Below are 117995 nucleotides of genomic sequence, written 5' to 3'. Positions count from 1 at the left end.
GAGGACACCCTTTGGGCCAGTCCAGGAAGGAATGATTCGGGTGGCCCCTGACTGGGGCGGGACGTGGTAAGGTTCGCCTGGGAGGCGGCGCCTGCGCTGCCTGCGGTTTGACTGCCATCCGGGCTGCTGCAGGCACTGGGAAAGGCACTCCAGCCTCAGTCCTCGCCACAGACACGGGCGATTGTCTTCCTGCGTGTGAGCCAAAGCATACTACAGGCCTCCAGGAGGTGTTTGTCGCGACAACACCTGGAAAGGGCCCGTGCGGAGTCCCTTAGTGAGCGGACTGAAAACTGCCACCCTGGAAGGATATTGGCAGGCCCTAGGGGCTGTCACACTACGACACTGGGGGGGGTTGTGGGTGTCCTCCGAGTTCTCATCACCCGGCGCCTGCACCCAGACCTGAGGGGTGTCGGGAAGACCCCAGAATACCGAGTCAGGGCAGGGTTAAGACGTCCGGCGCTGGAAACGTGTAGGGCGGGGCCCAAATCCGGGTCCCGCTAGCAGGGCGGTGTGGGGTGCGCATGCGCAATGTCCGCTTCGGCTCTAGGACCGCGCGGGAGACAGCCGGGCCGCGGTGCAGTGTCAGACCCGAGAGTTGCGGCCTGAGTCACCGGCCCCGCCCGCCGGAGCCGGACGCTGCGGGAGGCCCGGGAGCGGCAGCGGAACGGACTCCCAGACCTCCGGACGCGTGAGGTGGTAAGCGCCCAGCCCGTACCCCCTCCGCACCCCGCAATTCCGGCTTTGGCGGCCCCCAGACCTGGCGAACCGTGAAGTCTCGGCCTCAGGAGCCCCCCAGATCCATGGTCGAATGAACCCTCAGACCTGTTCGACCCCCTTTCATGACGTCCCGGGGACGTCCCGTACTTCTCCACCCTCTGTCTCATGATCCAAAATACAGGCCCATAGGTTTCAGAGATACCCTGTGAATTCTTCCTTGGGGTGTCTTGAACCGCGATTGTAGATCTGTGCCCCAAGTTCCAGCGAGGGACCCCATTATCCGGGAACCCAGGGCTCACAGCCACGATCTTAGACCCGAGCCCACAAAGACAGAGGTGACACTGGAATCCTGCCGCTGGGAATACCTGAATTCTCAAGCCCACATTTAGGATTTCCTAAACCCCGCCCTGGGGCCCTTTAGGCGGTGGATGTTTGCTCCGCGCCCATGACCCGCCAAGGACGTTTACATTCAGTCTGGGCTCTGGATCTCACATTCTAGCGCCCAGACGCGTCGGGCACGCCTTACGCCAACTTGGGGTCCCCACCAAGAGAACCCCCGCCAGACCTACACCCTCCCGTTAACGCGTGCACCCAGTCCAGGCTCCCTCAAGCCCACGGGTGCCTTTTAGACCCGAGGAGGTTGCAAACCTTGCGAGGACAACCCGCCCTCGCAAACTCAGACCCCCATCCGGAGGCCTCAGATCCTTCCTCCCATGTCCAGCTGCCGGAAATGCGTGTTTGAGGGGAGGGTGTGGGCTCAGGGGCGAAGCACCCACTGGTCCCCTTTTTTCCCCCCAGCAGTGAGTCGCAGCCATGTTCCTGGTTAACTCGTTCTTGAAGGGCGGCGGCGGCGGCGGCGGGGGAGGCGGGGGCCTGGGTGGGGGCCTGGGGAATGTGCTTGGAGGACTGATCAGCGGGGCCGGGGGCGGCGGCGGCGGTGGTGGAGGCGGTGGCGGAGGCGGCGGTGGCGGTGGAACTGCCATGCGCATCCTAGGCGGAGTCATCAGCGCCATCAGGTAAGGCGGCTACTATCGGAGGGGCGGGGCCTGGAAATATGAATGGGAGGTGCCTCAGGGGGGCGTGGTCCTGGAGGGGCGTGGTCTAACAATAATAGAATTAACCTGGAGGCTAACCTGGGTACCTGAATTAGGCCGGGGTGGCCTAGTTTGAGAGTCCTGTTATAAGGGGGTGGACCCCAATGAGGCGGATATCAGTCCTTGGGAGGGGGGCTTGATATGGGAGTAGTCTGATTGTGTGGGACCAGGACAATGTGGTCCTGAGACCGATGTGGAATTTTGGAGGGTGGGGCTTATGGGTCTGGGCCCGGCCTGCATTGGCTAACCTGGAGATGAACGTTAAAGGGGCGGAGCCAATGCGTCTGAGTGACATTTTACGGTCGGGGCTTGACTTATGAGTGTGGTCAGAGGCTTTAGGTGGGTTAATGAGGAGGTGAGCCCAGGAGAAAGCAAGACCTAATGGGATAGAGGAAATGGCCCAGAATGGGCTGGGCTTGCTGGGAACTGGCTGGATTAATGGAGAAAAATGCCCTGGTAGGGGTAGGGCAGGTTGGCCTAATTAGTCATGGCCACTGAGCAGTGATCCCTTGAAGGGACGGGGACCAATGGCTGGGGTAGGATGTTGGGAAGACAGGTGTTTAGGAAGGGGGCCATGGAGTAGAGTCTTGGGCAGATGGCACCTAAGGAGGATAAGACCTTGGGAAGCTGGGGCAGAGCCTCTATGAAGTGAGCCCTCCAAGGGGCGGGGGTTTTTGATTCTGTGTGGGACTTTTAGGTTGAGGGTGGCCGAGATGACTGGAATCTGCCACTGGGTAGGTGTGCCTGGCAGGAGGGGAGCCTCCCAGGGGACGGATCTCTGGGTTTCCTGAAGGGTGGGGTTGGCCTGAGGAAAGGAGAAGAGGGGCACGACCAGGGCCGTGTGGATTGGGACAGATGAGGACAAGAACAGATAAAGGGCACAGCAACCAAGTAAGGAAGATAGCGGCTGACGTCTGGAGCGTTGGGGCTGATGGTTCTGTAGTGCTGCCCGTTGGAGGCTCCGCCCCCGACACTAACCCCTCCCCCTTATCTCTTCGCAGCGAGGCGGCTGCGCAATACAACCCGGAGCCCCCGGTAAGCCCACTCTGCAACCAGACCCCCTTCTCCTGCCAAGGCCTTTTCGAGGTCCCATTCCTGTTCCTGTAGAGAAGTCCCACCTTCCTCCCCTTCTTGTGAAATTCCTCTGCCAGTTCCTCCCGTGCCATGTACGCAGCTTCGCCATGGGTCTTAGCCATGCCCCACATACGCGCACCCATTCACTACCACCTCTCATTCTTTTTCTTATCAAGCTGCCCAGCCCACTCTGACTTTCCCACCCAGGGTGCCTTGGTGTGGGGAGCCGTCCTGGCCGGGTTCCCCTCCCCCTGCTCTGAGCTCTCCTACCTCTGCAGCCCCCACGCACACATTACTCCAACATTGAGGCCAACGAGAGTGAGGAGGTCCGGCAGTTCCGGAGACTCTTTGCCCAGCTGGCTGGAGATGTAAGTAACCTGGGGTTCCCTGACCCCGTCCTAACCCTTCCATCCCTTCCCTTGTGGCTGCCCTTGCACACACACCCTTGACCGTGACAATCCCAGTGTTCCCATTCTCCATGACATTCTCAGACCCTTCAGTCACGCCTGACCTGCCCCTAACTTCCGCCTGCAGGACATGGAGGTCAGCGCCACAGAACTCATGAACATTCTCAATAAGGTTGTGACACGACGTAAGTGACCGGGCTCAAGGAATAGGGTAGGTTTAGAGGCAGAGGGGCCTGAGTGGCTTTGACCTCTGGCCTCTGACTTTCAACCTGTTGCCCACAGACCCTGATCTGAAGACTGATGGTTTTGGCATTGACACGTGTCGCAGCATGGTGGCCGTGATGGATGTATCCTTGGGAGCAGTGTGGGAGAGGCCCTGGGTGCACAGGGAGTTTTTTGAGAGTATGTTTGGAAAGCCAGTGTGTAGCCTTCATATCCACAGATGTGGAAATGCATTCATCAGAGCACACTCACCTACAGACATGTGGTAGTAAATCATAACAATGCCAGCTGTTACAGCTGGCACTTTAATTATATAAAGTGACCGAACCTTCACAACCACCCTGTTGGACAGGCACAATTATTATACTCCATTTTACAGATGAGGAAACTGAGGCTCAGTTTCCTGAAAGAAGCAGTCATTTGTCTCAAGTTATAGATAAAGGTCAGGCGTGGTGGCTCATGCCTGTAATCCCAACACTTTGGGAGGCCGAGGTGGGCAGATCACCTGAGGTCAGGAGTTCGAGACCAGCCTGGCCAACATGGTGAAACCCCAACTCTATTAAAAAATACAAAAATTAGCCAGGCGTGGTGGTGTGCAGCTATAGTCTCAGCTACTTGGGAGGCTGAGGCAGGAGAATAGCTTAAACCCGGGAGGTGGAGGTTGCAGCGAGCAGAGGTTTCATCACTCCAGTCTGTGGACTCAGGTCTTTTGGGCTTGGGAACCTAAATTTATAACAGCCACATGCACATGTACACACACAAACACCTAAGAGCACACCCACATGCGTGAAAGTGTATGAGGCAGTGTGCTCAGGAACACACATATATCTGTATATGGGCCAGCCATCAGCTGACCTTTGATGCATGCATATTTTTATTTATTTTTGTTTTAAAAAATAGTTTATAAGGAGACAAACTTTCACTATATTGACCTGGCAAGTCTCAAACTCCTGACCTCAAGCAATCCTCCCGCCTTGGCCTCCCAAAGTGTTGGGATTACAGGCTTGAGACACTGCGCCTGCCCTTATGCACATTTAACACATAGGGCAGTACAGACACACACATATATACATGTCATGTAATCACAGACATATTGCATAGAGCGAAGCAATCCCAACTTTACCTCTTAACCAGGTTATTGAACCTCTCTGTGCCTCAGTTTCTCTGTCTGTAAAATGGGTGAGTGATAATGGTGATACTGAATTGGAGCTACATACAAAAGGTTTAGCATTGTGCATAACGCATAGTATGTGGTCTGTACACATTAGCTCTTAACTATGATATTGGGTAGAGTTTTCAGCTTTGAATATGTTTCTTTCTCTAGAAATAGTCCTGGTAGAACTGGTGTCCCGAAGATTTAGTGAGAAAGTGATGTTCCTGAGCTCAACAATCCACCTGCCTTGGCTTCCCAAAGTGCTGGGATTATAGGCATGAGCCACCATGCCTGGCCACACACTTGTTTTTCACATGTCCTAACATTTATGAAATTGAGTTACTGTCCATAATTTTTTTTTTTTTTTTTTTTTTTTGAGACGGAGTCTGGCTCTGTCGCCCAGGCTGGAGTGCAGTGGCCGGATCTCAGCTCACTGCAAGCTCTGCCTCCCGGGTTTACGCCATTCTCCTGCCTCAGGCTCCCGAGTAGCTGGGACTACAGGCGCCCGCCACCTCGCCTGGCTAGTTTTTTGTATTTTTTCAGTAGAGACGGGGTTTCACCGTGTTAGCCAGGATGGTCTCGATCTCCTGACCTCGTGATCCGCCCGTCTCGGCCTCCCAAAGTGCTGGGATTACAGGCTTGAGCCACTGCGCCCGGCCCATAATTTTCTTTTCTTTCTTTTTTTTTTTTTTTGAGACAGAGTCTTGCTCTGTTTCCCAGGCTGAAGTGCAGTGGTACCATCTCAGCTCACTGCAAGCTCCGCCTCCTACGTTTGAGCAATTCTCCTCCCTCGGCCTCCCAAATAGCTGGGATTACAGGTGTGTGCCACTACACCTGGCCAATTTTTGTATTTTTAGTAGAGACAGGATTTCATCATGTTGGCCAGGCTGGTCTTGAACTCCTGACCTCAAGTGAACCACCTGCTTCGGCCTCCCAAAGTGCTGGGATTACAGGCAGGAGCCACCACGCCTGGCCTATCAAGAATTTTCTGAATGAGCAATTAACAACTCTTCAGGCAAGGAATGTGTACTTTAGAGTAGTTGAATATAATTCCTCATGGTTATGTTCCTTCTGTCACCCAGGTTGGAGTGCAGTGGCGTGATCTCAGCTCACTGCAAGCTCTGCCTCCTGAGCTCATGCCATTCTCCTGCCTCAGCCTCCCGAGTAGCTGGGACTACAGGCGCCCGCCACCTCACCCGGCTAATTTTTTGTATTTTTAGTAGAGACGGGGTTTCACTGTGTTAGCCAGGATGGTCTCAATCTCCTGACCTTGTGATCCACCCACCTTGGCTTCCCAAAGTGCTGGGATTACAGGCATGAGCCACCACATATGAGCCCGGCCTAGTTATGTTTAAAGAGAATCCTTATTTAGAAATATAAGTGACGATATGTATGGATAAAATGAAAAATAAAACTGCACACCAGGTGATACGACTAGGACCAAGCGGGAGCTGGAGTTTCAGCTCTGGCTCCCCTGCTTGCTGTATCACCATCGTGTCCACAGTGCATGTGATGCGTGCATCTGGGTGTAGCTGTCACTCTTCTTAACACCCTCCCACCAGAGCGATACCACAGGCAAGCTGGGCTTTGAGGAATTCAAGTACTTGTGGAACAACATCAAAAGGTGGCAGGTGTGTAGCAATCTCTGAAATCCTTGGCACCCAGACCCCCAAGCCACGGAGATACCATGCTCCACAATGCTCACTTGGACCCGATCTCTCTGTCCCCACAGGCCATATACAAACAGTTTGACACTGACCGATCAGGGACAATTTGCAGTAGCGAACTCCCAGGGGCCTTTGAGGCGGCAGGTATGGCTGGCAGGGACATGGTGGGGCTGGGAGTGGGATGGGTGAGAAAACCTTTACTCAGCTGGTTTGGGCCTGACTCCTGGGCATGGGAGTGGGTTGGGCCATGTGGCCCCCACACCTGAAGGACTAAATCCATCTCAGGGTTCCACCTGAATGAGCATCTCTATAACATGATCATCCGACGCTACTCAGATGAAAGTGGGAACATGGATTTTGACAACTTCATCAGCTGCTTGGTCAGGCTGGACGCCATGTTCCGTGAGTGACGCCCCAGCTGTCTTCCTGGGTGGGGATTCCTATGACCTCTATGGGTCAAAGTCTCCTCTAATCCTGACTTCGAGGTGGGCGATGCAAGGGGCACAGGGGTGACTGAATCAGCCCCAGTTTCTGCCCTCATGGAGCGCACAGTCTAGTGGAGGAGAGACGAGTCCCCAAGACGGTGACAGTTCAGACTGGTGATGGCTGAGAGGGGAAGCTCAGGGCAGAGTGATGAGTTGTGATGGGGGCAGCACAGGCTGAGGGTCTAGGGCTCTGGTGAGGGAAAGAGTGAGCAGAGTGTGCTCAGATTGTGCTTGGGGAAGCCTAGAGGGCAAATCCAATCCAGGAGGCACCTGATGCAGCCCAAGGGGTCAGGGAGGGCTCACTGGAGAGGGAACATTGGGACCTGAGGGATGATTAGTAAGAAGGTAGGGAATACTGTTGCAGGCGGAGGGAACAGCCTGTGCAAAGGCCAAAAGGGGAAAGAAGATGGGGCTTCTGGTACTTTTAGTTTGCTTTCTTTTCTTTCTTTTCTCTTTTCTTTTCTCTTGTGTTTTCTTTTCTTTCTGCCTGCCTGCCTTCCTGCCTTCCTCTTCTTTTCTCTTCCTTTCTCTCCTCTCCTCTCCTTTCCTTTCCTTTCTCTCTTCTTTCTTTTTTTTTTCCTTTTTGACAAAGTCTTGCTCTTGTTGCCCAGGCTGGAGTGCAGTGGCACCATCACAGCTCACTGCAGCCTCAACTCCTAGGCTCCAGCAGGCCTCCTGCCTCAGCTTACCGAATACCTGGGAGTACAGGCACACACCGCCATGCCTGGCTAATTTTTTGTAGAGACAGGGTCTTGCTATGTTGCCCAGGCTTGTCTTGAACTCCTGAGCTCCAGCAGTCCTCCCACCTCAGCCTCCCAAAGCCTTGGTATTATAGGCATGAGCCATTGCATGTGGCCTTCTGAGTGTTAGTGTACTGAATGCTGAAGACATGGCTGAGAAGTAGGAATTACTGTCCTTATTTTACGGAGGAAGAACTTAGGGTTCAAGGAGGCAAAATTTCTTGCTCATAGTCACCCAGCTAGGAAGTTGCAAAGCCGGAATTTGAACTTGGATCTGTCTGAGATCTGAGCTAAGTAAGAGAAGTTAGGAGCAGTGGGCATGATTAGGTCATGCAGGATTGTGGGTGCAAAATTTGGAGGTGCTCGGACTCTACCAGGGACATTGGGGAGCCATGGCAGGTTCTAGGCAGAGGGAAGGACAGGGTCAGATTTGGCTTTAGAAAGATCCCTTGGCCTTACCGGGCACGGTGGCTCATGCCTATAATCCCAGCACTTTGGGAGGCCGAGGTGGGCGGATCATGAGGTCAGGAGTTCAAGACCATCCTGGCTAACACAGTGAAACCCCGTCTCTACTAAAAATACAAAAAAATTAGCCGGGTGTGGTGGTGGGCAACTGTAGTCCTAGCTACTGGGGAGGCTGAGGCAGGAGAATGGCGTGAACTTGGGAGGTGGAGTTTGCAGTGAGCTGAGATTGCACCACTGCACTCCAGCCTGGGCGACAGAGCGAGACTCCGTCTCAAAAAAAAAAAAAAAGATCCCTCGGCCTCCAGGCCGGGCGCAGTGGCTCATGCCTATAATCCCAGCACTTTGGGAGGCCGAGGCAGGAGTATCACCTGAGGTCAGGAGTTCAAGACCAGCCTGGCCAACATGGTGAAACCCCATATCTACTAAGAACACCAAAATTAGCCGGGCGTGGGGGCATGCCTGTAATCCCAGCTACTCAGGAAGCTTAGGGAGGGAGAATTGCTTGGAACCCAGGAAGCAGAGGTTGCAGTGAGCAGAGATCATGCCATTGCACTCCAGCCTCCAGCCTGGGTGACAAGAGCGAGACTCCATCTCAAAAAAGAAAAAAAAGAAAAAGATCCCATGGCCAGGACAATGCATGAAGAGTGACAGAGGAAAAGAAGCAGGTATGTGAGATAGCAGGGAGGTGGAGAAAGTGGACAGAAAGGGGAGATGAGGCCAAAAGTCACATAAGAGGGGCCAGGAAATAGCCACTGGATCTACCAGCAAGAAGGCTGATAGTCAGGAGGATCGTTTGAGACCAGCCCAGGCAACATAGTAGGACCTCATCTCTACAAAAAAAAAAAAAAAAAAAATAGACACTAGATCTACCAGCAAGAAGGCTGATAGTCGGGAGGATTGTTTGAGACCAGCCCAGGCAACATAGTAGGACCCCATCTCTACAAAAAAAATAAAATAAAATAAAAATAGCCGGGCGTGGTGGCACATGCCTGTGGTCTCAGTTGCTTGGGAGGCTGAGGTGGGAGGATCACCTGAGCCCGGGAGGGTGAGGCTGCAGTGAGCTATGATCTTGCCACTGGACTCCAGCCTGGGCCACAGAGACATTGTTTCAAAAAAAAAAAAAAAGGCCGGACATCGTGGCTCACTCCTGTAATCCCAGCACTTTGGGAGGCCAAGGCGGGCAGATCACCTGATGTCAGGAGTTTGAGGCCAGCCTGGCCAAGATAGTGAAACCCCGTCTCTACTAAAAATACAAAAAAATTAGCTGGGTGTGGTGGTGCACGCCTGTAGTCCCAGCTACTCAGGAGGCTGAGGCAGGAGAATCACTTGAACCTGGGAGGTAGAGGTTGCAGTGAGCCAAGATTGTGCCACTGCACTCCAGCCTGGGCAACACAGTGGGACTCTGTCTCAAAAAAAAAAACAACAAAAGGCAGCCAGGGAGTGCAGGACGCTGTGGGTGTGGACACCTGAGGGTGGTGGTAACTGAGCGATGATAGTGTAGTCATTGTGTCTAGATTCCCTGTGGGTGGGGAACATGGAGTCAAGTTTCAGGACAGATGTGGGGACCTACCTGTAGACTCTAGGGGCAGGAAGTAGAGAGTGCAGAGCCTCCCTCTAGTAGCCTGTTAGGCTTGGAACTGGAGAGGATGGAGCATAGATGTCAGTAGGAGGCTGGGGCTGGGCAGAGGTGATATCAGTACACAGAGGCCATTATTGAGGAGGGTAACAGCTTGGATTCCAATCCTCATTTCTTCACTTTCTTGCTGTGTGACCTGGGGCATGGCCCCTCCCTTCTCTGCCTCATTTATTTTTTCTTTTCCTTTTCTTAATTTTTAGTTTGTTTTTTTTTTTTTTTTTTTTTTTGAGACGGAGTCTCGCTCTGTGGCCCAGGCTGGAGTGCAGTGACCAGCTCTCAGCTCACTGCAAGCTCCGACTCCCGGGTTCACGCCATTCTCCTCCCTCAGCCTCCCGAGTAGCTGGGACTACAGGCGCCCGCCACCACGCCCGGCTAATATTTTGTATTTTTTAGTAGAGACGGGGTTTCACCGTGTTAGCCAGGATGGTCTTATCTCCTGACCTCGTGATCCGCCCATCTCGGCCTCCCAAAGTGCTGGGATTACAGGCTTGAGCCACCGCGCCTAGCCAATTTTTAGTTTTTTAAAAAAACAGATGAGGTGTCTGTTGCCCAGATTGGTCTCGAACTCCTGGGCTCAAGTGATCCTCCCATCTCAGCCTTCCAAAGTGTTGGGATTACAGGTGTGAACCACCATGCCCAGCCTGTGCTTCATTTTAAAATGACACTTATCTCACAGAGTTGGATTAAATGAGCTAATACCTGGAAAGCACTTTACACTGAGCTGGCTGAAGGGGTAGCCTGCCCCTCCACACCTGTGGGCGTTTCTCGTTAGGTGGAACGAGAGACTTGAGAAAAGAAATAAGACACAGAGACAAAGTATAGAGAAGGAAAAAGTGGGCCCAGGGGACTGGCGCTCAGCATCCAGAGGACCTGCGCCGGGGCGTCTCTGAGTTCCCTCGTATTTATTGATCATTATCTTTACCATCTGAGAAAAGGGGAAGTGGCAGGATAATAGGATCATATAGGGAGGTCAGCAGTGAGACATATGAATAAAGATTTCTGTGACGTGTAAGTTTAAGGAAAAGTGCTGTGCCTTGATATGCATATGCAAACATCTCCATAAACCTTTTTAGTGCATAAGAGCAGCATTGCCGCTAGCACTTCCCACCTTCAGCCCTAAGGAGGTTTTCTCCATTCTCAGTAAATAGAACATACAATCGGGTTTTACACCGAGATGTTCCATTGCCCAGGGACGGGCAGGAGACAGATGCTTTTCTCTATCTCAACTGCCAAGAGACCTTCTTTCCTTTTACACTAGTCCTCCTCAGCACAGTCCCTTCACGGGTGTCCGGCTGGGGGACGATCAGGTCTTTCCCTTCCCACAAGGCCATATTTCAGACTATCACTTGGGGAGAAACCTTGGACAATACCTGGCTTTCCTAGGCAGAGGTCCCTGCGACCTTCCGCAGTGTACGTGTCCCTGGGTACTTGAGATTAAGAGAATAGTGATGACTTTTAACCAGCAAGCTGCCTTTAGGCACTCGTTTAACAAAGCACACCCTGCACAGCCCAAAATCCGTTAAACCTTGAGTCACCACAGCACATGTCTCTTGCAAGGACAGGGTTGGGGGTAGGGTCACAGATTAACAGCATCTCAAATACAGAACAAAATGGAGTCTCTTATGTCTACTTCTTTCTATATACACACAGTAACAGGCTGATCTCCCTTTTCCCCACAGCTGGGCACACAGTAAATACTCAGTGAAGTACCAGCTGCTATTATTGTCATCCCATATATTTGTGTAATGTTATTATGCTAAAAACCAGTCTCCTTCCTTCCCTACCCCTAAACCTCCCCATCTCCTCCAGGTGCCTTCAAATCTCTTGACAAAGATGGCACTGGACAAATCCAGGTGAACATCCAGGAGGTAAGAACCCCCATCTTGGGGTACAGGTGCCTGGGGGGACCCTACCCCTTGGCCCTTCATACCAGCTCTGAGCTGCAGTCCCCTCCCTCCTATTTTGCCAGCAGTCCCTGGGTGAGGGCAGAGGGGCTGGTGCTCTGGGGTTCCCTGTCCTCACTCTTCACCCTCCTCTCCCCAGTGGCTGCAGCTGACTATGTATTCCTGAACTGGAGCCCCAGACCCACCCCCTCACCGCCTCGCTATAGGAGTCACCTGGAGCCTCGTTCTCTCCCAGGGCCCATCCTGTCTGCAGTCACATCTTTGTGGGGCCTGCTGACCCACAGCTTTTGTTCTCCCAGCACTTGTTACCCAGCTTCTCAACATCCAGGGCCCAATATGCCTGCCTGGAGTTTCCCTTGGCTCTAGAACACTCTAACAAGCTCTGTCCAAGGGTCTCCCCACTCCCACCAGGCCCTGCACACACCCGCTCCGTAACCTCTCCCCTGTATCTGTGCCAAGCCTAGCATTTGTGATGCTTCCATGCCCAGAGGGCCCTCTCTCAGTTCTGGGAGGATGACTCCAGTCCCTGCACGCCCTGGCACACCCTTCATAGTTGTCACCCAGGCGGCCAAGCTCTAGACCGTGCCAGACCCAGGCGCCCTAGTGCCTTTGTCTATATTCTGCTCCCAGACTGCCAGGCCCAGGAGGAAATAAACGCACCCCAGTTGCTGATCTCTATGCGATCTGCCTCCTGATCTGATCTGAGAGAGGAGGGAGGAGCTTGGGCTCTGGGTCCTGGGGAACTGGGGAGGTCGCAGATTCATCCCCAGGGTTGGATCTGTGGATCTCCTTGTCTTTGTCTCATCTGCATTTTTTTTCTCATCCTGAGCTGTGGAGGCTGAGACAGGACCCAGAAGGCCCCGTGATCTCTGCTTCTGCTTCCAGAGTCCAGGCTGGAGGGAGGCCTTAATACCACTCCTGGCCCTGTCTCCCAAGGCCATGTTTGCCCCTCTTGCAGCTTCTCCATCCACACTTGGCCTCTGCCTCTGTTGTGTCATGGACCATGGTCAGTGTCTTCCTTCCCACTTGAGGACACCACCCCATGTCCCTGGGTCCCGAGGGGCAGCCTATGGGTGCTGTTTGGGGTACTCAGCAGAGGGCCCAGAGGTAGCGACATCCTAGGAGTAGCCGTGGTCCAGCGTGAGGCACTGAGGGCTGGGAGTAGTGGGCAGTCCACGAGGCAGAGATTGCTGGCTGGCGGGAGTATGGGCTTGGTGGGAAGGGGTGGACACACACATACACACACACACAGAGGCCAGCGTTTATTGACACTTGTTCAAGTCCCTCAGGCCCCCCAGGCTTCCTGGTCTTAATTCCTGGGGAAGGAGGCCCAGCCAAGGCAGTACACGCTGTAGGCAGAGCCTAGAAAGGAGAAGCGCGGGAGACAGAATGAGACCTAATCCCCTCCCTGGACATCCCGGGCTTTTAAGGCCTTCTTCAGACTCCTGAGTTCCCAGCCTGGACCCCAGCTCTAGTTTGGGCTCCAGCTCCCTTCCCAGATTGGACTCCTATTGTAAAGGCCCCTGGCGTTGATCTAGATCAGGCTGGGAGCTTCCTCCCCAACTCCTCCCTGGGCCTCAGCCCCACTACTAGCCCAGCCCCCATCCTGGGACACGAGCCCAGGCCCTATTACTCCCCTCCCTCCAGCTCAGTACTCCACCCCCTTCCTAAACGCCAACCCCCAACCCAGATCCTGGTCAGTCCTGGCCAGAAACCAGCCGCCTCCTACCCTGGGGTTCAGCCTCGCCTCCCCAGCAGCTCCGGCCAGGTTGTGCCCTGCGCTCACCTCCCAGACACAGCGCCATTGTCACTCGGTATAGGATGTTGTCAACGAAGCCGCCCTTCAGGTACAACGGGATGTCATTGTCCTCCTGGATGTGGGGGTGTCTGATGAGAAGGGTGCCGGCAGCTCCTTTGAGGGCGCCCCGCCTGAGCCCTGCTCCGCGCGTCGGAAGCCCCTACCCCCAGCCCCGCCCCGCCCACCTGGAAGAGCTTCTGTTTCTCAGGCACTCGGTTCCGGAAGCGGTTCCGGGCGGTGGAGCTGAAGGAGCGGATCAGTACCCGGGAGACCTGCGGGGTGGGAGGTGGGCGGGTATTGGAGGCACCTGGAGGGGTGTCCTGAAGGGGGACCCTGCTCTCTGAGGCCTGGACGTGGGGACAGCCCCATCCCTAGCGACCGTCCCAAAGGTGAGGAGGGTAATAACTTGGATTCTATTACCCGCGAACTGCCAGCCTGGGTGGGGAGGGGACTCGCCCTAGAGTCTGACCTGGAGGTGACCGGGCTGGCTAGAGGGTCCTGGAAGGGAGAGGACCCAGAAGGACTTTGTTCTGGGGGGTCTAAGTCCTGAGATTTTTGTCGGGGGAGGGTTTCCTGGATTAAGGGAGGAAACCAGGTCCCGGGAACGTGGGGACCGGAATGGAGGTCCCGGGAGCGTCCAGGCTGCCTGAGAAGCCCTGGGTGAGGCCAGGATGTTTCCGGTGTTGAGGGTTCCCGAGATGTTAAGTTCAAACCCGGGGCTTTGGGCCGGAGTGGGGGTCCCCAGTTGTCTCCGAAGAGTGGATTTTGGGGGAGGGGACCCAGGTTGTTTAGCGGGGAGTCCCAGGCCCTGAAGGGGGCTCACGTTCCAAGGCCCCAGATGCGGGGGTACTTGGAGAGTCGCGTATTAGGGCGGGGTTTTCTGGGTGGGGGGCCCCGGCCCAACCCGTGGGGGCCTCACCCGCAGGGCCTGCATTCTGCCTCGTCCTCTTCCGCCGGAGTCACCTCCCCTCTCCGCCCAAGGACACGCATGGCCCTCTCCTGTCCAGGAACCCCAGACCCCGCCCGCTGCGCGCAGCGTGACAGCTGGGGACGCGGCGGGGCTGGGGCTGGGGTGGGGGGAGTCCTGCTCCTCGATTTGTCCACCGAGGAGAAAGCGGTCCAGACCCTCACCCCGGGCCGCAACGCACATCCCTTTCGGTCTCGGAATTTCTGTTGGGACAGGAGCGGAAAGCGGTACCGGGGAATCCGTTTTTGCAGATTTTTGGAGATTTCCGGGGGGGGGGGCGGCAAGTGCAACTCCTCCCCGGATCTCTCCCTGCCCGCTGGTATGTGAGAGTGAGGAAGGAAAGGCATAAGGCCGAGTTCCAACTCCCTGTTCTGTCTATACAGCCAGAGATTGCACCTCCGAGCCTGTTTCCGTATCTGTCATGTGAGGGCTAAGGCAGGATCTTTCTCAGAGATTTGTTGAGACGTTAAATGACCTTGTTTTTAGGAAACATAAGCTGAAATCTTTGGGGGTGAAACGGTATTCTATGTTACCCTAAGAAACACATCGTATCTATTTATAGCTCTCTAATTCTGGCAGGCAGCGGGGTGCGGCACAGTTGTCCTAATGGTTTTAGCAACCAGGAAAGATCCTGGCCTAGTCTAAAAGGTTTTCTTTTTTCTTCTTTTTTTTTTTTTTCCAGACAGGGTTTTGCTCTGTTGCACAGGCTGGAGTGCAGTGGTGTGATCATAGCTCACTGCAGCCTCGACCTCCTGGGTTCAGCAATCCTCCTGCCTCAGCCTCCTGAGTGGTTGGGACTTACAGGTGCACACCACCATGCCCAACTAATTTTTGTGTTTTTTGTAGAGGCTGGGTTTCACCATGTTGTCCAGGCTGGTCTCGAACTCCTGAGCATGAGAAATCCGCTAGCCTCGACCTCTCAAAGTGCTGAGATTACATGCGTGAGCCACCGCACCCAGCCAATAGACAATGTTTGTTTGTTTTTGAGGCAGCATCTTGCAGTGTTGCCCAGGGTGGTCTCCAGTTCCTCCAAGTAATGTTCCCACCTCTATCTCCCAAAGTGGTGGAATTAGAAGTGTGAGCCACTACACCCAGCTTCTAAAAGGTTTTTAACAATCTGTCTTATTTATTTATTTATTTTAGACAGAGTCTTGCTCTGTTGCACACTTTGGAGTGCAGTGGTGAGACCTTGGCTCACTGAAACCTTCTGCCTCCCAGGTTTAGGCAATTTTTGTACCTCAGCCTCCAAAGTAGCTGGGATTACAGGCACCTGCTACCACACCCGGCTAATTTATGTATTTTTTAGTAGAGACAGGTTTACACCATGTTGGCCAGGCTGGTCTCAAACTCCCAACCGCAGGTGATCCGCCTGCCTTGGCCTTCGAAAGTGCTGGGATTACAGGCCCAAACCACCACTTCCAGCCACAGTCTCTTTTAAAGAGGGGTTTTATAACTATTAAATTCCTTTAACACTTTCAAACTATGCTTGTAAATTTAATGTTAGGTTTTTCCATTTAAGAGCCACAAGTAGGGCCGGGCGTGGTGGCTCACGCCTGTAATCCTAGCACTTTGGGAGGCCAAGGCAGGTGGATCACTTGAGGCTGGGAGTTCAAGACCAGCCTGGTCAACATGAGAAAACCCTGTCTCTACTAAAAATACTAAAATTAGCCAGGTGTAGTCATGGGCGCCTGTAATCCCAGCTACTTGAGAGGCTGAGGCACAAAAATCGTTTGAAAACAAGAGGCAGAGGCTGCAGTGATCCAAGATTGCACCACTACATTCTAGCTTGGGTGACAGAGTGAGAGTCTGTCTCAGAAAAAATTAAAAAGCTCCAAGTAGGCCAACTTACCAGATGAACAGATGACTCTTCAATTCTTAAATAACTTATGAATCAAAAATTCATAAACTGTACATAAACAGATTTTAAGTAAGACTTAGTCACCAACTGAATTCCACATTTTACAATGGAATTATAAGATTGACCTGTCATTTGAATAGGCCAGTTTGCCTTAAATATTACAGATTCTTAAAATACCAAGTATCCACAGATTCTCTAACACAAAGTTAATACCACGGGGGCCGGGCGCAGTGGCTCACGCCTGTAATCCCAACACTTTATTTTTATTCATTTATTCATTTTTTCGAGACAAGGTCTCGCCCTGCCGTCCAGGCTGGAGTGCAGTGGTGCAATCTTAGCTCACTGTAACCTCCACCTCCCGGGCTCAAGTGACCCTTCCACCTCAGCCTTCCAAGTAGCTGGGATCACAGGCTTGGGCCACCACACCTGGCTAACTTTTGTGTTTTTTTATAGAGATGGGATTTCGCCATGTTGCCCAGGCTGATCTCGAACTCTTGAGCTCAAGTGATCTGCCTACCTCAGCCTCCGAAAGTGCTGGGATTACAGGAGAGCGTCACCTTGCCTGGCCATGATGCTTATTATTTTAAGGCACTGTTTTGGGTGTTTTTGTTGTTATTGTTGTTGAGATGGAGTTTCGCTCTTGTTGCCCAGGCTGGAGTGCAGTGGTACAATCTCAGCTCACTGCAACCTCTGCCTCCCGGATTCAAGTGATTCTCCTGCCTCAGGCCTCTTGAGTAACTGGGATTACAGGCGCCTGCCACCACGCCTGGCTATTTTTTTTTGTATTTTTAGTAGAGACAGGGTTTCATCATGTTGGCCAGATTGGTCTCGAACTCCTGACCTCAGGTGATCTACCCGCCTCAGCCTCCCATAGTGCAGGGATTACAGGCGTGAGCCACCGTGCCCGGCCTGTTTTTTGTTTTTTTGTTTGTTTTTGAAAGTTTCACTCTGTTTCCCAGGCTGGAGTGCAGTGGTGCGGCCTTGGCTCACTGCAACCTCCACCTCCCAGGTTCAAGCAATTCTCCTGCCTCGGCCTCCCGAGCAGCTGGGATTACAGGCATGTGCCATCATGCCTGGCTAATTTTTGTATTATTAATAGAGATGGGGTTTCACTATGTTGGTCAGGCTGGTCTCAAACTCCTGGCCTCCAGTGATCCACCCACCTCGGCCTTCCAAAGTGCTGGGAATTACAGGGGTGAGGACACCGCACATGGCCGTTTTTTAATACAACAAAAGCTACTTGACAGAGGGTCATGCATTTCTACTTCACCAAAGTCCCCACCAACCCCTACTGTCTTCTATCTATTTCACTTATTCCTATTTCTTGCCTGGTCTGTAGGCATTTGAGTTTGCCACTTGTGGATAGGGTCTGGCATGGCAACTGCCTGGAACTTTAGCACTGCTCCCTACCATCCCTCCAATCCCAGTTCCTGGGAAGGAATCCCAGGTCTCATTCCACCCACTTCTCCTCCTCCCCAGCACCTTCCCCGGGTCCTGCCCACCATCATCTTCTCGCTTCTGGCTCACTGCACCTGCCTCTTCTCTAGTCTCCGTGTATACAGCTGTAATCATTATCTAGTTAATTGCTCCAACTCAAGAGAGTAATAAAATGTCTCTTATCTCAACACAAAGTCTTTGGTTACAGCCTGGACAAAGTTCCTGGATTAAACTCCAAGGTGCCAGGAAGTCTGGAATAATATCTCCATGTCAAAAGCAGTGAAGCAGCTGGCACAGCGGCTCACGCCTGTAATCCCAGCCTGAGCAACAGAGCGAGTCCCTGTCTCTAAACAAAACAAAAAAAACTGCTGCTGCCATAGCACGGGTCTCATTTAGGAATGGTTTTGTCAATTTGCGGGACAAATGAGCTCAAACTCAGTATAAAGGGCCAGCTGGGGGATGTCATCTCTGCTCCTCTGTATCGGTTTACATGAAGACTTAGCTTCTAGAACAAAAAAGCACCGACATACATGGTTTAAAGAACACAGAACCGCCGGGCGTGGTGACTCACGCCTGTAATCCCAGCACTTTGGGAAGCTGAGGCAGACGGATCACTTGAGGTCAGGAGTTCAAAACCAGCCTGGCCAACATGGTGAAATCCCATCTCTACTAAAAATACAAAAATATTAGCCCGGTGTGGTGGTGGCTGCCTATAATCCTAACTACTCAGGAGGCTGAGGCAGGAGAATCGCTTGAACCTGGGAGGCGGTGATTGCAGTGAGCTGAGATCGAGCCAAATAAATAAATAAATAAATACACAGAATTTACATACCAACAGATCTCAATACAGAGATCTTATTTTGATCTTGATCTAAACAAATATTTTTAAATGTATGCCTTTTTTTTTTTTTTTTTTTTTCAAGACAAGGTTTCACTCCAGCCTGGGTAACAGAGTGAAACTGTGTCTCAAGAGAGAAAAAAAAAAAGAGACCTTATATTTTAGAAACACATAAATACATATTAATTTTTTTGTTGTTGGAATGCTATAACATATAATGTTTATTATTTTTTTGAGACGGAGTCTTGCTCTGTCATCAAGGCTGGAGTGCAGTGGCACGATCTCGGCTCACTGCAACCTCTGCCTCCCGGGTTCAAGAGATTCTCCTGCCTCAGCCTCCCAGGTAGCTGAGATTACAGGCGCCTGCAACCACGCCCGGCTAATTTTTATATTTTTAGTAGAGATGGGGTTTTGCCACGGTGACCAGGCTGGTCTCGAATTCCTGAATTCAGGTGATCCGCCAGCCTCAGCCTCCCAAAGTGCTGGGATTACAGGCGTGAGCCACAGTGCCCGGCTACACAGTTCAAAACAATACGTATTTATTATCTCAGTTTCTGTGCGTGGAGAATGGGTGGAGGGTTTACATAGCGGGTGGGAAGCCCACAGGAGTTGCGGGTTGTGGTTGGGAACCTGGCCTGCCCTTGGGCGGCCTTCTGGGTCCAGAACTTGGCTTCGGTGCCGCTCTGCTGCCATCTTGTGGCGGACACAGAAACAACTGCCGTTTCCACCTGGACCTTCCCATACTCAACCATTCTTGATGTTTTAGAACTTGCTTTTCAAAATTTTTAGCTTTTATTCTCCCAGTTGCTGAATAGATGATAAAGTCACATGGTTTAAAATTCATGAGGATAAACGGTATTCCTCTCCCTGGGGACTCTAGGTTTCTTTCCAGGGGAACTATTCTATGTTGTTTCTTTTTCTTTCTTTTTTTTTTTTGTGAGACAAGAGTCCCACTCTGTTGCCCAGGCTGGAGTGCAGTGGCGCGATCTCGACTCACTGCAACCTCTGCCTCCCGGGTTCAAGCGATTCTCCTGCCTCAGCCTCCTGAGCAGCTGGGATTACAGGCGTGCACCACAATGCCCGGCTAATGTTGTTTTTTTTGGTTTTTTTTTTGTTTTATTTTTGTATTTTTAGTAGAGAAGTAAGTTTTACCATGTTGGTCAGGCTGGTCTTGAACCCCTGACCTCAGGTTTTCTGCCTGCCTTGGCCTCCTAAAGTGCTGGGACTACAGGCGTGGGCCGTCGCGCACGGCCACTTATTTGTTTCTTGTATATCCGTCTGGGAAAAGTTCATGTATATACAAAAGCAAACAACACACACATATACGACCAACAACAACAAGAACACCCCCCAAAACATGCCCAGCCTTTCCCAGTAATAAAAGGATAATTTGTTCCTGGCCAGGTATGGTGGCTCACACTGTAATCCCAGCACTTTGGGAGGCTGAGGCAGGAGGACCACTGAAGGCCAGGAATTAGAGACCAGCCTAGGGAATATAGTGAGATCCCTTTTCAAAAAAAATAAAAATAAAAAAATTAGCTGAGCGTGGTGGCCCATGCCTGTGGTCCCAGCTACTGGGAAAGGCTGAGGTGGGAGAATCACTTAAGCCTGAGAGGCGGAGGTTGCAGTGAGCCAGGATTGCACCACTGCACTCCACCCTGCATAGTAGAGTGAGACCCTGTCTCAAAAATAAAAAATAAAAAAAAAAGGTTATGATCCCACCAGCATCTAAGCTACATGAATGCATGGAGTTTTTCAGTATTGTTCCCTGGTGATCTCCAGTGTCTGGAACAGTGCCTGGCACACAGTAGGTGCTCAGGAAATATATTTCAGTTCGTAATCATGGGAAATGTCAAACACACAAAAACACAGCAAGTAGAATAATGAACTCCCCGTACCTATTACCAAGCCTCAGCAAACTTGCCTCATCTGTACCCCACCCACCTTTTCCCCTCAATGGATTTTTAAATCAAAGCCAAGGCATTGTCATATCCTTTCACCCATGAATACTTCACATTGTATCTCTAAGAGACAACTCCATATCACACCTAAGCAGTTAACAAGAATTCCTTAATACAACTAAATATCCAGTCAGGATTCAATACCCAATTTTTTCCATTGGGTCATATATATTTTTTGTTTGTTCAAAACATAAATATATTATTTGTTCAAATCAGAATCAATAAATACTGTTCCAGGCATAGTGGCACATGACTATAGTCCCAGCCACTCAGGAGGCTGAGGCAGGAGGAATTTCTTTTTTTTTTTTTGAGACAGGGTTTTGCTCTGTTCCCCAGGCTGGAGTTCAGTGGTGCAATCATAGCTCACTGCAGCCTTGATGTCCAGGCTCGAGCGATCTTCCCAGCTCAGCCTCCCTAGTAACTTGGACTGCAGGTGCTCATCACCATGCCTAGCTAATTTTGTTATTTTTACTTTTGTAGATATGGGGATCTCACTATGTTGCCCAGGCTGGTCTTAAACTCCCAGGCTCAAGTGATCCTCCTGTCTCGGTCTCCTAAAGTGCTGAGATTACAGGTGTGAGCCACTGTGCCTGGTCAAATATGACTTCTTCTTCTACTTTTTTTTTTTTTAGACAGTCTCACTCCATTACCCAGGCTGGAGTACAGTGTTTTAATCTTGGCTCACTGCAACCTCTGCCTCCTGGGCCAAACAATTCTTGTGCTTCAGCATCCAGAGTAGCTGGAATTTTACAGGTGTGTGTCACCATTCTTGGCTAATTTTTGTATTTTTAGTAGAGACGGGGTTTCGCCATGTCGGCTGGCTGGTCTCGAACTCTTGACCTCAGGTGATCTTCCTGGCTCAGCCTCCCAAAGTGCTGGGATTACTGGTGTGAGCCACCACATGTGGCCCAAATGCGACTTCTTGAAGCTCTCCCTTACCTCAAAGAACAGAGCCTGGCTCTTCCATTCTGGGAGTAAGCACAGGTCTATCGTTGCCTTCAGTTGCCTTCAGGACCACTGGGGTCCTGTTCCAGTCACTTTAGGGGATTGAGTCTTTGGCCACCTTTTTTTTTTTTTTTTTTTTTGAGACGGAGTCTCGCTCTGCCGCCCAGGCTGGAGTGCAGTGACGCGATCTCGTCTCACTGCAAGCTCCGCCCCCCCAGTTCACGCCATTGTCCTGCCTCAGCCTTGGAGTAGCTGGGACTACAGGTGCCCGCCACCACGCCTGGCTAATTTTTTTGTATTTTTAGTAGAGACGGGGTTTCACCGTGTTAGCCAGGATGGTCTTGATCTCCTGACCTCGTGATCCGCCCACCTCGGCCTCCCAAAGTGCTGGGATTACAGGCGTGAGCCACTGCGCCCGGCGTCTTTGGCCACCTCTAAGAGTCCTTGAACAGTCTCAGCCCGCTGCTTAGGTTGAATGATCAAAGCAGAAAGTCTTGGCTTCACTGAACCAAAAATGTCCCTTCCAGAATTGGAAGCTGTTCTGGTGTTTTCTGCACAAAAGTGTAAACATAGATTCAAGTTCCAGTCCTTTCTGCTTCCAACAGAATTCCACACAAGGCCCTGACTCTGACCTGGATGGAGTGCATGGAAGACAGGAAGATAAACCCAGCCTGCTGCAAACACAGGTTACCACCAGCATGAAAAAGTTACGCCCCATGAAGTGGCCATTCTCTTCTCAAGACGTGGTGAGTCTAGGTCCTTCTTGCAGAAGGAGAGCTGAACATACACATCTTTTTTTTTTTTTTTTTTTTTTTTTTTTTTTTGAGACGGTCTAGGTCTATTGCCCAGGCTGAAATGCAGTGGTGCAATCTCAGCCTTCTGGTTTCAAGCAGTCCTCCCGCCTCAGCCTCCTGAGTTGCTGGGACTACAGGTGCATACCAGCACGTCTGGCTAATTTTTGTATTTTTTGTAGAGATGAGGTTTTACTGTGTTGCCCATGCTGGTCTTGAACTCCCGGGCTCAAGTTATTTGCCTACCTCAGCCTCCTAAAGTGCTGGGATTACAGATGTAAGCCATCATGCCTGGCCAAATTCCTTATCTCTTTCTCTCTCTTTTTTTTTTTTTTGAGACAGGGTCTCACTCTGTTGCCCAGGTTGGAGTGCAAGAGACAGGATCATAGCTTATAGCAGCTTCAAACTCCTGGGCTCAAGTGATCCTCCCTCCTCAGCCTCCTGAGTACTACTGGGACTACAGGTGTGCCACTACACCTGGCCAATTTGGAGATAGTGTCTTGCTATGTTGCCCAGATTGGTCTCAACTTCTGGCCTCAAGTGATCCTTCCACTGGCCCCTCCCAAAATGCTGGGATTATAAGAATGAGACACCACACCTGGCCTCCTTATTATTCTTTTTCCTTTTTTTTTTTTTTTTTTTTTTTTAAGATAGAGTCTTGCTCTGTCACCCAGGCTGGAGTGCAGTGCTGTTATCTCGGCTCACTGCAACTTCCGCTTCCCAGGTTCAAGCGATTCTCTTGCCTCAGCCTCCCGAGAAGGTGGGATTACAGGCGCACGCCACCACCCCTGGCTAATTCTGAATTTTTAGTAGAGACAGGGTTTTACCATGTTGGCCAGGCTGGTCTTGAACTCCTGACCTTGGGTAATCTGCCCACCTTGGCCTCCCAAAGTGCTGGGATTACAGGTGTGAGTCACCGCACCCGGTCCCTTCTCTCTTAAAGTAGAAAAAAAAAAGCCAGTCACCAGAGACATAAATGGCAATACATACATCAGGCATGGTGCTAGGAACTTTATACACATGTAATCCTTTCAAAAAATAGCTCTTTTGGCCGGGCGCGGTGGCTCAAGCCTGTAATCCCAGCACTTTGGGAGGCCGAGACGGGCGGATCACAAGGTCAGGAGATCAAGACCATCCTGGCTAACCCGGTGAAACCCCATCTCTACTAAAAAATACAAAAATCTAGCCGGGCGAGGTGGCGGGCGCCTGTAGTCCCAGCTACTCGGGAGTCTCGAGGCAGGAGAATGGCGTGAACCCGGGAGGCGGAGCTTGCAGTGAGCTGAGATCCGGCCACTGCACTCCAGCCTGGGGGAGAGAGCGAAACTCCGCCTCAAAAAAAAAAAAAAAAAAAAAATAGCTCTTTTAAGTAAGAAAAATATGACCCCTCCCCATATTAAATGAACAAATGATATGAACATACAAGTAATTTATTCAATTAACAAATATTTATTGAGCACCTACTATGTTTCAGGCACTGTGCTAAAATCAATTCCGATGGTCAACAAATATGCGAACAAATGGTAACTTTATCATTATTGAAGGAATGCAAATGTAAACAAAAGTGACTTTTCCATTTTTCACCTGTTCAATGGTCTATGTTCAAAATAAATGATTCTCCAGGATGGGATGAGCATGGCTTTGGGATCTCTTCTACAGTAGGTAGATACACAGGTGCATAATCTTCCTGAAGGCACTTGAGCAATGTCTATAGAATGGCTTAAAATGTATACACATCTTAAACATGGCCAACCAGGAGCAGGAAGCACTCCTAACAACCTGATTGTGGTTTCCAAATACCATTTGGGAAAGTACCAAAATTCCAAAAGGAAAGAAGAGGGCTCCTTGGAAAATGGCGACTTAAAGGTGACAGACAGGAAATGAATAAGATGAGCTTGGAACATCTCGTGGTGGCAGACAACAGGCAAATGATCAAAGATGACTGGGTCATAGCAAAAGGACACAGGAGCCAGCTGGAAGAGGCTCTTCCACACCCAACATGGAGGCATTTGAGCATCACTGAGGGTGCAACTTAAATGAACTGAAACGCATTAAACATCACACACACACACACACACCCCTGCATCTAAATTCATCAGCTACCATGGCAGAATGCTGGGGAAACCAATTCATTATTATTATTATTTCTGAGACAGAGTTTCTCTCTTGTCACCTGGGCTGGAGTGCAGTGGCGCAATCTCGGCTCACTGCAACCTCCGCCTCTTGGGTTCAGGCAATTCTCCTGCTTCAACCTCCCGAGTAGCTAGGATTTCAGGCATGCGCCACCCTGCCCAGCTAATTTTTGCATTTTTAGTGACCTCAAGTGATCTGCCTGCCTCAGCCTCTCAAAGTGCTGAGATTACAGGCATGAACCACCCTCCCTGGCCTCAATTCATTATTATGAAAACCAAAAAAGAGAAAGAAGCATTTATCCTGCGTTTCTTTTCTTTTCCCTTTTTTTTTTTTTTTTTTTTTTTTTTGGAGGAGTCTTGCTCTGTCACCCAGGCTGGAGTGCAGTGGTGCGATCTTGGCTCACTGCAACCTCTGCCTCCCAGGTTCAAGCAATTCTCCTGACTCAGCCTCCTGAGTAGCTGGGACTACAGGCGCACACCACCAAGCCTGGCTAAGTTTTTGTATTTTAATTGAGATAGCCGTGTTGCCTAGGCTGGTCTGGAACTCCTGAGCTCAGGCAATCCGCCCACCTTGGCCTCCCAAAGTGCTAGGATTACAGGCGTGAGCCAAAACGCCCGGCCTGCTGTGTTTCTTTACTGTATCATTGGGTACTAAATAGTAGCTGAAGGAAAGTGTTTCTTTTTTTCTTTCTTTTTTTTTTTTTTTTTTTTGAGACGGAGTTTCACTCTTGTTGCCCAGGCTAGAGTGCAATGGCACGATCTCAGCTCACTGCAACCTCTGCCTCCCAGGTTCAAGTGATTCTCCTGCCTCAGCCTCCCAAGTAGCTGGGATTACAGGCGTGCGCCACCATACCCAGCTAATTTTGTATTTTTAGTAGAGATGGGGTTTCACCATGTTGGTCAGGTTGGTCTCAAACTCCTGACCTCAAGTGATCCACCTGCCTCGGCCTCCCAAAGTGCTGGAATCACAGGTGTGAGCCACTGCACCAGGCCAGAAATTTTTTCTTCATAAGAATATTCTAGCTAATAAGGAAAGAATGAATAATAAGATATCACCATTTTGCAACCTCTAATGAACAGATTTATCAATTAAACATCAATGGTTGCCAACTTCACAAAAACAGCAACACCTAAATATTATGGCTCCTAATATTAACCACTTATAAATAATCTTAACAAAAAAAGAACCTCAATCTGACCAGTCCTCTAAATCTCAACTACCAATTTACAGGAAATACTAGGAATAGAAGAGCATGTTAAACTACCCCATGCAGATGCAGTCAGCAAAAACCAGACTTGGAGAAGCTCTACGAGGCAAATTACCTAGTTTCTTCAAAAAACAAGTTGCAAAAAAACCCAGTAAGGGAGAATAGATTGAGTATAATAGATTGAGAAATAAGAGACATATCAACTGCAATTTGAGAACATCATTTGGATCCTGGTAATTTTTTCTAAAACTGACATTTATGAAACAAAAATTTGAACACTATCATACATATAATGGCATTAAGGTGGTAACATCATTTTTTTTTTCTTTTGAGATGCAGTTTCGCTCTTGTTGCCCAGGCTGGAGTGCAATGGTGCAATCTCAGCTCACTGCAACCTCCGCCTCCTGTGTTCAAGGGATTCTCCTGTCTTGGCCTCCCGGGTAGCTCGGATTACAGGCGCCCACCACCACGGCTGGCTAATTTTTGTATTTTAGTAGAGTTGGGGTTTCACATTGGTCGGGCTGGTCTCGAGCTCCTGACCTTAGGTGATGTGCCCACCTCGGCTTCCCAAAGTGCTGGGATTACAGGCATGAGCTACTGCGCCAGGCCTATTTTTTTTTTTTTAAGGAGTGAAAATATTTTCTAATGTTGTCATGTGTTTTAGAGAAATGTATGAAATGTTTATGGATGAAATCATATATCTGGTATTAACTTCAAAAATAACACAAAGATGAGAGAAGTGGATATACAGACAAAGCAAGCCTGGCCATGAGCTGATAATTCTTGAAGCTGGTGATGAGGCTGCTGGGGTTCATTATAAGATTCTGTGTATTTTTGTACATGTTCAAATTTTTTTATGACAGAAAGTTTTAAAAAGTTACTTTTTTTTTTTTTTTCTTTGAGACGGAATCTCGCTCTGTCGCTAGCTAATTTTTTGTATTTTTGGAAGAGATGAGGTTTCACCATGTTGGCCAGGACAGTCTTTATCTCTTGACCTTGTGATCCCCGCCCCCCCACCCCCCCCCCCGCCCCCCCACCCCCCCCCGCCCCGCCTCAGCCTCCCAAAGTGCTGGGATTACAGGTTGACCCACTGCGCCTGGCCAAAAATTTACATTTTTATCTAGCATTTCCACTTCTAGGAGTTTACCTTAAAGATGTATTACACATGTACAAAATATGTGCAAGGGAAATATTATGGGATTGTTTGAAAGAACAAAAAATAATGGAAAGTCTGGGCACAGTGGCTCATGCCTGTAATCCCAGCACTTTTGAGAGGCCAAGGTGGGTGGATCACTTGAGGTCAGGAGTTTGAGACCAGCCTGGCCAACACAGTGAAACCCCGTCACTACTAAAAATACAAAAATGAGCCAGGCGTGGTAGCAGGTGCCTGTAATTCCAGCTACTCAGGAGGCTGAGGCAGCAGAATTTCTTGAACCCAGGAGGCAGAGGTTGCAGTGAGCCAAGGTCATGCCACTGCACTCCAGCATGGGCAACAGAGCGAAACTCTGTCTCAAAAAAAAAAAAAAAATGGCCGTATGAGGTGGCTCACGCCTGTAATCCTAGCACTTTGGGAGGCCAAGGCTGGCAGATTACCTGAGGTCAGGAGTTGGAGATCAGCCTGGCCAACATGGTGAAACCCCGTCTCTACTAAAAACACAAAAATTAGCTGGGCGTGGTGGCTCGCACCTGCAGTCTCAGCTACTTGGGAGGCTGAGGCAGGACAATCGCTTGAACCTGGGAGGTGGAGGTTGCAGTAAGCTGAGATCACGCCACTGCACTCCAACCTGGGTCACAGAGTGAGACTCCGTCTCAAAAAAAAAAATTCATAATGTTAAATAAATTATGAAACACACAGATGATGGAATCCTAAGGAGTTGTTAAAAAAAATGAGGCAGCTATATATGTACCAATATGGTCTAATCTTCAAGACGTATGCATAAGCAAAAATAGCAATGTGTTGAAATTTGCTATCACTTGTATAAAATATTTGTATAAAGAGTACGTTATGCTTTTGCAAATATTAATAATAATTATTATTCAGATGGAGTCTCCACTCCGTCACCCAGGCTGGAGTGCAGTGGCAGGATATCGGTTCACTGCAGCCTCTGCCTTTTGGGTTCAAGTGATTCTCATGCCTCAGCCTACCAAGTAGCTAGAACTACAGACATGAGCCACCACACCTGGCTAATTTTTGTATTTTTTAGTTAAGACAAGGCTTCACCATGTTGGCCAGGCTGGTCTCGAACTCCTGACCTCAAGTGATCTGTTTTCCTCAGCCTCCCAAAGTGCTGGGATTACATGTTTATGCAAATTAAAAATCAGAAACTATATACAAGAACTCTGTGTTAGTGATTGTTCCATAAAAGGTAATGGGGTGGGAAAGGCATAGCGCTATTGTGTGAAGATTCACTTATGTCTGCATACCATATTGTAACTTTAGGCCAGGAAGTGGCTCATGCCTTAAACCCAGCCCTTTGGGAGGCCGAGGTGGGCAGATCACTTGAGGTCAAGGAGTTTGAGACCAGTGTGGGTGACATGGTGAAACCCTGGCTCTACTAAAAATACAAAAATTAGCTGGGCGTGATGGTGGGCGCCTGTGATCCCAGCTACTTGGCAGGCTGAGGCAGAAGAATTGGTTGAATCCAGGAGGCAGAGGTTGCAGTGAGCTGAGATCGAACCACTGTACTCTAGCATGGGTGAGACTCGGTCTCAAAAAACAAACAAAGCCAAAAAACCCAACAACAACGAATTGTAACTTTAACAATTTTATCCTATGACTGTGCTTTAACTATTTAGAGTGACAATTTTTTTTTTTTTTTTTTTTTTTGAGACAGGGTATCACTCTGTCACCGAGATTGGAGTACAGTGGCATGATCTTGGTTCACTGCAACCTCCGCTTCCCAGGCGCAAGCAATTCTCCTGCCTCAGCCTCCCGAGTAGCTGGGATTACAGGCGTGCGCCACCACGCCTAATTTTTATATTTTTAGTAGAAGGGGTTTCACCATGTTGGCCAAGCTGGTTCGAACTCCTGACCTCAAATGATCCACCCGCCTCGGCCTCCCAAAGTGCTGGGATTACAGGCATGGGCCACTGCGCCCGACCTGTATTTTTTTAGATGGAGTCTGGCTCCGTCACTCAGGCTGGAGTGCAGTGGCACGATCTCGGCTCACTGCAGCCTCCGCCTCCCAGGTTCCAGTGATTCTCCTGTCTGAGTCTCCCGGGTAGCTGGGATTACAGACACGCACCACCATGCCTAGCTAATTTTTATATTCTTAGTAGAGACGGGGTTTCACCATGTTGGCCAGGCTGGTCTCAAACTTCTAACCTCAGGTGATCTGCCTGCCTCAGCCTCCCAAAGTGCTAGGATTATAGGAATCCCAGGAATCAATTTGGTATTTGTATAAAAATCCATTCTCTCTAGATTTTAAAATAAAGTCATGCATAGTTAGCTATTTTAAAAACATCTTTACCCCCTTTCTTATTCATGTTTTTTCCCTAGATCACTCTTGTAAGTAGTCTTATTGTATTGTTAAACAAACAACCTTCAGATGAAATCTGTTTTGTTTTCCATTCTGTTTTCATTTTTAATGATTAATCTTACTGCTGACTTTGGCTTATATTGTAATTTTTTCCTAACTTTGAGAGTTGACTACTCATTCATTCAACATGTTTAGTATGTGACTGGCAGTGATAAGGTGTTGGAGATCTACACATGGAGAACAAAGCCACTAGCTTCAATTCTTAGGTTCTGATGGGAGTACAGCTTTGGCTACGCTAAACTAGTTTTTTGTTTTGTTTTGTTTTGTTTTTTGAGACAGGGTCTCTCTGTGACCCAGGCTGGAGTGCAGTAGCATGATCTCAGCTCACTGCAACCTCCGCCTCCCAGGCTCAAGCAGTTCTCCTGTCTCAGCCTCTTGAGTAGCTGGGCTTACAGGCATGCACCACTGCACCTGGCTAATTTGTGTATTTTTAGTAGAGACGGGGTTTCACCATGTTGGCCAGGCTGGTCTCAAACTCCTGACCTCAAGTGATCCGCCTGCCTTGGCCTCCCAAAGTGCTGGGATTACAGGTGTGAGCCACCTTACCAGGCCACTCTTCTGTTAATTTCTAATCTTCTGAATTTCTAACCTTCTGATTGAAGGCCTCATAATAATTATGCTTTCCCACTATTTTTCAGAATAAATGATCATAACAACTGGTCATGAAGACTTTTGGGTATGTGATACATTCATAAGGCTCTCCCCTCATATAAACTCCTTATCAGTGATACTGATAATAAAATTAATGACAACAGCTAATATTTACTGAGCACGTGTGTGTGCCAGGTATTACTTCTAAGGCTTTACATAAAATAATTTAGTCCTCATAAAAATTCTATTAGTTAGGCATAATAATCACCACTTAAAAATAAGTAAACTGGGCCAGGCGCGGTGGCTCACGCCTGTAATCCCAGCACTTTGGGAGGCCGAGGTGGGCAGATCATGAGGTCAGGAGATCAAGACCATCCTGGCCAACATGGTGAAACTCCGTCTCTACTAAAAATACAAAAATTAGCTGGGCGTGGCAGCGCATGCCTGTAATCCCAGCTACTCAGGAGGCTGAGGCAGGAGAATCACTTGAACCCAGGAGGCAGAGGTTGCGGTGAGCTGAGATTGCAACACTGCACTCCAACCTGGTGACAGAGCTAGACTTTGTCTCAAAAAAAAAAAAAGTAAACTGAGGGACAAAGAGATTGCATAACTTGCCCAATTATGCTATGTAGTCCATACTCGGGGAAGTGAGCACTGCTAAGTAAGGTATATGCCATGATGAAAGGCACAGTCACATAATCTTTTTTTTTTTTTTTTTTTTTGAGACAGAGTTTTGCCCTTGTCACCCAGGCTGGAATGCAATAGTGTGATCTCTGCTTGTTGCAACCTCCGCCTCCTGGGTTCAAACGATTTTCCTGCCTCAGTCTCCTGAGTATCTGGGATTACAGGCACCTGCCACCATGCCTGGCTAATTTTTGTATTTTTAGTAGAGACAGGGTTTCACCACATTGGCCAGGCTGGTCTCAAACTCCTGACCTCAAATGATCTGCCGGCCTCGACCTCCCAAAGCGCTGGGATTACAGGTGTGAGCCACCACGCCTGGCCACAGAATCTTTTAATAGGGTCATTTTGTGTTAGAAATTCTCAGAAACTTAACATATTTTGAATGACAAGAAGCAGCTTTTCTATATTCTTTTTTTTTTTTTTTTTTTTAGCATAGATTATCTGATGCTTAGGAAACAGTGAGTGAGGCAAAAAGAATTCCCACATTTATTGAATTTTCTTTGGGTGTGAGTTTTCTGATGTTCTATCATGGAAGTGACAGGTGTTTTCTGACATTAATTACACTACATTAAAAATTACCTAGTACTGAGCCAGATGTGAACTCCACATAAAGGCTTCTCTGTATCACTCACACTCGAGGCTTTCTAACCAGTATGAATTCTGTAGTGTTCGATGAGTTGTGAACCAAGAATAAATGCCTGCCCACACTCTCTACATTCGTAAGGTTTGATACCAGGATGAATTCTCTGATGTTCGGTAAGTTGTGAACTACGAATAAAGGCCATTCCACACTCCCTGCATTCATAGGGTTTCTCGCAAGTGTGGATTCGCTGATGATGAGTCAGTTGTGAAACACGAATAAAGGCCTTCCCACATTCCTTACATTCGTAGGGTTTGTCGCCTGTATGAATTCTTTGATGTTGAACGAGGTATGAGCTACGACTGAATGCCTTCCCGCAGTCCTTACATTCATAGGGTCTGTCGCCAGTATGGACTCTCTGATGTCGTGTGAGCTGTGCGTGCTGTCTAAAGGCCTTCCCACATTCCTTACACTCATAGGGTTTCTCCCCAGAATGAATTCTTTGATGTCGAGTAACTTCTGAGCTGTGAATAAAGCCCTTTCCGCATTCCTTACATTCGTAGGGTTTCTCACCAGTGTGGATGCGCTGGTGGACGGTCAGCTGGGAATGCTGTCTAAAGGCTTTCCCGCATTCTTTACACTCATAGGGTCTGGCGCCCGTGTGGATTCTCCGATGCACAGTGAGTTGGGAGCCACGAATGAAAGCCTTGCCACAGTCTCTACATACGTAGGGTTTCTCGCCTGTGTGAGTTCTTTGATGCAGAATCAGCTGGGAATGCTGCCTAAAGCTCTTCCCACATTCTTTACATTCATAAGGTTTGACACCAGTATGAAGTCTCTGATGCAGAATAAGTTCTGACGTACGACCGAAGGCCTTCCCACAGTCCTTACAGTCATAAGGTTTCTCACCTGTGTGAATTCTCTGATGCTGAACAAGGTGTGAGGCACGGCTGAAGGCCTTCCCACATTCCTTACACCCGAAGGGTTTTTCACCAGTGTGAGTTTTCTGATGTTGAATAAGGTGTGAGCCACGGCTAAATGCTTTCCCGCATTCCCGACATTCCATGAGTTTCTCACCAGTCTCCCTGCTCCCAGTGTGAGACCTGTGATGCTGGAACGCGGGCATATGTCCATAGGCGACGTTCACTTGCTTAAAATAGCACTCTTCATTGACTTGTCTCTCAAACTGGCCTTCGCATTCCCAGTCAGCTCTAAAATCGGAGCCCTCCAGGTCACAGCACCTAAGGCTTTCCATTATCTCCCAGTTGAATGCCCCGATTTCAAAAATATCTTTTTGTAGAAATTTCTCACACCTGGACTCCAAGTCTGAAAAATAAGAAAAAGATAAATACAAGCTGTGCTCCTTTTCTATGAGAAATAAAAAATTCTATAGAGGCCGGGCGCAGTGGCTCACATCTGTAATCCCAGCACTTTGGGAGGCTAAGGCAGGTGGATCACAAGGTCGGGAGTTCACCTGGCCAAGAAGGTGAAACCCCATCTCTATTAAAAATACAAAAATTAGCCAGACATGGTGGTGGGCGCCTGTAATCCCAGCTACTGGGGAGGCTAAGGCAGGAGAATTGCTTGAACCCGGGAGGCAGAGGTTGCAGTGAGCCAAGATCACGCCACTGCACTCCAACCTGGGTGACAGAGCAAGACTCCGTCTTAGAAAAAAAATAATAATAATAATAACCATAGAAAGTGAATGGCTTAGGCCGGGCGCGGTGGCTCAACCCTGTAATCCCAGCACTTTGGGAGGCCGAGACGGGCGGATCACGAGGTCAGGAGATCGAGACCATCTTGGCTAACACGGTGAAACCCTGTCTCTACTAAAAAATACAAAAAACTAGCCGGGCGAGGTGGCAGGCGCCTGTAGTCCCAGCTACTCGGGAGGCTGAGGCAGGAGAATGGTGTAAACCCGGGAGGCGGAGCTTGCAGTGAGCTGAGATCCGGCCACTGCACTCCAGCCTGGGCGACAGAGCGAGACTCCGTCTCAAAAAAAAAAAAAAAAAAGAAAAAAAAAAAAGAAAAAAAGTGAATGGCTTATATACATCTCAAATATTATACAATTTCAAAAAAGTACATGAAAGCACACTATGTGAAGAGCTCATACGGTGCCAGAAGGGAGCAAGAAGACAGATTAGGCCAGGGGTTCTCAATTTGTTTTCTGTTTTGAGACAGAGTCTTGCTCTGTCTCCCAGGCTGGAGTGCATTGGTACAATCTTGGCTTACTGCAACCTCCGCCTCTTGGGTTCAAGTGATTCTCCTGCCTCAGCCTCCTGAGTAGCTGGGATTACAGGCATGCGCCACCACTCCCGGCTAATTTTTGTATTTTTAGTAGAGATGGGCTTTCACCATATTGGCCAGGCTGGTCTCGAACTCCTGACCTTGTGATCCGCCCGCCTTGGCCTCCCAAAGTGCGAACAGCACCTATCTTACCAGGTGATCAAAATGAACAGCACCAGTAATATGGCATGTTGATATCTGATATGTGATACACAGAGAAGAATACAACATCACTTCTGCAATATTCTTGCTAAAATGCAGAATCTCACCGTGAGAAAACATTAGACAAACACGAAGTGAGAGACAATCTACAAAAAACTACTCATTAAGAGGATCAGCTGGCTGGGTGTGGTGGCTCATGCCTGTAATCCCAGCACTTTAGGAGGCTGAGGTGGGCAGGTCACTCGAGCTCAGGAGTTTGAGACCAGCCTGGCCAACATAGTGAAACCCCATATCTACTGAATATACAAAAATTAGCTGGGTGTGGTAGTGTGCACCTGTTATCCTAGCTACTCAGGAGGCTGAGACAGGAGAATTACTTGAACCCAGGAGGCAGAGGTTGCAGTAAGCTGAGATCGCACCACTGCACTCCAGCGTGGGTGACAGAGTGAGATACCGTCTCAGAAAAAAAAAACAAAAAATTTTTATTTATTTATTTATTTTGAAATGGAGTCTTGCTCTGTCACCCAGGCTGGAGCGCAGTGGCATGATCATAGCTCACTACAGCCTTGATCTCCCAGGCTCTAGTGATTCTCCTGCCTCAGCCTCTTGATTAGCTGGGACTACAGGTGCATGCCGCCTTGCCTGGCTAATTTTTGTATTTTTTGTAGAGAAGGGGTCTTGCTAGGTTGTTCAGGCTGATAAATGTCATTTGTAAAGAAAACAAAACAAAACAGTATTTTCGTGTGGCCAAAAACTGAGGGAAACTTTAAGGGTCTTCTTCAGATAGAGAGAAAATGATCCCAGATGAAAAGTAAAAATGACAATAGGCTGGGCGTGGGGCTCACACCTGTAATCCCAGCACTTTGGGAGGCTGAGGCGGGTAGATCACGAGGTCAGGAGATCGAGACCATCCTGGCTAACACAGTGAAACCCCATCTTTACTAAAAAAATACAAAAAAAATTTGCCGGGTGTGGTTGTGGGCGCCTGTAGTCCCAGCTACTCGGGAGGCTGAGGCAGGAGAATGGCGTGAATTGGGAGGTGGAGCTTGCAGTGAACTGATATCATGCCACTGCATTCCAGCCTGGGTGACAAAGCGAGACTTCATGTCAAAAATAAACAAATAAATAAATAAAAATAAATTAAAAAGGCCAGATGCGGTGGCTCAAGCCTGTAATCCCAGCACTTTGGGAGGCCGAGATAGGCAGATCACGAGGTCAGGAGATTGAGACCATCCTGGCTAACACGGTGAAACCCCGTCTCTACTAAAAAATACAAAAAACTAGCCGGGCGAGGTGGCGGGCGCCTGTAGCCCCAGCTACTCAGGAGGCTGAGGCAGGAGAATGGCGTGAACCCGGGAGGCGGAGCTTGCGAGCCGAGATCACGCCACTGCACTCCAGCCTGGGCGACAGAGCGAGACTCCATCTCAAAAATAAATAAATAAATAAATAAACAAATAAATAAATAAATAAATTAAAAAGACAACAATAGCGGAGAGGTTAGGAAAGGGTCACTGGTGATTCAGGATTCACAGATTCCAATACTGTCCACCAAGTGCCAATCGAGAATACTTACTAACATTTATGTAGTCATCACAATTGCCTTTCTGGGCACTTTCACACTATATTTCATATAACAGCAACTCTGTTTTCTTTTTTTTTTTGAGACAGAGTCTCCCTCTGTTGTACAGGCTGGAGTGTAATGGTGTGATCTCAGCTCACTGCAACCTCCGCCTCCCAGGTTCAAAGCGATTCTCATGCCTTAGCCTCCAGAGTAGCTGGGATTACAGATGTGTGCCACCATGCACAGCTTATTTTTGTATTTTTACAAAATACAAAAGGGGTTTTACCATGTTGGCCAAACTGGTCTCGAACTCCCGACCTCCAGTGATCTGCCCACCTTGGCCTCCCAAAGTGCTGGGATTACAGGGGTGAGGCACCACGTCCAGCCTAACAGCAATATTTTTATACCATTTGCCAAGGAGGAAACTGAAGCACAGAGAATTTAAGTAATTTATGCAAACTCACAGAGCTACTAAGTGGCAGAGCCAGGATTTGAACTCAGGTAGTCTGACTCCAGTGTCTGTGCCCTCAACCACTACACAACCGTACCGCTCAAAAGTTAAGAGAATAAATGAATGGCTGAATTACTGTTGCAGAGGCTGGAGTGCAGTGGCACAATCTCGGCTCACTGCAACCTCTGTCTCCTGGGTTCAAGCAATTCTCCTGCCTTAGCCTCCTGAGTAGCTGGGGTTACAGGCACCGGCCACCATGCCCAGCTAATTTCTGTATTTTTAGGAGAGATGGGGTTTCACCATGTTGGCCAGGCTGGCCTTGAACTCCTGGCTTCAAGTGATCTGTCCACCTCGGCCTCCCAAAGTGCTGAGATTACAGGTGTGGGCCACCGTGTCCAGCCAAGAAAATGTTTTTTTGGTTTGTTTTTTGAGATAGAGTTTCACTTTTGTCACTCGGGTTGGAATGCAATGGCGTAATCTCAGCTCACTGCAACCTCTGCCTCCCGGGTTCAAGAGATTCTCCTGCGTCAGCCTCCCAAGTAGCTGGAATTACAGGCACCCGCCACCATGCCCAGCTAATTTTTGTACTTTTAGTAGAGACGGGATTTTACCATGTTGGCCAGGGTGGTCTTGAACTCCTGACCTCAGGTGATACACCCACCTCAGCCTCCCAAAGTGCTGGGATTACACGCATGAGCCACCATGCCTGGTCAAGAAAATAAGTTTTCTAAGGGATGAAGATACTTGTAGAAAAAAGGATCTGGCTGGGTACTGTGGCTCACACCTGTAATCTCACTTTGGCCTCCCAAAGTGGGAGGATCGCTTAAGCCCAGGAGATGGAGGCTGCAGTGAGCTGTGATCATGCCACTGCACTCCAGCATGGATGACAGAGTGAGATTCTGCCTCTAAAAAAAAGGATACGAAGTACAGGTAAAAAGGTGACCACTGGGGAAGAAATAGGTACATCTCTTTTTAAAAAGGAAGGAAAATGTGAGAGAACAGAGAAGAGAAACGAATTAATGGGAGTAGGCCAAGGTTCTCTTGGGAGCTGAGGCTAATAAGGTCTTTACTCGCCACATCTTCACGTTTCAGGCCTTTCTTCCACAGTAGGGCTTTGAGGGAACTTCCCACAGTAACTCAAGTTGCTCCTGTCAGTCGACGCACCCAGGGACCTCCCCCTGTCGAAACCAGCCCTTGCTCACCTGGGCACCATGGTCCTGTCACATCATTTGCAATCATCCAGGGCTCTTTCCCTTGCTCCAATAAGGAGACGACATCAGGCTTAGAAATGGAGAGTCCTGTTTACAGGAAAAGAAACGGGGTGTGATGAGACGGCTCCAAAATCCAAACCCAGTTCCCTGGTCACCATGGAAAAGACGCAATCACAAGGCAGGCGGAAGGTTGTCTGAAGGATGGGAAGACCCAGGTGCCCAGTGGAATGACTTGTTTCCAATTCCACGAAGCACAAAACAATTTTTCAGTCACCAGAAATTCAGTCAGAAACTTGTAAGTTACCCTAGAAATTCACAATGAAGAAACCAGAAATTCCAGAAGGGTAGTCCTGAATTATGTGGAGTAGATGTGTGGTGATCACTCTCCATGAACTCCTCCTTCCCCTCCAATCTTCCTTGATGCTCCTGGCCTTGTTCTGTGCCCGGCTCTGGGATCCCAACAGCTCACTGTAAGAACTGCATTACCCATGCCCTCTGGGTTCTCATTAGCTTTGGCAGACAAAAAGCATCAGCTGGAGATCAGCGGACAGGAGGAGAGAGAGCACTGGACATTTCTTACCCCTCTCTCTCCCTCCTTTAACCCAGGAGCTCCGGAAGTAGCTACAGCAATTGCTGGCTGGTCCCCTCTCTATGGCTGTAGTTTGTAGCGTCTCCCGTGACAGTTTCCTCTCCTCACCCATTTAGGCAGAGATGGAAACAGCACCCCATGGTTGTAGTCCCCAGTGCCTTGCTTTCCGTCTGGCCTGGGCGATACCATCTCCTTACCTAGTGAGGCCAAGTGACCAAAGTTCTCCAGAGTCACCTCCCTGTACAAGTCTCTCTGAGCAGGTTCCAGGCACTTCCATTCTTCCAGAGAGAACTCTATGGCCACGTCCCTGAATGTCACCAGTCCCTGAAACAATAAACCCACACATTTGGGTATATTAAGAAACTTTTTTCACTTTTTATTATGAAAATTTTCAGAATGCACAAAAGTACAAAAGTATACAGTAATGACCCCCTATATGCATCAGTCTGCTTCAACAGCTAACAAGGTGCACCCTGTTTTATCTCTTCCCTTCTATCTTTTACTCCCCATGTACTGTGAGGCAAATCTCACATGCCAAACATCATAATACTTCACCCACAGATACTTTAGTATCCAACAGATTATTGACTTCTCTTAGAAAAACATATAATAGCCGGGCGCGGTGGCTCATGCCTGTAATCCCAGCACTTTGGGAGGCTGAGGCGGGCGGATCACGAGGTCAGGAGATCGAGACCATCCTGGCTAACACGGTGAGACCTCATCTCTACAAAAAATACAAAAAACTAGCCGGGCATGGTGGCGGGCACCTGTAGTCCCAGCTACTCGGGAGGCTGAGGCAGGAGAATGGCATGAACTCGGGAGGTGGAGTTTACAATGAGCTGAGATGGTGCCACTGCACTCCAGCTTGGGCAACAGAGCAAGACTCCATCTCAAAAAAAAAAAGGAAAAACACATAATACTCAGAATATCATTATCATACTTAATTAATGTATCAATAATTTCCCAATCAACAGATTAAGTTCTAATTGCCCCAATGTTCTCAATTTTTTTTTTTTTTTTTTTGAGACGGAGTTTCACTCTTGTTGCCCAGGCTAGAGTACAATGGCGCGATCTCAGCTCACCACAACCTCTGCGTCCTGGGTTCAAGCGATTCTCCTGCCTCAGCCTCCCAAGTAGCTGGGATTACAGGCATGCACCACCACATCTGGCTAATTTTGTATTTTTAGTAGAGACAGGGTTTCTCCATGTTGGTCAGGCTGGTCTCGAACTCCTGACCTCAGGTGATCCACCCGCCTCGGCGTCCCAAAGTGCTGGGATTACAGGCGTGAGGCACCGCACCCGGCCTCTTTTTTTTTTTTTGAGACCGAGTCTCACTCTGTTGCTCAGGCTGGAGTGCAGTGGTACGTGGAGTGCAGTGTAGTGGAATGGAGTACAGTGGCTCACTGCAACCTCTGCCTCCCAGGTTCAAGTAATTCTCCTGCCTTAGCCTCCCAAGTAGCTGGGGTTATAGGCACCCGCTACCGTGCCCAGCAAATGTTTTTTGTATTTTTAGTAGAGACGAGGTTCTTCCATGTTGGCCAGGCTGGTCTCAAACTCCTGGCCTCAAGTGATCTGCCCTCAAGTGATCCTGGCCTCCCAAAGTGTTGGGATTATAAGCATGAGCCAGTGCACCTGGCCTTGATTCTTTTTTTTTTTTTTGAGACATGGTCTTGCTCAGTCACCCAGGCTGGAGTACAGTGGTGTGTTCATGGTTCACTGCAGCCTTGACCTCAGCTCAAGCAATCCTCCCATCTCAGCCTCCCAAATAGCTGGGACCACAGTGTGCGTACACAACCATGCCCAGCTAATCTTTATATTATTTGTAGAGAGGAGGGTCTCACTATGTTGCCCAGGCTGGTCTTCAGTTCCTGGGCTCAAGTAATCCTTTCACCTGGGCCTCCCAAAGTGCTGGGATTACAGGCGTGAGCCACTGTGCCCAGCAGTGATTTTTCTAAATTAACAAATTCAGTGCTTACCAAAAGTGATTTTTTTTTTTTTGAGACAGAGTTTCACTCTTGTCGCCCAGGCTGGAGTGCAAAGGCACGATCTCGGGTCACCGCAACCTCCACCTCCCAGGTTCAAGTGATTCTCCTGCCTCAGCCTCCCAAGTAGCTGGGATTACAGGCACCCACCACTACATTCAGCTAATTTTTGTGTATTTTTAGTAGAGACAGGGTTTCTCCGAGGTGGGCGGATCACCTGAGGTTGGGAGTTTGAGACCAGCCTCACCAACATGGAGAAACCCCGTCTCTACTAAAAATACAAAATTAGCTGGGTGTGGTGGTGTATGCCTGTAATCCCAGCTACTCAGGAGGCTGAGGCAGGAGAATCGCTTGAACCTGGGAGGCAGAGGCCGAGATCACGACATTGCACTCCAGCCTGGGCAACAAGAGTGAAACTCCATCTCAAAAAAAAAAAAAAAAAAAGAAACATTTGAATTAGTAGAGTTCCCACCTCCTGGATTTGATGGATTGCATCTTCGTGGTGTAGTTTCACAGGTGCTTAATTTCCATATTCCCTGTGAAACAGCAGTTAGATCTGGGGGTCTGACTTCCATTTTCGAGGGAAGGGCATTAATATGTCAGGGATGGTGGTGTGTACTTCCTGTAGCATCCCACTAGGAGGCACATAATGACTGGACGTGCGTTTATTTATTATTTGAGACAGGGTCTCACTCTGTCACCCAGGCTGGAGTGTGGTGGCGCAATCGTGGCTCACGGGAGCCTTGACCTCCCAACTCAAGCTATCCCCCTGCCTCAGCCTCCCAAGTAGCTGGCACTAAGGTGTGCACCACCATACCCAGCTAATTTTTTATTTTTTGTAGAGATGGGGTCTCACTATGTTGTCCAGGCTGGTCTTGAATTCCTGGACTCAAGTGATCCACCCACCTCGACCTACCAAAGTGCTGGGATTATAGGTGTGGGCCACTGTGCCTGGCCCAATTTTTTTAAGACACAGAGTCTTGCTCTGTCACCCAGGCTGGAGTGCAGTGGTGCAATCATGGCTCACTGTTGCCTCAAATTCCTGAGCTCAAGCAATCCTCCCACCTCAGCCTCCCAAGTGACTGGGACTACAGGCACATGTCACCATACTAAGCTATTTTTGTTAAAAACTATTTTTTGTAGAGGTGGGGTCTTGCTATATTGCCCAGGCTGGTCTCAAACTTATGGGCTCAAGCAATCCTCCCACCTTGGCCTTCCAAAGTGCTGGGATTAAAAGTCGAGTCACAGTGCCTGTCTTTTACCATTTTTTTTTGTTGTTGTTGTTTTTGTTATGCTTTGTTTTGTTTTTTTGTTTGGTTTTTGAGATGGAGTCTCTCCCTGTTGCCCAGGCCAGAGCGCAGTGGCGTGATTTCGGCTCACTACAACCTCCGCCTCCCAGGTTCAAGTGATTCTCCTGCCTCAGCCTCCCAAGTAGCTGGGATTACAGGTGTATACCACCACGCCTGGCTAATTTTTTTATTTCTTATTTTTCGAGACAGAGTCTCACTCTGTCGCCCAGGCTGGAGTGCAGTGGCACAATCTTGGCTCACTGCAACCTCCACCTCCCGGGTTAAAGTGATTCTCCTGCCTCAGCCTCCAGAGTAACTGGGATTACAGGCGCATGCCACCACTCCTGGCTAATTTTTGTATCTTTAGTAGAGATGGGGTTTCACCATGTTGGCCAGGCTGGTTTTGAACACCTGACCTCAGGTGATCTACCTGCCTCGGCCTCCCAAGGTGTTGGGATTGCAGGCATGAGCCACCATGCCTGGTCCCTAATTTTTGTAGTTTTAATAGAGATGGGGTTTCACCATGTTGGCCAGGCTGGTTATGAACTCCTGACCTCAAGTGATCTAACCTTCTCGTTCTCCTACAGTGTTGGGACTACAGGTATGAGCCGCTGTGCTCGGCCTCCTGTCCCTTTTTTTTTTTTTTTTTTTTTTTCTTGAGACAGAGTCTCGCTCTGTTGCCCGGGCTGGAGTGTAGTGGTGCAATCTTGGCTTACTGCAACCCCCGCCTCCCAGGTTCAAGCAATTCTCCTGCCTCAGTCTCCCCAATAGCTGGGACTACAGGCGCATGCCACCATGCACAGCTAATTTTTTGTATTTTTAGTAGAGATGGAGCTTTGTCATGTTGGCCAGGGTGGTCTCAACCTCCTGACCTCATGATCTGCCCACCTTGGTCTCCCAAAGTGCTGGGATTACAGGCGTGAGCCACCATGCCCAGCCCACCTGTCCCATTTTAAATGAGGTTAAAATTGATTAGTAGGGTCAGGTTTTGACAAGCTGACTCATCCAGTAAATATATTAATGAGGAGATGAAGAAGAATTTTATTTTATTTTTTTTTTGAGATGGAGTCTTACCCTGTTTGCCCAGGCTGGAGTGCAGTGGCGCGATCTCAGTTCACTGCAAGCTCCGCCTCCCGGGTTCACGCCATTCTCCTGCCTCAGACTCCCGAGTAGCTGGGACTACAGGTGCCCGCCACTGCACCCGGCTAATTTTTTTGTATTTTTAGTAGAGACGGGGTTTCACCGTGTTAGCCAGGCTGGTCTCGGTCTCCTGTCCTCGTGATCTGCCCGCCTCAGCCTCCCAAAGTGCTGGGATTACAGGCGTGAGCCACTGCGCCCGGCCAGAATTTTTTTTTTTAGACAGAGTCTCACTCTGTTGCCCAAGTTGGAGTGCAGTGGTGTGATCATGGCTCATTGCAGCCTCTACTTCCTGGGCTCAAGCAATCCTCCTACCTCAGCCTCCAGAGTAGCTGGAGCTACAGGTGTGCACGCCTGGCTAATTTTGATTTTTTTTTTTTTTTTTTTTTTTTGAGACAGAGTCTCACTCTGTAGCCCAGGTTGGAGTGCAGTGGCGCGATCTCGGCTCACTGCAACCTCCGCTTCCTAGGTTCAAGCGATTCTCCTGCTTCAGCCTCTTGAGTAGTTGGGATTACAGGTGTGTGCCACCATGCTCGGCTAATTTTTGTATTTTTAGTAGAGACGGGGTTTCACCATGTTGGTTAGACTGGTCCTGACCTCGTGATGCGCCCACCTTGGCCTCCCAAAGTGCTGGGATGACAGGCGTGAGCCACTGCACCCAGCTTAATTTTGATTTTTAATATATTTTTTTGTAGAGACAGAATCTCACTATGTTACCCAGGCTGGTCTCAAACTCCTGGTCTCAAGTGATCCTCCTGCCTCAGCCTCCCAAAGCACTGGGATTACAGGCCTGAGCCACTGCACCCGGCCAAGGACATTTACGAGGAGATGAAGAAGGGCACTGGAGGAAGGAGGTAATGAAGCATGACAGAATCTAGAGCTGCAGGCCTGTGCCATGAAGGAAGCATAATAAGCACAGTTATATGACTAAAGGTTTATATGCTCTTGAGCACTCCTGTGGCTACAGATAAAACTGTCTGCAGACAGCAGGACACTTCTATCTTCCATGGCCTGGGAATGAGCAGAAAAGAGCTAAGTGGGGTCCCATAAATAAGCGAAATAGGCTGGGCGTGGTGGCTCACGCCTGTAATCCCAGCACTTTGGGAGGCCAAGGCGGGTGGATCACCTGAGGTCAGAAGTTCAAGACCAGCCTGGTCAACATGGTGAAACTCAGTCTCTACTAAATATACAAAAACTAGCCCGGCGTGGTGGCGGGCACCTGTAATTCCAGCTACTCAGGAGGCTGAGGCAGGAGAATCGCTTGAACCCGGGAGGCAGAGGTTGCAGTGAGCTGAGATCGCGCCATTGCACTCCAGCCTGGGCAGGCAACAAGAGCAAAACTTCGTTCCATCCAATAAATAAATAAATAAGTAAGTAAGTAAGAAACAAAGTAAAGAAGCAAAATAGCAAAACACACAAAACACACAGCAAATGTGGGCCTGGCAAATAATAATGTCTTTCAACAACGAGTCCACGCTGGGCGTGGTGGCTCATGCCTGTAATCCCAGCACTTTGGGAGGCTGAGGCGGGTTAATCACTTGAGGCCAGGAGTTCAAGACCAAACTGCCAACTGGGCATGGTGGTAATTCCAGCACTTTGGGAGGCTGAGGCAGGTGAATCACCTGAGGTCAGGAGTTCAAGAACATCCTGGCCAACATGGTGAAATCCCGTCTCTACTAAAAATACAAAAAATTAGCTGGGCGTGGTGGCGGGTGCCTGTAATCCCAGCTACTTGGGGGGCTGAGGCAGGAGAATCGCTGGAACCCAGGAGGCAGACTTTGCAGGGTGCTGAGATTGTGACACTGCACTCCAGCCTGGGCAACAAGGGTGAAACTCCGTTTCAAAAAAAAAAAAAAATGTCCAGCCCAGCCAACAGGGCAAAACAACCCTGTCTCTACTAAAAATACAAAAAATTAGCCAGGCGTGGTGGTGCACACCTGTAATCCCAGCTACTCAGGAGGCTGAGGCAAGATAATAGCTTGAACGCGGGAGGCAGAGGTTGCAGTGAGCTGAGATCGTGCCCCTGCACTCCAGCCTGGGTGACAGAGTAAGACTCTGTCTCAAAAAAACAAACAACAACAACAATAAAACTCAAAAAAGAGGCCGGGCGCGGTGGCTCAAGCCTGTAATCCCAGCACTTTGGGAGGCCGAGACGGGCGGATCACGAGGTCAGGAGATCGAGACCATCCTGGCTAACACAGTGAAACCCCGTCTCTACTAAAAACACACACACACACAAAAAAACTAGCCGGGCGAGGTGGCGGGCGCCTGTAGTCCCCGCTACTCAGGAGGCTGAGGCAGGAGAATGGCGTAAACCCGGGAGGCGGAGCTTGCAGTGAGCTGAGATCCGGCCACTGCACTCCAGCCCGGGCGACAGAGCAAGACTCCGTCTCAAAAAAAAAAAAAAAAAAAAAAACCTCAAAAAAGAAATCAGCTGGGCATGATGGTGCACGCCTGTAGTCCCAGCTACTAGGGAGGTTGAGGCAGGAGAATCACTTGAACCTGGTAGGTGGAGATTGCAGTGAGTTGAGATTGCGCCACTGCACTCCAGCCTGGGTGACAGAGCAAGACCCCATCTCAAAAACAATATAAATAAATAAATAAAAATGAAAGAAGGAAGAGAGAAGGAAGTTAGAAACGAGGGCAGGCAGGCAGGCAGAAAGACACAGACTGTTATTGGTTACATACTATTGTAGGTTATGTCTTGTAAGATACGTTGATTCCATTATTTTTGTGCACTTAGCTTAAATAAGATGTGTATGTTAAAGTGGTTTATATCTAAAAGGCAATAACAAATGCTAGTGAGGATGTGAACAGAAGGGAACCCTTGGACACTTTGTTGGGAATGTAAAATTAGTGAATGTAAATCACTATGGAGAACAGTTTGGAGGTTCCTCAAAAAACTAAAAATGGAGCTACCCTGTGGTCCAGCAATACCACTGCTGGGTATATACAAGAAAGGAAATTAGTAATCCAGGCGCGGTGGCTCATGCCTGTAATCCCAGCACTTTGGGAGGCCAAGGTGGGTGGATCACCTGAGGTCAAGAGTTCCAGACCAGCCTGGCCAACATGGTGAAACCCCATTTCAACTAAAAATACAAAAAGTTAGCTAGGCATGGTGGTGTACGCCTGTAATCCCAGCTACTTGGGAGGCTGAGGCAGGAGAATCGCTTGAACCCAGGAGGTGGAGGTTGCAGTGAGCCAAGATCGTGCCACTGCCGGCTTGGGCAACAAGAACGAAATTCCGTCTCAAAAAAAAAAAAAAGAAAAGAAAAGAAAAGAAAGAAAATCAGTATATGGAAGAGATATCTGCACTCCATGTTTGCGGCAGCACTGTCCACAATAGCCAAGATTTGGAATCAACCCAAGTGTCTGTCAACAGATGAATGGATAAAGAAAATGTGGTACATATACACAATAGAGTACTATTCAGTCACAAAAAGAATGAGATCTGGTCATCTGCAACATGAATGGAACTGGAGGTCATTATGCTACATGAAACAAGCCAGGCACAGAGAGACAAACTGCATGTTCTCACTTATTTGTGGATCTAAAAATCAAAACAATTCAACTCATGGTCATAGAGAGTGGAAGGATGATTACTGAAGGCTGGGAAGGGCACAGGGAGGCTGAGGGGGAGGTGGGGATGGTTAATGGGTCCAAAAAATAGAAAGAATAAGACCTACTATTTGGTAGCACAACAGGCTGACTATAGTCAATAAGAACTTAATTGTACTTTTTTTTTTTTTTGAGATGGAGTTTTGCTGTCACCCAGGCTGGAGTGCAGTCGCATGATCTTAGCTCACTGCAACCTCTGCTGTGGGGTTCAAGTCATTCTCCTGCCTCAGTCTCCAGAGTAGCTGGGGTTACAGGCACCCACCACCACACCCAGCTAATTTTTGTATTTTTCAGTAGAGATAGGGTTTCCTCATGTTGGCCAGGCTGGTCTTGAACTCCTGATCTCAAATGATCTGCCTGCCTTGGCCTCCCAAAGTGCTGGGATTACAGGTGTGAGCCACCATGCCTGGCCTAACTGTATATTTTTAAATAAAGAGTGTCATTGGAATGTTTGTAACTCGAAGGATAAATGCTTGAGGGGTTGGATATCCCATTCTTCATGATATGCTTATTTCTTTTTTTTTTTTTTTTTTTTTTTTTTGAGACGGAGTCTTGCTGTGTCACCCAGGCTGGAGTGCAGTGGCTGGATCTCAGCTCACTGCAAGCTCCACCTCCCGGGTTTACGCCATTCTCCTGCCTCAGCCTCCCGAGTAGCTGGGACTACAGGCGCCCGCCACCATGCCCGGCTAGTTTTTTTGTATTTTTTAGTAGAGACGGGGTTTCACCATGTTAGCCAGGATGGTCTCGATCTCCTGACCTCGTGATCCGCCCGTCTCGGCCTCCCAAAGTGCTGGGATTACAGGCTTGAGCCACCACGCCCGGCCGATATGCTTATTTCACACTGCATGCCTGTATCACAACATTTCATGTACTCCATAAATACACACACCTACTATGTACTGACAAAAATTTAAAATTAAAAAAAAATTAAAAACACAAGATGTGTACAATCTTCAGGATATATTATATGCTTGCTAATATTCATATTCCTTCACTGTCCACTTCTGCTTGTTCCTGAAATCAGAAAGCTGATGGAGGGTATACCTCCATATATGCTGTAGGTTACATAAATGTGACCTACAACCAACACATATGTTCAACGTTAAAATGGACCATTTTACGGTTATTCATTTCTCATACATATCCTTGCAAGACTGAAGAGTGTTCCGTCACTAAAGTTCCCAATCACGGCCCCTTCCTAAAGGTCTCACAAAACAGATGTTACCACATACAGAGACCAAGACCAATCCCTACAACTGCTACCATGTCTACGTGGAGAGAGAAGGCTGTGGGCTTCTACTGCAAACACCCTGATGTTGGGTAAAACATAACACCCTTTTAAATGAATTTCTTTCCTTCTTTCTCTCTCTCTTTTTTTTGAGACAGTGTCTAACTCTGTTGCCCAGGCTGCAGTGCAGTGGCGTGATCTCGGTTCACTGCAACCTCTGCCTCCCAGGCTCAAGCGATTCTCCTGCCTGAGCCTCCCGAGTAGCTGGGACTACAGGTGGCACACCATTGCACCCAGCTAAATTTCGTATATATATATTTTATGTAGAGACAGGCTTTTGCCATGTTGTGCAGGCTGGTCTTGTACTCCTGAGCTCAGGTAATTCACCTGCCTTGGCCTCCCAAAGTGCTGGGATTACAGGCGTGAGCCACCATGCCTAACTTTGTGTTTTTAAATTTAAATTAAAATTTTTGTTTGTAGAGATGAGGTCTCACTACATTGTCCCAGCTGGTCTTGAACTCCTGGTCTCAAGCGATCCTCCTACCTTGGCCTCCCAAAGTGTTGGAATTACAGGGTGAGCCACTGTGCCCGGCCAGAACTTTTCTTAATGCTGGTTATATCTATCAACATTTTCCCACCTTAGAAATTAAAAGAAAGAAATTTAATTTTTTTTTTTTTTTTTGAGACAGTCTCATTCTATCAGTCAGTCTGGAGTGCAGTGATACAATCTTGGCTCACTGTAACCTCTGTCTCCCAGGTTCAAGTGATTCTCGTGCCTCAGTCTCCTGAGCAGCTGGAATTACAGACATGTGCCACCATGCCCGGCTAATTTTTGTATTTTTAGTACAGACAGTTTCATCGTGTTTGTCAGGCTGGTCTCGAACTCCTGACCTCAGGTGATCCATCTGCCTCAACCTCCCAAAGTGCTGGGATTACAGGTATCAGACACTGCATCCAGCTGAGAAATTTTAAAAATATTTTAACAACAAACCTGTTACCTGTTAATATCAATAACATATATTTTATGAAACATAACTCTATTGTCAAAATCAAAAAATTTAGTGGCATTGTTTTACATTTTTGTAAATATCTTTAATGATTGGCCAACTAAAAGAAAGTTAGAATTTTTTTTTTTTTTTTTTTTTTGAGACGGGGTCTCGCTCTGTCGCCCAGGCTGGAGTGCAGTGGTGCAATCTCAGCTCACTGCAACCTCCAGCTCCCAGGTTCAAGCAATTCTCTTGCCTCAGCCTACCGAGTAGCTGGGACTACAGATACCTGCCACTGCACCCAGCTAGTTTCTGTATTTTTAGTAGAAACGGAGTTTCACCATGTTGACCAGGATGGTCTTGATCTCTTGACCTCGCGACCCACCCGCCTCGGCCTCCCAAAGTGCTGTGATTACAGGCGTGAGCAACCACACCCGGCCTATATATATATTTTGTGAGACAGAGTCTCACTGTGTCGCCCAAGCTGGAGTGCAGTGGCGTGATCTCTGCTTATGACAACCTTGGCCTCCTAGGTTCAAGTGATTCTCCTACCTCAGCCTCTCAAGTAGCTGGGATTATAGGCACCCACCACCACTGTGCCCAGCTTTCTCTCTCTCTCTATATATATATATTTTTTTTTGACAGTATTAAATGTCTTGTGATTTTTTCAAGAGGGGGTAACATTTAAAAATAGAATAAAGAATCCAGGTGCCGTGGCTCATGCCTGTAATCCCAGTACTAGGAGGCTGAGGTGGAAGGACTGCGTGAGCCCCAGAGTTTGAGACCAGTCTGGGCAACACAGTAAGACCTGGTCTCTACAAAAACTTAAAAAGTTAGCTGGGAGTGGTGGCATGTGGCTGTGGTCCTAGCTACTTGGGAGGCTGAGGTGGGAGGATGGCTTGAGCCCAGGAGGCTGAGACTGCAGTGAGCCTTGATTGCACCACTGTGCTCCAGTCTGGGTGACAGAGCGAGACCCTGTCTCAAAAAACGAAACAAAGCAAAAACACAGAAGAAAGCACTTTGGGAGGCCGAGACGGGCGGATCACAAGGTCAGGAGATCGAGACCATCCTGGTTAACATGGTGAAACCCCGTCTCTACTAAAAAATACAAAAAACTAGCCGGGCGAGGTGGCGGGCGCCTGTAGTCCCAGCTACTCGGGAGGCTGAGGCAGGAGAATGGTGTGAACCCGGGAGGCGGAGCTTGCAGTGAGCTGAGATCCGGCCACTGCACTCCAGCCTGGGTGACAGAGCGAGACTCCGTCTCAAAAAAAAAAAAAAAAAAAAAAAGAAACCACCCAAGACAATGGAAAAGATGAAACTATTTTATTTCATCTTTGGCCCCCTTCAACCACAGTTATGATAAGGGAGACGCTCATATTTCTCTCAAGAGAAGGTATTTCTACTGTACTGGTGCTCTGCTAAGAGCATTTATTTATTTATTAATTTAGACAGAGTCTCGTTCTGTCTCCCAGGGTGGAGTGCAGTGGGGCAATCTTGGCTCCCTACAACCTCCATCTCCCGGGTTCAAACGATTCTCCTGCCTCAGCCTCCTGAGTAGCTGGGACTACAGGTATGCAGTACCACGCCTGGCTAATTTTTATATTTTTAGTAGAGACGGGGTTTCACCATGTTGTCCAGGCTGGTCTCGAACTCCTGGCCTCAAGCGATCCACCCGCCTCAGCCTCCCAAAGTGCTGAGATGACAGGCATGTGCCACCACGCCCAGCCTATGCTCTGCTAAGAGGACTACAGACACGTGGACAATGCTGGAGAGGAGAGGGCCACCAAGGGACTTGGGTACCATCACTCATCTCCCGGAATGGACGAACTGTGAAAAGGATACAGGGAAGTTCCAAGATAAAAAACACAGTGTCCATATAATCTGTGGTGAAGACAGATTATTCTAAGGATAGAAGGAATTTCAACATACCTGGGCCATGGCTTTTAGAACTATTTGACCTGCTCTGATTTCTCTGGATTCTTCTCTTGGACAAGTGCAGAGTCCTGAAAAAGCAAAATGGGGGGAGATGGGGTAACCTCTGATAAACCGAGCTTGCCTCAGCACTCCCAAATAGATGAGCTTAAAAGAACTGTACTTCCAATGTCTCGGATCTGCTTCTCCTGCCTCTCCATGTCCTACCACACAAGAACTAACATTAAGAACTACAGAGTTGGCCAGGCATGGTGGCTCAGGCCTGTAATCCTAGCACCTTGGGAGGCTGAGGCACGAGAATTGCTCAAACCTAAAAGGTGGAGGTTGCAGTGAGCCGAGACTGTGCCACTGCACTCCAGCCTGGGCGAAAGAGCGAGACTTGGTCTCAAAACAAACAAACAAAATACAAAACAAAACAAAACTGCAGAGTTAACAAAACCCAGTCTCTTCCTAAACAGTAAGGAACCTAAAAGCAGAAAGATGGTTTCAAAGTAGATGTACTGCAGCACTGACACAGAACCCAGGCACTACCAAGGGAGGGATTATGGCGGACATAGTTCTCCATCTTGTTGATGCTAAACTTGGCCCTAGATGGGGCCTAGAAGGCTCCCACCTGCTCCAAATTACAGCAAGGATATTACAACTCACACTCACTTGATGCATAAGGATGAGGACAGTACCATCAGGCTAGGAACACAGACCATCTATGCAGGCCAAATCTTGAGTAAAAGACATCCCTAAACAAAGTCTTCTAGCTTCTCTAGGCTCAACAGGCAAAACCTCCTGGGTATCTCACTGGCTCTACTTCCTCCTTCCAAGTCCAAAATGAGACTACACCATGCATACTATAGGCTCTGCCAATGCCTCCAGCCCCAGTTTGACTCACCAGACAGAAGCAAGAAAGCCCTAGTAATACAGGCCTCTTGCTTGCATATCCACACATCCAGAGTACTGCCCTCCCTGGGAACTCAATTTCTAGAAGCCTCTTGGCCCAGCACTCTTTATTTCTCATCTGAGCCCTCCCTACTGCATTCTTTTTTTTTTTTTTTTTAAGACTGGACAGCCGGGCACAGTGGCTCACACCTGTAATTCCAGCACTTTGGGAGGCCAAGGCGGGTGGATCACCTGAGGTCGGGAGTTCGAGACCTGCCTAACCAACATGGAGAAACCCCATCTCAACTAAAAGTACAAAAAATTGGCAGGGCGTGGTGGTGCATGCCTGTAATCTCAGCTACTCAGGAGGCTGAGGCAGGAGAATTGCTCGAACCTGAGAGGCAGAAGTTGTGGTGAGCTGAGATCACACCATTGCAGTCCAGCCCGGGCTACAAAAGTAAAACTCTGTCTCACAAAAAACGAAACAAAACAAAAGACAAGTACAGTAGTGAGAAGAAGGGGAAGAGAACAAGGAGTTCAATTCATAACTGACTGTGAACAATCAATGGAGATAACTCACTACCTTCCGACCATCTACTGCTTTTCTGCAGAACATCACATCCCCATTGACTGAGGCTGGCAGTTGCTGAGTCTGAAGTCCTGTGAATGGTCTACGTCTGAAAGGAATGAGAAGTCAGAGTTTTAAGGAGGGTTTTTTTTTTCCCCCTTTTGAGACAGGGTTTCACTCTGTTGCCCAGGCTGCAGTGCAGAGGTGCAATCTCAGCTCACTGCAACGTCTGCCTCCCAGGTTCAAGTGATTCTCCCGCCTCGACCTCCTGAGTAGCTGGGAGTGCAGGTGCACGCCACCACGCCCAGCTGAATTTTTGTATTTTTAGTAGAGACACGGTTTCACCACGTTGGCCAGGCTGGTCTTGAACTCCTTGCCTCAAGTGATCCGCCCACCCTGGCCTCCCAAAGTGTTGGGATTAGCAGGGTATAAGCCACTGTGCCTGGCCTAACAAGGGTATTAAATCTGATCTAATTAGAGGTGCAAGAAGCTTCCTATAGGGGGTGGGTCAAAAGAAATACTTTTTTTTTTTTTTTTTTTTTTTTAAATGGGGTTTCACTCTGTCACCCAGGCTGGAGTGCAGCGGCACAGTCTCGGATCACTGCAAGCTCTGCCTCCCAGACTCAAGTGATCCTTCCACCTCAGCCTCCCAAGTAGCTAGGATCACAGGCATGCACCACCACACCTGGCTAATTTTTGCATTTTTGGTACAGATATGGTTTTGCCATGTTGGCCAGGCTGGTCTTAAACTCCTGAGCTCAAGTGATCTGCCTACCTCGGCCTCCAAAAGTGCTGGGATTACAGATGTGAGCTACCGAGCCCAGCTAAGGAAGACTAACTTAATCGATGGGGATGGTATCAAGAAAACTTTTCTGTAAAATCTAGAATAGGAATTGGGTTCTGAAATCTCAGGGAGGTTTAATAGGCAGAAAAGGGACAGAGAATATTGCGAGCACAGTGAAATGCAATGGCAAAAACACTGGACTGAAAGCGAATGGTGTGTTTGGGAGACTGAGAATGATTTGGAATGAGTTGTGTAGTTTGCGGAAAGGTCTAGATAAGTGCTGTCCAACAGGATGTTCTGTGAGGATGGAAATCTTCAAATCCGTGCTGTAAATATTGTAGTCATAGGTGGCTACTGAGCATATGAAATGTGGCTAGTATGGCTGAGAAACTAAAGTTTTTATTTGATTTTAATTAATCTAAATTTAAATTTAATTAGCTCTAGAATCTAGAGGCAGATAATGCTGGAGATGACATCAGGGGTTAGAAAATGAAGGTGTACGGGCTGGGCGCAGTCGCTCACGCCTGTCATCCCAGCACTCTGGGAGGCCGAGGTGGGCCAATCACCTGAGGTCAGGAGTTCGAGACCAGGCTGGCCAACATGGTGAAACCCCCTCTCTACTAAAAATATAAAAATTAGCCAGGCATAGTGGTGCGTGCCTGTATCCAGCTACTTGGGAGGCTGAGGCAGGAGAATTGCTTGAATGAACCTGGGAGGCGGAGATTGTAGTGAGCCAAGATCATGCCACTCCACCCCAGCCTGGGCCACAGAGCGAGACTCTGTTTCAAAAAAAAAAAAAAAAAAAAAAGAAAGAAAAGAAAATGAAGGTGTATGAATGAAAAAACTGTGAGGGCAAGGACCAGTGGGTCTCATCATCACTCTAACCAGTACTTGCCACAGTGTCTTGAGAACACAGGTGACCAATAAATACAGGCTGAATATATAAAAGTTAGGTTCTTTGGGAAGCTGAGGTGTGTGGATCGCTTAAAAGCCCAGGAATCTGAAACCACCCTGGGTAACATAGTGAACCCTCATTGCTATCTTTCAAAAAAGGTAGGTTTTCAGCCGGGCACGGTGGCCCACGCCTGTAATCCCAGCACTTTGGGAGGCCGAGGCTGGTGGATCACCTGAAATCAGGAGTTTGAGACCAGCCTGGCCAACATGGCGAAACCCCCTCTCTACCAAAAATACAAAAATTAGCTACTCAGGAGGCTGAGGCAGGGAGAATCGCTTGAACTCGGGAGGCAGAGGTTGCAGTGAGCCGAGATCGTGCCATTGCACTCCAACCTGGGGAACAGAGTGAGACTCTGTCTCTAAAAAAAAAAAAAAAAGAAAGAAAAAGTAGGTTTTCACTTATTAATGAAATGGAAGGCAACCTAAGAATTTAAAGATGGACGTGACAGGACCAATATGGCCAGGTTATTTTGGAGAGGTGTAACCTTGGAGTCAGAAAGATTGAGAGGTGCTTGTACTTTTTCAGGCAAACAAAGAGGGCCTGATCCAGGACACTGACAGCGGAAAGGAGGAGGAGATAAATTCAAAATGCAGATTAGATGAAATCAACAAGCTCTGGCATCTGATAGATATGGAGGCAGAGACAAGGAAGTCAGAATTCTTTCATATTTACTGGGCTCCTGTCTCAACTGGCACTATTCTAGGCACGAGGAAAGAAAATAATTCAAGTCCCAGTTGATCTCATATTCTGTTCTTTTTTTTTTTTTTTTTTTTTTTTGAGACAGAATCTCGCTGTGTCACCCAGGCTGCAGTGCACTGATGAACTCTTGGCTCACTGCAACCCCCACCTCCCAGGTTCAAGCAATTCTTTTGCCTCAGCCTCCCAAGTAGCTGGAATTACAAGCGTGCACCATCATGCTCTGCTAATTTTTGTAACTTTTGTAGAGACAGGGTCTTGCCATGTTGGCCAGGCTGGTCTTCAACTCCTGACCTCAAGTGATCTGCCCACTTCAGCCTCCCAAACTGCTGGGATTACAGGTGTGAGCCACTGTGTCTGGCTGGATCTCACATCCTATGGGAAGAGACAACCAACAAACACTGATATACGGAGATAGATGGGACTGAGGGCTGGGCACAGTAGCTCACTCCTGTGATCTCGGCACTTTGAGGGGCCAAGGCAGGAGGATAACTTGAGGCCAGGAGCTCAAGATCAGCCTGGGCAGCAAAGTGAGGCCCCCGATCTCCACAAAAAATTTGAAGGAAAAAAAAAGAAAGAAAAAAGATGAGATGTGAGTGTTCAGGGTGGTATGGCCATAGACAAGATATTGACATTCCTGTTTATACATCAGGCGGGGCTGGGCACAGTGGCTCATGCCTGTAATCCCAGCACTTTGGGAGGGTGAGGCACACGGATCACTTGAGGTCAGAAGTTCTAGGCCAGCCTGGCCAACGTGGTGAAATCTCATCTCTACTAAAAATACAAAAAATTAGCTGGCTGTTGTGGCGCCCGCCTGTAATCCCAGCTACTCAGGAGGCTGAGGTGAGAGAATCACTTGAACCCAGAAGGAAGAGGTTGTAGTGAGCTGATACTGCGCCACTGCACTCCAGCCTGGGCAACAGAGTGAGACTCTTGTCACAAACAACAACAAAAACAACAACAACAAAACAACAAATCTCTCTCTCTCTCTCTCTCTCTCTCTCTATATATATATATATCAAGTGGTAAATGTCCTACAGATAAAAACAAAGAAGATTAAGGGGAGAGGGAGTTTTGGAGGAAGAGAGGGTAGTCTGAGAAGGTGACTGGTAAGCACAGCCTGAATGGATGAGTGAGCAATGCAGGTATCTGGGGAAGTGCATTCCTCGCACCAGGAGCAGCAATTGCAAGGGTCTGAAGGCAGGAGCAGGCTTTCCTTGATCAACAAGAGGAAGGAGACAAGGGCATCTGGGATGGAATGTGCGAGAGGTAGAGGGTCAGAGAGAAAGCTAGAAGTCAGATCACACGGAGCTTGGAAGCCACTGTAAGAACTTTGGATTTTATTCTTAGGAAAACAGGAAGGTACTAAACTTTTAAAGCCAAGAAATGGCATAATTTGGTTTATATTTAAAAGGGGCAGGGCACAGTGGCTCATGCCTGTAATCCTGGCACTTTGGAAGGTCAAGGCAGGCGGATCACTTGAGGCCAGGAGTTTGAGACCAGCCTGGCCAATAGAAGCCCTGTTTCTACTAAAAATACAAAAGTTAGCTGGGGATGGTGGTAAGCACCTGTAATCCTAGTTACTTGGGAGGCTGAGGCATGAGCATTGTTTGAAGCCAGGAGGTGGAGGTTGCAGTGAGCCAAGATCGTGCCACTAATGCCAGCCTGGGCGACAGAGCGAAACTCTGTCTCAAATCAAAAAAAGTAAATAAATAAAATAAAATAAATAAATTTTCAGAAAAGTAGCAATAATTTTTGATAAATGTGCAAAGGGTATATACATGGGAAATTCACTAAATAATAAAGTGACCCACCAACCTACCAAACATTCTTAAACCTCCTTAGTAAGGAAGGGAATGAATGTTAAAAGCAATAAGGAAATACTATTTTATAGTTATTAATTTGGCAAAGATTTAAAAGATGGATGATATTCCACACTAGTATGATGTGAGGAAATGGACACAGGTGGTAAGCTATTGCTGGTGTCAACTTCCAACAAGGCAACGTTAGCAGAAATTAAACCACACATGCCCTTGATCAAGCAATTCCAAGTCTGAAATCCTATCCAAAGTATTAACATGTGTGTGGAGTATATGATGGAGACACAGTTGGCAATGGAACAGTGAATTGAAAGAAAACTTCAATATCTAGGAAAGAAGATTAAATAAATAAGTAAACTACAGTGTATCTATATAGTGGGAACACTGTCACCATAAACAAAATGATACATATCTTTGTTGATGTAACGATGTAAAATACATAACATTAGGTGAAAAATGTAGGTTACAAACAGCAAGTGTAGTGTAATCCTATTCTTAAAGGAAAAATAGACATATGTATGCATGTATGCTTGTGTATATGTAGCATAGAACACAGACTAAAAGGATTTTCAATTAAATTTTATATTTGTCTCTAGGTTATATAGTAAATGGGGGATCTTTGTTTTTTTCTGTATTTTCAAGTTTTTCCCTAAAGCGCATGCGTGCACGTGTGTGTGTGTGTGTGTGTGTGTGTGTGCGCGCGCGCGCGTGTGTGTGTTTGAGATCAGGTCTCACTTTGGTGGAGTGCAGAGGCATGATCTCAGTTCACTGCAACCTCTACCTTCCAGGTTCAAGCAATTCTCCTGCCTCAGTCTCCGAAGTAGCTGGGATTACAGGTGTGCACCACCACACCTGACGAATTTTTGTAGTTTTAGTGGAGATGGGGTTTGACCATGTTGGCCAGGTTGGTCTCGAACTCCTAGACTCAAGTGATCCACCCACCTCTGCCTCCCAAAGTGTTAGGATTACAAGTGTGAGCCACTGTACCTGGCAAGCATATATTCTATAACGATAAGTAATACAATTAATCCTCCTCAACAGCGGGGTGGGTTATAAAAGGAGCTATGAATGGAGTGATTCATGAGTGGCAGTGAGGTGCCTTTGGGAACCTGCACACTGAAGGGGAGTTTGATTTTCTCCGTGCTAACGCTTTTCAGGGGCGTGTCCTGGCTCACGCAGAGGAGGTGACCTTTCATCTGAAAGGCTTCCAGCTTCCTCATTCCCCTGGCTCACTTGTGCACAGGCTCCTTGTCAACCCTCTCTCCACAGTCTAGGGATGTCCTCCTTGCTCCAAAAAGAAATCACATCTAATTTACAGAAGCAACTTGCTACGTATAGAAAAAGAAATGGGTCGGCCAGGTGCAGTGGCTCACACCTGTAATCCCAGCACTATGGGAGGCCAAAGTGGGCGAATCACGAGGTCAAGAAATCGAGACCATCCTGGCCAACATGGTGAAACCCAGTTTCTACTAAAAATAGAAAAATTAGCCACATGCAGTGGTGCATGCCTGTAGTCCCAGTCACCCGGGAGGCTGAGGCAGGAGAATCACTTGAACTCGGGAGGCGGGGGTTGCAGTGAGCCGAGATCACGGCACTGCACTCCAGCCTGGCGCAAGACTCTGTCTCAAAAAAACAAAACAAAACAAACAAATGACAACAACAACAAACAAACAAAACAAAACAAAGGAATGGGTCTTAGCCAGTGTGGTAGACATTACTAATGTTTCACCATTATCCAGCTTTGGGCACACAGAAAATGACATTTTCCAGCCCCTTGCACTTAGGTAGGGCCATGCACTGCTTTAGCCAGTTAAATCTCAGCTGAGGTGATGACTGTCACTTCAGTTGAAGGCACCGGAAAGAACTGCAAAAACTGTACAATTCTGCACAGTTTTTCTCTTCGTGCATGTGGTGACCATCTGTGTTTCAGATGATGCAGCCAAGGGTGGCAGACCTTCTTTGGTGTGGAACCCTGTCTCTGCTGATCCACACTGGACATGTACATGAGCAGAAATAATTGTTATTCTGTAAGCCACTGAGATTCACGGGTTGGTTGCCACCACAGCATAACTTAGCCTGTCCTAACCAGTACACAAATTAGGCTATACTTTGACTAGATAAAAATTCAGACTCAGACGCTTGGTCAATATGAGAAAGAGCAATTTTTAAAAAGAGGAAGCTTCAGAAATAACAGCAGAGCTGTCCAATTCCAGCTCCATATGTCTCAACGGGATTTTTCACAAACCCACAATGTGAAACAAAATGTGAATTGCGAGTTACAGGACAATTTTTTTTTTCTTTTGCAGGGGGACAGGATCTCATTCTCACCCAGGCTGGAGGGCAGTGGCACAATCACAGCTTCAGCCTCCTGGGCTAAGGCGATTCTCCCGCTTCAGCCTCCCAAATAGCTGAGGCCACGGGCACACCACTACACCTGGCTAATTTTTAAATTGTTTGTAAAGACAGGATCTCAATATGTTGCCTAGTCTGGTCTTGAAGTCCTGGCCTTAAGTGATCCTCCCACCTCAGCCTCCTAAAGTGCTGGGATTGCAGGTGTGAGTCCCTGTGCCCAGCCTACAAGTTGATTCTGACCCAGCAAAACCATGCTGTTTTAGAGCTCCAACATCAAAACTTTGCACAAATCTTTCTGAAAAGTTGAGCCATCTCTACACCACCTAGTAAAATTTGAAGCTGTATGCCCAAATGTTCCCTGTCTCTGCAATTCACAGACATTCTTTAGGGCCCAGGATCCCACATCACAAGGGCCTGGGCTGGGGGGCTGGGAGAAGTTGGCCAAGTTATGGGAGCTAGACAGGTACAGGAACCTCCATCTTAACCTTAGTAATCTCATCCTGAAAAAGCAACCACTCTGAGTAAAAACTCGAACCAAAAGCCTTTTTCCCAGTGTTTTTATTTTTATTTGTTTGAGATAGGGTCTCATTCTGTCACTCAGGCTGGAGTAGAGTGGCACGATCACAGCTCATTGCAACTTTGACCTCCCAGACTCAAGAGATCCTCCTACCTCAGCCTCCCAAATAGCTGGGACTACAGGCATGCATCACCACGTCGGGCTAGTTTTTAATTTTTTGTAGAGATGAGGTTTCATCATGTTGCCCAGGCTGGCCTCAAACTCCTGGGCTCAAACAATTCTCCCACCTCGACCTCTCATAGTGCCAAGATTACAGGAGTGAGTCACTGCACCCTAAAATGGTAAATCCTTTCCTACGTTTATTTAACCATAAAACCAAAAAAGTAACAATATTGGTTACTGAAATAGGTAAGTGGGAACTGGGTAGAAAGAATGGGGCCCGGGTATGGTGGCTCATGCCTATAATCCCAGCACTTTGGGAGGCCGAGGCAGGCAGCAACGGGGTGAAACCCCATTTCCACAAAAACACAAAAATTAGCCGGGCATGATGGTGGATGCCTGTAATCCCAGGTACTCAGGAGGCTGAGGTGGGAAAATTGCTTGAACCCAAGAGGCGGAGGTTGCTGTGAACCGAGATTGGGCCATTGCACTCCAGCCTGGGTGACAGAGCAGGACTCTGTCTCAAAAAAAAAAAAAAAAAAAAAGCAAAAACCAAAAACAAACAAACAAACAAAAAACAATGGGCAATGGCATTAGGAGAGAAGAAATGATGGAAGAGTGACTCAGTAAATCCTTTTGTCTGATTCTGACTTTTAGAACAATGTGATTGTTTCACACACTCTGAAAAATCATTAAACTCAACCAGGATGTGTGGGGAACCCAAAATAAAATACAAACAGTAACACATGAACAATCTATATTACACATAAATATTATGAATACAAAGGGTTTAGGGAAGAAAGTAGTTTTAGAAAACTGTATTTTCACTATATACTGTAAGACTAAAGACAAAAAGAACTGCATGGTATGTGGAGGTCAGCAATTCTTAAATTACTTTTTACACAGGACTGAGCAAATAAATAAAACATATTACGGTTCATGTGAGCCACAATTTTCAAGGTCAAAGAAAGGAGTTACAAAAAGGAAAACGGAGGCAAGACATGATGGCTCACATCTATAATCCCAGAACTTTGGGATGCCGAGGAAGGAGCATCACTTGAGGTCAGGAGCTCGAGACCCGCCTGCGCAAATAGTGAGACCCTTGTCTCCACAAAAAAATTTTAAAATTATATTTTAAAAAAATGAAATGGAGGCCGGGCGTGGTGGCTCATGCCTGTAATTACAGCACTTTGGGAGGCGGAGGTGGGAGGATCACCTGAGGTCAGGAGTTTGAGACTAGCCTGATCACCATGGCAAAAACCCGTCTCTACTAAAAATACAAAAAAACATTAGCTGGGTGTGGTGGTGGGCACCTGTAATCCCAGCTACTCGGGAGGCTGAGGCAGGAGAATTGCTTGAACCCAGGAGGTGGAGGCTGCAGTGAGCCGAGATGGCGCCATTGCACTCCAGCCTGGGCAACAAGAGTAAAACTCTGTCTCAAAAAAAAAAAAAAAAAGGAAATGGAGAGAAGTCTAGAATGAACCCTGTAGTGTTGCACTGAAATTGGAGATACTATATGAACTCATGAATTATTTGTATATACATACATACAAACATATTTCATAGCTGAGAGGACCTGGAAGCAATGAAATCTCAGAAGCAATGAAGATATCTAACCTTGGTTTCAAAAAATCTTTTTTTTTTTTTTTGAGACAGGGTCTTGTTTCATCACCCAGGCTGGAATGCAGTGGTGTAATCTTGGCTTGCTGCAACCTCTGCCTCCCGGGCTCAACCAATCCTCCCGCCTCAACCACCCGAGTAGCTGGGACTACAGGTACTTGCCACCACACCTGGCTGAAAAAAATCATTTTCTAATAAAAGGAACCAATGGTCCCTGGGAAATTTGTAGATTCCAGGACTGAGGCAGAGAAAGTACCATATCAATGTGGAACACCTTGCAGTGCCAGAAAATAAATAATAAAAATAATAAATAAAGAGGCCACATTGAAAGGACACAGGAATCAATTAGAAAGGCTCCTAGTGGCCAAATGTGTGATAATTTCAGTGAAAAAATAATGATAGCAATGAATATATAACCTATAGAATAAAAGACATTATAACCTACAGAAGAAAGTAAATAAATAAATGGGGAAGAAGAAAAATATCTTTCTAACAGTAAGATTCTAATCAATAAGGCTGGGTAAGGTGGCTCACGCCTGTAATACCAGCATTTTGGGAGGCCAAGGTGGGCAGATCACCTGAGATCAGGAGTTCGGGACCAGCCTGTCCAACACGGTGAAAATCCATCTCTACTAAAAATACAATTATTAGCCGGGCATGGTGGCGCATGCCTGTAATCCCAGCAACTTGGGAGGCTGAGGCAGGAGAATCGCTTGAGCCCAGGAGGCAGAGGCTGCAGTGAGCCTAGATCGTGCCACTGCGTTCCCAGGCTGGACAACAAGAGCCAAACTTCATCTCACACACACACACACACACACACAAAATATATTCTAATTGATAAACATAGAAGGGATGATGGAAACAAACCAAAAAACTCCACAATTTGACAAATAGCTGGTAACAACTTTTTCAGGCAAGCGTCATCGATGGATAAGACTAATAATGAAAGTAGGATAAGAAACGGGATAGTCACATAGGCTTAAAGTATTTCTTCACGAGACATGTATCAATTATAATGGGAAAAACAGTGACTTTGCAGCAGAGAAATCTGGCAATCACCATCTTAACCAAGCGGTTAAAATTAATACCACTCATAGTGTAACAAATTGACCTCGTGGGTCCCTGGCATGATGCACTCAGAAGGGTACATCGCTATTGGAGTATTCTTGCCTCAAAGGCAGAATCTGAATTTAATCAACAGGAAATATCAGATAATCCCAAAGAGAGGAACATTCTACACTACAGACTCTACAAAATAAATGATCAACACGGTGAAACCCCGTCTGTATTAAAAATACAAAAAATTGGCTGTGCGTGTCAAAGGAGTTACAAAAAGGAAAATGGAGACCAGACATGGTGTTTCACATCTCTAATCCCAGCACTTTGGAATGCTGAGGCAGGAGGATCACTTGAGGCCAGGAGTTCGGACCAGCCTGGCCAACATGGTGAAACCCCGTCTCTACTAAAATTATAAAAAGTCAGCTGGGTGTGGCGGCACATGCCTGTAATCTCAACTTCTCAGGAGGCTGAGGCAGAAGCGGAATCGCTTGAGCCGGGGAGGCGGAAGTTGCAGTGAGCTATCACAGCACTGCACTCCAGCCTGGGTGACACAGCAAGACTCCATCTCAAAAAAAAAAGAAAAGAAAAGAAAGAAAAAAACAAGAGTAAATGGGAATTCTATTTTTGTAACATTTTAAAGTATTAAATTAATTCAAAATTAAAAGCAAAGAAAAAAATTTAAAAGAACATTAGGTATGCAGGGAGCAGAGAGGATATAGGCCTTTCAGTACATCTCCAAGGCATCCAGTAAATTACTCCTATGGCAAATACTGGAGACCAGGTTACTTTGGTGGGGGTGAGGGTGATGGTGCCGTGGTTCTGAAGTTACAGAAGGAAAGAAAAGCATGTCCTGAAAAACAAGAAGGATTTCAGGGAAACAGAATAAAACCTGATGTACTTGAACTTGGCACCTTTCTTGGAGAAGGGTTAAGAGAATGGAATCATGAACAACCAGGTCATTTTTGAACCATCATCCCCCTTCCCTACCACATAGGGGAGTGTGATCAGAGAAGACCATGCATTTGCCTAAATCCAGTGTCACTCAGGAAGGCTGAGGTCACTACTGTACAGGGCCAGAATCTGTCCTAACTTCAAAGGTTCTGCATGGGTCAAGCACTAGAGTCACTAGCACACTTTGTGCTGCACATATAGTTAGTGTCACACAAACATAACCACAAATCCACCCTTTTATATTTTCGAGACAGGGTCTCGCTCTGTCACCCATGCTGGAGTGCAGTGGCTCAAACACAGCTCACTGCAGCCTTGACCTCTCAAGTTCGAGATCCTCCCACTTCAGCTTCCTGGGTAGCTGGGACCACAGGCGCGGGCCACCACACTCAGATAATTTTTATTTTATTTTATTTTTTTGAGATGAAGTCTTGCTCTTGTCCCCCAGGCTAGAGTGCGATGGTGCGATCTCGGCTCACTGCAACCTCTGTCTCCTGGGTTCAAGCGATTCTCCTGCCTCAGCCCCTGGAACAGCTGGGATTACAGGCGTCTGCCACCACACCCAGCTAATTTTTGTACTTTTAGTAGAGATGGGGTTTTATCATGTTGGCCAGGCTGGTCTAGAACGCCTGACCGCATGTGATTCACCCACCTCGGTCTCCCAAAGTGCTGGGATTACAGGCGTGAGCCACTGAGCCTGGCCTTTAATTTTTTTTTTGTACAGGCCAGGCTGGTCTCGAACTCCTGGGCTCAAGTGATTCTCCCACCTCGGCCTCCTAAAGTGCTGATGTGAGCCACCACACCCGGCCCTACATTCACTCTTGAGACACAGTACACAATCACAGACTCACTTTCACCTCCATACCTTTCCAGTCACAATACCCTTCCAGTCACAATCACATACCCGCTAAGACACACCTAGTCACACAATCTACTCTCCACTGTGATACACAGTCACTCCCATATAGTCACAAGTCCCACATACCAACACCCACAAATTCCTCATGTAGTCACAATCATACACCCACTTAGGGGACACACGCCATCATTGGCACTTTACGGTACCCAGTCACAACTGAACTTTCACTGTGGACATACACACAGTCACACTCACACAAGCAGTGGCACCCCACTCCTGCATACACAGCACCACTCACCCCGCTGCCCCCACACACACCAAGGGACACAGGAACACACAAGCGGCGTCACCGCATAGTCACAGGCACAGACAACCAAAACCACGCATAAACCTTGGAGACATGAATCACAACCGCACACCCGCAGTGGTCAGTCACAACTGTACTCACACCCCAGGAACAGGGCGAACAGGCCACATCTACAACGGGGACACACGCAGTATCACCCCCAGTCACAAGGACCCTGCACCCCGCTACTCACTATCACACATGGTTACAAAAAAAACCACCAGACAGACACCCTGGAGACAGGCGGTTACACCTGCACAGTTGCAGACACCCACACCCGGCCATACAGTCACAAAGACACATTCAGAACCGCGCATCCGCAGCCCGCTCCCGCCTGCGCGCACAGATCCGAGTCTCCGGACACGCCCCGGCCCCGCCCAGGACTCCCAGACCCCTCACCTTCTGCCTCCCCTGGTCGCGTCCGGGTCCTTGCGGAGCTAACAAGCTCGCCACGACGTCAAGAACGACGTAACGTCAGGCCGCTGTGGGCTCTGGGAATTGTAGTCCAGAGCCACATCGGCCAGAGACAAAATGGCGTTCTCTTATTTCTGAGTCGGGGCCTGGCCCGTTTTGACATTTTTGCGTCCGCGAGGCTTCGGAGAGGGCGTCGCCACTCCAGCCCCTCCAGCAAGCTTGAAGTCATCTAACGCTAAAGGACTACTTACCTCAAGAGCTCCATCGTCACAGAAGGAGGCAGCCAGGTTCGCGGGGGAAAGGGAGGAGACAGAGAGTCGACCAGTAAAGCCTCAAGGGAAATGTAGTCCAAGGCCTGAGAAGCGGCGTTGCTGGTAATAGAAGGTAATTCAGTACCAGCCTGGGCCTGGCCGCGGTGACCGAGGCGGGCCGCGTCGCGGAGACTTCTGGGAGTGCTTCCTCGCCTTCGGAGTGCGCAAGCGTAGCGCACCGAGTGGACATTTTGGTCTTTGTCCGCGGGTCAGTACGGCCCCTGGGTCCACGTGGCGCGAAAGTAGGAGGTGGGATCTGGGCGTCTCGGGTCGGTCGGACCGGGGAGGTTAAAGGGGAGGATTCCTGATCTTTAGGGGCGCGGCGCGAGGGCAGGGAGTGGGTCTAAGAGCTTCTGGCCTACGTGCAGGGCGGAGGTGGGGGCCTCTGAGGCGGGTTTGAGCCAGTGTGACCCTGAGTTTGTCCGCAAAGTTTGACCCGATGTTTGGGATTGTTGAGTGAATGTGAAACTGGGTGTGGGATTGTGTGTGATTGTGCCTAAGAGGGAGATGTAGGAGACCAACATTGAGGTATAAGGTTTGAGCTGCACTTCCCTTGTGGAAAGTGCTGATAATTATAACGGTGCCATCTTCCTGGAGCGTCTTTTCTACTTGAAAATGGAAGGGGTGGAAAAGCTAAGTGTTGAATAATTTAAAAACGAGTTTTTATATAAAAGCATTTCTTTTTAATTGGAGTGGAATGCAAATCACCGTCACTTTTTTTTTTTTTTTAAATGAGTGTTTCAGAACTTTTGTTTCGGGGTGCCTGCTTCAAACTGTTCAAATCCCTAAATCTTTGGGGTATTTTAATAAGGCCGTTAAGCAGAGCCCTAGGTTAAATAACATTGTACGCTTTAAGAAGCAATGCCATATAACGGCGCCCAGGATGAAGGAGTCAAAGGTTTTAGGTTAGGCAGTTATCCTCATTTTTTGAAGAAAGCTTAATTGTTGCTGTGTTTATCTATGAGTCTGGACTAAATCCTAGGTGTCTTAATTTCTTAGTGAGTCGAGGCGTTCTCAGGTTGTATGGATTTTGTGAAGTGATAAAGAAAACTACTGACGTCTCCAAAGATGCTTTTTCTAAGGAAGTCACCCCCCGCCCGCCGTCGTCATTGACATAGTTTTAAATTATAAAAAGTTAAATTAATTGAGTACCAAATTAATATCTACAAATAAATAGCTTTCTGATTTACAGATATCAATTAGAATACATAATTGAAGAAAACTAATATTTACAATAGCAGTAAAAAGATAAAGTATTGTGGAAGAAACTTAGGAAAGGTTCAAAACTATTGGGAAAGAACTTTAAAATACTACTAAGGGGCATGACATGTGAACAAATAAATATACCATGTGACATTAAGAAGTGTGCACAAACTTAAGTAAATGTATGAAATTAAATGTGATCTTGGTCGGGCGCGGTGGCTGGTGCCTGTAATACTTTGGGAGGCCGAGGTGGATGGATTACTTGAGGTCAGGAGTCCGAGACCAACCTGGCCAACATTGTGAAATCCCTTCTCTACTAAAAAATAAAAATAAAAAACTAAAAAAATTAACCGGGTGTGGTGGCGGGCGCCTGTAATCTCAGCTACTGTGGAGGCTGAGGCAGGAGAATCGCTTGAATCGGGAGGCGGAGGTTGCAATGAGCCGAGATCTCGCCACTGCACTCCAGCCTGGACAAGAGCGAGACTCCGTCTCAGATGATGATGATGATAATAATAATAATAATAATAATAATAATGTGATCCTAGTAAAAGTATGGACAGGCTTTTCTCTTTTGGAACTAGGGGAACTGATCCTAGACTTACTATGGAAAAATAAACAAGCTGCAAGAGCCAGTAACTGAAAAATAAAAGGCGTTGGCTAGGCGCCGTGGCTCACGCCTGTAATCCCAGCACTTTGGGAGGCCGAGGTGGGCGGATCATGAGGTCAGGAGATCAAGACCATCCTGACTAACACGGTGAAACCCTGTCTCTACTAAAACAAATATTAAAAAATTAGCCGGGCGTGGTGGTGGGCACATGTAATCCCATTTACGGGGGAGGCTGAGACAGGAGAATGGCGTTAACCTGGGAGGCGGAGCTTGCAGTGAGCCGAGATTGCGCCACTGCACTCCAGCCTGGGCGACAGAGCGAGACTCCCTCTCAAAAAAAAAAAAAAAAAAGGCGTTGAGATGTGGGGAGGTGGGGGCCCGACACATTTTAAAATATAAAGCCTCAGGCCGGGCGTGGTGCTCAGACGTGGCAGGAAGATGGCTCAAGTCCAGGAGTTAGAGATCAGCTTGGGCAACATAGTGAGATCTGTAGTCCTAGCTGCTTGGGAGGCTGAGGTGGGAGGATCACTTGAGCCCAGGAGGTAAAGGCTGCAGTGAGCAGAGATCCTGGCGACTGCATTCCAGCTTGGTTGACAGCCAGACCCTGTCTTTTTTTTTTTTTTTGAGATGGAGTCTCTCTGTTGCCCAGGCTAGAGTGCAGTGGCACAATCTGTGCTGGTGGCAACTTCCACCTCCTGGGTTTAAGCGATTCTCTTGCCTCAGCCTCCCGAGTAGCTAGGATTACAGGTGCCCGCCACCACGCCTGGCTAGTTTTTTGTATTTTTAGTAAAGAAGGGGTTTCACCAGGCTGGCCTCTAACTCTTGACCTCAAGTGATCTGCCCACCTCGGGCTCCCAAAATGCTAGGATTACAGACACGAGTCACTGCGCCCGGCCAACCCTGTCTTAAGAAAGAAAGAAAGGAGAGAGAGAGAAGAAAGAAAAAAAAAACAGTTCATGCCCATCATTGGGAGTTTGGTGTACATCGATACAACAAAATCATACATAGCTGTAGAAAAGAATGAGGAGGAAGCTCTTTATATACTGAGACTGAAATAACTTCCAAATGTATTGTTAACTGAGAGAGAGCAAGGTTCAGAATGTAGAGTATGATGCACGATGCATTTGGAATAAGAGAAGGGGTAATAAGAATATGTATTTATAATCCCAGCACTTTGGGAGGCCAAGGCGGGCCAATCACCTGAGGTCAGGAGTTTGAGACCAGCCTGACCAACATGGAGAAACCCCAACTCTACTAAAAATACAAAATTAGCAAGCTGGCCTGGTGCATGCCTGTTAATCCCAGCTACTCGGGAGGCTGAGGCAGGAGAATCGCTTGAACCCAGGAGGCGGAGGTTGCAGCGAACAGAGATCGCGCCATTGCACTCCAACCTGGGCAACAAGAGTGAAACTCTGTCTCAAAAAAAAAAAAAAAATTCAAAAGATACATAAGAAACTAATAAAACTGGCTATCTGTTGGGGGTGGGGCTACTGGAATAGACAGGGCAAAGGCAAATAGGCATTTATGTTTGTTTTCTAACTGTATGAATGTAATATATATACTAAAATTTGTTTTATTTTATTTTATTTTTTTGAGATAGAGTCTTGCTCTGTCACCCAGGCTGGAGTGCAGTGTGCTGCCATGCCTGGCTAATTTCTGCATTTTTAGTAGAGATGGGGTTTCACCATGTTGACCAGGCTGGTCTCGAACTCCTGACCTCATGTGATCCGCCTGCCTCGCCCTCCCAAAGTGCCGGGATTACAGGCGTGAGCTAATTTTTTTTTTTTTTTTTTTTTTTTTAAAGGAAGGCATAGGCCAAGGAGCCAGACTTCCTGTGTTAACTCCTTCCTCTGCCACTTTTTACCTTGGGGACCTCAGGTAGGTACTTAAACCTTGGGCCTCAGTTGCTCATTTCATAGTATACAGATAATAGCAATATTTGATTCAAAGGGTGGTTGTGCAGCTCCAGAAGTTAATACATGTAAAATTCTAAGAATAGTCCCAAGTGTGTAGTAAGTACTTGATTAATGTTAAATACTAGTACTTTTTATTACTAGCTGCAAAAAAATGCGTCCTCAGAAAATATAGTCCAGCCATTAGTACTGTGTCTGGTAGGAATTTCTGAAAGAATAAGATATGTAGATGCACTTTTCTTGTGTGTGTGTGTATATATATATATATATATTTTTATTTTTTATTTTTTTTTTTATTTTTTTTATTTTTTGATGGAATCTCACTCTGTTGGCCAGGCTGGAGTGTCGTGGCCTGATGTCAGCTCACTGCAAGCTCCACCTCCCTGGTTCACGCCATTCTCCCGCCTCGGCCTCCTGAGTAGCAGGGACTATAGGTGCCTGCCACCACATCCGGCTAATTTTGTTTTTGTATTTTTAGTAGAGATGGGGTTTCACAGTATTAGCCAGGATGGTGTGGGTCTCCTGACATCGTGATCCACCCACCTCGGCCTCCCCAAAGTCCTGGGATTACAGGCGTGAGCCACTGTGCCCGGCCTGATATTTCTATATTTTATTTTTTTTACTTCACATTTTCTGTGGTGTTTCCTTTTTTAACTGGAATGAGGAAGTTAGATTTGTTTTTTGTTTTTTGAGATGGGGTCTCACTCTGTGGCTCAGGCTGGGTGCACTGGTGCGATCACAGCTCACTGCACCATCCACCTCCTGGGCTCAAGAGACCTTCCCACCTCAGCCCCACCCCCACAGTGGTTGGGACTACAGGTGTGCCACCACGGCCTGCTAATTGTTAAACCTTTTTTTTTATAGTGATAGGGTCTTACTGTGTTGCCCAGGCAGGAAGTTAGATTTCTGTGTTTGAGTTATGTTTATCTCTAGAAAGTCATCACCACCCGCTCCTTTGGGAGATTTGTTCTTTGATTTCTATGATTGCTTTCACATGGTTCTAATTCAGAATCTTTGATTTTTTTTTTTTTTTAATTCTAATTGTGATTCATTTTTGGCCAGAATACATCAGAGGTGATCTTACGTACTTCAAATTGCATACCATTAGGAGAGATATACCAGATGGTTGGTGATTGTTACTTCCCTTTAACCAAAATGTTATGTTTACTTTGGTTCATTCTCCATCAATCATTTAGTGGATGGTTTTAAAACCAATAAATAATTCTTGGCTGGATGAGTAAATTTCTACAGGGCTTGTAAAGTGATGATTTTCTGGGTTTTTTGTTGTTGTTTGTTTTGTATAAAAATATAGTACTCTATATGTTAAGAGAAACTTCTAGGAACAATCTAAAAATGATCGCTGGAAGTGTAGTCTTAATTTCTCTTGTCTTTTTATTCCTTTTACATTTATTTGATTGTTATGTCAAATTATATCTTTTTTTTTTCCCCCTGGCTTTTTCTTTCTTAAACGTCATCCTAAAGTTGTGTATATTTAGTGTGTTCTAGAATCAGCTGCACTTTTTGATGCCAGTGGACACCCCTTCAGGTCATTCTTGTCTCATTTTGACAGACATCATTTATCTTGGAAGGTTTTCCTGCACTGCAGGCTTACTTGAACCTTCCTCCCAGACTTGGAATTGGCCACTTCTCCAAGGAGCTCTGGTTCCTTTTATTGGAGAATGGTGTTAGAGACAAGATGGAGGGTGTGCTCATTGCCTAGGGGTAGCATTGTTTTAAGGCCATTTTAAATGACAGAACATTTAAAAAATACATTTTAAATGTATTTTTAAAAATCATGAGTCCATATTTGTATTTCTAATTCAGTTTAAATGGTATAGTATTTTTACCTAATTTCTTAGCTCCTAGTTGTTTATTTTTTTTTTTATTTTTTATTTATTTATTTATTTTTTTTGAGAGGGAGTCTCACGCTGTCGCCCAGGCTGGAGTGCAGTGGCCGGATCGCAGCTCACTGCAAGCTCCGCCTCCTGGGTTTGTGCCATTCTCCTGCCTCAGCCTCCCTATAGCTGGGACTACAGGCGCCCGCCACTCACCCGGCTATTTTTTTTGTATTTTTTAGTAGAGACGGGGTTTCACTGTATTAGCCAGGATGGTCTCGATCTCCTGACCTCGTGATCCGCCCGTCTCGGCCTCCCAAAGTGCTGGGATTACAGGCTTGAGCCACCGCGCCCGGCCTAGTTGTTTATTTTTATTTTTTTTTCTAGACAGAGTCTTGCTCTGTCGCCCAGGCTGGAGTGCAGTGACGGGATCTCAGCTCACTGCAACCTCCGCCCCCTGGGTTCAAGTGATTCTCCTGCCTCAGCCTCCCGAGTAGCTGGGACTACAGGCACGTGCCACCACGTTCAGCTAATTTTTTATATTTTTAGTAGAGATGGGATTTCACCGTGTTAGCCAGGATGGTCTTGATCTCCTGGCATCGGGTGATCCCCCCACCTCAGCCTCCCAAAGTGCTGGGATTACAGGCATGAGCCACTGTGCCTGGCTTCCTAGTTGTATTTTATAGTAAAAACTTGAAACAAGTTATAAGTACTTATTTTCTTTGCTTTATCCTGCAATGTAAAGAAAATGGTTTCAGTAACAATGCTGATATTAGTAGTAACTGTAAACATACTGTATCATGTTAAAAAATTTTTTCTTTAATATATGTAGCTATTTTTGTTCTTAAAATGCACCTTTTTTTTTCCTTTTTTTTTTTTTTTTTTTTTGAGATAGAGTCTCGCGGTATTGCCTGGGCTAGAGTGCAGTGGCGCAATCTCAGCTCACTGCAACCTCTGCCTCCCGGGTTCAAGCGATTCTCATGCCTCAGCCTCCCTAGTAGCTGCGATTACAGGCATCCACCACCACGCTCAGCTAATTTTTTTTTTGTTTTTTGAAATGTTGTCTTACTTTTTCGCCTAGGCTGGAGTGTAGTGGTGTGATCTCAGCTTACTTGCAACATCTGCCTCCCAGGTTCAGTGGATTCTCCTGCCTCAGCCTCCCAAGTAGCTGGGATTATAGGTGCCAGCCACCATGCCCAGTTAATTTTTGTGTTTTTGGTAGAGACAGTGTTTCACCATGTTGGCCAGCTGGTCTCCAACTCCTGACCTCAAGTGATCTACCCGCCTTGGCCTCCCAAAGTGCTGGAATTTCAGGCATGAGCCACCGAGCCCACCTTTTAAAATGCATCTCACTGAAGATGTGTGTGGTCAAAAGCACTCTGTTCTAAAGTCATTTGAAATTGTTTTTCTGAGGAATTATGTTACAAAGTTAACATACAGTTGGGTTCATTTGTTGTTTTCAGGTTAAGGGACTGTTTTTTTTTCTTTTTGAGACAGAGTCTCGCTTGCTCTGTCACCCAGGCTGGAGTGCAGTGGTGTGATCTTGGCTCACTGCCAGCTCCGCCTCCCGGGTTAACACCATTCTCCTGCCTCAGCCTCCCGAGTAGCTGGGACTACAGGCGTCCACCACCACACCCAGCTAATTTTTTGTATTTTTAGTAGAGACAGGATTTCACCGTGTTAGCCGAGATGGTCTCGATATCCTGATCTCATGATCTGCCTGGGATTACAGGCATAAGCCACCTTGCCCGGCCAAGGGACTGCTTTTTAAAAAATGAATTTGATTACTATTGAAGTAAGTAATTCATTTCTGTGATTCAACAAAGATCTGTCTCACAGAGATATCTTATTCTGCTCCCTTCCCCACCCAGTCACATTCTTCTTTGTCTTATATAAATATGTCTTGTTTTTTTTGTTTGCTTCTTGTTTTTTGTTCAAGTGGGTTTTTTGTTTTTTTGTTTTCTCACTAGTATATATTTTTCTTCACTCCTATTTCCCCCCCTCCTTACATAAAAGATAGCATACCATATGCACCTCTCGGTATCTCACTTTCCTTAATAACAATATGTCCTGGAGATAGCCCTTCCTTTTTTTTTTTTTTTTTTTTGAAATAGTCTCGCTCTGTCACCTAAGCTGGTGTGCAGTGGTGTGAACGTGGCATACTGCAGCCTCCAACTCCTGGGCTGAAGTGATCCTCCTGCCTCAGCCTCCTGTGTAGCTGGGACCACAGGTATACTCCACCACACCTGGCTTTTTTACTTTCTGAAGAGACAAGGTCTCACTATGTTTCCCATACTGGTCTCGAACTCCTGAGCTCAAGCAGCCCTCCTCTCTTGGCTTCCCAAAGTGTTGGGATTACAGGTGTGAGCCACTGCACCCAGCCAAGATGTTCCTTCTGAATCATAATCTTTAGAAATAAATTTTTTTTTTAGCTGCTGTATAAATAAGATGTCATTGTTTGGATGCACCATAGTTGATTCAGTTAATCCAGTTGTTGAGTATTTAGATTGTTTCCAGTCTTCTGCTGTTGCTAACAATGCAGTAATGAATAACTTTTTTATGTGTGCCATTTTATACTGACACAGGAGTATCTCTAAACTAGACTGCTATTAATACAAATGGCACTGCCCAGTGGGTAAGTACTTACACTCCCACGAGCATGTGCGAGAGCACCTTCCCCTCAAGCTCACCATGTGTAGTGTTGAATATTTGATATTTAGCTAGGGGCATAAGAGACAATCAGAACTTCAGTGTAGGTTTCATTTACATGCCTTCTTATGAGTGAGAGAGAATTTTTTTTTATATGTTTAAAGACCTGTATGTATTAATCTAGGAACTGTCTATTCATATCCTTTTCATCATTTTTCTATGGGGTGTCTTTTCCTTAGAGGAGCTGTTTATACATTAGAAAGGTTAACCCTATATGAAATGAGTGGTGGGTTTTTTTTTTTTTAAGTTTTTCATTTGCATTTGACATTGTTCACAGTGGTTGTTTCTTTTTTGTTTAATCTTGCAGAATCAGGAGGTTTTGTTTGTTTTAATTTAGTAATAATAGTTTGTTTTTTTTTTAAACATAGCTATGCTTAGAATGAGCTCCCTGTGGTTGGTGAGCACAGAGGCATCCCCGCACCACACCAAAGAGCTTTTTATTTATGTTTTTTTTTGTTTTTGTTTTTGTTTTTTTGAGATGGTGTCTCGCTCTGTCGCCCAGGCTGGAGTGCAAAAAAGGGTCTTTATGTTCACTATTTTTAAGATGCCACTTTGATTATATACTAAATTTTCACATTTATTTGGTCTGTTTCTGGGTGTGAGCAGAAAGACTGAGGACACTGCTATAGCCCAGGTGTAACAACCAGGGAAAATATTTATCTTTTTACTATTGAGGCTTTATCATTGTGTTTTACTTTGTGATATAGTTAATCTCCTAATTGCTCGTCATTTTCAGTGGTTCCTGGCTATTCTTGCTTGTTTATTTTTCTTTGTAAACTTTAGGATTAGCTTGTCTAGTTCCAGAAGGGGAAAAGATAGAACTTATTTTGTTATTTTTATTGGGATTGCATTAAATTTGTAATATAACTTGGGAATAGGGACATTTTTATGACATTAAATATTCTTTTTTATGTACGAGGTATGCTGGTTTCTTTTTGGGTCCTCTGGGGTGTTTAAAATTTTTTTTCATACAGATTTGGACACTTCTTAATAAGTTTATTTCTGGATATTTTGTTTTATGTTGCTATTATGAATGGAGTTATTGTTGCTATATATAAAGCTGTTGATTTCTACATATTAATATTATTCCCTGTTTTCCTTAGTTATTTGTAATTAGATTACGTAATTGAGGCAGTGGGCATCCTTGTCTGTTTAGAATCTAATAGAAATGCCTTCAGTGTTTTTCTGTTACTTTTATTGTGATGATTTGCTTTTCAATGTTTTTACATTAGATAAGATACTGGCTTTTGGGGTCAGATATAGGTTATGATTATATAAATATAGATTACCCACGCTGCCTGGGTCGGTGGGGGTGTGAGCAGAAAGACTGAGGATACTGCTAATAGCCCAGGTGCAACAACCAAGGAAAATCTATTAATTGAGGAAACAAAAATCCCTCAAAATTTCATTATTACATCCTTAAAAATCAAATGGAACAATAATAGGATGTCCATTCCTATTCTTCTGTTTACTGTCCATTCGCTTCTTTTGGGTGACTGTTTCTTTACTCATTTCCTCTGTTTTTCTTTTGCAGTCTATAGCTTTGCTTGCTTCTTAAAATTTTCATCTTAAGTTCATTTTGTTATGTTTCAGTTTTCATCTGCTTTGTGATTCTTAATTTTTTTTTTTTTCCGGCTCACTGCAACCTCAACCTCCCAGGCTTAAGCAGTCCTTTTGTCTCAGCCTTGCAAGTAGCTGGGACTACAGGTACATACCACCACACCTGGCTGATTTTTTGTATTTTTGTTTAGTGATAAGGTCTCACTTTGTTGTGCAGGATGGTCTTGAACTCCTGGGCTCAAGCAGTCTACCCACCTCAGCCTCTCAAAGTGCTGGAATTACAGGCATGAGTCACCAAGCCCTCCTCCTGCTTTGTGATTCTTTTGTTTTGTTTTGTTTTTTTGTTTTGAGGCAGGGTCTTGCTTTGTCACCCAGGCTGGAGGGCAGTGGTGTGATCACGGCTCACTGCAACGTCCACCTCCCAGGCTCAAACAATCCTCCTGTTTCAGCCTCCCAAGTAGCTGGGACTACAGACATTTACCACATCACACCCTGCTAATTTTTGGATCTGGATATTTGCAGAGCTGGGAACTTGCCATGTTGCCTAGGCTGGTCTTGAACTTCTGAGCTCAAGTGATCCTGCCCACCTTGGCTTCCCAAAGTGCTGGGATTACTGGCATGAGCCACTGCATCCAGCCCACAGTAACATTCTCCCGGTGTCTTCACCAGCAGTGATAGTCTGACAGCTGGCAAGTTCCCGTTTCTGTTCTAGCCCTATTCTGAGCTCCTGATCTGTATATCCAACTGCTCAATGGATCTGTCTGCCTGCATGTGTTCAGAAACCTACACTCTGAATGTACACAATCTCAAACTTGATCTCCCTCCTGCAAGTTGCTTCCAGCCAACTCACCTCGGGTTCCTGTCATGTATGTTTCGGTTTAAATCATGCTCTAAGCCTTATGTCTCTGACACACTCCATTCGGAATTGGTGATCAAGCTTTTTCAACATATAGTGGATGGGGGGGTATATATGTGATAGAAACTTAAATTTTTTATGATTATGCTTTTTTATTTGATTACAACTTTATAGAAGAGTTGGAATAGTACAGAGAAGTCCCATATATCCTTTACCCAGTTTCACCAATCATTTACATTTTGGTGGTTTTATTTTTCCTTCTCTCTTTCTCCAAATGTGTATGATTTTTTTTTTTTTTCCTGAACCATTTGAAACTAGTTGTGGACATGCTTCCTTTATCTATAAATACTTCAGCATGCATTTTCCAAGAACAAAAACTTCTCTTTTGTAACTACAGTATGGTGATCAAAATCGGGAAGTTTAACATTGATACATTAGTATTATTTAATCCAAAGTCGATATTCAAATTTGGTCAGTCATCCCAATAATGTCTACTATTGATTAAAAAAATTTTGAGGCCGGGCGCGGTGGCTCAAGCCTGTAATCCCAGCACTTTGGGAGGCCGAGACGGGCGGATCACGAGGTCAGGAGATCAAGACCATCCTGGCTAACACGGTGAAACCCTGTCTCTACTAAAAAATACAAAAACTAGCCGGGCGAGGTGGCGGGCGCCTGTAGTCCCAGCTACTCGGGAGGCTGAGGCAGGAGAATGGCGTAAACCCAGGAGGTGGAGCTTGCAGTGAGCTGAGATCCGGCCACTGCACTCCAGCCTGGGCGACAGAGTGAGACTCCGTCTCAAAAAAAAAAAAATGTTGGAGGGCCACGTGCGGTGGCTCATACCTGTAATCCTAGCCCTTTGGGAGGCCGAGGTGGGTGGATCACCTGAGGTTGGGAGTTCAAGACCAGCCTGACCGACACAGAGAAACCCCGTCTCTACTGAAAATACAGAATTAGCGGGGCATAGTGGCGCATGCCTGTAGTCCCAGCTACTCGGGAGGCTGAGACAGGAGAATCGCTTGAACCTGGGAGGTGGAGGTTGCAGTGAGCTGAGATCGCGCCACTGCGCTCCAGTCTGGGCAACAAGAGTGAAACTCCATCTCAAAAAAGAAAAAAAATTTTTTTTTTGGCTGGGCGCGGTGACTCATGCCTGTAATCCCAGCACTTTGAGAGGCTGAGGTGGGCGGATCACCTGAGGTCAGGAGTTCAAGGCCAACCTGGCCAACATGGTGAAACCCCATCTCTACTAAAAATACAAAAATTAGCTGGGTGTAGTGGCGTGCGCCTGTAATCCCTGCTACTCGGGAAGCTGAGGCAGGAGAATGGCTTGAACCCGGGAGGCAGAGGTTGCAGTGAACCAAGATCATGTCACTGCATTCCCAGCCTGGGCAACAGAATGAGTCTCTGTCTCAAAAAAAATCTGTCTCAAAAAAATATATATATGTGTGTGTGTGTGTGCGCACGCGCACGTGTGTGTGTGTATATATATATACATATTTTTTTTTTCTGTTGGAGTGCAGCGACTATTCATAGGCATGATCATGTATTTGCAACCTGGAAGTCCTAGGCTCGAGTGATCTTCCTGTCTCAGCCTCCTGAGAAGCTGGTACTGCAAGTGCACACCACTACACCTGGCTTAAAAATGTTTTTTGAACTAATGGATAAACCTATATTCTAGGATGTTTCTTTTCTTTTTTATGACAAGGTCTCACTTTGTCAGGCCACGTTGAACTCCTGGACTCAAGTCATCCTCCCACCTCAGCCTCTTAAGTTGCTGAGACTATAGGCGCAGCGCACACCATTGCTCCCAGCTAATTTTGTATTTTTGTAGAGACGGGGTCTCGCTGTGTTGTCTAGTCTGGTCTTGAACTCCTGGACTCAGATGATTCACCCACTTCCGGCCTCCTGAAGTGCTGGGATTATAGGTGTGAGCCACTGCACCCGGACCAGGACATTTCTAATGTGAAATAGGGCATGGCACGGTGGCTTACGCCTGTAATGCCAGCACTTTGGGAGGCTGAGGTGGGCGGATCACCTAAGGTCAGGAGTTCGAGACCAGCCTGGCCAACATGGTGAAACTCTGCCTCTGCTAAAAATACAAAATTAGCCAGGTGTGGTGGTACACACCTGTAATCCTAGCTACTCAGGAGACTGAGGCAGGAGAATTGCTTGAACCCAGGAAGCGGAGGTTGCAGTGAGCTGAGATTCCACCATTGCATTCCAGCCTGGGCAATAAGAGCGAAACTTTGTCTCAAAAAAGAAAGAAAGAAAGAGAGAAAGAGAGAGAGAGAGAGAGAGAGAGAAAGAAAGAAAGAGAAAGAAAAGAAAGAAAGAAAGAAAGAAAGAAAGAAAGAAAGAAAGAAAGAAAGAAAGGAAGGAAAGAAAGAAAGAGAGAGAGAGAGAAAGAATTTCACTCAGTATAATGCAGAGAGGGTAAATAGTAGGACTCCAGAAACATGTTTGAGTTTTTATTCTTGAGTACTGTCAGAACAACTTCCTACACATTGTGCCCATGTGCTTTAGTTCTGATGGGAACATGTTGTTAAGGTCAGACGTGAGTGTTGAATTCATCCACGAATAGGGGCTGTAGTTAAATTCCTCTCAGGACCCTGCGTGGGAGTGTAGTGCTAGAGAAAAACAGCAACCACTCACACAAGGTGTGAATAGCTCTCTGTGTGAGTAAAATTCTGAAAGTTAATTCTCCCTTTTTCCCATTTGTGGATGTGTGTAGACTTTAAGTGGTTTAATGAGCATGGCTTTGAAGTTTAGGATTCTAATGGCCCTAGTCCTTCTGCTCATATGATTGTGTGTGCTTTAGTCAGTAAGGCAGAAGGTCATTACTTTGTTCTGTGCATCTTTGGAAATTGCACCCTCATTCTTCAGAAGGCCAGGAGACCCCAGGGCTCAACCTGAGTTCTAGGATGGTACTTTGGCCTCAGCATTAACGTTGTAATGCTCTGTCATTTCCCCAGTAGCAGGTTCTATGGTCCTCTGTTGAAGCCAGAAGACAAACTGCGTGGTGGAGAAGTGGGAAGGATCTGTGCAGGTGAGTCAGTGACAGGCAGGCCACAGTGTTTCAGTCAGCATTAATACCTCTGAAGTGCTTTGAAGGATGTTTTCTTACAGGCTCTAGACGTAGAGTATTGCTTGTTGTGAGTTTTCTAGATTCCTGAATGACGCTTCCAGTCATTATTTTTGTGTGTTTCATTCTTCCTCTTCACCAGATTCTAGAGGGGCCAGGCGCCCCTCCTATTGCTGTTCTGACGTCAGCCTTCCTTATTCATCCGTGCTGCCACTGCGGTGGCTGTTCTCCTTCATCCTTGTCCCGTTTCCTGTCCTCACTCATTGTCCTTTATACTTTGTAAGACCTTACATATTGTCTGATATTTAAGTTCCTTTTTGTTACTACCTTCTTTCATCCTCTCAGAGACTGAATGCCTCAGAATTATATTTTACACCTGTTCTCACACTTCCCGTTGTCTTCTCATTTACCTCTGCCATCGTAGATCCGTGGACTCCTCTGCCTCCCTTCTGCCACCATGTACCACTGTCATAAGTTGTTGACCTAGAAATCAGTTTTCCCTATGCTACTTTTATGTGTGGGGGCATATATGTATGGCACAATCACAGCTGACTGCGGCCTCAGCTTCCTGGGCTGAAGTGATCCTCCACTCTCAGATTCCCAAAAAAAAATCTCCTCTTAGCTCTGACTCTTAGTCCTGCAGTTCTTTTGTAAAGTTGTGGTCATGTTTAAGAGTGTCACATATATCCTTCTTGAGGTAGCCTAGGAATAAGCCAGTATATTATATCTATGCTGCAAATAAGTATACATATAAGCCCTAATTTTTCCTTTTCATGTAAATGGTGGTATATATTCTATTATGTACATAAGTTTTTTTCTTAGAATTCTCTGTCAACACATAATTTGTTATTTATTTATTTATTCATTTTTTTGGAGACAGAGTTTTGCTGTATCACGCAGGCCAGTCTTGGCTCACTGCAATCTCCGCCTCCTGGGGTCGAGAGATTCTTGTGCCTCAGGCTTCCAAGTAGCTGGGATTACAGGCATGTGCCTCCACACCTGGCTAATTTTTGTATTTTTTGTAGAGATGGGGTTTTGCCATGTTGGCCAGGCTGGTCTCCAGCTCCTGTCCCCAAGTGATCCACCGTGAGCCACCGTGCCTGGCTGACACGTAATTTACTTAACCTGCCTCCTACTAATGGACATTTAGGTTGTTTCCAGGCTTCTGCTATTGAAGACACAAGTATGTATACTTGTTTATATTGCTTTGCAGAAATATGAAGATTCAAAAGTACATAGCATTTACTTTTAAGTGGAATGCTGGGTCAAAGTTATGTTTATAAATTTAACTGAGATAAGCACATTGCTCTCAAAAGAAGTAAACCCATTTATGTTTCTACCAACCTGATATATTCACATCCTACAAGTATTTATTGCATGATATGTACTAGGTACTATTTCAGATGGTAGGGAAATGTCAGCTATCAAAACAGTCAAAAATTTCTTCCTCCTAGGGACTGCGTTGTAATTGGGGGAGACAAACCATGAATAAATACTTTAAAAATATATACTATCAGATAGTGATAAGTGCTATGGAAAGAAGTAAGGGAGACTGGCATAGAGAGGGGTAGTTGGGGTTGTAATTTTAAATCGGCTTGGTGGGGAAAGGTGTCACTGAATACCATTTGAAAAAAGATCTGAAGAGTTTGAGAGTGGGCGTGCAGTATTGGGTGGAAGATCAGTAGCCAGAAAGAACAAAAATGTTAAAAGCCCTAAGGCAGGAGAAGCTTGCTGTCCCATTCAGAGAACAGTGATCAGGGCTGTGGGCTGGAAGAGAGAGGGCAGAAGGGAATAAGAGTAGCAGTGGTTAGGTAACAGGTCAAATCACATGCTTCGGCATTGATTCTGAGTGATTTTGGAGACTCAACAGAGGGCCGGCCTGCCTTCCTTCCTTCCTTCCTTCCTTCCTTCCTTCCTTCCTTCCTTCCTTCCCTCCCCCCCTCCCTCCCTCCCTCCCTCCTTTCCCCTTCCCCTTCCCCTTCCCCTTCCCCTTCCCCTTCTCCTTCTCTTTTCCTTTCTTTGAGTCTGAGTCTTGCTCTATCACCCAGGCTGGAGTACAGTGGTGCGATCTTGGCTCACTGTAACCTCTATCTTCCAGGTTCAAGCGATTCTCCCGCCTCAGCCTCATGAGCAGCTGGGATTACAGGCGCCTGCCACCACGCCTGGCTAATTTTTATATTTTTAGTAGAGACAGTGTTTCACCGTGTTGGCCAAGGCTGGTCTCAAACTCCTGGCCTCAAGTGATCCACCTGCCTTGGCCTCCCAAAGTAATGGGATTCCAGGCGTGAGTCACTGCTCCCAGCGTGTCAGAGGGCTTTCAGCAGAGGAATGATGAGATCAGAATTACATTTTGAAAGGAATAATCAGGTCTGTTATATAGAAAATAAACTATGTAGGGGGCCAAGGCTATAAGGTTAATTGGAGGCCTTTTTCTTTTCTTTTCTTTTTTTTGAAAAAACACAAATTTTAAAGTTCAAGAGGGCACAATTTTCTATCTCCCTAAATTTCTGACTTTTGTATCCAACTGTCTACTTGAATACTCATTTATGTGATCAACAGACATGTCATAAGTAACAAGTCCAAAAGAAAACTCCTGATTTGTCTCAAAAATTTCTAGGTGAAGAAATCTTATCTCAAAAATCTGAGTGAGAAAGTGATGGTGGTTTAGTGACAGGTAGTCAGATTTTTTTTCTGTTTTTGTTTTTGTTTTTGTGACTGAGTCACCCTCTGTTGCCCAAGCTGGAGTACAATGGCATGATCTCAGCTCACTGCAACCCCACCTCCCAGGTTCAAGCGATTCTCCTGCCTCAGCCTCCTAAGTAGCTGGGACTACAGGTGCAAGCAACCATGCCTGGCTAATTTCTGTGTTTTTAGTAGAGATAAGGTTTCACCATGTTGGCCAGGATGGTCTCTCTCTCTCCTGGCCTTGTGATCCACCTGCCTCGGCCTCCCAAAGTGCTCGGATTACAGGCGTGAGCCACCGCACCCGATCTGTCTGGTTTTTAAAATAGTTTAAAGGAATAGCTTACAGATTGTATGTGGGATATGAGAAAAAAGAGTCCGAGGTTTTGATTTGAAAAACTGGAAGAAAATGGATTATCATTTAGTGAGATAGGAAGTCTGTAGAAATTTTTGAGAAAGATCAGGAGTTTTCTTTTGGACTTGTTGCTTGTGACATGTCTATTGATCATATAAATGAGTATTCAAGTAGACAGTTGGATACAGAAGTCAGGAATTTAGGGAGATAGAAAATTGTGCCCTCTTGAACTTTAAAATTTGTGTTTTTTGTTTGTTTGTTTGTTTGTTTTTTTAAAGAAAATCGTGCCGGCCGGGCGCGGGTGGCTCAAGCCTGTAATCCCAGCACTTTGGGAGGCCGAGGTGGGTGGATCACGAGGTCAGGAGATCGAGACCATCCTGGCTAACATGGTGAAACCCCGTCTCTACTAAAAATACAAAAAACTAGCGGGGCGTGGTGGCGGACGCCTGTAGTCCCAGCTACTCGGAGGCTGAGGCAGGAGAATGGCGTAAACCCGGGAGGCAGAGCTTGCAGTGAGCCGAGATTGCGCCACTGCACTCCAGCCTGGGTGACACAGCGAGACTCCGTCTCAAAAAAAAAAAGGAAAATCGTGCCTTCCTCTGTCCTGCTATACTAACAGACTGCTTTATTCGAGGGTGGTGTGTCTTTCCTTGCTAAGCCCTACGTTCCCTACCATTCAGGGATGTCAGTGGGTCCATCAAATTTCCTTCAACCAGTGTAACATTCCTGGATTCCGTGATTGCATGCAAGGAGCTGTGATGAGGCCCTTGAAGCTGTCCTATGGTTGTGGAGAGCACCATACATAAGGGCTCTTCTTGTCCATACTTAGTGGTTCATGCCTGTATTCCCAGCACTTTGGGAGGCCAAAGTTGGAGGATTGCATGAGACAAGGCTGGGCAACATAGCAAGTCCCTGTTGCTGCAAAAAAAATTTTAATTAGCCCGGTGTGGTGGCACACACCTGTAGTCCCAGCTACCTGAAGGCTGAGGCAGGAGGATCGCTTGAGCCCAGTGGTGCAAGGCTGCAGTGAGCTATGGTTGAATCACTGCATTCCCACATGGGCGACAAAGCAAGAACCTATCTCTGTTTTTAAAAATAAATAGAGAAGAAAGGACTCTTTTTTTTTTTTTTTTTTTTTTTTTTTTTTTTTTTTTTTGAGACAGAGTCTCGCGCTGTCGCCCAGGCTGGAGTGCAGTGGCACGATCTTGGCTCACTGCAAGCTCCGCCTCCCGGGTTCACGCCATTCTCCTGCCTCAGCCTCCCGAGTAGCTGGGACTACAGGCGCCCGCCACCACGCCCGGCTAGTTTTTTTTTGTATTTTTTAGTAGAGACGGGGTTTCACTGTGTTAGCCAGGATGGTCTCGGTCTCCTGACCTCATGATCCGCCCATCTTGGCCTCCCAAAGTGCTGGGATTACAGGCTTGAGCCACCGCGCCCGGCCAAGGACTCTGTCTTAGAAGAGTAATGGCAGCTGCCTACTCACATCCTCTCTCATATGACATGAGAATTATAACTACTTCCTACTCTTAACATTTTTTTTCTCTTTCACAGACATAAAAAGCAGATAGAGAGCCAGGCGCGGTGGCTCACACCTGTAATCCCAGCACTTTGGGAGGCCGAGGTGGGTGGATCACCTGAGGTCGAGAGTTCGAGACCATCCTGACCAACATGGAGAAACCCCGTCTCCACTAAAAATACAAAAATTAGCTGGTCGTGGTGGCACATGCCTGTAATCCCAACGACTCAGGAGGCTGAGGCAGGAGAATCACTTGAACCCAGGAGGCAGAGGTTGCTATGAGCCAAGATTGCATCATTGTACTCCTGCCTGGGCAATGAGAGCGGGAAGAAAAAGAGGTTGATAGAGATGTTGTCTACAATTTTAGAAGAATAAATATTTCTTCTTCTCTTTGAGACGTGGTTTCGCTCTGTTGTCCAGGCTGGAGTACAGTGGTGCCCATCGTGGCTCACTGCAACCTCTGCCTCCCGGGTTCAAGTGATTCTCCTGCCTCAGCCTCTTGAGTAGCTGGGACTACAGGTGCCCACCACCACACCCGGCTAATTTTTGTATTTTTTTGGAAACCAGTTTTCACCATGTTGGCCAGACTGGTCTCAAACTCCTGACCTCAAGGGATCTGCCCACCTCTGCCTCTCAAAGTGCTAGGATTACGGGTAGGAGCCACTATACCCGGTCTCATTCTTAAGTTAGAAGTAACTGTAATCTCAATTCTTATTTTGGCATCTCTAGAGTTTCCGTCTTGCCTTACACGGTTTTACTGTTTATGGGACAGACAGCTGTCTAATTTCATTCTCATTGTGTCAGAATGCTACCCACATTACAATTTTCATCCCATTATTTTGAGATCCAGAGATTACCTCAGACCAGGTTCATGTTATTTCTGGATTATTTCTTTTCTCATGGTCTTTGTAATAGAATCAGTCAAGCCTTAAAAAGACACACTAAGCTCTCTTTAATAGAGAACAAAGGGCCAGGCACAGTGGCTCACATCTGTAGCCTAGGCGGCAGATCTCTTGAACCTAGGAGTTCTAGACCAGCCTGGACAACGTGGTGAGACCCCATATCTTTTTTTTTTTTTTTTTTTTTTTAAAAAGGCCAGGCTCGGTGGCTCACGCCTGTAATCCCAGCACTTTGGGAGCCAAGGCAGGCAGATCACCTGAGGTCCAGAGTTTGAGACTGGCCTGGCCAACATGGTAAAACCCTGTTTCTATTAAAAATACAAAAATTAGCTGGGCGTTGTGGTGCACACCTATCATCCCAGCTACTTGGGAGGCTGAGGCAGCAGAATCGGTTGAACCCGGGAGGCGGAGGTTTCTGTGAACTGAGACTGCACTCCAGCCTGGGCAAGAGAGCGAGACTCCATCTCAAAAAAAAAAAAAAACCATACAAATTATGTGACTACGAATATGAACATATTTCTGTTTATAAAATTTTTGAATCTTGGCCTTTGATTATGAAATATTCTTGTGTAGGTACTACTTATCATATAAACTTGAATTCAATTTTCATTAAATGTTTCTGTTCTGCCTTTTTTCATCTTCCCTCTGCTTGTCCATTACTTCATGTTTTCCAGAGGAACTTACAAGTCCTCAGTAAATGATATCTTAAACATATTTTTAGATTTTGCTGTCTACAGTCTGCATCATAATCCTGTTGAAAGGCAGGTCCATGTTTTATTTTTCTGATCAGTAGTTTCAGAATGCATGAGTTGCTGTTAAATAATCTATGAATTTTTTGTGTGGAAGTATTGATCAGTTCTTTTTTCTTTTCTTTTCTTTTTTGAGACATAGTCTTGCTCTGTCACCCACACTGGAGTGCAGTGGTGCAGTCTGGGCTCACTACAACCTCCATCTCCCAGGCTCAAGTGATTCTCCTGCCTCAGCCTCTTGAGTAGCTGGGATTATAGGTGTGTGCCACCACAGCCAGCTAATTTTTTGTATTTTTGGTAGAGACGAGGTTTTGCCACGTTGGCCAGGCTTGTCGTAAACTCTTGGCCCCTGGAATTACAGGTGTGAGTCACCATGCCCAGCCATTCAATTATTTTTTCATATGAACATTTTTAAAATAAAACGAATGGTGAAAGAATAGTAAAACAGTCTCTTATGTACCCACCATGTGGATTCAATCATTAATATTTTGCCACGCTTTTGTATGTCTGTATCCGTGTGTTTATTTTGTGTGCTGAGGCATCACGATGTTTTACTTCTAAAAAATTAGAGATATATATTTTCTACCAAAAAGGGGAGTTCCGGCCAGGTGTGGTGGCTCATGCCTGTAATGCCAGCACTTTGGGAGGTGGAGGTGGGCAGATCACCAGATTTCAGGAGTTTGAGATCAGCCTGACCAACATAGTGAAACCCTGTCTCTACTAAAAATACAAAAATTAGGCATGGTGACACACGCCTGTAGTCCCAGCTACTTGGGAGGTTGAGGCAGGAGAATCACTTGAAGCCAGGAGGCCAAGGTTGCAGTGAGTTGAGATGGCGCCACTGCACACCAGCCTGGGCGACAGAGCGAGACTCCGTCTCAAAAAAAAAAAAACAAACCAAAAAACAAAAAAGAGCTCCCTGTATATAACGAAATACCATTATCACACCTTAGAAGATTAACCATATTGTCCTAATATTATAGACTACCCAGGCTATGTTCACATTTTTCCAATTGTCCCCAGAATGCCTTCCATAGTTTTTTTAAATTCTAGGCTGTAATCAGGGTTCAAGCTTTGCATCTGGTTGCTATCTCTTAAAAATCTAAACTTTTCTTTCTTTCTAGGCATGGGGGTTCACACTTGTAATCCCAGCATTTTGGGAGGACAAGGCAGCCAGATCATCTAAGGTCAGGAGTTCAAGACCAGCCTAGCCAACATGGCGAAACCCCATCTCTACTAAAAATGCAAAAATTAGCTGACTGTGGTGGCATACGCTTGTAATCCCAGCTACTTGGGAAACTGAGGCAGGAGACTTGCTTGATCTTGGGAGGTGGAGGTTGCAGTGAGCTAAGATGGTGCCATGCATTCCAGCCTAAGGTACAGAGCAAGACATTTTGTCTCCAAAAAAAAAAAAAAAAAATTCTGGGAGCCACTTCCAGGAAGATGTATAGATTCTAAAAAGGTTAAAAGGCCAGGCGCAGTGGCTCACGCCTGTAATCCCAACACTTTGGGAGGCCAAGATGGGCAGATCACAAGGTCAGGAGATCGAGACCATCCTGGCTAACACGGTGAAACCCTGTCTCTACTAAAAATACAAAAAATTAGCCAGGTGCGGTGGTGGGCGCCTGTAGTTCCAGCTACATGGGAGGCTGAGGCAGGAGAATGGCATGAACCCGGGAGGCAGAGCTTGCAGTGAGCCAAGATTGTACCACTGCACTCCAGCCTGGGTGACAGAGCAAGACTCCATCTCAAAAAAAAAAAAATTACAAGATAGGGACCAGATATATCAGCTCACACCTGGAATCCCAGCATTCAGGTAGACGGGGAGGTAGGATTGCTTGAGGCCAAGAGTTGGAGACTAGCCTGGGCCATAGAATGAGACCCCCATCTCTACAAAATGTTTTTAAAAGTAGCAGGGCATGGTGGCCTATGCCTATGGTCCTAGCTGCTCAGGAACCTGGGGTAGAAGGATCACTTTGAGCCCAGGAATTTGAGGCTTTACTGAGCTATGATTGTGCCACTGTGCTCCAGCCTGGGCAACAGTGAGACCCTGTCTGTAAAAAAATAAAAGGTAGGAGGGGGTCAGGCTAAGCCAAAGAAGGACATGAAGGACATCATGTTTGATAAGTATCACTGTCACTGAAGCTCATCAGGATCTTCTGGGCCTGTGAACTTGTTTAATTTTTACTTAGAAAGCTCTTCCTCCAGGCTGGGTATGGTGGCTCACACCTGTAATCCCAGCACTTTGGGAGGCTGAGGCAGGCGGATCACCTGAGGTCAGGAGTTTGAGACTAGCCTGACCAACATGGTGAAACCCCATCTCTACTAAAAATACAAAAGTAGCTGGGCATGGTGGCATGTGCCTGTAGTCCCAGCTACTTGGGAGAGTAGCTGAGGCAGGAGAATTGCTTGAACCCAGGTGGTAGAGGTTGCAATGAGCTGAGATGGTGCCATTGCACTGCAGCTTGGGCAACAAGAGTGAAACTCTGTCTCAAAAAAAAAAAAGATCTTCCTCCATATAGCTGTAAGGATCATTGTCTTAATTTTCTTCATGTCTTAACATGATTCTTACCTTTTCAGATTTCATCCTTTCTGAAATTAAATCTATTTATGGCTTCCCTTTTTTTCCATAGCACTGAAAACTTTTTTTTTTTTTTTTTTTTTTTGAGATAGAGTCTTGCTCTGTCACCTAGGCTGGAGTGCATCGGTGTGATCTCGGCTCACTGCAACCTCCATCTTCCGTGTTCAAGCAATTCTGCCTCAGCCTCCCAGGTAGCTGGGATTACAGGCACCTGCCACCATGCCCAGCTAATTTTTTTTTTTTTTTTTGTATTTTTAGTAGAGATGGTTTCGCCTTGTTGGCCAGACTGGTCTTGAACTCCTTACCTCAGGTGATCCGCCCACTTCAGCCTCCCAAAATGTTGGGATTACAGGCAGGAGCCACTGTGCCCGGACTGCTTTTTAACAAACCATCTCTATTCTGTTAGCATGTCCGCTAGAATGTAAACTTGATGAGAGCAGGGGATATTATCAATTTTGTTCAATACTATTTATCCCTAGAGCCTAGAACTGTACCATGCACACGGTAATGAGACAAGTATTTGTTGAATGGATATTTTGAGCAGCTGTTCTCAGACTTTTTGGTCTCGGAAACGCTTTACTTTTTTTTTTTTTTTCTGTAGAGATGGGGTCTCACTATATTGTCCAGCCTGGTCTTGAATTCCTGGGCTCAAGTGGTTTTCCCACCTTGGCCTCCCAAGTGTTGGGATTACAGGTGTGAGCCACTGTGTCCAGCCTTTTTCTTTCTTTCTGAAAACACTTATAACCTCTGTATTTTCTGTTTTGAAATGTCACAGTAATGTGACTAGGTATGGGTCTTATTCTTACTCAAATTGTCCCTTTGACTTAGAGTAGAGGCAGTTTTTTTGTTCTTTGAATATTTCCTCTAATGAGTTTTCCTTTTTTGGAACTTCTTTTACTCAGCTTTTATGTTTCCTTGGTGTATCCTCTGAACTTGTCATGGAAATTTCTACCATGAAATGACATTTGTCACTTGTGATCGTATTTTATTGGCCAAGTGAGCACCCAGCCATGCCTGAGTTTGCTAGGGTGAGGCAAGTGGTGCCTTCTGGAACAAGGTGACTTGTTATTGATGAATGTGGATATGCTCTGCTTTATCTCCCCCCTCTCCCTCCAACAGTCTTAATTTCTAAGGGAACTTTTCTTTCCATTTCTTGCTTACAAAACCTTGTTGTTCTTTAACTGACAAAATATCTTCTACCTATTCCTGATTGGTTTTAGTGTTGTCTGCTGGACCTTGCCTTTATTTTCTCATAACTTTTTTCTCTTGATTTTGATGTCTTTCATGTTAGTGGGGTTAGTGGAATATTAGTTAACAGCTCACTAAAAGGTGATCATGAGCTCTTTTGTGCCTGAGTGCTTGTATCCTTCAGTGGCTGAAAAGTGAAATGCTTACTGAACCATTGGTCTCCGTCTTGCAGAAGATTATACTGTCTGACTCCAGTGAGCAGCCATGGCTAAGTCCTTTGTTTTAGCCAATGAAATATGAATACAAGTGACACTTATCATCTTGGAGGGGCATCTTAATGAGGTTTTGTTTGTTTGTTTTGTTTTTGCAACAATCTTGCTGTGTCACCCAGGCTGGAGTTTGAGTGCAGTGACGTGATCTTAGCTAACTGCAACCTCTGCCTCCCAGGTTCAGGCGATTCTCATGCCTCAGCTTCCCAAGCAGCTGGGACTATAGGTGCGCACCACCACACTAGGCTGATTTATTGTATTTTTAGTAGAGAGAGGGTTTTGCCATGTTGGCCAGGCTGCTAATGACGTTTATTGTGGGCCTTTCGGTTTATCCAGAGAAGGATCCTCTCGTATCCTGCCTGTAGGTATATATACCTGGTTGCCAACATCTTTTGTCTTCCGCTGCAGAATGGTGCTGCAGGTCTTACCACATATGTGGGTTTAATCTCTGATTTCCGTGTAGCAGCTCATTCCTGTCATCTCATTTGCTGCATGCCCCTGAGCTCTGATTAAATTTCTGCAGGGGATAAACTTCCATTTCATACGAAGATGTGGCCAGTCCTTTGTTCTCATAACTGGACAGTGCGTATTCAACTGCTCCTTACACTTTTTTTCAGCCACCATCCTTTATTCCTTTTGAAAAACCTAATTCACTTCGTTTTCTGAGTTTTTCCGATATTTTGTGGTACAAATCACTGGCGCTCTCTTCTGCAGTACATTCGCATTATTTGAGTTTCCTCTGATGACTCTGCTGTGCATTGAACTCTTCCGTATCCTTTCCATTATTGAAAAGTTTGTTAATACCTATTGTTGTGTACCAGTGTCTCTTGTAATTTTTTTTTTTCTTGTGAGTTTGTACCATTTTCCCCTTTCTTATCATTTTAATGGGGTTTTGGGAGGAAGCACTTGTGGGTTGATTTATTCCCTTTCTTAGAAAGATGAGCATTATTTAGCTGGGTGTGGTGGCGTGTGCCTGTAATCCCAGTTACTCGGGAGGCTGAGGCAGGAGAATCGCTTGAACCCAGGAGGCAGAGGTTGCAGTGAGCCGAGATCCGAGATCGCACCACTACACTCCAACCTGGATAACGAGCGAAATTCCATCTCAAAAAAAAGAAAGAAAGAAATATGAGCATTATTTTTCTTCCCTAGCATCCCAGGTGGACTTTCTAATTTTTATGTAGTCATCTTTTTCTTCTATTTGGCAATTTTTCATTATTTGTTATGCAACTTCCTAATTCTGAAATGGAAAGGCTATTTTTCAAGAGTACTCTCAGCTTTGTAGACCCATGAATGTTAATTTTCTACCTAGATCACCTCAAGTAGGGTTCCCTTCTCATAATTTAGTTGGAAGCATTAATAATATAGATTCTCAGCCGGGCGCGGTGGCGCAAGCCTGTAATCCCAGCACTTTGGGAGGCCGAGACAGCGGATCACGAGGTCAGGAGATCAAGACCATCCTGGCTAACACGATGAAACCCCGTCTCTACTAAAAACACAAAAAAAATTAGCCCGGTGCGGTGGCGGGCGCCTGTAGTCCCAGCTACACGGGAGGCTGAGGCAGGAGAATGGCATGAACCCGGGAAGTGGAACTTGCAGTGAGGGGAGATCATGCCACTGCACTCCAGCCTGGGTGACAGACCAAGACACCGTCTCAAAAATAAAATAAAATAAAATAAAATATAGATTATTTTCATATTGGAAGATGGGCTACCAGAGTTAATCTCAAAAAATTTTATTGCTAGCAATGGGAACATTCACAAATAAAAGTGATGGTATTATAAAGGCAAGATGAAGGGCCTACCATGTGCCAGCCATGGTTCTGGGCACTTTATGAATTAACTCCTTTGTGCTGTGGTTCTTTGTACTCTATTTTAGAGGAAGCCTGAGAAGATGATGCACAGATAGAGAGGCACCAGGACTTCGGAGGCACGTTGATCCATCTCCAGTGAAGACTGAGGGAAAGAGCATTGAATATAAGAAAAAATACTTCCTCTGTTCTCAGACCCTATTTGTTTTAAGGCCACAGCTTTTTGAAGTTTGAGTTTGAAACACAACCTGGACTGAAATCATGAGGTAGGTTGTGTAGGAAAGAATCATCAAGGGAATTAGTTGGCAACTTCTCTACCACAGCTTACTCCTTATGGTATTCACCTCCTTTAAGTGTAAATGCCTCTGGTTTAAAACATTTGTGCCTCGTCTCATACCAGAGTGTTCATACTGGAGAGAAACCCTATGAATTTACTGAATGGGGGGGAACTTTTACTCACATGTCACATTTCATCGAACGTAGAAGTCATGCTGAAGAGAAACCCCGTGCTTCTGAGGAGTGTTGACAAGCCCGTAGCTAGATGACAGTCTCACTGAGAAGCAGAAAATTCATGCTGGAGAGAAACCAGTGAAGGTAGCAATACTTCATTGAATATTAGAAAATTTTTCTGGAGAGAAAGCATTGAATGTACTGAGTATGATAACATTTCCTCTCAAACCGTATCCCTTACTCTGCATTTGGGAGGTCATACACAGAGAAGCCTTATAAATGTAAGAGATGTGGAAATATCTTAAGCCAAAAGTAAATCCTCACTCATCAAGAAATTTATACTGGAGAGAAACCTTGTGAATGTGGGAAAGCTTCCATTCAGATGTCACACCTCAGCCAGCAGAGAATCTACAGTGGGGAAAACCCCTTTGCCTGTAAGGTATGTGGGAAAGTCTTCAGCCACAAGTCGAACCTCACTGAGCATGAGCATTTTCACACGAGAGAGAAACCTTTTGAATGTAACGAGTGTGGAAAAGCCTTTAGCCAAAAGCAGTATGTCATTAAACATCAGAACACCCATACCGGCGAGAAGCTTTTCGAATGTAATGAATGTGGAAAATCCTTTAGCCAGAAGGAAAACCTCCTTACGCACCAGAAAATTCACACTGGAGAAAAACCTTTTGAGTGTAAAGATTGCGGGAAAGCTTTCATTCAGAAGTCAAACCTCATCAGACACCAGAGAACTCACACAGGAGAGAAGCCCTTTGTATGTAAGGAGTGTGGAAAAACCTTCAGTGGCAAATCCAACCTTACTGAGCATGAGAAAATCCATATTGGAGAGAAGCCTTTTAAATGTAGTGAATGTGGAACAGCCTTTGGCCAGAAGAAGTACCTCATAAAACATCAGAACATTCACACTGGAGAGAAACCCTATGAATGTAACGAATGTGGAAAAGCTTTCTCTCAGAGAACATCCCTTATTGTACATGTGAGGATTCATTCAGGTGATAAACCTTACGAATGCAATGTGTGTGGAAAAGCCTTCTCTCAGAGCTCATCTCTCACTGTGCATGTGAGAAGCCACACAGGTGAGAAGCCCTATGGTTGCAATGAATGTGGGAAAGCCTTCTCTCAGTTCTCAACCCTTGCTCTGCATTTGAGAATCCACACAGGTAAGAAGCCTTATCAGTGCAGTGAATGTGGGAAAGCTTTCAGCCAGAAGTCACACCACATTAGACACCAGAAAATTCACACTCACTAAGACCCCATGAACGCCTTGAACGTGGGAAAGCTTTCATTAGAAGTTTGCACCTCATCATACCCCAGAAATAATGCTTCTGAAGCAAAGCACCACGAATGAGGTTAACTTTAACAAGTACTAAAAACTTAAAGGACACCAGAAAATTTGTACTGAAGAGAAAGATATGCGTATGATAAAAAGCCTGTGTCCAACAAAGAAACCTGCAGCAGAGATAATGGTGAAAGTTTAGGCACATTTTCACTAAAAACGGAAACAAAATGGATGCCTGTTTTTTATTGCTACCACCATCGATCTGGAGATCTTTGCGGGTAACAAGAAAAATAAGTTGTAAATATTGGAAAGGAACAGACAGAAATAGATGACATGGTCATCTACAACTAATATTAAGACTCCTGTGGTATTGATTCAACAGAGCAGAAGAGATTTCAGAAAAAGACCTATGCATTTATTAGAATTTGGAATATGATACAAGCGGCATCAGGAAGTGAGGAAATAATGGAACTTTTTTTTTTTTAAGTGGACGTAATTTGTTCTCCAAGGGGGAAAAAACAGACCATGAACTATACACAAAAGTGAATCCAGAGATTAAAAACAGAAATATGAAAAAGCTATATACTAAAATGCACATGACCTTGGGAATAGGGAAACATTCCTTGTAACAACTTCAAAAATACTTAGCAGTTCTACTTGTGAGTATGAATGCTCAGGAAATACATACTAGGATATTTACTGTGGCTTGATTTGTAGTAGCCAAAAATTAGAAACAACGGAGAAAGCTCATCATGAACAATATGGGAAATTCTTATGTAATACTATATATCTGTAAAATGCAACAAATGAAATCCACATGTATTAACAGAAAGATCCCAAATTATTGAGGGGGATCAAGTTGCAGAAGGATGCAGATAGTACAATGACTCTTTGTAAATTTGAATTAAAAATTCCCTCACAAAACTCAGTACTATCTCTTGGTAATGGATGCATATATGTATGTACATGTTTTTGAAATGGATTGGAAGGAAACAGACCAAACTCTTGATAGTGGTCACCTGTGAAGAGTGGCGAAGGGAAAGTAATGAGTGTGGGAGGTGGGGTGGGTATTGGTTAAAGGGGACTTCAGCTTTTTATATAAACATCCACTTCTCTTTCAAACGATTTCAAGTAAATATAAGAAGATACTGATTGATTCTGGATTGTGGTATAGGGATATCTTGTCTTATTTTTTGTACTTTTCTGTATTTTTAAAATTTCTCAAAATAAGAATGGGAGTGAGGATGGGAATGCTGTATCTGTGGAAGTCATGTTATACTGGATTCATTTCCAATCAAATACTAAACATTTTATAGAAAATATTTCTAAAATTTTATCATGAATGAGTGGATGGACTTGCTCTCTATGTAATATGAAATTAATCTATTTTATTAAAATTTAAAAGGACAGCACAATCCAAATGTTTGAATTATTTTAACATGGTATACACAGTATATCGGGGTCCCCAACTCCCCCCCCCCAACTGCATGGCAGGCGGTGGGCGGCGGGTGAGTGAGCATTGCCACCTGAGCTCCACCTCCTGCCAGATCAGTGGTGGCTTTAGATTTTCATAGGAGCGTGAACCCTATTGGGAAGTATGCATGTGAGGAATCTAGATTGTGCGCTTCTTATGAGAATGTAATGCCTGATGATCTGAGGTGGAACAGTTTTATCCTGAAAACATCCCATCCCCATTCCTCTACCCCCTACAAACCGTCCGTGAAAAAACTGTCTTCCGTGAAACAGGTCCCTGGTACCAAAAAGGTTGGGCACCACACTATATGACCTGTGTCTTTTTATTTCTAACATTTTTCAGAATGAGTTTAGAAAATTTTAACTTTTTGTTATACATACACAGGCTTCATATAATTGGTCTTTTTCAGTTATGCTGATTTTGGAATGTCAGTTTTCCTCTCCTGCATACATGGGAAACGTGTGCATTAAATATTAAATTTTTGATAATATCTTTTTTTTTTTTTTTTTTTTTTTTTTAATCTTGCTCTGTTGCCCAGGCCAGAATACCATGGCAGGATCTTGGCTCACTGCAGTCTGCTCTGTCTCCTGGACTCACAATCCTCCCACCTCAGCCTCCCAAGTATCTGGGACTACAGGCATGCACCACCATGCTGTGCTAATTAATAATAAAAAAAAAAAAATTGTAGCGATGGGGGCTCCGTATATTGCCCAGATTAGTTTCAAACTCCTGGGGTGAAGTGATTCTCCCATGATCTCCTCAAGTGCTGCCGTTACAGGTATGAGTCACCATGCCCGGCTAATTTTATTTTTAAAAAGAGAAAACAACTTCCCAGAACTTGCACAGTTCAGTGCATTAGATGCCAACACCTGTGTGTTGGTCTTAACCTAGAGCTATGTCACTGCTCCCAGTGCTGTTAAAGGGAGAGAGGATGGGACGGGTATGAGAAAAATGGCTCAGACCCTAGACAGAGTTCTGTTTTGTAAACCAGCCCTTCCTGAAAATTTTTAAATATTTTCATCACAGTGTAATATGAAGAGTGTTATTAAAGGTTTTCTTGAATAATGGTGAATGTCAATAATACACAGCATTTGAGCTTGATTTTGAAACCTTAAAGAAAAAACTTATTAAATGAGGCCGGGCGCAGTGGCTCAAGCCTGTAATCCCAGCACTTTGGGAGGCCAAGACGGGTGGATCACGAGGTCAGGAGATCGAGACCATCCTGGCTAACCCGGTGAAACCCTGTCTCTACTAAAAAATACAAAAAACTAGCTGGGCGTGGTGGCGGGCGCCTATAGTCCCAGCTACTCGGGAGGCGGAGGCAGGAGAATGGCGTGAATCCGAAAGGCGGAGCTTGCAGTGAGCTGAGATCCAGCCACTGCACTCCAGCCTGGGCGACAGAGCAAGACTCCATCTCAAAAAAAAAAAAAAATTATTAAATGGTACTACATCACTATCTTTTAGCCTTTTTGGAGAAATTAGATACTTAAGTGTCTGAATCTGTTCTTTCTAATGTGATGTACCCCATCTTTTTCTCTGCTTTCCCTCTGCACACACATTTCACATTTTAAGGCGTTCTCTTTATGATACAGTTGGCCTTCTGTATCCAGTGGTTCTGCATCCATTAATCAACGAACCCTGGATGGAAATTATTTAAAATATAGAACAATTAAAAAAATACAAATGTTAATATACAACTATTTGGATAGCATTTACATTGTATTAGGTATTATGACTAATCTACAGAAGATTCTGGCTGGGCATGTGGCACACATCTGTAGTCCCAGCCGCTTGGGAAGGTAAGCTGGGAGGGTTGCTTGAGCCCAGGAGTTTGAGGCTGTGGTCAGCCATGATTGCACCACTGTATTGCAGCTTGGGTGACAGAGTGAGACCCTGTTGCAAAAAAAAAAAAAAAAGGAAAAACAAAAGGATGAAGACATAGATCAGTAGGAAGAAAATTGAGAGTCCACAAATGCTATGGGTTGAATGTCCCTTCCAAAACTCATGTTGAAATTTAATTGCCATGGTAATGGCATGAAACGTTGAGTCCCTTTAACATGGCCATGAAGGGACTGGGTGTGGTGGCTCACTCCTGTAATCTTAGCACTCTGGGAGGCCAAGATGGATGGATCACCTGAGGTCAGGAGTTCAATACCAGCCCGACCGACATGGTGAAACCCCGTCTCTACTAAAAATACAAAAATTAGCTGGGTGTAGTGGCACACACGTGTAATCCCAGCTGCTTGGGAGGCTGAGGCAGGAGAATTACTCCAACCCAGGAAGCAGAGGTTGCAGTGAGCCAAGATTGTGCCACTGCACTCCAGCCTGGGAGACAGAGTGAGACTCCATCTCAAAAAAAAAAAAAAAAAAAAAAGATGTCCATGAAGTCTCTACTTTCATGAGTGGGATTGGTGTCATGATAAAAGGGCAAGTTTTGTCCCCACTTGCTCTCTCTTGTCCTTCCTCTGTGGGATGACACAACAAGAAGGCCCTTACCAGATGTCACCCTCTCAGTTGTGGACTTCCCAGCCTCCAGAACTGTGAACCAATATGTTTCTGTTCCTTATATTCAACCAGACTCGGGTATTCTGTTATACCAACACAAACTAGGATAGCAAATCAATTGATACACTATGGGCAACTGATTTTTCAACTAGAGTGCCAAACTTATTTAATGGAGGAAGGAATAATTCCCTTAAAAAATGATGGTGGGGTCAGTGGCTCACATCTGTAATCCCAGCACTTTGGGAGGCCGAGGTGAGCAGATCACAAGGTCAGGAATTTGAGACCAGCCTGGCCAACATGGCAAAACCCTGTCTCTACTAAAAACACAAAAATTAGCCAGGTGTGGTGGTGGGGGCCAGTAATCCCAGCTACTCAGTAATCCCAGCTACTTGGGAGGCTGAGGCAGGAGAATCACTTGAATCCAGGAGGCAGAGGTTGCAGTGATCCGAGATCGTGCCATTTAACTCAGCCTGGGTGGTAAGAGCAAGACTGTATAAAAAAAAAATGTTGGGACCAGGCACAGTGGCTTATGCCTGTAATCCCAGCACTTTGTGAAGCTGAGGCGGGTGGATCACCTGAGTTCAGGAGTTCAAGATCAGCCTGGCCAACATGGTGAAATCCTGTCTCTACTAAAAATACAAAAAACTAGCTGTGTGTGGTGGTGGACGCCTATAATCACAGCACTTTGGCAGGCTGAGCTAGGAGAATCGCTTGAATCCAGAAGGTGGAGGTTGCAGTAAGCCGAGATTGCACCACTGCACTCCAGCCTGGCAACAAGAGCGTCAAAAAAAAAAAAAAAAAAAAAAAAAAAAAAAAAAAAAAGGCTGCGGTAATTGAGGTAAAAAGATGAATTTGGACTCTTGCTTCACACCATATACAAAAATTAACTCAAAATTGTCCAAAGACCTAAACAAGATACAAAACCATAAAACTCTTGGAAGAAAACATAGAAGTAAATCTTCATGACCTTAGATTTGGCAATGATTTTGTAAATATAATACCAAAAGTATAAGCAGCAACAACAAAAGTAGATAAATTGGGCTTTGTCAACATTTAAAACTTTGTGCATCAGACACTATCAAGAAACAAATTCAACATGCAGAATGGGAGAAAATATTTAGAAATCATCTGGGCCAGGCATGGTGGCTCACGCCTGTAATCCCAGCACTTTGGGAGGCCGAGGCGGGTGGATCACCTGAGGTCAGGAGTTCAAGACCATCCTGGCCAACATGGTGAAACCTTGTCTCTACTAAAAATATAAAAATTAGCCGGATGTGGTGGCGCATGCCTGTAGTCTCAGCTACTTGGGAGACTGCGGCAGGAGAATGACTTGAACACGGGAGGTGGAGGTTGTAGTGAGGCAAGATCAAGCTATTGAACTCCAGCCTGGGTGACAGAGCGAGACTCCATTTCAAAAAAAACCTATTAAAAATGGGCAAATTTCTGGGCATGGTGGCTCACGCCTGTAATCCCAGCACTTTGGAGGGCTGAGGTGGGTGGATCACGAGGTCAAGAGTTTGAGACCAGCCTGGCCAACATGGTGAAACCGCGTCTCTACTAAGACTACAAAAATTACCAGGCATAGTGGCACGTGCCTATCATCCCAGCTACTCGGGAGGCTGAGGCAGGAGAATCACTTGAACCCGGGAGGTGGAGGTTGCAGTGAGCCTCACTGGAGGCTGAAGGCTGCACTCCAGCCTGGGTGACAGAGCAAGACTGTCTCGAAAAAAATAATAAATGAAAATAAAAATGGGCAAATAAATAGAATTATTTTCTCCAAAAAAGATAATAGAGGTGTCCAGCAAGCACATGAAACCATGTTCATAAAGTCATTGTGTAAGTCCAGTATCTGTTTCTCTTGATGTGGTCATCCGCTGATTTTCTTTTTCCCTGATAATTCATCACATTTTCCCAGTTCTTTATATTTCAAATAATTTTAGATTGCACCCAGGGCATTTTAAGTGTTATTTTCTAAGATTGTGTTCTGTTGAAATTATCTGAGAGTAAATGTTGGGTTTTTGGTTTTGGTCTTTTTTTTTTTTTTTTTTTTTTGAGACAGGGTTTCGCTCTTGTCCCCCAGGCTGGAGTATAGTGGCATGATCTTGGCTTACTGAAACCTCTGCCTCCCAAGTTCAAGCGAATCTCCTGCCTCAGCCTCCTGAGTAGCTGGGATGACAGGCATCCTCCACCACGCCTGGCTAATTTTTGTATTTTTAGTAGAGACGGAGTTTTGTCATGTTGGCCAGGCTGGTCTCAAATTCCTGACTTCAGGTGATCCACCCACCTCGGCTTTCCAAAGTGTTGGGATTACAAGCGTCAGCCACCGTGCCAGGCCCAAATTGGATCATTTCAAATCCTCAGGGAAGGCAGACTTCCATTACTGACCAAGACGGGATAAGCACATTTCAGCATCTCTGTCACCCCAGAGTGAATACAAAAAGAAACCACTTGAAGATTCAGAAATGCAGGTACTAGCAGGCAGATGTGAAGGGAGTTAAAAACGTGAAGAATGGACACTATGACCACATGTTTGCTGGGGTATTTTCCTCCTTTATCTTCTGGCTTTGGAAGGAGGGAAGTCTCAGAGCTGTGTGATGCATTCTGGGAGCAAAAATTACAAGAAACGCCTTCTTTCCAGCCAGAGGAGTCCAAAAGAGGACCCGGTGTGACAGAGTGAGAGAGGGGTCCTTTTTTTTTTCTTGAGATAGGGTCTTGGTATGTCACCCAGGCTGGGGTGCAGTGGCACGATCTTGGCTCGGTGCAGCCTTGACCCCTTAGGCTTAAGTGATTCTCCCGCCTCAGCCTCCTTAGTAGCTGGGCCTAGAAGCATGAGCCACCATACCCAGTTAATTTTTAAACATTTTATAGAGACAGGGTTCTCACTCTGTTGCCCAGGCTGATTTCGAGCTCCTGAGCTCCAGGAATCCAACCTCCTTGGCCTCCCAAAGTGCTGGGATTACAGGCGTGAACCACCACACCCAGCCTTTCCTTTTTTCTGTTTTTCTTCTTTTCTCTATTGGCCTTGCACCAACAGCCCCAGTCATTAGGCTGCTCTGCCACTGCCATAGCTGTCAACCGAACCAAGAAAAAAGACCCATGGATCCCCTGTCTGTGTGTCTGAGTGGCTGGGGGCAGGGGGTATCCTCTCTTTCTTTCTCTCTCTCTATTCTTGCCACCTCACCACAAAGTGAAGCTAGGTCTGGTCCTGTGAAGACATGCGTGTTGGGGGCGCTGGGAGGGTAGCTAAAACTCCAATAGAAGGCCAGGTGCGGTGGCTCAGGCCTGTAATCTCAGCACTTTGGGAGGCCTAGGCCGGTGGATCACGAGGTCAAGAGATCGAGACCATCCTGGCCAACATGGTGAAACCCCGTCTCTACTAAAAATACAAAAATTAGCCGGGTGTGGTGGTGCGTGCCTGTAATCCTAGCTACTCAGGAGGCTGAGGCAGGATAATCGCTTGAACCCGGGAGGTGGAGCTTGCAGTGAACCGAGATCATGCCACTGCGTTCCAGCTTGGCGACAGACCAAGAGCACGTCTTAAAAAATAAATAAATAGGCCGGGCGCGGTGGCTCAAGCCTGTAATCCCAGCACTTAGGGAGGCCGAGACGGGCGGATCACGAGGTCAGGAGATCGAGACCATCCTGGCTAACACGGTGAAACCCCGTCTCTACTAAAAATACAAAAAAAAAACTAGCCGGGCGAGGTGGCGGGCGCCTGTAGTCCCAGCTACTCCGGAGGCTGAGGCAGGAGAATGGCGTGAACCCGGGAGGCGGAGCTTGCAGTGAGCTGAGATCCGGCCACTGCACTCCAGCCCGGGCTACAGAGCAAGACTCCGTCTCAAAAAAAAAAATAAATAAATAAATAAATAAATAAATAAAAAGGAATCGTCGAATTCTACGCCTTAGAACGTGTCGTTTTTCATCCACTGTGGTTGGTACTCGATAGACTTTCATCTTGTTGACGGTCAGTTTTGGGACCTTTTCTCGTATTATTTGGTAATTTTCTTTTTTTCTCTTTTTTCTTTCTTTTTTTTTTTTTGAGACGGAGTCTCACTCTGTCGCCCAGGCTGGAAAGCAGTGGCGCGATCTAGGCTCACTGCAACCTCCTCCTCCTGGGTTCATGCCATTCTCCTGCCTAAGCCTCCTGAGTAGCTGGGACTACAGGCACTCGCCACTACACCCGGCTAATTTTTTTGTATTTTTAGTAGAGACGGGGTTTCACCGTGTTGGCCAGGATGGTCTCCATCTCCTGACCTTGTGATCCGCCCACCTCGGCCTCCCAAAGTGCTGGGAATACAGGCGTGAGCCACTGCGCCCGGCCATTATTTGGTAATCTTCATTGTGTTTTGTTTTCTTGAATCCCTACTGTTCAGTGGCTAGGCTGGAAACTGTTGGAAACTCTAATTATTTTATCATGTGACGTTTTATTTCTTTTGAGTTTAGGGAACGACGGCCTCAGACCCGGCGAGCCTCGCTGCCCTTGCCAGAGCCATGGATTTGCATTTGCGCAGAGTCGGGGTCTCCCGGGCTCCTTTGAATCGCTTTGGCAGCTCCCTGGGTTTAGAGCTACAGGGTTTTCTGCCTCCCCTGAGATTCCAACGCGTGCACCAACCCGCGCCTAAAGGGCGTGTATGACCCCAGCCGCGTTAGAGGCCCAGTTCTAAGCCAAGGGGCTGCGGCCGGACATTCTAGGATCCGATCTGGCGGGCTCGAAGGGAGGACAGTCACTGCAACCCCGAAAGCTCCGCGCCTAAGACGCCCGCGCAGAAAACCCGGATCACATTTCCCACGGTCCACCGCGCATCCAGGCGGCGACTTGCGCTGGACTACCTTTCCCAGGGTCCACGGCGCATCTAGGTGGTGGCTTGCGCTGGACTACATTTCCCAGGGTCCACCGCGCATCTAGGAGGAGGCTTGTGATGCAGCCTCCCAGCTTCGAGGCTACCACCTGCCCGAATTCGTGCTTTGGCAGAGTCCCTGGTGCCTAGGTGATTGGGTGCAGGGTCTCTTAAGGACCCTCCGTTGACGATGCCTCGAGCTGCCTAGTTTGGGTTTATGGCCCCCTCGGCTCTGTCCACGGTTGTCGGGGTCCCGGGCTGCTTCTCTTGGAGGGCTCTGTGCCGGAGGCTACTCTGAGTCCGGGTTCCTTCGCCGGGTTGCGGGCTTCGGGCTTCTGGGTCCGCTGTCGCGGTTTGGGTGCGGGGCCTTGGCTCAGGCGGAACCCGACCGGGATCGCCCCGCGAGATGCAGTCGGTGAGGGAGCCAGGAGCCCGGGGCTGGGCGGGAACTCCAAGGCTGCTGGAGTTGGAGCTGGCGCGGGGTAGACCTGTGCGCGCGCGTGTGTCTGTGTGTGCGCGAGTCACTGTGTGCACGCGTGTGTCTGCGTTTGCATCTCTGTGCACACGTGTGTCTGTGTGTGCGTCTCTGGCACTTGTTTGTTTGCCTGTATGCACACGTGTGTCTGTGTGTGCGTCTCTGCGTGTCTGTTTGCCTGTGTGCACACGTGTGTCTGTGTTTGCGTCTCTGTGTGCGCACGTGTCTGTGTGTGCGTCTCTGTGCACAAGTGGGTGTGCGCGCGCATCTCCGTGTGTGCGTGCGTGTGTGGCGCTAGCCGGCTGTTTGACGTTGTGCATGATTGTGACAGCATTAGGTGTGTGGCCACTTGCAACCACGTGAACGGTTTTTCTTGACTGTGTATGACTCTTGCTTATGTTGTTGACTGTATGTCAATAGGTATAGAGGGAGTGTCTGTGTTGCCCAGGTTGTGAGAGCATGATGGTGTCATGAGCGGTTTTAGTTAAAGGTAGGAAAAAACCAGGGTGTTTTTCTTTCTACATTTACACACCACTCACCAATGTGAGGTTTTTTTTTTTTTCTCCCACACTAAACAGTTTTCAGTGGACACCAGCTGGGTATGCTGTTCAGTGCAATTCCGACTCTACCTGGAGATAGCAGCAGAACCCATCGGTTAAGGGCTTAGTCCCATAATACTGCCCCCTGCTTCAGATGCCAATTGCAGGTCCCAGGATGTGACCTGTGCTTCTGACCTACTGGCTATAAATTGGGGTTCCCTCGACCCCTCAAGCTTGAGTATTTTGCTAGAGTGGTTCACAGAACTCCGAGAAACACTTTACTTATGTTTACCCATTTATTATAAAGGATATTGCAAAGGATACAGATTAACAGCCAGATGGAAGAGATGCATAGGACAAGGGATGGGGGAGGGGTGCAGAGCTTCCATGCCCTCTCTGGCTGCACCACTCTCCAGGAACCTTTACGTGTTCAATAATCCAGGAGCCCTCCAAACCCCATAGTTTAGTTTAGTTTAATCCCAACTACTTGGGAGGCTGAGGCAGGAGAATCTCTTGAACCTAGGAGGCAGAGGTTGTAGTGAGCTGAGGTCTTACTACTGCACTTCAGCCTGGGTAACAGGGTGATACTCTGTCTGAAAAAAACAGGTAAAGCAAAGGAAAAAGAAATTTACAGTTTATGACCGAAAACAACATGGTCATAAGCAATTTCTGCAATGTAGACATTTCCAGGGTGTAATAAGATGGTTGGTTGAAAGCTGGGGGTAAGGATATAGGAGAAGGTGTTTTGTGTCTATCTTGAGGAGGAAGAGGTAGAACAGGATTGATTAGGGATAAAGGAGGGTACAGTAGAGTGCAGGGTCTTGGGAGACAGGGCCTGGCTGTCCAGGCAAGTGTGGTGTGGGCGATGTCAACGACTTTCATGGGATGGACAGATGCCATATTAAAGCAGCATATGCTGAAAGTTTTTTTTTTTTTTTTTCATTTGAATAATGAGGGCAAACAGTGACATTCTGCAAAGATAAAATTCTCCCTCTCCCTAGACGAGGTCTCTCCTACTCTCACACCACTCAAGCACTCAATAAAGAACATTTCTGACACCAGATGTGTGGGGTTTTTCTCCATACACAAGCAGTTCCCCATTAGACACCACCTGGGCGTCCTACAGTTCAGTTCAGTTCTGACATCACCTACCTGGAGATGGCGTCAGATCCCACAGGCTAAGGGAACAGTCCCACAGGATCCTTCCATCTCAGATGACCATCTCAAGGGCCAGGTGGTGACCTGTACTTCTGACCAGCTCTAAATTTGGGGTTTCCACATCCTCTCCTCAGGTCTGATTAATCTTCTAGGAGGGCTCACAGATCTCAGGGAAACCATTTACTTAACATTAGTCCATTTAGTATAAAGGATATTACAGCTGGGCATTGTGGTGCCCATCTGTAATCCCAGCACTTTCGGAGGCTGAAGTGGGCAGATCACTTGAGCCCAGGAGTTTGAGACCAGCCTCAGCAACATAGCAAAACCCTGTCTTTATTAAAATACAAAATTTAGCTTGGTGTGGTGGTGCATGCCTGTAGTCCTAGTACTAGGGAGACCGAGGTGGGAGGATTGTTTGAGCCCAGGAGGTTGAGGTTGTGGTCAGCCCAGATCTCACCACTGCACTCCAGCCTGGGCAACAGAGCGAGACCCTGCCTCAAAAAAAATTTTTTTTTTAAATAAAAAGGGCTGAGCGCAGTGGCTCACGCCTGTAATCCCAGCACTTTGGGAGACTGAGGCGGGTGAATCGCCTGAGGTCAGGAGTTTGAGACCAGCCTGGTCTCTACTAAAAATACAAAAGTTAGCCAGGTGTGGTGGTGGGCACCTGTATTCCCGGGTACTCAGGAGGCTGAGGCAGGAGAATCTTGCTTGATCTCGGGAGGCAGAGGTTGCAGTGAGCCGAGATCGTGCCACTGCATTCCAACCTGGGTGAAAAACAGAGACTGCATCTCAAAAAATAAAAATAAATAAATAAATAAAAAGGATATTACAAAGATTTTCCATGAAGAGGTACCTAGGGCAACATATGTGGGAAGTGGCACTGGGCTTCAATGCTCTCATCCCAGCACATCATCCTCCAGGAACCCCCACGTGTTCAGCAATCTGGAAGCTCTGTGAACCCAGTCGTTTTGGGTTTTCATGGAGGTTTCATTACATAGGCACGACTGAATACATCATTGGCCATTGGCAGTCAGCTCAACCTTCAGCTGCTATTCCCTCCCCGGAGGTCAAGGGGTGGGGCTGAAAGTTCCAACCCTCATATCACATCCTGAGGCCATCCAGGAGCCCACCAAGAAGTCACCTCATTAGAACATAACATGCTCCTATCAGCCAGGAAATCCCAAGGGATTTGAGAACTCTGTGTTAGGAACTAGGGTCAAAGACCAGATATTAGAACAAATGATCCTCCTAGTACCCAAGGGTTTTAAGGAGCTATAGACCAGGAGCTTGGGGCAGAGACCAATATACATATATTTCTTGTTATTTTATATTCCCAGCTCCCCAAGGTTATCCATTTTAAAAGTCTAGTAAGTTTCCTTTACTTCTCTCCTTGCTCAAAATATATTGAGTGAGTTTTGTTCCCTTTTGCCTTTACTAGAATTATATGTAATTTTTTTTGTTTTTAAGCTTGTGTTTCTAGGGAAGACCTTACAGACATCCTTCCAAATTAGTGCTTACTGATTTGAGTAGTACTTGGAAGGAGGTAATTTTTTTTTAATTCAAGCTCTTTATTATGGATACTTCCAACATCATATATGCAGAGAGCCTAGTACAGTGAACCCAGCTTTAACAATTAACACATGGCCAGTTTTGTTTCATCTCTATTTCCACTCGATTATTTTAAAGAAAATTCCAGACATTTCATCGATAAATATTTCAGTATGAAATATAGTTCTTTTAAGAACTTTTCTTAAAAGACAATTTTCATATTATCACCTGAAGAAAATGAACAATTCCTGGCCAGGTGCCATGGCTCATGCCTGTAATCCCAGCATTTTGTGGGGCCAAAGCAGGAGGATCGCTTGAGTCCAAGAGTTAGAGACCAGCATGGGCAACATGGCAAAACCCCGTCTCTACAAAAAAATACAAAAATTAGTGTGACATGGTGGTGTGCACCTTTAGTCCCAGCTACTTGAGAGGCTGAGGTGAGAGGATCACCTGAGCCTGGGAATTTGAGGCTGCAGTGAGCCATGATTGCACCACTGCATTCCAGCCTGGGTGACAGAGCAAGATCCTATCTCCAGAAAAAAAAAAAAAAAAGAAAAAGAAAATGAACAATTTCTTAAAATCACATAATCAGTTGCAGTTGATTTGTTCAAATTAGAGTTTAAACAAGATCTACACATTGGGCTTAGAGGATAAAGCTCTTATATTTCCCTTTTTTTTTTTGAGACGGGGTCTCACTCTGTCTCCCAGGCTGGAGTGCAGTGGCACGATCTCAGCTCACTACAACCTCCACGTCCTGGATTCAAGCAATTCTTCCCCCTCAGCCTCCCGAGTAGCTGGGATTACAGGCATATGCCACCAGGCCTGGCTAATTTTTTTCTTTTTTTTTTTTGAGACAGAGTCTTGCTCTGTCGCCCAGGCTGGAGTGTAGTGACGCAATATCGGCTCACTGCAACCTCTGTCTCCTGGGTTTAAGCGATTCTCTTGTCTCAGCCTCCTGAGTAGCTGGGACTACAGGCGTGCACTACCATGCCCAACTATTTTTTGTATTTTTAGTAGAGTCGGGGTTTCACCTTGTTAGCCAGGCTGGTCTCGAACTCCTGACCTTAGGTGATTTGCCCATCTCGGCCTCCCAAAGTTTTGTATTTTTGAAGAGACGGGGTTTCATCATGTTGACCAGGCTGTTCTCAAACTCCTGACCTCAGATGATCTGCCTGCCTCGGCCTTCAAAGTGCTGGGATTACAGGCATGAGCCACCACGCCCAGCCGTCTCTTACGTATCTTTTAATCTGTTGACTTCCCTTTTTTCTTGCTATTTATTTTTTGGAGAAATCAAACACTAACTCATAATAGAGGTTCCACATACTGCCTTTGAGTACACCCCCATGGTACTGATTAACAAATTAGATGCTCTGTATTTTCTCTAAAATATCTGGTCATTAACTAGAGCAGTGATTCTCAACCAGTTGTGGTTTTGTTTGTGTGTTTTTTTGTTTCTCTAGAAGACGTTTGGCAATGTTTGGAGATATTTTTGGTTGTCACAACTGGAAGGAAGGATGGTATTGCTGGCACCTATTGGCTAGAGGCCAGGGTGCTGCTAAACATCCTTTACTGTACAGGACAGCCTCCTTCCATCCCAAACAAGCAATTATCTGGTCCAAAGTGTAAATAGTGTCAGAGTTAAGAAACTCTGCCCTAGGGGCTTGATCAAATTCAAGTTCAATTATTTTGGCAAGGTCTGCTTGTCACTGTTTTTTTTGAGATGGAGTCTCGCTCTGTCGCCCAGACTGGAGTGCAGTGGCACGATCTTGGCTCACTGCAAGCTCCGCCTCCTGGGTTCACACCATTCTCCTGCCTCAGCCTGCTGAGTAGCTGGGACTACAGGCGCCCACCACCACGCCCGGCCAAATTTTTGTATTTTTAGTAGAGACGGGGTTTCACACTGTTAGCCGGGATGGTCTCGATCTCCTGACCTCGTGATCCACCCATCTCGGCCTCCCAAGGTGCTGGGACTACAGGCGTGAGCCACCGCACCCGGCCTGTCACTGTTTTTGTGATCAGATTTGTTAGTGGGCTTAAGTGTCATCAATATGATTTATCCATTGTAAAGTGATTGCCTTTTGCATAATGTCATGCATTCATTGATGATCATTGCCTACATTCATTATGTTGTTAGGAGTTGCAAAACGATCACCTTCTTATTGTGTCTCTCTTTCAGCTATTACTGGAATCCTTTTATTTCCATTACTAGAATTTCTATTACTGGAGTCCTTTTATAAAAATAAAATCTCCCCACATCAACGATCTGATTACTCAGAGAGATAGTATGTGTAGGAAAGTGAGGATAAATGCTTGATTCTTTCCATTCATATTCATTAGTTTTCAGAATTATGAGTTTCAGAATACTGCATTGGTTTCCTAGTCTCCAAAGGTGATTGCAGCAGATTGTATTTTCCAAAGATAGTTGCAACAATAGGCGTGTCCTATATGTTCTTCTAGAATCTTGCCATTCCCACTTTAAGAGGTGGAGTCTCACTCCTCTGCCCGTGAATCTGGATTTGTTTATTGTTTGTAACCAATGCTGTGTGACTCCCAAGCCTCAATCATAAGAGGCACTGTGGCCGTCACCTCATTAGCTGAAACTCCTGTTTGAAGTCTTGAGCCATCATGTAAGAAGTTCCAAGTGCTGTGAGCCGCCATGCTATGAGGAAGCCAAGTCACGTGGGGAAGCTACTAGTCTCAGTCTTTGAGTCCTCTCACCGCAGGTGCCAGACATGTGTGCAAATCAGGCTTCGTAGGTTTGCAGCCCTCAGGCATCAGGTTATTTCCAGCCTTTGAATCCTCCTGGTTGAGGCCACAGACATCAGGAGCAGAGGCAAACTATCTCTTCTGTGACCTGTCTGAATTCCCAACCCACAGGATCAGTGAGCGCGGTAAAATGTTTGTCTTATAATACTGAGTTTGGAGTGGTGTATTATACAGCATCAGTAACTGGTGAACAATGACTGATATACCCACACTTGTTTATGTCATATTACACACACCCACACACGCACACATGCACACTTTTTTTTTTTTTTTTAGAGGTGGAGTCTTGCTGTGTTGTCCAGGCTGGTCTTGAACTCCTGAACTCAAGTGATCCTCCTATCTCAGCCTCCCAAAGTGCTGGGATTATAGACGTGAGCCACTGCACCTGGCCTATACTCACATATTTTATTTTATTAAAAAAAAACTTAAAAACTTTGGCCAGGTGTGGTGGCTCATGCCTTTAACCCCAGCACTTTGGGAGGCTGAGGCAGGCACATCACGAGGTCAGGAAATCGAGACCATCTGGCTAACACGGTGATACCCCCGTCTCTACTAAAAATACAAAAAATTATCCAGGCGTGGTGGTGGGCGCCCGTAGTCCCAGCTACTAGGGAGGCTGAGGCAGGAGAATAGCGTGAACCAGGGAGGCGGAGCTTGCAGTGAGCCGAGATGGCGCCACTACACTCCAGCCTGGGCAACAGAGACTCCATCTCAAAAAAAAAAAAAAAAAAAGAAAGAAAGAAAGGAAAGAAAATGAGCATAACCAAGGGTTAAGGTGGAAGCAAAAGAACAGCAGGTGCAGCAAGTTCTAGGCCAGGTTAAGCAGCACACAGGTGACATCCTTACTCCTGTGATAACAAGACAGAAGTCTTCAATTCAGCCTGAGTGGCCACGGGCCAATCCTTCATAGGGTGTAACCAACTGGAGGCCTCCAAAGGGCACCTGTGGGTGTTATCAAATTCTTTAGCTTAATAAAAACCCTAAAGAACATTGTAATCTGGGCTCTTGAGTCGCTTGCTCTAGTCGGCTCTGGCTCTGTAGAGTGGACTTTAGCTTCAATACATCTGCGGTTTCGTTGCTTCTTTCTTCTTTCATGGCTTGGTTCTTTTGTTGCTTCATGTAGTTTGTTTAATTCTTTCTTCAACGAGCCAGAAACGTGGGCAACTTGCAGTCAAGACCTTCCATCCAGTAAAACTTCTACACTCTAGAAGTCTCAGTATTGCCAAGAGATGTCAAGGCATCAAGAAGTCAAGTGTGGTAAAAGGCCTAAGATTAAGGCTCAGTATTACACGTGCCCTGACACTGGGGGAAAACAAGGAGGCCTGAATGGATTAACTGCAAATTCCCTGCCCCATTGTACTCCTTTGAATAAGTTGCCCTAGCCAAACCACTCCCCTCAGAGACCAGGCACATTACCTGCTTACTGCCTAGCAGTGGGCCTCAGGTTCCAGCCAGCCTGGAGAATTATTCAAACAGGCCAATCACACCCTCCTTCAAGAACCAGGTGTTACCTCCCATACTCTTGCTACTACAAAGCCTCCTGGGATAGCCTCCACCTGATTACTTTGTTCCTGAGTGCTGTTGCACTGTACCCCGCATGGTGTGCTGGGCTCTCCTTCCCTGGGGCGTAAGTATGGGTAATTAGCAAACCAGTGTTCACCTCGTCTATCCAGTGTTAGCTACCATGTGCTTTGCAATAATCTGCACTTCCTTTATAATTCTTGAGAGATCCGGGTCCTCTGCTCCTGGGTGGAGGATTTTAGAAACAAGGCCACTCAGAATGGGGAGGTGACTTGAACGCCTGCGGGTCCCACACAGCACCAAACCTCGCCGAGGCCTTCAGAAACCAAAAGTGCAACCGCCAGGAAAATGACTGCCGGTTCCGGTCACACGACCAGCTACAGCAGCCAGGCCGAGACTGAGAAAGAGGCTCACCAAAAAGAGGCCGACGAGCCAGAAACCACCCTCCAGAGAACAGGGTACATTCTTCCGAAGACATACACGCACACTCCGATTCATACCCACAGCCCCAGCAATTTTTTTCAGGGGCTGCAGCCTGTCGCAGAGCAGAGCCCAGTCAGCCTTGGCAAGGCGCATGCGCGAATCGCCAGTCGACGCTCACGTCACAGAGACCGCCACCATTGCCTGGAGACGAGTCCTTGAGGCTTCACGAAGGAGGAGCCTTCTGTGGGAGCGCATCGGACTCGGGGCTAAGGCCAGTCCTCACCAGGGCGTCGATAGGATGGTATCCGGAGGCCAGCATTCTCGGAGGGTCGACCAGGAGGAAGAAACCTCAGGCGGAGCGCCTGGAAGCCGCGCAGGATCCCAGGCTCAGGCCTGCGCGGACGGTGTGCTGGTGAGTCTCAGCAAAAGTCTTGCCCTTGCGATCTAGAGGACAGGTCTACTTGTGTGCCCGAGGGCTCCTCTCTCACCCCAGGGTCGTTGTCGCGGAGAGCAGAACCCGGAGGCTCCAGGGGCGGCCTAGGGGTGAATGTTACTGTGCCACTCCAGTATGTCTGGGTTGTGTCTCTTTCTTTCTCTTGTTTCTCTTTTCTCGACTATCGCCCTCTACCTGTTTACGTCCGTGTGTGCGCGAGTATATTGGGATGCATGTGAGCTGAAGGGCGGTTCCTTGTATGTTAGCCTTTCTTCTGTTGAGCCTCTCCCCGAATCTCTGCCTGGGTCGCGTGGCCAGTTGTCATTCATTTCCCCGAAGGTTCCAGTTTGGGTTCGTGACCACCTGGGCAATGTGGGGAGCTGCATCGGACACGCAGGGGATTAAATCAGCTCCCCAACATGAGCAGCCTCATTGCTAGTATCAAGAGACAACACACCAGCAGAGGACAAAATTCTCACAAAAGCTCATTATCCACCTGCATGAGAGGTGCCCATTGACGTCACTCCTCTCGATCCTCTCGCCGTATGCCCTCATTGAGAAATCTGGACGCAGTTGGAAACAAGGAAGGAAAAGAACGTGGGGAACGGGATGTGGCAAGCGCCTCTGCGCTCGAACGCTGGCCTTCCTTGCCAAGTCACCCGTTTGGCACTCCTCCCCGCCTGCCCAAGGCAATGGCATTGTGCCATATAAAGCCTGGGCTCTGGCCTCTGCTCTGTCCTCCCTCTTGCTCTGCCTGCTCTGTTTCTGAGAAGCTCAAGGGCTTCTTAGTCTGGCTGAATGTATTCGACAAAAAACGCGTCCCAGTCCATTAGGGAGAAAATTCGTGAGGATGCGGTTCATGGTTGTTTCCCTCTGAAACTTATCTCGGGATGATTGGGCGCGTGTGATGATCTGGAGCTCTGGGCTTCCATACCTTTCTGAGACAGGGAACCTCCCTTGAAATCAACATCCCAAGTGATGGCTGAGTAATTGCTTTAGGAATAGCGGGAAGTGACTGTGGCTGGCTTCTTGCCTTCGAGAAAAGGCTGTGGCACATCCCAACTGCACACCCTCTCTGATCCTTGAGGGACATCCTGTTCCTCTGCTCCTGGGGAAAGTGTCTTCAAGCTCTGAATCTTTTGGCAGCCACGGATGTCAGGGAGGCAAGGGACAGGGTTTTGCTGGGTGCGGGGGAGGTTGCCTCAGGGGTACCTAGCCGGTGTCGGTGTCGGGGTGGGGGCAGCCTGTACTTTGTCGAAACCTCTGGGGCCCTCTGGCAGCATCCCCGAATGTGGCTGGGATAGGACTCGGGCACAGGCCCCGTCTCAAAGGTTTTCAGGTGTGCTTGGCTTTTCCTCAGCGTGATCGGGGAAGTCTCCCGTGGCCCCCGGGCGCACGGCTGGATGTGACTCTCCGTCTCGCCATCGCCCCCTACTGCCTCAAAGACAGATGCCCACTCCATCTGCTCTCGGGGACGTCAATGCCACGTGTAGTCACATTGGATCCATCTCGGACTCGCCTCTGGCTCTCTTTGCCCATGTCTCCGGAAGCAGCGTCAGGATGCCGGAGCCCTCGGGACTTGGAGATTAAGGGAGGCCGCTCCTTCACCAAGGAAGGAGGGAAGCGGATGGCTCATCGGTCCGTGCATTTTCAGGCGACAGCACGCCTTGCGGCCCTGGGGATCTCTCTGTGCCCCAGCGAGACCCTTCCTGCCTCACTGCATTGTAACCCCACTCCCGATGACCCGGTCGGATCCATCATCCGATCGGGAGAGGAGTCGGCACAGCCCAGGCGGCACCCTGAAGCTCCTCCTGCACCGGGAACCGAAGCAGAAGACCGATCAAGGAGGTCCGGACGACAGGACTACTACGGGTCCGACCCTGGGTCTCCCGCAGGCCCCTCTCGCAGTCCTCTTCCCACCCGCCGCCTCTGGCTGCGCCGCCATCGCCGACGCCACCGCCACCGCCACGGTCACCGGCGTCTCAGTCCCCGCAGCCGCCGCGTCGCCGACATTTTTTAAAGGGTCCGCAGCCTGACTCTCCGGAGCAAGGGGGCAGTGGGCCCAACCAGTGCGCATGCGCCAGGCGGGAGCGGCGGATTCGGTCACAGTGACCGCCACCGTTGCCCGGGGATGGGTCCCTGAGACTTGGCGAAGTAGGAGCCCTGTGTGATCGTGCGTCCGAGTCGGGGCTGAGATCAGGCCTGGCCGGGGCCCTACCAGGATGGTCTCCGGAGGCCGGGATTCGCGGAGGGTGGAGCAGCAGGAAGAAACCTCGGAGGAAGAAACGTCAGACGGATCGACACGAGGCAGCGCGGGATCCCAGCCTCAGGCGTGCGCGGACGCTGTGCCGGTGAGTCTCCCCAAAAGTGGTGCCCTAGCGATCTAGAGGACAGGTCTGCCTGTGTGCCCGTGGGCTGCTCTCTCACCGCTGGTCGCAGTCGCAGAAAGCAAAACCCGGCAGCTTCAGGGGCTGCCTGGGGGTGGGTGTTACCTGCTGTATGTCCCTGTGTCTTTGGGGTGTGTGTGTGTGTGTGTGTGTGTGTGTGTGTGTGTGTGTGTGTCTGTGCCCACCTCGGTGTCTCTCTTGTTTCTCTCTCTCTCTTTTCTCTGTGTTTCCGTCGCTCTCTCTTCCTATCTCCGTCCGCCTGTGTGTGCGTGTTCGTGGGGACACCTGTGCCCTGTGCGCCGGAGGGTGGTTTCTTGCACGTCGGCCTTTCTTCTGGGCAGCCTCTCCCCGCGACGCTGCCTGGGTCGTGTGGCCGGTTGCCAGTCGTTTTCCCTGCGGTTCCACTTTGGGTTTGGGAAGGCCTGGGCAACGTGGGCATCTGCCTCGGACCCGCAGGGGTTTTCATCCCCTCCCCATCCTGAGCAGCCGCTTTGCTCGGATCAAGACGACCACACCCCAGCCAAGGACAAAGGCCTCCCAGGTGCTCCTTGTCCACCCGCAGGAGGGTGCCCACAGAACTTCAAGAAGACGGTTCTCACTTCTCTCGCCCTTTGCCCTCATTGAGGAATCTAGCCACAGCTCGACACAGGGACGGAGAAGGAAGCCGGCAACGGGATGGGGCACGCATCTCTGTCACTCCAACGCTGGCCTTCCTGGCCCAGTCACCCACTTGGCCCTCCTCCCCTGACGCCCGTGGTGGTGGCATTGCGCCGTCTTCCTGACTGGGCTCTGGCCTCTGCTCTGTCCTCCCTCTTGCTCTGTCTGCCCTGTTTCTGAGAAGCCTAGGGGTTTCTTCGTGTGGCTCAATGTCTTCAACAAAGAAGACTTCCCAGTCCATCAGGGAGGAACTTCGTGGGGGTCCGTGTCATGATTGTTTCCCTCTCCAAACCTATTTCTGGATGATGGGGCAGCTGTGGTGATCCTGGAGCTCTGGGCTTCCATGCCTGTCTGGGACAGGGAAGCTTTCTGGGTCTCCATGGCCCAAGTGATGGTTGCGTGGTCGGTCCAGGAAGAGCGGCAGGCAACCCGACCGTTCCTGACATTTGCCTTCTAGGAAAGGCGGTGTTGCATCCCACCTGCACTTCCCTCTGATTCTTGAGGACCATCCGCTTCCTCTGCTCCTGGGGAAAGCGCCTTCTAGCACTGAATCTTTTGGCTGCCACGGATGTCAAGGAGCCAAAGGGACTGGGTTTTGCTGGGTGTAGGGGAGGTGGCGTCATGGGTACCTAGCCGGTGGCGGGGGTGGGGGCGGGGGGTGCTTTGTGGAAACCTCTCGGACGGACCCTCTGGCAGGCATCCCCGAACGTGGCTTGGACTCGGGCACAGGCCCTGTCTTGCAGGTTTTCAGGTGTGCTTGGCTTTTCCTCAGCTTGGTCGGGGAGGTCTCCCGTGGCCCCCGGGCGCAGGGCTGGACGTGACTGTCCGTCTCGCCATCGCCCCCTACTGCCTCAAAGACACACGCTCGCTCCATCTGCTCTTGGGGGACGTCAGTGCCTCGTGTGCTCACACTGGCTCCACCTGGGACTCGCCTCTGTCTCTCTTGGCACGTGTGGCGAAAAGCAGTGTCGGGGTGCCGCAGCCCCCGGGCCTTGGAGATGAAGGCAGGCCAGTGCTCTAGCTGGGAAGGAGGGAGGCAGTGGGCTCCTGGGTCGGTGCCTTCTCAGCCGTCAGTGAGGCACGCCTTGAGGCCCTGGGGATCTCTCTGTGCCCCAGCGAGACCCTTCCCACCTCACTGCATTGTAACCCCATTCCCGATCACCCGGTCGGTGGGATCCATCATGGGATCCGAAGAGGAGTCCGCACAGCCCAGCCGGCACCCGGAAGCTCCCCGTCCACCGGGAACCGAAGCAGAAGACCGATCAAGGAAGTCCCGACAACAGGACTCCTACGGGTCCGACCCTGGGTCTCCCGCAGGCCCCTCTCGCAGTCCTCTTCCCACCCGCCGCCTCCGGCTGCGCCGCCATCGCCGCCGCAACCGCGGCCGCGGCCACGGGCGTCCCAGTCCCCGCAGCCGCCGCCTCGCCGACATTTTTTAAAGGGTCCGCAGCCTGACTCTCGGGAGCAAGGGGGGGAGGTCGGCGCGACCAGTGCGCATGCGCGAGGCGCGAGCCGCCGCTTCGGTCACAGTGACCGCCACCGTTGCCCGGGGATGGGTCCCTGAGACTTGGCGAAGTAGGAGCCCTGTGTGATCGTGCGTCCGAGTCGGGGCTGAGATCAGGCCTGGCCGGGGCCCTACCAGGATGGTCTCCGGAGGCCGGGATTCGCGGAGGGTGGAGCAGCAGGAAGAAACCTCGGAGGAAGAAACGTCAGACGGATCGACACGAGGCAGCGCGGGATCCCAGCCTCAGGCGTGCGCGGACGCTGTGCCGGTGAGTCTCCCCAAAAGTGGTGCCCTAGCGATCTAGAGGACAGGTCTGCCTGTGTGCCCGTGGGCTGCTCTCTCACCGCTGGTCGCAGTCGCGGAAAGCAAAAACCCGGCAGCTTCAGGGGCTGCCTGGGGGTGGGTGTTACCTGCTGTATGTCCCCGTGTCTTTGTGGGGTGGGGTGTGTGTGTGTCTGTGTGTGGGTCTCTGTGCCCACTTAGGTGTCTCTCGTTTCTCTCTCTCTGCCTTCTCTGTGTTTCTGTCGCTCTCTCTTCCTATCTCCGTCCGCCTGTGTGTGCGTGTTCGTGGGGACACATGTGCCCTGTTCACTGAGGAGCAATTTCTTGCACATAAGCCTTTCTTCTGTTCAGCCTCTCCCCATGCCTGTGTGTGGGTGGTGTGGCCGGATGTCAGTCGTTTTCCTGGCATTTCCAGTTTGGGTTTGTGAGGATCTGGATGAGGTGGGGAGTGTAGTTGATCTTGTAAGGATTTAAATCCCCCCTACACCCTAAGAGGTGTCTTTTCCAGGATTAAGGCAGTGATACCTAATTTTTGTAAGATAGCCTAGGTTTGTTATATATGATAAAGCTGTCATTCATGTCAGAGTATCTGAAAATTCTTCCCAATGCCCTTGACATACATGATTAATAACATTCCCAAAATAACATACCAAAAGAAACAAGAGGAAATCATTTGTTACTTAGTTCCTTTAAATTTGTTTATTCAAATTGTGGTTCTTTCGTGCACTACCTTTTTTTGGTTTTTTTTTTGAGACGGAGTCTCACTCTGTCATCCAGGGCAGTGCAATGATTCCCTCTCGGCTCACTGCAACCTCTGCCCCCTGGGGTTCAAGTGATTCTCCTGCCTCAGCCTCCTGAGTAGCTGGGATTACAGACGCCAGCCACCACACCCAGCTAACATTTGTATTTTTAGTAGAGACAGGGTTTCCTCAGGTTGGCCAGGCTGGTTTTGAACTCCTGACCTCAGGTGATCCACCTCCCTCGGCCTCCCAAAGTGCTGGAATTACAGGCATGAGCCACCACACCCGGCCAAACGAAACATTTCATGTGTTTCTTGCAGTCTTTCAGCCACAGATTTCATCTTAAGTATTACAATGCTTATGCCCTTTAATTAATTTTTCCTACATATTTTGATAAAGAGTTACACTGAGGCTGGGCCCAGTGGCTCACACCTGTAATCCCTCCTCTTTGGGAGGCTGAGGCTGGCGGATCACAAGGTCAAGAAATCCAAGACCATCCTGGCCAACATGATGAAACCCTACCTCTTGAAAAATCCAAAGAATTAGCCAGGCAAGGTCAAGCACTGGCTCATGCCTGTAATCTCAGCCCTGTGGGAGGCTGAGGCAGATGGATCACAAGAGGTTAGGCGTTCAAGACCAGCCTGGCCAACATGATGAAACCTTGGCTATACTAAAAATACAAAAATTAGACCCTGAAGGTCACGTCCGAATGAGAAAGACATTAACTGACACTAAGAAACAATGCGGTGTCTCACACTTGTAATCCCAGCAGTTTGGGAGGCCGAGGCGGGTGGATCACCTGAGGTCAGGGTATCGACACCAGCCTGACCAATATGGTGAAACTCTGTCTCTACTAAAAAAAAAAAAGTACAAGAACATTAGCCGGTCATGGTGGCACACACCTGTAAATCCCAGCTATTTGGGAGGCTGAGGCAGGAGAATCGCTTGAACCCTGGTGGCAGAGGTTGTGGTGAGCAGAGGTCAGCCTATATCAAGCTTCTCCTTGTTCTATGTGTGAACAGCTAGTCTGTATCTTCACCGAAGCATATTTAAAAATCAACCTTAGGAAGGCCCTTGGCCACCATAATCCTTCCACACCAGCAAGAGCCCAGCCTCTGAGACTAGGCGTGCTTCCGCTTCCCACTGGAATGCCTTCGCCCGGATCTCCAAGGTACCAAATTCCTCAGGGGCAGCTGAGACAGCCCTACTTCTGGGAGTCCTCCCCAACCACTTGAAATCACAGGCATCTCTGCTGTCCCTGCCCTTCATCCACATCACTGAACAATTCATTGCACACATCTCTGTACTTTTATTTAAACTGTTCCATGTGTGTTTACAATTAACTACTGCATGAATGACTGCGGTATGGATGGAGCAGAAAGGAATGCTGAGGGAGGACCCCTGTTCGAATGAGCCCCTCTTCCAGAACGAGAATGAACTTTCCCCAGTACCAACAAGGCAGCCTCTAGGGCAAGAAAAGGTAATGGGATCCATCCTGCTGACATCCAAGATGGAATTACAGGTAACTCTCACCTTTTGACTCTCAGGTGGAAACCCCTTCTCCACAAGGTGAAGCAGAGTCCGTGCCACAGCCCCACAGTTGGGGTCGGGGATGTCACAGAAATCACCAGGGCAGCCAATTCCCATCTAGAGGGGGCCCAGGATGACCCAGCACCCTCAAGCTCAGCCCCAAGCTCGGGCCAGGGAGTGAAGCCCTTGTCCCCAAGCAACAGAGTGAGGGTTTGTCTCTAACCCTGTGGGCTCCAGTGAAAGGAAAATGGCCTGGAGGTGCCCACAGGAGAGCACCCGAGTTCTGAGACAGATCCATGGCTCCCAGCCTGAGTCCCCATGAGTAACAGGGATGCACAGAGGGGCATGCTGCCTGCCTATAGGGCACTCACGGAACGCAGCTGCATGCTGTGGATCCTGAAGCTGGTCAGGTAACGAGGTGCAGAGGTGTGGGGAAGACCTGGAGGGAGGCCTCCCCAGATGCCAACCAGCCTAACCAACCGGGGCCACCGATATTAACAGGACACACGGAAGGTGTGTAGGGTGGGTAGTGGATGTAACCGCAGAGGCCTCTGGGGATTGTAGTTTTGGAGCTAGAGAGGCAGGCAAGCAGTTGGCTTTGCCCACACAGGATGCCTCGGACATCTGCACAGCGCACACAACCAAGCTTAGGAGCCCACTGTTAAGATGCCCAAGTGACGTTGACAAGTTTCTCCTCTGCAAGCCAATGAGATCTGCTGGCTGTCAGAGCATCACGGGACGGCTGAAGGATTCTGGAAAATGTGGTCCCAGGTGGCCACTGTGTGCTGACCTTCACCTGCAGGTGAGCTGAGCTCACCATACAAGTCTCCGCCCTGGTGCGCCCTCCCCGAGCAGACGCCAGGTTGGGGCAGAAGTGGCTCAGGGAGAGGTGATGCTCTCTCAGGGCTCCCGGTTTGGGGGTGACACCACCCCTGTGTCCCATAGAGTAGGAGGGTGTACCAGGATAGGAAACCCCAAGGCTGTTTTCAGGGACAGCAAGATTGGCTTGGGGAAAACTCCCAGAATGGAGATGGGGAGAGTCTGGTCACATTTCCCCAGGTGGGGGATGCTGGCTGGACTTGGGTGAAGAGCAAAAAGATCCCCTGGTGATAGTGGTGGTGAGGATCGGAGGCTTGAGCCAGAAATTCCCAAGGTGTTTGTTTTGTTTTGTTTTTGTTTCTGAGACAGAGTCTCCCTCTGTCTCCCAGGCTGTAGTGCAATGGCGCTATCTCGGCTCACTGCAACCTCAGCCTCCCAAGTAGCTGAGATTACAAACACCTGCCACCATGCCCAGCTAATTTTATTTTTTTGTATTTTTAGTAGAGATGGTGTTTTGCCACATTGCCCAGCCTGTTCTCAAATTCCTGACCTCAAGTGATCCACCTGCCTTGGCCTCCCAAAGTGCTGGGATTACAGGCGTGAGCCACTGTGCCCAGCTCATTTTTATCTTTTCTCTTATAGGTTTTTATTTTTATCTTACAGGTTCGACTTGAAGGAAACTTCTCGAGGGTTGGGTGGAGGGTGGGGTAGTGTTGAAGAGAAGGCACAATTGTAACCATTTTGTTCAACATGGGTGTTTTCTTTATGCATTAATTTGTATTTTAAAATATATTACATTAAAAATTTATCTTGATTACCGAGTTTTTCTGGTGCCCCTTTAAATTCTCTATCAAGTCCTGAGCCTTGATAGGAAGTGAGGGCCTGGCCTCTGGGCATCAAGCAGCCAGAAAGTCCCTTAGGAGCTTTCTCTGAATTGTTGAATTGTGAGTGATCTTTTCCTTTCCTGACTTCCTTAATATCCACAATTTCCTTGTAACCATCCCTCCAAGCCACACCCACAAGGCACCTCCAAGACCTATCATGAAGCAGATATTCAAAGATGATTTGTATGGCCAGGCGCGGTGGCTCAGGCCTGTAATCCCAGCACTTTGGCAGGCCTAGGTGGGTGGATCACGAGGTCAGGAGTTCAAGACCATCCTGGCTAACTAACATGGTGAAACCCTGTCTCTACTAAAAATACAAAAAATTAGCCGGGCCTGGTGGCGGGCGCCTGTAGTCCCAGC

At 47.3% G+C, this 117995-nt stretch overlaps 6 protein-coding genes and 1 long non-coding RNA gene across 28 annotated transcripts; 5 read left to right on the top strand and 2 right to left on the bottom strand.

The window, feature by feature from the left end:
- Window positions 1-569: 569 nt before the first annotated feature.
- On the top strand, window positions 570-12242 carry CAPNS1 (calpain small subunit 1). Of its 2 annotated transcripts, none has more exons than XM_007996473.3 (11): window positions 570-696; window positions 1516-1733; window positions 2813-2846; window positions 3164-3253; window positions 3420-3477; window positions 3575-3639; window positions 6230-6298; window positions 6400-6478; window positions 6620-6736; window positions 11470-11528; window positions 11704-12242. In XM_007996473.3, exons 2-11 carry the CDS (start codon window positions 1531-1533, stop codon window positions 11728-11730), a joined length of 801 nt encoding a protein of 266 aa, XP_007994664.1. In that variant the 5' UTR covers window positions 570-696; window positions 1516-1530; the 3' UTR covers window positions 11731-12242. The 2 variants fall into 2 exon arrangements, with proteins under 2 accessions (XP_007994664.1, XP_007994665.1); XM_007996474.3 differs by having other exon boundaries at window positions 575-696; window positions 1519-1733.
- Window positions 12243-12811: 569 nt separating this feature from the next.
- COX7A1 (cytochrome c oxidase subunit 7A1) lies at window positions 12812-14521 on the bottom strand. The gene is made up of 4 exons (XM_007996484.3): window positions 14282-14521; window positions 13548-13634; window positions 13351-13435; window positions 12812-12926 (listed from the first exon to the last, which is right to left on the bottom strand). Exons 1-4 carry the CDS (start codon window positions 14510-14512, stop codon window positions 12874-12876), a joined length of 456 nt encoding a protein of 151 aa, XP_007994675.2. The 5' UTR covers window positions 14513-14521; the 3' UTR covers window positions 12812-12873.
- LOC140711870 (uncharacterized) lies at window positions 13641-60564 on the top strand. Its single transcript, XR_012093189.1, has 3 exons — window positions 13641-13751; window positions 21974-22114; window positions 59703-60564. It is a non-coding gene; the product is annotated as an uncharacterized lncRNA (long non-coding RNA).
- On the bottom strand, window positions 30774-63646 carry ZNF565 (zinc finger protein 565). Of its 4 annotated transcripts, none has more exons than XM_007996481.3 (5): window positions 63544-63646; window positions 49320-49393; window positions 37348-37474; window positions 36553-36648; window positions 30774-32216 (listed from the first exon to the last, which is right to left on the bottom strand). In XM_007996481.3, the coding sequence occupies exons 2-5, from the start codon at window positions 49326-49328 to the stop codon at window positions 30955-30957; spliced, it is 1494 nt and encodes a 497-aa protein (XP_007994672.1). In that variant the 5' UTR covers window positions 49329-49393; window positions 63544-63646; the 3' UTR covers window positions 30774-30954. The 4 variants fall into 4 exon arrangements, with proteins under 4 accessions (XP_007994672.1, XP_007994669.1, XP_007994671.1 ...); XM_007996478.3 differs by lacking the exon at window positions 63544-63646 and adding an exon at window positions 63278-63339; XM_007996480.3 differs by lacking the exon at window positions 63544-63646 and adding an exon at window positions 50779-51259.
- A 29-nt stretch (window positions 63647-63675) lies between these two features.
- Window positions 63676-92567, top strand: ZNF146 (zinc finger protein 146). 16 transcript variants are annotated; one of them, XM_073016609.1, is made up of 5 exons: window positions 63748-63852; window positions 67218-67291; window positions 77259-77329; window positions 84691-84943; window positions 89480-92567. In XM_073016609.1, exon 5 carries the CDS (start codon window positions 90244-90246, stop codon window positions 91120-91122), a length of 879 nt encoding a protein of 292 aa, XP_072872710.1. In that variant the 5' UTR covers window positions 63748-63852; window positions 67218-67291; window positions 77259-77329; window positions 84691-84943; window positions 89480-90243; the 3' UTR covers window positions 91123-92567. The 16 variants fall into 16 exon arrangements, with proteins under 16 accessions (XP_007994683.1, XP_072872712.1, XP_007994682.1 ...); XM_073016607.1 differs by having other exon boundaries at window positions 77256-77329; XM_073016611.1 differs by lacking the exon at window positions 67218-67291 and having other exon boundaries at window positions 63713-63811.
- A 14030-nt stretch (window positions 92568-106597) lies between these two features.
- On the top strand, window positions 106598-111359 carry LOC140711869 (uncharacterized). Its single transcript, XM_073016605.1, has 2 exons — window positions 106598-108811; window positions 110193-111359. The coding sequence occupies exons 1-2, from the start codon at window positions 108551-108553 to the stop codon at window positions 110850-110852; spliced, it is 921 nt and encodes a 306-aa protein (XP_072872706.1). The 5' UTR covers window positions 106598-108550; the 3' UTR covers window positions 110853-111359.
- A 1678-nt stretch (window positions 111360-113037) lies between these two features.
- On the top strand, window positions 113038-117575 carry LOC119621738 (uncharacterized). 3 transcript variants are annotated; one of them, XR_012093188.1, is made up of 5 exons: window positions 113038-113648; window positions 115469-115573; window positions 115781-115924; window positions 116543-116734; window positions 117415-117575. XR_012093188.1 is itself a non-coding variant. In XM_037991595.2 (4 exons), exons 1-4 carry the CDS (start codon window positions 113520-113522, stop codon window positions 117460-117462), a joined length of 513 nt encoding a protein of 170 aa, XP_037847523.1. In that variant the 5' UTR covers window positions 113038-113519; the 3' UTR covers window positions 117463-117575. The 3 variants fall into 3 exon arrangements, 2 of the variants coding, with proteins under 2 accessions (XP_037847523.1, XP_037847525.1); XM_037991595.2 differs by lacking the exon at window positions 115469-115573; XM_037991597.2 differs by lacking the exons at window positions 115469-115573; window positions 115781-115924.
- Window positions 117576-117995: the final 420 nt, after the last annotated feature.

This window comes from Chlorocebus sabaeus, chromosome 6 (genome assembly GCF_047675955.1).
Source record: "Chlorocebus sabaeus isolate Y175 chromosome 6, mChlSab1.0.hap1, whole genome shotgun sequence".
Classification (NCBI taxonomy): Eukaryota; Metazoa; Chordata; class Mammalia; order Primates; family Cercopithecidae; genus Chlorocebus; species Chlorocebus sabaeus.
This window is presented reverse-complemented; position numbering and strand designations above follow the sequence as displayed.

Excerpts from the sequence above, each read along its gene's own strand:
- CAPNS1 (XM_007996473.3), top strand. The coding sequence starts at position 1,531 with ATGTTCCTGGTTAACTCGTTCTTGAAGGGCGGCGGCGGCGGCGGCGGG. Across the intron at positions 3,640-6,229 it reads GCATGGTGGCCGTGATGGAT|AGCGATACCACAGGCAAGCT; the intron begins GTATCCTTGGGA and ends CCCTCCCACCAG. Across the intron at positions 6,479-6,619 it reads AGGGGCCTTTGAGGCGGCAG|GGTTCCACCTGAATGAGCAT; the intron begins GTATGGCTGGCA and ends AATCCATCTCAG.
- COX7A1 (XM_007996484.3), bottom strand. The coding sequence starts at position 14,512 with ATGTGCGTTGCGGCCCGGGGTGAGGGTCTGGACCGCTTTCTCCTCGGT. Across the intron at positions 13,635-14,281 it reads GCAGAATGCAGGCCCTGCGG|GTCTCCCGGGTACTGATCCG; the intron begins GTGAGGCCCCCA and ends CCCACCCCGCAG. Across the intron at positions 13,436-13,547 it reads AGAAACAGAAGCTCTTCCAG|GAGGACAATGACATCCCGTT; the intron begins GTGGGCGGGGCG and ends CCCCACATCCAG.
- ZNF565 (XM_007996481.3), bottom strand. Across the intron at positions 36,649-37,347 it reads TGGTCACTTGGCCTCACTAG|GACTCTCCATTTCTAAGCCT; the intron begins GTAAGGAGATGG and ends TCCTGTAAACAG. Across the intron at positions 32,217-36,552 it reads GACAGGACCATGGTGCCCAG|ACTTGGAGTCCAGGTGTGAG; the intron begins GTGAGCAAGGGC and ends CTTATTTTTCAG.
- ZNF146 (XM_007996492.3), top strand. The coding sequence starts at position 90,244 with ATGTCACACCTCAGCCAGCAGAGAATCTACAGTGGGGAAAACCCCTTT.
- LOC140711869 (XM_073016605.1), top strand. The coding sequence starts at position 108,551 with ATGCGCGAATCGCCAGTCGACGCTCACGTCACAGAGACCGCCACCATT. Across the intron at positions 108,812-110,192 it reads CCTGCGCGGACGGTGTGCTG|CGTGATCGGGGAAGTCTCCC; the intron begins GTGAGTCTCAGC and ends GCTTTTCCTCAG.
- LOC119621738 (XM_037991595.2), top strand. The coding sequence starts at position 113,520 with ATGGTCTCCGGAGGCCGGGATTCGCGGAGGGTGGAGCAGCAGGAAGAA. Across the intron at positions 115,925-116,542 it reads CATCCAAGATGGAATTACAG|GATGCCTCGGACATCTGCAC; the intron begins GTAACTCTCACC and ends TTGCCCACACAG. Across the intron at positions 116,735-117,414 it reads GTGCTGACCTTCACCTGCAG|GTTCGACTTGAAGGAAACTT; the intron begins GTGAGCTGAGCT and ends TTTATCTTACAG.